Source organism: Poeciliopsis prolifica, unplaced genomic scaffold, assembly GCF_027474105.1.
Source record: "Poeciliopsis prolifica strain line A6 unplaced genomic scaffold, Auburn_PproV2 SCAFFOLD001, whole genome shotgun sequence".
Classification (NCBI taxonomy): domain Eukaryota; kingdom Metazoa; phylum Chordata; class Actinopteri; order Cyprinodontiformes; family Poeciliidae; genus Poeciliopsis; species Poeciliopsis prolifica.
Window position 1 is genome coordinate 17,047,582 of NW_026562376.1, and position 141,367 is coordinate 17,188,948.

Here is a 141,367-nt window from a genome sequence, read left to right on the forward strand (position 1 = left end):
GTTTGGCAGTGAAGACAAAGACCAGATCCTCTGGAATTGCTATGAAACACGTCCGTGGAAGTGTCACGGTTTTGGTTGGTCATTGCTCAACACCGCCACAGAAACTGCAACGAATGCTACCTAAGATCAGAGGCTGGTTGAGGAAAATGTGAAACAAGCCAAGAAGTGGATCAAACTTTCCTTAAGTTGATATCAAAGACTGGTAGACGACGTTGGACATCCCAATATTTTACTCGGCTATTTTGGGTTTACCTGCAGTTAACTTGACCTGCAATGAACATTTTTGACAGGGAAAGTATTTGACACTAACTTGACATGTTTACACATCCATCTATGTTTTAAAATTTTATTCTATTCATATTGCTATTTCACTAAACTTCTCTTGGAACAAAGGCTGAATTTTTTGCAGCACAGCGATGCTGAAGTAGACATTTCAGCCCAACCTTTAAAACTGAGTTGAAAATTAAATTACCAACTGCACAACGCAACAATCCAAAGGCATTTCTCACTTTTGCTTTGTTTATTTTTGATTTTATTTTCTTTTTAAATGACTATACAGTGGACACACAATGGACACCAAATTAATTGAAAAGCAACACAGAATTAAAAAAATCTCAATTCGAATGCCTGTGCAGTTCACGTTGGGCCGTGCAATGCAAGGGCGGCATCATCAATAATACATCAACACATGCGCGTACACACCCATTTCCCCCCACACACCTTTTCAAAGGCTATTGTGGAATCTGTGAGGAGAAATGAACCTTTTCATCCATTCAGTGACTCCTCTATCTATTTCGGTCTGCGATGGGGTCAGCTCCAATTCAGAAAGCTTTTACACCGCTTCTCTAACAGTCTGTCTCAATTTAGTGAAAAGAAAATTGTTGTGGAGGTTCACTTGTCGTTCTGTGCTCAGAAAATTTGAAGCATTTTGACCCCAATTCTTATTTTTATTTTTCGCTTTATTTTCATTGGAAACACATTCCTCTTTATTTCTGTTGAGGGCGGAAAGTTTAAGCACGTTCAGAAACTGAAATGTTTATTGAATGTAGAGCATTAGAGCATAAACAGAAACATTACAGAAAGTGTGTTCAAACCATGACATAGGCTTGCCTTTAGCTGCTTTAGCAGAAAGCTGTCTTTCACATCTGACGTACATATTAATGTATTATATATACATTTTAAAAAGAAAAAATTTATGGAATAAAATACAAAAAGGTACGCAGTTGCTTAGCAAAATCTTTATGTTTAATTATGAAAGTACAGCAAACCTTTGGTCAAAAATCTTTAGGGTTTTACTTTGTCTGCAAAGGAAATCTGGAGTATTAAGACAGCTGGAGCACATTCCTCCCAGTATCAAGATGCTAGTATTCACAGGTTTAAATAAAGGCACTTATGACAACATAAACAAACCTGGAGGACATTTTCTAACAGCTGGAAAAGGGGTATCAAAATGCACAATAAATACGCATAAACATTCTTTTCTTTCTTTTGCTTTTAAGATAAAATATAAAGATGATCTCAAATGTGGTCATGATATTTATTTGGGGTAACACACCAATGGACTTAACTAAGGTTCGATCATGCCTCCAATTTTTCACAAAAAGTTTTATTTTATTTATTTTTTACTTTTTTAAAAAAGCTGCACGTCTCTGCAGGAGTGGAAGTAGAAACAGATGTAAGTGATTTCTTATCTAGCAGATTGAGTGTGATTCATGCATTTGTTAAAAAATAAAATATTAAAAACACACAGAGGATACAAAACACTGATAAGAACGTTGTGGTTGCAATAACGTGTTCCCACTTGTGAAGTGTAACGCTCAGTCCACGTTTCTGTACCTGGAGAAAAGGTTATACAGGACACGCAGAGTTGATTTAAGGTCGCAGTTCACGATATCTGAGGAAAACGACGAGAGAATTAAAGATTAGGAAAATAAGCTTTTTTTGTTATCTGAAAACCAACCAGGCAATTTTTTTCTTTTGCAAAAAGAAAAACTTAATATGAAGCCTGGCTGATAACAAATATCATTAACAGAACAATAATCAAATAAACCCCAGAAACTTATTCATATTCCATCCAGTCCATGATTTTTGTAATAAGAAAAATGAACAAAATTTAAAAATATTTCAAACTTTTTTCATTTTCAATGTGGCATATGCATCGCTTACACAATTCAAACAAGGAACTGTTAGAAAGAAAAATTAAATAACTAAATAGAAAAAATCTGCAAAAACATGGTTTCAGAAGCATGCACAACCTTAAAGCAATACTTCTGACTGCATTTTAAAATGATGACCTCTCTTGGTCGGGGTCTGACCACATCTTGACCTGATTTCTGTTTCTGCCCACTTTACTATCCATGAGTTCAGAACTCTGCATGTAGCCGAACAGATTTCCATTCCAATTTAGCTCTGAACTTTGGCTCAGTTGTTCCAAACATTTTTATTCATTTCTTTTCGGGATTTTCAGAAAAGAAAATGCCAGAATGGATGCACGAAAAGAGACTATAATAGATGGATACATTGCTTAAAGAAAGTCTTTTAACATTAAATGTTTTGATCCAATTCAGGCAAAAGATATTACTTACAGTGAAGTACTGTTTCAGTCATTGTTTCCTTTTCAGAACACGGTACAGTTTAAGAAAAGCCAATGTGTAAAGCATAAAAGCGATGAACAGGCATCTCACCCTCAGGTCGGGGCTTTGGTCGCTCCAGGCCTCCGTCCTGCATCAGCTCAAAGGAGAACGACACGTTGTGAACCTGTAGGGAGAAAGATGATGCCGTCACACTCTCTAACAAGGGAACACACACCTCAGGTGGGTTTATTCATGCACAGCTGTGCTCTGCAAGTACTTTAGCCTTTAAGAGCAGCGCAAAAAAGCCAGCAGCTTAAATTATTAATGTCCACATGTCCCCAACACCAGCATCAAAAAAGGTCCACGGTCCAGACAGTGATTCCATCTACATAGATCGCTGGGGGAGTCAGTAGCCAGTTATAACGTCATGTAACTGAATACGTTCAACACCTTATTTTAGTGAATTTAGCTTAGAGGTCATTATTATTTACTTATTTAAAATAAAAGCATTAAAAATATCATCCTAAAAAATACAAAATGTGTCGATCTGAATCAGCTACATTTGCTGGATTGCCAGGTTTTTTTGTTGTTGTTGTTGTTTTGGTTTTTTTACCATTCTTTATTGAGGCCACTCAAAATTATTGAAAGCTACTCTATGAACAGCCGGTCTGATACATTTTCCCCTGAATAAATGTTTGATAAGTTGTACAGCTCACTGATTAATGCTGAACTTGCTTGTATTAAAGGGCAAATTTTGTGCAGCCCACCAAATCAATTTCACTGACTTCCCATAAACGTTTCTATTTGTGTAGAAACGTTTATGAAACCTAAAGAATTAAATTGAACTGAACTCAAAAATACTAAGTACAGTTTAAAATGCAGTAGTTTGTAAGTAATTGCCTTAATTTTAATACTTATTTACAGGGAGAAATAGAAATGGATTCCTTCACCTTTAAAGTTGTACTTATGGCTAAACAACTGGACCACTCCCACTTATTATTTGTACATATGTATAAATATATGTATTTCATTCATTGCTGTCAGTGGCACTTATAATTTCAATTTTAAAAGGGCAAATCTTTGTTTACATTGTATTTTTTAGTGTATGAGAAATGCAAATGGTTTACTGCAAACAAAGATATAAAGCTTCTGCAGGAAAACAATAATATCTGTAGAAAACTGTTGAATTTAGTTTTGTTTAATAGTTATTAGTCTGCAAATAACTAGAGGAAGGGAGGAAGGAAGCAAGGTCACAACAGAGGAAGGAAAGAAGCAAGAAACTGAGGGCACAAAGAAGAAAAGAAGGAAGTAGCCAAGGAGGAAAACAAGGTAATAACATAAAGCAGAAAACTGAGAAAAGAAGAAATGACAGAAGTGAATTAGGACACAATGATGGAACCAAAGGCAATAAAGAAACAAGGAGGGAAAGTTGTACAAACAGGAGGAAGGACAGACAAAAGAGAACAGGGAAAAAGGACAAGAGGAAAACAACATTTACAAAATAGGTATGGAAATCAAATGAAGAAAAAAAAATATTTTCAACTTTATTTCTGTCCTTTCCCATTTGCTTCTGGACATGAAAAATGCCGAAATTAAATTAGTTCCTTTTTCAGATTGGCTGGGAACCCTGGGTAACGTGCAGACAAATGATGTCATAATTATGATGTCCGAAGCATGAGAATCATATTTTCTTTAGTCTCCTTTTCTCTAAGGTTGCTGACAGACCTACAGTGTCAGATGAGCAGAAATCCAGTTGTGTTCAGAAAACCAAAAAAAGGACTTCTACAGCAATCTCTAGAGAGGGTAAAAAAAACTGCAGGGGAAGAGAAAGACCAATCAGGGAGAAGAGGCTAACAGTTGAAAGATGTTTTCTATTCCCTGCCCATCATTTGTGTGTGCGTGTGTGCTCTTAGTATGTGTGTGTGGGTACCCTTCCTGCTGTGAAGTACTAAAAGCTTTGCCCAACAAAGGCTTATTGTGTGAAAAGCGTGACCTAAGTCCATCTAATACAAAAAAGCAGAAAGGAAGAGCCTGAAGAAGAGATCCACTGAGCAGGAGCAGGAGTGATTTCTTGATGCCTTGTGCTACTTTTCAGCCCACCCCTGGTGTATCGTTGATAGGCCTCGAACACACACACGGAAACAGAGCCGAGCCCCTGAGCCACTCCACTGTTTCCCTGTGCAATAGGAGATTACAGATGCTGTGGGGCCGGTGCCTATTCTTCTGGGCCAGGAAAGGCTGTGTGCATTGTAGCTCCGATGCCCATTCTGCTCTGCAGCTTGGCAGGGGCTGCTGGCTAAAACCCAAACAAAAGGCTACTGTGGTGTCCGCAGATTGCCTGTTCAGAATACCGTAGTACTACACAGGCCAGCGGCTGAGGCGAATGGGCTCCGGGGAGAACGAGCGACATTTATCAAGCTATTGAGAGGAGAGTCTTGGCTCCGGGCACAGAAGGCTCCTCCGAAATGGAGTATTGATTTAAGAGTGTTGCTTAAACTGTGGGTCAGGATGAAGATGAGCTCAGAAAGAAAAAGTGACAATGCAGCAGAGTGGACAACAACACTTCACAAAATACAGAGGGAATAAAGTGGTGCTAGTGTTGTTTTTGGGAAATTTCAAGTTCGTGTCTGGCAGGAGAGATTGGTTAGCACTCTGAAGTGTAGTGAAAACTAACATTGCTTCAGAGTTTAAAGAAACAGGATTTAATCATAACTCTACATATCAAATATGCTTTCAGTCATTTAAATCAGATTATGATTGTAAACAAAACAAAAAAAAAGGAATGCAGCAGATGTACAGTTAAGCAAAAAAAGTGATTCCTCTGACAGATTTCAGTCTAAAGTACTGCAATCTTTTTTATTATATCTTCTGACTTGGAGTAATATTAAGATTTGGTAGGAGCCCAGTCAGACTACCGATCTGAATCTTATAGAAACTCAGTGAAATTATTTCAACCTTGCAATTAAAAAAAAAAATCAGTACTCCTATTACATTGTCTCAGTGTCTTTTCCTATCAGAAATGAAACCTTTTAATAGAAAGGAAATCCATTAGATGCTTTCAACTTGCTCATCGGAGGTATTTAAGTCGAAAGACAATCAAGACTTTGTACCTTTTGGTCAAAATTCTCAGGTGTGAGGAAGAAGTTGTAGAGTGGCACGAAGTATCCTTCCAACAGACCCATCAGCAACACCAGATAAACCCCATCTGCAAACTAAACAAAAACAGATGCACAAACACATGAAGACAAATTTGACCCAACTGGAAAAATAATATTGTTTAAAAAATCGAGTCAAGTGTTTTGCCATCACAGTAATCAGTTGGACAGATTGAGTTTCACTGGAACAAAGGTTGTAAGAAATTAAAAGAAGCTTTTCATGTCCTGTATGGCATGAGAAAAAAGAAAAAGTCCTAATTTGTCGAGAAAACCCTTCCACATAGGATGCTGTCGATGAGTTAAAGAACCCTTTAAATAAAGATGGATCCAAGCAACTAGACTTAGCCCAGGTCAACGAATCAATTACTGAATCTTAAATGGCATTTTAGCTGTAAGGTTAAAATAGGTAGATATGTGACTCACCTGTGTGTCCAGTTCAGACACTTCTAGGTTGAGCTTGTTTAGGTGTTTGTTCACAAAAGTGATCAAAGTCTGAAACACAACAAAGAAACAAAAAATCATGGATATAAGCAATAAAGTGTTTAATGATAATGGCAAAAATGATATTAATTACCATTTACAAACAAAATAGTTTTCAATATAAAGTAAGCCTAGTTGGAATACATTGATTTGTAAATTATTGCACCTCTAACTAATTAAAAGTTGACTCTGATATCCATTACGTTAAACAAAAATTATTTGGAATGCAAACAAATTTAACCTTGTTGAAATTTGGAATTGGAAAGTAAAACAGTTAAGAATGGTGATGAAATAAAGGAAAATAACATTTAATTTGAAGGAGTCTTCAAAGTCAATAAGGTCAGCTTAGTATTTATATGAATCGGGTCAGAACTGCACTAAAACAGAGTCAGAATAGAAAACCATGATGTGGAATTGGTTTTTGAAACTATTGAAAAAGCATCATGAAACAACCGCAGACTGCAGCTTAAATCTTATGAACAGCAAGAATGAACAAATTTCTCAAAATAACATCCTCAGTTCCCAAACAAAGAAAATGAAAGTGAAATGATCGATGATGTAACAGAAAGTTAAACATGTCTCCTATCAAACATTTTTGAGTTTTGATGGAAGTTATCTTTAAAAGGTATTATATAACCTACTCATTTCTCATGTCAAAGATCATACATCCCTAGAATGACATCCTTAAAGTCATTTTTAAATACATTTTAAAACATAATAAAAAAAACAAGAGATTAACTCAAGTCACTTTTTTTTACAGTGACCAGGATGGACGGATTCTCCAACCTTACGACAACAGAAAAGTCTAGTAATACCAACATTTTATATATTCTAGTTTACTATCCCACATTATTGAGATACTGAAAATATTAAAGTTTCAGAGCGTTCAGGATTGTGTGTGAGCGTCTCTTTGTTTCATTACAAAATGTCACACTTCTGGATGACTGTGTCAGAGATGACAGATAAATCTGTGATGTTGCTGTGAAGCCTCGCTACCTTTTTGACAACATTCAGCTTATCTGGAGCGTGGTCGAACAGGGTGTCAAAAGCATCGCGCTCTGAGGAGGATAAAGAAAATGTATTAATAAATACAAAATAACAAAAGGATACTTTAAGGGGAACATTTTTATATTATATATTTATATAAATGCCTACCATGTCTGCCAGAAAAAGCCCTGGGGAAAAAAATGTAATCAGAAATCAGAAGCAGTTTGCTTTCATATTGAGAATTTCACACTTGAATGTTCATAATAAACAGGAATGTTTAAGATGCTTCAGCTTCAATCACAGAGGAATGCAAAGAATGGAGGGATTATGCTTAACAAATGACAATGCAATAATAATAAAGCCAGCTCCAATAATATGATTAACAATGGACACAGATTGTTACCCTAGGTGTTTAAATAAATATAACAGCCACATGTTACAGTACAATGCAATCACCTCAAATGCTGCAGGGTATTAAAACAATAAATGAAGACATGTCTGTGCAGAACATCCTGCTTTTCTGTGGGAATGAAGGGCCTCTTGTCTGTTATTATACCGTCCGCAGTTTGGAGGAGGCTTTTGTTGGAAAGGCTCAGGTGGTTCTGGAGGGTAGGGATCACTGCAGCAAGAGTGTCCCCGAAGGCAAAGATATCGCAGCGGGCAGGCCAGCGAGAAATGGCAGCCGCACAGACAAACAAACACACAGAAATCACACGCACACATGTTCACGGCGTAATCTCTGATGGCAAACGCGGGCAGGTCCGGGCAACGGTCCTAGTGGTGTGGTAATAACCCATTTCCACTGTGACCACCATTGTGTGTGTGTGTGTGTGTGCGTGTGTGTTATTAGCAGTCTATCCATCCCCCACAACCAAATGTGAGTGTTGGCCTGCTGTTATCTCCCTCGTTGGTGCTGTCAGGCTGCAGGACTCCCTCACAAGGGAGACAAAAAGACCGAGAGAGGCTCTGCTTGGTTAAAATTGTCTAATTCTTCAGCTGAGGGTGCCATCACAGTGCTTGTTTAGATACAATGGTCGTCATTTCACCTGTGCACATTTGTTCCACTGGCTCAGGGAAAGAGGGGGATGAAAACTTCCAATTCTCAGAAAATGAAATCTATATTTAAATGAGAGAAGATAATTTTTTAGGTGCACATTTTAGGTTATTTAGTACTAAATATAGGTGTTATTTACTTTACAGTAAGCTAACACTTCCATAAAACTGATCTGCATAGTTCCCGTGTCCCAATGTTTTCTTTTCATCAATGTGCACAAATGAAAACCATTAACATGATATGTCATAAATGCAACGTAAACTATAACAATATATTTTTATGATACTATTTAGGTAATGTTTTTTATATTTTGTGTAGTGAATCTTTTTTAATCTTCTAGCTGCACCCATCAGAGATTCTTCTGTTGATTTCCCAGGCACATATTATTCTACAAAAATGTTAAATTCTGTTTTTAAAATTAACATTTCTTTTGGTATCCAGATTATTTAACTAGGACAACAAACAGGTACTTTTTTTTTTCAGACCTGGACGTTTAAGTGTCAGGGCAAAACTTCAGCGGCACCATGCCCAAAAATGTGACATTTTGTGTCCGTTAAAACTGTTAAACCATTTAATCTCTGGTTGGTTGTTTTGTGTCGACACAGCAGCGGTTGGCAGTTCAGAGTTACGTGACCTAAAACCACCCAAACATTTTTCTGAAAAGGTACAAAGGCTGAGCTATTTGCGCTTCAAGAGTACAATGTGTTTTGCAAAAAGTTATTATCGGGAGGTTTCTTTGAAGCACCAACTCTAATATCTTTCAGCAGTGCTGAAGTGTGCGGTGAGGTGTAAGAATGGCCAACACAAAGACATGTACTCACTCTGTGTTACCAGTGATTTCTTCTTGGATCTGCCGGGACTGAAGGATGCCCTCTCGCTTCTGAAAGACACAAAGGCATTCATTGTGCACATGTTATGAAAGCTGTGCTGCCAAATATGAGAGGAAAAAGTTAAAAAAGAAGAAAACAAGGTATTGAAAATTAAAAGACTAAGCGAAAAAAAAAAATCTAAGAGTAGTAGTAAAACGTCACCAGCTTCAGAAATTATGGTAAAATAGTGCACAATTTAGAAAACACAAAAAAGACACCAACCTGAACCACCACTACTTGAATAGAAACATGGTCTGGCAATCTGATTGGTGCTCTGAAGTGTTGTGACAGCGCCACCAGCAGGTGCAGGATGGCGACTATACTCTTAGCATGGACCGCTGACATGGGAAGAACCACCACAGGAAGAAATAGTCAAACTTCAAGCATTAGCATGTGTGATGATGGGATAGACAGAAGGTGTTGCTATTGAGACTGTGAGTTTGTGTTTGTTGATCTTAGCTGAGCTACCAATTTCCACATTGTGTGAAAGACAAACAGCCTCAGTTGGTGTGGTTCCAGTTGTTGTAAACTTTTAATTATTGCTCCTGGTTAAGTTGACGTCAGAAGTTATTTCTTGTAGCTATTGCCAGATTTATGAAGATGGGATGTTCTCCTGTCTTTCCCATTTCTAAGAGTAGCTTAAGAGAATTTAGAAAATGTGTTTGAATCAAAAGATGCGAGTTTTTACTGATATTTGGTGTGAGGTCGTTACTGAAACAGTAGATTAAGTAATTGGACTGCTTTTTACCTTTTCTTATGCTATCATTGGTTGGTTGATGATGATAATAATATGAATAATATAAACAATTATTTGCCACTATGAAAGTTTTTTTTGTTTTTGTCTGTTCCAAGTGATCAAACAAATATTAAAAGTAGACAAAAAAAAAAAAAAAAAACCTAAGTGAATAAAAAAAATGTAGTTTTCAAATGTTAATCTCTTTTATTGAGGGGAAAGGTCCACAAAAAAAACTGAAGTTTTCTTACACAGTAAACTAAAACAGTTGTGTCAAATGCTTGTTGGCAGCTCTTTAAAGGGGCAACATTTTTTTCCACATCAGGTCAGGTGAGTTCCCACTGATTAAATAAAAATCAACCTTTGAAAACTGCACTTGGTCGGCCTTTCCTCCGGTTATCTATGTCTGCTTTTCATTTTGGGTGATCTGACGTAAAAAAACAAAAACAGTGGAAATCCATAAGGGATCAAATAGTTTTTCATGGCGTTCTGTGTATAAAATTAAAAAACTGAGCGCACAATTTGCTCCATCACAAATAGACTGTTTAGCTTCATCTGTGAGGCACAAACAAGCAAGAAATTAAGGTTTATAATCCAGAAAACAACCAAAGAATCAATTAAGTATAAAGCTTCCGATCGAAGCTTTCCGATGCATTACTGCATCACAAAGTGAGAGTTAAAAGGGCGTTCTTTACATCATCCTTGCAAGTAAGGATCTGAACTGGCTAATTTAGGAATGAGAGTATTTCTGCAACATCAAATGAGAGATCAAAGGAAAACAAACAAAACAACATTGATTAGGAAAAAGCTCTTCAAATAAAAGGACAGGGAAATCAATTCCATTCCATGTTATTGACTGTGCTCCTTAGCATTTCTGAGGACATCTCACAACAATAGCTTTTCAAGGACACAGCCTCCACCAGAAACACAAGTAAGAATGTCAAAGTATTTTTTTTTTCTTATTATGAAAGAAATGCATTTAGTACTGTCCTTCTGTGGTGCTCCGCTCTCACTTTATTGATTTTTTTCCTTTTCTTTGTGTTTGCAAGTTTCTTCCTGAAACAGAAAATCGGTTCATTAGTTTTCTTTTTCTTGACATTTTTGTTTTGGTCGAGTTAAAAGGCTGTCCTCACCATTGAGGAATACATGTGGTAGAATGTGAGCTTAAATCTAAAGCAAATGCAGTCTTCCTACAAATTCTCCATATGAAAATGTAATAATTTTCATACATTTTCCATATTTTTTCTAAAGATCTTTCAGATAGGAATATTTGAGCTTAAAGCCTTGCATAGTTGTTTTTTCTTCTTTTTTTTACTAATTATAAACATAATGCATACGCTTGCCTACAATTCAGCAGTGCGTTAAGATGTTATTTTCCTGTTTTTCTCTTTTCTAGAAATCCCCAGATCTGACAATAGTTTATAACACGAATAGATTTGGACAAGGTTATATTTGTAAAGATAAATTCATTACAACACCTTCCAAAAATCTAAACTAAAACTGGGGGATAGCTTAAAATACAGAAATAAGAGGATTTAAAGGGCAAATAAAAACTGAAATCTCTCTTTATGGATTTTTAAATAAGTGTGCATTATTCAGAAACAAAAAAAATAATTTGAGCTGTGATGTTGCAAAGCAAATATAAATCAAATCCAAGTACTCATCAAAATAATTCCAATCTTTATATTTTTTATGAAGGAATATGGATTTAACTTTTTTCAACACTTAAGCAGACTTGAAAGAGGACAAGATCCAATTTCACACTTTCCCAGGCCATGCAAATAAAAACACTGCTCAGAAATATGTAGAAATTGAGAGAAGACACTGAAAAGACAAGAATGTTTAAGAAAACACAAATAAAATGTCATATTTCTTTCTTACAGTCGACATTCCAGCGGATGTTTCTGGTGGACAGCTTGAGCGATTCGTTGATGCGCTCCAAAACAGTCTGCAGCTTCTGCTTCTGGGCGATCTCAGACTGAGTCACCTCTGCGACGTTCAGTTTCTCACCTTCCAACTTTTCTGTAACACAAATGAATTAGATAATAACCCACAGGTGAGTCTAAAATGGGCTTAAATGAATATTCGGTTAGTTTGATTTAGTTTTTTAAATGTCAATGTAGTCAGGAGCACTAGAGCAACAAACACAATATCTTCATTTTTGGTTGTAGAAAGAAATATACACTGACTCAATACCCCACAGCTTGCAAAAATTTTGTTTTAGTCCTGAATGAGTCAGATGGCTGCAGTGACTGCAGTTCAATTTTACAGTCACTTCCTTCAACCAATTTTGGCAATAACAGGAGTTTGTCTATGGCAAGAATGAGGAATCTTGTGATTATTTTACAAAGTCCTTTGCCAAACTCAACCTCCATTGGCTGCGTTTCTTATGCTTTGGGATTGCTGTAGGGTTATTGTTCATTACTGAACAACTCCACAGATTTTTATCAGTTTGATTAATCAGAATCTTTAGAGACAGAGAACAAATAAAACATTTAATATAACATAAAAATATGTGTGATTTGTTACACTAAAATAGTCCAGCCAGACTCTGTGAGAAGTCCTCACCAAATAACTTCTGCAGAACCTGCCCATCATACAGATCTTCAGTCAAGTCCTTCACAATGATCCTCTCGCCCACCAGGACATCATTTATCCAGTCGATCAACACCTACATCACAGAAAAACGGGGAAAGGTTTGAGCAAATGTCTAAGTGAAAGTTAAATATTTGAAATATATAATTTATACAAGAAATTTTGAAATAATGGGCCTAGTAGCTGGAAAAGCAAGCACAAAGAAGTGAGGCTTCCACAAGAGAAAACGGGTCCAAAGTTTATGTAAGATTTAATTTCTAAACCACAAAAGAAAACACATTTGAGCACATCTGGAAATGACAGAACAGCGTACAATCTGCCTGCATTTGTTTCATTTCCCTGTGCATTAATGCCCAGACACCTGTACTTGTTTCTTTGTCTGTAAAATATAAGTAATACTATGAAATATTTTTCCCATGATTGTATCAGAAGAAAAAAAAAGTAAAGATGAAATGATCAAAGATAACAAAAAGTGATTGAATACTAATTAAACTTTTGAAACATGTACATACTAAACAAGTACTTTCACAAATAGCTTAATACAGACTTTAAAAACTCAGACCTTTATGAGCTCCTGCAGTTTGCGATCATTCTTGGAGTTGGGGTCCACCATGGTGCGCACTTCATTCTCCTCTGATGAATAAATAAATGTTACAAGCAAACAAAGCTCATGAGTTGTTTCTTATCTAAAGAGTTTCTCACTTTTTTATCAAGCCATTTTATTTGTCAAATCACAGACCTCCAAACATTTCATATTTGGAGATGCACCAATCAAACTTTCAAGGTCAATTTCTGATATTTGGTTCTTTGACTGAATAACAAATTTAAATCCATTTCTATTTTCCTTTAAGTTCTACAAGACAAACGATGAGAACATTTGTTCAAGTAATACATTAGAGGCATCATGCAGAGCGAAAACTTAAAGATAATAACGAAACACTTACAAAGTTCACATTGAAGACTTAAGCAGCTTATAACAGAATTTAGAACAAGTATTTATAGCAAATAAACTATAAACAATGCTTCTTTGTCTATTCCCTAGAGAACAACTCTGAGATAACCACAAGATTGTCAACATTTCTAAATCAAGCACTATCTGTTAAAGTATTAAAAAGACGATAAAAACAAACTTTTCTGACTTCTGGAAAGCGCTTTCATTTTCCTGCAGCATGAAAGAACAGAGTAAATTTTTCCACAGGCTGTAGAAAATATAGTTGCTTTTCAAACTGCTTCATACGGCTCTTCCTGTTTCTGCAAATAGCTAACTTTGAGTGTTTTCCACTCATTCCACTCAGTACCACCTCCCCTTGAAGCTATAGGAATACTTTTACGCAGTGCTGAGAATGTCTTGAGCGCCATGAATGTTGTGTCGTCTGTTGCAAAATGAGCATTTTCAGGACAAGCTGAAACAAATAAAATACCCAACAGTGCGTGCATGTGCTTTACTAGAGTCACACCATTTGTGAAGACAGAGACAGCAGGCACACAAAAAAGATCAAAATTTGGACATTTAGATTTCTAAATATTCAACTTATTTAGAAATAAGTTTTATTTTAACCTATAAAAACATCACAGTAAATAATCTACATGCTTAATCTGAATCTGCGTCTTAATATCTGAACACAAAATATGATGTGTTTACGGATGTAGATGTGTGTATGTGCGTGTGTGTGTGTGTGTGTGTGTGTGTGTGTGTGTGTGTGTGTGTGTGTGTGTGTGTGTGTGTGTGTGTGTGTGTGTGTGTGTGTGTGACAGAGGGTTACCTAGCATGGTGTCTTCAGGGTCCAGCTCATAATGTGAAGGACTGAGAGGAAGATTGATGGCATTTATCCCCTCCTCCTGAAGCTCAGATACTGTGGAAAAAGAGGACATAAAACAAATCAGATTAATGAACCTTGATCTTAAAGTGGATACTAAACATTCTATTAAGAGGCTCAATTTACATTTGTAAAACTTTCAATTGTACATGGTTTAATAATTTGTTATGGTTTGTTTGGCCTTTTGTTCGTAGCACTACACAAGACTTTATGTATTTAATTAGTCAGTTTAAGATGAGTCGAAGCTGAATCATGCAAAGTCAAGATGGTTATTGTCTCTTTTCATACTCTTCATTTAGAAAAACAAAATATATCTCAATGTGCATAGGCCTCATTTTAAGGTTTCTTATTGTCCCAGTGCAACTGCATTTGCAACACGGTAAACAAAGTGGACCCTTCAAATAGTAGTGAGGACAAACAGAAAATGAAATGTTAAAGTGGATAAACAATGATGACCCATGCATTTGTGGGATATAACCCGATTACATAATGGAATAGCAAAGCGGTTCCGAAAGAGTCAATCGCATTTCCTAGAATGATCCATTTCCCTTTCCCCATTATCCTTGGCATTAATTCAAGATTGAGCAAATCGCACCGGTTTTCTGAACATTAATGGTATATGTAGGGTTTGATGTTATTCTCAGATCCCAGTGTTGACTTCACAAAATGCAGACTAAGAAGCTTCAAGCATTTATTCTCAATTCCCTGTCACCTGCTTTAGTTTCTACTGGACTTTTGGTACTTACAGTGACAATTGATGCTAAAATCTCCTGTAAGTAACACTAAAGAAGATTAATGTTACTGTCACAGTTCGAGTCTAATGAGGATAGGGACTAAAATATGTTTCCATGCCTTGTTTTGAAAATTCCATGTACATCTATGCTTTTCTATTCTTCCAATGAATCATGAAATAATCCAGGAGAACACTTCAAACACATCTTCAACAAAGAAAACCACTCCTTTAGGCAAAAAAAAAAAAAAAAATTAATTAGTTTTTTTATTATCTCTTAAGTACTTCAGCAACAGTTTGGACATCTCCCTAAACGTTTCCTTGATTCCATAAACAGCCTTCAGCAGCAGCGCTCCACCAATAGCCACTTGACATGAGACAAACACAGAGCGCCTGCTTCCTGCTTCTCAGCGTGCTCTACAGAAGCCCAGCACGCCTTTCTTCTCAGTGTGTCGGATACCTTAGGAGGTTTGATTGGGGGGGGATCTATTTCTGCTTTGTGTGTGTGTGTGAGAGAGTGTGTGTGTTGTAGGAGCATGAAGTGAACATCCTGCGAATTTCTCTGCCCTGACTGGAACAACATCCTCCCAATCAACACCACCCACAAGTGGTTGTATGCACCCCGCATATCTGCGTGAATACACACACATCATCATCATACAGAGGAGTGTGTGAATGTTCTGGCAGAGTGATATGAGCCTAACACGGTTTATTTTCTAAATTACCACTTTAGCCACCTGACTTCACCATGATGATGCTCAACCAGACAGGCCACATGGATATAATACAAACCCCATCTATTTCTTGATAACTTTCTGGTTTCTCAAAGCAAAGACAACAGCTGGCTGGTTTCAAGACATATTTCAGAAATTTTAGATGACACGAATGTCATACTCTTCTGCGATGCCAAAGGCAAAAAAAATGATGACCCATCCCAAACATGATTAAGTATGCAAAAAACATTACTGAATGGACAAAAGGGCTGAAAAAAGGAAAGGAAAAAGAGCCGCTGTATGCTGAGTGTCATTCATGTCACTTTTAAATTTTTAAAACGTAAAGTGGAAATACAGCAAATGCTATTTCTATAATATAATAACGTTCTATTAAATTATTCAGTTTCTCAGACTTTCTTTCTTGCTCAGTCACTCACTGTTTTCATACTGCAGCCTATTAGGTAAAGTGGTGATTTAAAAGCTTCTGGTGCTTCTGAACTGGGTCCTCCATTTGGCATCAATTCATTGAATAACAAACTATTTAAAGACAAGTCACTAACGAGTAACTTGTGGCCCCTAAAGAGAAATACAGCAGCTCAACAATAATCAATCAGCTGCTTCAAAACCAGATTTCACAGAACCCTTTCAGCAGTGATTTTCTAGCTATTTACCCCCCAGGGTGTTGCGATATCTGCCATTGTTTCACAGTTAAACTTTCTCTTTTTTTTACTTCCTGTGTTCAGTCCCCAAGCAGCTAGCCAGAGAGTAGTAATGAAGAATGAATGGAAATCAGTATGCTCTATTTTGGCCATTAAAAATTTGTATCTTTGACACGGGCATATTAAATATTCTGTTAATGGTCACTCTATGGCTTCTTAATTAGTTACACCTGCTGAATTGCTTGTAAGGCCAAACACATGGCAGCAGCTTGATGCATTTAGACGTCCAGATGTGGTGAAGATGACTTGCGTAAATTTCAGCTCCGCATTAAAGTGGGGCATGAGGAGTATTTAAGAGATTTTATATATGGCATGGTTGTTGGTGCCAGACGGGTTGTTCTGTGTATGTTCAGAGACTTCTGGTCGACACAGTCTGTCAATAAAAAACATACCTTGTTATAGGGCAAGACCTTATGGCTGAAATACTTTTTATGATATAAGCATTTCGTATCAGCCGGTTTTAATAATTGTCTACATCAATAATTATTAAATAGTTTTTTGTTTTAAATATCTGAAATATTCCAAAACCGGTGGCATAGCCCTTCCCGTTTCAGCCACAGGAACGGGAAGCAGCTATGGGCCATGATGGCAAAATCTAAAACTGCTGCTGAGCAAATTACTCAACCGGTTGTTGCTAGATAACCAAAGAGTGAGTGAGATGGATGATGCCACCGACCTTGCTTAGCTTGCTGTGGGAGGTTGAGAGGCTACAGGCTTTCCTCTGCCTCCATCTCCCAGAATGCTGTTCTGGAGTGAAGTTCAGTGACTATTCTATAGAGTAAATATTGAATGCATGATCTATTGATATTGATCGTGTGTCTTTTGAGTCAATATACAGGATGGCCATAAGTTTCAAAACATAGGAGAATGTAAAATGTATATTTCTTTTATATTTCAGATACCCAAGAAGATGCGTTTGACAAAAGAGCAAAGAATTGAAATTATACTGATTCGCATGGTTGAACAAAACGTTAACAGAAAACATGGAACAAGCTTCACACGCGACACTGTGGCAAAACTTATTTGCAAGTTTCAGAAAAACTGGAAATGTTGCAACACAACCACAAAGCGGTCCAAGACGTGCAGCGATTACATATTGTACCACAAAAATAAAAACGGCTATCCAATACAAAATGTTAATTTTTTTTTCTATGTATGTATGTATTACTTTTGGCCCACCCTGTACATTGTTGTTGTTTTATTGTCCATCCCGACCTTGTTGATATCAGAGGTCAGAGAAGAACAGACAGATCGGTTTTGAGATGACAGAAAGGAAGCAGTAGCTTGAATAACCAGTTGTTATGACTAACGAACGTAGAATAATAACTCTGAATGCTCAACACATTGAACCCTGAAGAACATGAGCTACAGCAGCAGAGGACCACCTGGAGTTCCTCCTGTTGGCCAAGAACAGAAAACTAAGGCTACATTTCATGCAGGCTCACCATAATTGCACAATAAGAGATTGGGGGGAAAAAATCCCTGCAGCTTCTGGTAAATGTAGTATAGCAAATATTTTCTTGACACTCTTTGGGCACCTCTCAATACCAGAGAAGTATGGTTTAATCTGGTTGTTGAGGGTCCATATCTTTATGACCACAGTGCAGCCATGTCTGATGACTACTTCCAACAGGATAATGCACAATGTCACAAAGTTCGAATCAAAGTGGATTCTTGAACATTGCTGAATTCACTGTACTACAATAGTCACCAGATCTAAACCCAACACAGCTCCTTTTGGAGAACATGGGGAATTCCCATTATTTATGTGCACTTCAGAGCTCCAAATAAACCACGTGCTGCTATTTCATGATGTTTCCAAATTTTTAAGGAACATTTTAAAAATTTGAAGCATCTCCAGAAGCCTCATTGTTGACAACTTTTCTTGCCCAGGCCGCACTGGACATTAGACAGAAATGATCCTCAATCCAACTTCTATTAGTCAGGTAAAATACATATTTGTATAAATAGCTGTAGTTTTAAGAGTTGCATTGAAGAGAAATAAAAAAAGAAAACTCTTCAATGCTCAGTACATGAAAAAAAAAAAAAAACACTCACTTGGTGTTCTAGTTGCAATATAATAATTGTACCAATCAGCACAATCTTATTCACCAGCTGTTACATTCAGCTGGTCCACAACAATCTTTTTAAAATCAGCTCCAGTGCTGCGAAATAAATGGGTGTTTAAACAAAAGGCATATGCATTGTGTAAATTCAATTCCAATCCAGATCGAAAGGAATTGAAGTGCACCGAGTGTGTCCTCGCGGTGCATCGCTCCTCCCTCCAACATAAAACAAAAGGATCCATCAAACTGCTTGAGTAAAGATTACCATATAATAAAGCTACCAGTGTCCCCTACAATAGGAAACACTAAAATAATGCATGCTGAGTGATGAGTCCTACCTGCAGGGCAGAACGCTCCACAGCCCATGCCTCTGTTTCAAGCATCCTCTCCTGGCAACCAGGACCAGTTTTCTCCCCTGCAGCTTACTGTCCACAGACTGTGCTCTAAAATTACCTCTGGTTTAACATCTAAACCCAGAAGTAAGTTTGACATTTGCTCAATATTCAATGAGGATAAAGAATTGTGTATTTCTTCTTCAGATTTATGAGCTGTCTTTTCAGTTTGCACCAACGTTCAATGCACAAGGCTGCACTCGTGCTCTGAAAGCCTCCTGACCTTCTCTTCTTTCATATCATCCAGTCCCAGTCGTATAGTTTCCCTCCTGTTTCTCATCCTCTACCTCCGCTCTAACATTTTCCTTCTTTTTTTTTTCCTGCTTTCATCCAGTCATTACTGCCCGCTGCAGCCAACGGCCCCTCTCTCCGAGGCAGACTCGACCACTGCCATAAACGTCGCATGGACTTAAATTTATTCAATCATCAGCACAAGAGAGACCGGCCCACATTTTCCATCAAATCATTGAAACACTTTGCAGACATCCCACACGCTGCTCTGTGCGTATATATAAGAGAGTATGTGTGTGTGTGTGTGGAGTGAATATGAACGAGCTGGAATGTAATGTGATTGCTTGAATGACCAATGAAAAAGGCAACATAAATACTGGGCTCAGCTGTGCAGCAGCATCCTGGCTGACACAAAGTAATCATCCAGCTGAAGGAGACCTTTTTTCATAAAGTGATAAAACCTTCAGCAGTGAATGGCATCTGAACCAGGCTCTAGTTTCAAAGCAGCACTCTGTAAAAATTATAAATAGCAAAACTAAATGTCTAAAATAGGCTTTTTCAAATATTCTTACCAGATTTTCTATAGCTGAAATCCAACATGTTTGGTCACTGTTGCAAAAACAGGTGAAGCAAAGTGAAACATCCACAACCGCAAGAGGCTCATCGCCAAGAGCTGCAATTGAGTGTATCTCACCGCTGACATGCAATGATGCTGTAAAACCAGCAAGTGTGTATGATACACAACTTTAAGAGACTCGACACGTCTCAAGTTACCTGCATTGAGTACAGTGGTTAAGTAGTGGACATGTCTCCTCAGTCTGCAATACTTTCAACAACAGAAACCTGATGTGAAAACAATCATTGTTATTTTTCTATCTCTTAACAAATTCAGTATTCAGGTGAGTCCTTCCCATCATCCCCAACTTGCTTCTCTGTCTCTGCTGGTGGTGGCAGCACAATTCCCACAGCATTATGTTGCTACCACCATGTTTCACAATGGCGGCACTGCAGCATGTTTACGGTGATGTGCTAAAATGTCACCACTGCAATATTAGTGTCCCCAATGCTAGGGTGCAAATATTTTTATTTTTGTGGAGTTATGAACCTGCATTCGCAGCTCATGTAATATTCAGCCAGTTGGATAAAGTCTCCCGACAGCAGATACTCACAAAATGCACAAAATGCTAAAGGTCAGAGAGTTGTGGAAGCACAGATAACAGGGAATAGAAAGCAGCTGCTCACTACTTTGAGACAGCTTGTCACATACCTAAAATAAGAGTGCTGTATTTTTTTTTTATTTTTTATATTTTCCCTGATGAAAATATGTATTCCTGCTTTAAAAACTCAGGCCAGAGAAATATCCAAAAAGATTAGGGTCTTATCCAGGCAACTACATACACATCCTTATTATAAAGGGTAGGTAATAGCAATCTGATTTGTGGTGAAACAAAAAAAAAGTCTGTCTCTTAGCTTTTTGTCCTTATGTCAAACATGCCTCCTTCTTGGAAAGCTAATGGTTCTCTTAAAAGGCAGAGTAACCACAACAATTTGTTGTAAATAAATCAAAACCCACGTAAATATGTCACAGATTTACCGGACACGAACAAATAAATACATTTAGTGTAGTGAGGATTTTAAACAGCACGCCAAAAATAATTGCAAGTATTTTATAGTGTAAAAATGTAATCATATCATCATAATACATATCATAATATCATAATACATAACATAATCATAATACAGACAGGGAGGCGATTATGTAAATGAAAGGATACTTCTCTAAATTGAGTATAAACACCCACTTTTAAAAATGAGTGCCAAGATGCAGAATTTTGACAAATTAAAGTGTATTTATAAAACTACAAGCGGCGTGGTGCTGCTGGCCTCAGCTTGCAGTCGCAGGGAGAAAATCGTCACGCCTCATTCCTCACATATTACAGTAATGGAGGATTTACTGCCATACATGGGCACAGACATAACCTCCGGCTAGAAAGACGAGCAGAAGGCGCTCCAGGTTGTATTTCCAGGTGCTTCATCTCAGTCGCCTCCAAAACAATCAGGGCGAGTTAAAAGAAGTCTTGGGTAAGCTTTGGAAACTTTGTTGCGTCGCCTCTTTTAGTTTGCGAGACTCGCCATTATTTTTTTCTTTGGTCGCAAAACGTTTAGACATTGTTGCAAGTTACTTTTTACGAACTGGCCGCGCACGTAAAAGTTCTTGTTTTGTTGTTTTTCGTAAAAATGTTTACCTTCTTTAGCTTTTTTCCTCCTCGCCAAAGTTCCCCCAAGTTTCCCCAGAAACGAGTCATCTTTCTTTCTGGAGGAGGGAGACTTGGGCGTCGGGGACTTTGGAGAAGACGGAGACTTCTGAGGCGACGAGGCCATCGTGGAGACGAGAGATTAATCCGACACGGCTGACAGAAATCTGTCCGAGTTGACGTGGAAATTAAAGTTGAGCAGAAAGTATGGTCATTGGGGAAAAAGAAAAAAAAAAAATCACCGTCCCTCCCTAAAGCGGAAACGGAATTCCAGATATTTCCACCAGAGGTTGGCTGGAGCAGCAGGCCCCTCCTCTCCCGAGGGCTGGAAGCCGGGAGGCGGGAGGGAGGAGGCGGGTCGTTGCGGCAGGAGAGCGTCAACACTCCGGCTTCACAGCAGGGGGCTGAGGGGCCCTGGAGGGACATACAGGAAGAAGAAATAAGAACATAACAAAAGGTTTTGAAAGGGTTAAAAACAGAAGGGTTTGTTATAACAAATAAAATACAATAAAAAAGAGCTAAAATGGTAACAGCTACTTTTTTTGATGGTAGCAATTGTTTTGCATGCAAGTTGAAATTTTAGAAGAAAGAAATGTGAAAATAAAATTACATAGCCTGGTTGATCAGGCTGCTTACTGTCTGGATTTGAGTTCCTCCTACAGTTGTTGTGCAGCTTAAACAATAAAAACTCTGTTTAATCTACCCACTTTCAGTAACTTCACTGAATTAAAAAAAAAAAAAACTTTTTTTTTTTATTACCAAAAATTCACAAGACGCAGACAGACAGGTCAGTGGTCCTCAATCATGGTCCTAGATAAAATACAGTTTGTCTTGTGAGGCCAAGAATCTTCTAAAAGGACTTGTCCTGGCGGTATCCTAATCAGATGTCCAAACCATCTCGCCTGACTCTTTTTGATGGAGAACCGCAGCAGCTCTGCTCTTTTTGTTCAACTTTCTTTGCAAAGGGAATGGTGCAAAAGACAAGAATACATCCCTCGCCCGACACACCCACAACAAAATCACTGCCTCCAAAAGACTGAGTCATTTCAACAGTATTCAAACTGTATTTTTATTGAAGAAATGTCACCCATTTGCCCCACTCAAAACAAAACAAAGAACCCTGACACAACTTTAATTAGACACGAAATATAGATTAATTATTTAATTCACAGCACATGGAAAATATTCTCAAAAAAATGAAATGCCAGAGTCATGACTTGTTCCAGGACTAAAAGTGTAAACATATCACTCATATTCCTATATGTATGTAGACCTGAAGCTCTAAGAGTGTGATGAAGCCATTGGCAAACAAAAAGCAGTCGCAGTAGGACAAAACTACTGATAGAACGGGAAACGGTGAATATCTAAATTTAAGACACACGAGCTCCTTCCACAAAATTGCCTGGTGGATTTTGATTTAGAAGATGACAGGACAGTTTCATCCAGGAGCGTATCGGTTTCACACCCTGAGACTTTGCCTCAGAGGTTTAGGAAGAAGCCGTGTCTCTTGTGTCTTTGTCAGGGTGTAAATACTTTTCTTTTTTTTCCGTTTTTTCTTTTTTTCCAAGCACAAAAGAAAATAACAGGATCACGTTTTCACAAGGAATTACAGTCAGATGCACAGCAGCACACAAAGTGACAAAAGATTATTTGTACACAAGATATTTCTGAAATCAACATCTGTTCTAACTCTTTACACAGTGCAAAGTATAAAAATCTCAATAAAGTGTCAAGTCTTGTGGTCTCCAGTGAAGTTTTACATTTATAGTTAAGCCTGGAAGCAGCCTAAAGCAGTCATCCAGAGTTTGTTGTATATATAGTTATAGGTAAATATAAAACAACCTCATTGGCAAAGTTGTTTTAAGCTGAATGTTGTTCCTTATTAGTCTCAAAATTACACACAGTAAGAAAACCAAATGAAATTAAGCTTTCTTACGCTGAAAAAACGTCCTCACCTGTCAAAATATGTGCATCTACGCCACAGCCAGATTTAAACCGTAAAAAAAGGGTGGATGCAAACTAGAAATTCACACGGTTGGCTCAACATCATCAACAACCAGTAATCATTCAAGCTTCTCCTGCCCCCGAGTGTTGCTCCCTTAAGCCCAGTGAAACTCGTAACCCCTGGACAGCACCAGGCTTTCCAGGTCCTTGTCCTCCGCCCTCTCCTTCAATCTCTGCTCCTCCAATATGGAGACTAGCATATCCCGTTTCTCTACCGTCCTCATCATTTCAGCCAGGATCTCCATCTCCTTTTGCAGCTCGGAGGCGCTTTTGTTTGTATCTAAAAGAACATCAATAAGTACAGAGAAAAATTAAGTGTGTATTCCTTGTGCCTGACTATGAAACCATCAGATGAAGGACTTACCTTCGACTGACATTCGCCGTCTTAGATCTTGTTGCAGCCGGCTTTGTGTGTCTTCCAGCGCGAGATCTTGGGCACTAAGATACAAGAGTTGTAGTTCTTCAATGGCAAGCAATCTTAACTGTACAGTATATTTTCACATGCAGGTGATCTCCGGGCTGCCACTCACAAGATCATGAGTTCTGACTCGTAGCGCCCCAACCAATTCTTTTCCAGGACGAGCTCAAACCAGGCCTGATAGAGCTGGGCTTCGTCACGCTCGTCAGTCTGATGAGAATCTGCGAAGGGAGGAAATTAAGAGGAAACGCAGTAAGAAAGAGGAAAGACTTGGAGTTGTGTGAGTGATTCGATGCCGTCTCCACAAGGCCATTGCTGGGAGAAATACATCAGGCTTTGACCACTCACAAAGGCAAGTCTTCACTGAAAACTCCACTGAAGCACAAAGCGCTCTACTGTGAAAACATGAATCAATAATGAAGTCTTGGTGTCTGCTGTGAATAAAACCATTAAGTACATTGAGGGTTTTAACCAGACAGACGCTTCAAGAGAAAGCGTCCTTCTAAACAGTCAGAGGACTGTGCAGTCGGTGCAATTTCAGAGAAGAAAGGCAAAGCTTTGATTGGATTTCCTGTTTAAAGGTGGATGGCTTAAAGCTTCCAGGCTCTAAAGGAAGTTATGAGGGATTGATCTGAATATGTGCACAAGTACCTTCTCCTCTGATGATCTTCTCTATTCGCACTCCTTTTTCCTCCAGATCGCGTTGTTTCTCCTCCACCTCCTCCAGCTGTCTCTGGATTATCTGCACAAAAACAAACGCATGAGGGTTAGAAGCAAGGCAGGCAAGTAATGGAGATAGGGTTTTAGTTTTCAGAAAATAACATTTCTGCCGGTACTTTTTTAAAAATAGGAATTCTTATGCCAAACAAGCGTTATTTTAATTCAAATATATAAGAAAATAACTGCAAGTACAACAAAACAGAAAAAAAGAGAACATTTCACCTCACTGAAACTCAGCCATCAAAATAAACACTGTGCTAAAAAATACTCATCCAACACAAAAAGCTCTACAGTTTGACAGATAACAGCCGTATTCACACTTTGATAAGGTCACACTTTAGATGGAGTGTTTTGAAGCAATGCAACAAATATCTCTATAGAGGAAATAAAGGAGCACCTGAGCTCGATGAAGCCTCTTCAGTTGTTCTCGTTTGGCCTGCTGGGCCGCAGTCTTTTCTTGCTTTTCCTTTAATCGGTCTGAGGACAGCTGGAACATGACCAACAACACGTCTCAAACACAGTCCACTGGATTCGCACGTCTACCTGAATGTAGAGGTCGTTTGTACGCACCTTGTTGGTGGACGTCAGGTTCTCATTTTCATCCCCACTTGAGGACAGTTCTTCCAAACTCTGTTCACTAGAGGCTAGATACATAATAATAAGAAGAAAAGAAAAAAAATCAGAAAAATGTATCATTTTCTGGAGAGATCTGAGAACAGCTGCACAGACGTCTCCATCTGACGTGATGGAGCCAGAGGAGCGCCGCACAAAAAGAAAACTGCCTAAAGATGAGCTGAGCTTGTTGTATCAGATTCAAAAAGACTCCAGGCTGTAATTGCTGCCAAAGGTGAATTAACAACATTTTCAGCAAAGGCTGTGAATCCTTATGTAAACGTGTTTTCTTGGTTTTCTATTTCTAATACACTTGAAATAGAAAAATCTCAAACTTTTTCTCATGCTGTCATAATGGTGTGATTGTGTGTCGAATATTAATACAATTTGGAACAAGACCGTAATGCAACAAAACGTAGAAATTGTGAAGCGCCGTGAATACTTTCCAGATGCGCAACATAGACTCACTTTTGTTTTTCAGGTTGGACAGAAATGTCTTAATTTCCTTTTGAGCTTCCTGCTCCTTCCCTTCACTCTCTGATAGGCCCCTCTTCCTGAGCCTAAGAGATGAAAACAAATCTACCCTTTTACGGGGCAGAGAGCAAAGTTCGTCCGGTGGCCCTTCAGAGTCCCTTCGACTTTTTAGGGACACCTGCTGCAATAAGGACGGCAGGTCTCGCCCCTCGCCCCACGGATCTGTCCCCACAGAAGCCCACTGGACACCACTCATGCTCGTTCTCCTCTCCGCTGCCGATGACCCAGAGTCTTCATGGCTGAACAGTGAGCCGAAATCAGATGCGCCTTCAGACATGGGCCTTTGTTTACGAAGAACATTACGTTTGTGTCTCCTATTAAGACAGAAAGGACAGAAATTTCAAATGATGTTCCGGTTTAAAGTTTTTAGGCGTTGAAATGAAGAAAAATTAAAAATACAAACATTACAACAGCAGCCTTGGAGCTGCTGGGTTCACTGATCCCACTAAAGGTCCTCCTGACGGCGTTAGCTATGACCTGGAAAGCAGAGGAAGAAGATGCTGGCTTCTGGCTCCGACTTGCTGTTCTGATCTGGCTCGAGTTGGACAGAGGCTTATCTGCTTCTGCTTGCACCTGATAAAACATCAGAGGAAAGAAAAAATGTGGCCAACATGATGTGGAATTAATTTTTCTCACATTTTTAAGTCTGAATCTCTGAAGGACCGGGGGGAGGGGGGAGTATTAAAAGCATGAAACATCTCTTCTTTGTGAAATCCTCACCTGATTTTTAAGCTGAGAAATGTTTGTCGTGCTGCTGTCAATGGGAGTGTTTTCAGGATTCAGACCCTCTTCCCAGTTCAGAAGCCTCTCTCTTTCAGGCTGGGATAGCAGCAGCCGCCTCCGAGGAGCCGATGTGCTGGAACCTGATTTTTTTGCAGCTAGTGGCTCATCACTCTTCTTACTTTCCTCAGGCAGAGTCTGTGTATCTGCTTTTGGTTTTGGCTCCTTAAAAAAAAAACAAGGGAAATAGTTAAAATTAAATTATGTTTACTTTATGTCATGATCTTGAATTGCTTAAGTTTTTGTTTCCACTTTTGATTATTTTCTTATAAGCTGTTTCTTTGGCTCGGTGTTTTTAGAACTTTCAAGCTGACATTGTAAATAAAGTGTTCTTAATGTTTTGCCTGGTGAAATAAAATTTCAAACTTTCCGTGGTTATTCTTTATTTTTTCATCAGCTCCCTTCTTGTTCCTTAACTTTCTTTCCTGAGCCTGTCTGCTTGGTCTCCCCTCACAGCTGGACTCTCTTCAAATGTAAATAGCGTGTGCAGTACAGTTCTGGTCAAATAATCTGTATTTTTCAATACATCCATGAGATTTTATTACTTGTAACAAATATTTCTGATTTGCAAACAAACAGCCCTCAATAGAAATTGCTTCTCATTCTTCATGTATAAATGCCACAAGCTCAGAGATGTTTGAAGGCTTTTATGTTGCAACTGTCTTCCTCAAACACCACCAAAGATTTCAAATCAGATTTTAAAAGCCATTCTAAGATGTTCTTCTTAAGTTTTGGTTGACTAAAATGCTTGCTTGGGGTCTTTTTTTTTCAAGAAAATCCAATGATCACCCAGGTTTAACTTGTCCAAAGACAGCATCCCATTCTTTAAAATGTTCTGGCATTTCTGGGAAGCCAAGAAGCACAATAGAAAATGATTTTTTTCTACCAACATGCTCCACAGCCGAGCATGTTGGTAGGTATTCCACGAGGCTTAAACATGACAGTGATGCAGTAAATACCGTCTGTTAGCATCTTAATTTCTGGAACTTTACCCAACGCTCTACGGCTGTGATAAAATCAGCTCTCTGTTTTTGGGCTTTGTATGCTTGGTGGCATGACAGTCTCCAAAGGCTTGATCGTGTTTTAGCTCTAATTTGGGACATAAACTGACAACTTTAAAAGGGTTTGACGAAACCAAGCAGGCAAATGCCTTTTGCTACATTGCTTGCAATGCTTTGGGAATTTAATGTTTTATGTTTAAGGACATAAAATAATTTTTAAAACCCCATAAGCCTTTAAAAAAAAATTTAAATCGTTTTGTTTGTCTGCTTTTACACAGATGTCTTACCATATTTATTACTGTCCATCATTGTCCTCTTGGACAGACCAAAGCATGTGATTAAGCTATATTAGTGTCATCAGTTTAGTTTTTTTGGACAAGAAAGCATTTTTTAAAGAAATTGTACAAATTGGTCTTTTGAATGAGCTAAAGAGAACTAGCAGTTTTGATTGCAACCCTTACATAGAGAACTAGTGCCTTGCTTCACACCCTCACACGGCATTAAAGTACCTGGATGCAAAAAAAAAAAAAAAACCCAGAGCTTTTTAAATGCTACCCACACTGCATGTCTCAGTTGAAGTGATTTCTTCAAAGTCAGAATCAACTTCAGGAACAGTTTCTGGTCTTGAGCGGAAGTGCTTGATGAAGATCAGAGGGAATGCTGTGCACAAAGACAACAGAAAAACTCAACATTGTTCAGCAAAAACCTACATGTTTTTGGCTCTACTTCTACAGTGAGCCATTTTAAACATATACACATACATGCGTGCACACACAAGAACTCTCAAAGGCTGAGCGCAGAGTGATGATGCGTTTCTCCCCCAGTGACCAGACACGTTGTGTACTTTATATCAGAGTGACATTTGTGAGAGAAGACGGCGAAGGGCACAAACAATGAAACCAGTTAATACAAGGAGAAAAAATAAATAAAATAGGAGTTAAAGTAAGGTGAACCAAATTAATGATGAAAGACTAAAAGAAAAGAAAAAAATTTTGAGCTACAGGGACATCTAGAGTTGAATATGTAGCACAACAGTTTTTTTTAGTACTATTGGTTCTGTCTTCTTCAATCACTAAAGTGTTTTTCTAAACATTATTAAACATCAGCATCATAATAATTTGGAATATTATTGAAAAAAGGTGTTGAGTGATTCAAATCCAAAATGGTAAACTGGCGTTATGTAGATTTATATGATGATCGATACCTAAGACTAATCAATAAATAGAGTCTGCCAGGACATGTAAACTATGAGCACTTAGTTGCACAAAAGTGAATGATATTCGCTTTTTGAGATGCATCTGTATTGCTGTTTTACTTAACCCTGGATTCAAGAAATGCTTGTTTGTCACAGTTCTACCAGAAAAATAAATAAATCAGATCAGCATTGATCCACTGCAGCTTTACAAGCCACATAGTACAGCCAGCTGTAATTAGTGAAACAAGGTAATACTTTATATGAACCGCAAAGACATAAAGCAAAACAAATAGTTTACATAAAATAAGACAGATGTTAGTAACAAATCAGAGGAATCAAAGGTTTAAGTTGTTTAACTTTGCAAGCAAAGAGAAGTAGGGCAGAGCCATTAGAAACATTTATAGGGACACTCACTTGCTCGAATCTTTCGTTTCCATCGATTATTATGTTTTGTGTTAGCGTGACCTGCAGACCAAATGCAATCAAATGACCCGTGAGGAAGTGTTAGGATCCCCCTCCACCCTACCCCATCAAGAACAGATCAATACAATAAATACATGTATGAAAACCCAAATTAAGGTCTCATAGTGTGACTGTAATAGACTTTAATAACGTGTCATTGCCTGAACCACGAGTTGGTTTAGAAAATCCAAAAAACATATTCTGAACGATGGAAGGTCTTGAGTCCGTTTACCTTCTACTCGAGCAGTTAGGGCTTCCTAAAGCAAAAGCCTTTGTCTTTAATTGGTAAGATAGTTTTAAGGAAATTTCGTCAGACCATTTTTAGCCCAGAGAAGTTAACAATAAACACTTGTTGAAACACCCGATTAGTTCAAAACCCACAGGCAAAACGACAGAAAGACACAGGGTTAGGGACGTTGCACTAAATGGATGTGTTGAGAAACTTTAGAGACACGAACAGCTTATAAATATTAAAACCAAGATTCTCCATCAGAGAGGCCAGAAAAACTGGATTTCAAACAGTTTCTGCAGTTTCACAAAGTTAAATGTTGGACCGCATGTACCGACCTTTGAGGCCATCCTGGCTTCTGGCTCCGGCACCTTCTCCCTTTTTAGGTCCGACGATGCAGGAAGCCTCCAGAGCATCAACACCCATTTCTGTATCCTCAGGAAATGGTTTCAGATCTTTTCTCAGCTGATCTGACTGCATGCTGGATGCCTCGCCTGTAAATAATTACAGTGTGTGGGCACAATTTTTTCCAGACTCCAAACAAATATTGGTTGTTGCTGGACTGACAATTAGAGTGAAAGTAAGACAGTACACCCTGTTAATTCAAGAGTCATAAACATCGGGACTATATATAAACAATCTGGGTCTGTACTCTGAAAGCTTATAATGCCATCATTTTTAGTAAAATTCTGAGTATTTGTGCAATTTTAGGATATTTGTTCTTCGGTCTTATTAAGAGTTCATAATTCTAGCTGATTCTAGAGCTGTTCGAACAGCAGGCATCGCTTCTGCCCCGTTTACTTTTCCCCATCTTTTTCTTGATGTTATGGTGGTTATGCTGCCAGTTCAAACAAATTTACTCAAGCAGGCAATCTCATTGAATTACTGACAACTGAGCATTATATGAATACACACTCAACGAGGCAGTGAATTTACTAGCATGGCCAGAAGCTGTGCGCAGTCAGGTTGATGCCGTGTGCCAATCAATGGTCATGACAAACTTTTCATCATTTATTGGATGGTTTGAACTCCTGAATTTATATTTCAAACCTAAAGTGTGATCATTTTTATTACGTTTCCATGTAAAACCCGAGAATTAAAAGAGGGTGTACTTTCTTCTTACTGTTTATGGCATACATTCTGACATATATTCACAGTTCCTCTAACGTTTAAAACAGTTTTCAAGATTTCACAAGTACTTTCAGTCTATGTATGTAATCCACATAACACATGAACATCTCCTCCTCTATCAGTCACATAGACTTATGAAGCAACTATAGATACTGAAAAACAATCTACTTTACAGAGTCACAGTGATATCATTTTATGTACAAGCGCTGGAAAGTCACACACATTTATATATATGTATATATCATGTGTACTCACAGAGTAATGAAGTCAACAATGTACAGAATCTTTGCAGAGGTGATTCCACTCGGCCACAGCAAAAAAAAAAAAAAAAAACATGTCGGCATAACACATTATCCCGATAGGAATACTAGACAACAACGCCTTGTTCTGTTAATGAAGAGGTGTTTACCGAGTGTTCCCGATTTGGTTAAATTTTTCTCTTTTATTTATGAGAAAGAAACAAGAGGAAAGGACAGAAAAGACCCATTAGTAAAGCCCACAAGGAAACCGATAGAAGCATACTGATGAGATTCACTTCAGTCCTGTTCAGATTGAATGGGGTCAACAGACTCTATAGCGAAACACTTTTTTTATCTACTAATTAAGCTTTTGCATGACGGCCACCCTTTTTCTCAGGTTGTTGCATTTAGGAAATCTTCAATTTTGCAACATTTTGCCATAAGATGGACAGAGTCTGAGTCTGTTTTAAGAAAACAGACTCAAGCATCTATGTCCTCTTAAAAAAAAAAAGAATAAATAAATAAATAAATAAGGCACGCGTTAATTGTTAAAGGCTGTGATCATGAGCATGATTTGTGTGGGTGATGTTAGGCCAACTCAAAGAGTTGAAAGAAGAATTGACAATGAACAGATTACAAAATGTGTTAATTTTGCTGGTAGAGAATATATTGTGTGAATGAACCCCATTGTGAATATTTGATCTTTTGGAAATGATGCAATTTAACTGACGGGTAACAAATAACACTGCAAATGAATATTGCAATCAAATACATTTATTTGTCAATAGTTATATATACACATCTTCTAAATGTCATAAATTAAGCAATTTTACAAAATTTGTGTGTAAGAGGCAAAACAAAAATTGACCGACAGGCTGCAATGATACAACTGTGAGATAGAAATCGTACCGCCAACACGAGTTCACAGGCAAAAAGCTGCTGTCTAATTATTTCCTGAGCAAAGACTAGGAGGTACATGAGAGAGATCTGGAGAGGGGAGCAGGAGTGGGAAGGTCTCCTTCTGAAACAGAGGGAACCACAGACAGACCACACACACGTGGAGACACGTCACTGTCAAACGGGCCGAAGGAAAGGGGATGCTGCTGATGCATGAGTGGCAGCGAATACATTCAAAAGCTGCTTGGACAGACGGTCAGGGTAAAGACGACATGGACGAGCATGGCACAATATCAGCGATGGGAAGGTTGTTAAGCAAACCAGGAGATTTTTACGCAAATCTTTGCACTTTTTTCAAATTTAATCTAAATTATTTTTACTTCAGAAGGGGAATAGTAGTGTAGCAAGCTTATCTATAAAACTGGCTGACCACACTGATAGCATAGCAGCATTTTATTTAGCTTTGGTTTATTAATGCGATTTGACAATAATTTAAAAATAGTGGCAACTACATACATTGCTGAAACATTTAGAAATACTGTAGGAAATGGCATCAAGTAGTTTATTTATAAGTGATTGCGGCAATTCAACACAGGCACAGTATTAGATTTGGTGTTTTACTCAACAGTGCACAATGCTACAAATAGTCTTCAACATGCTAGGCTTGAGGTTCATGCTGGTTTGTGATTGGTTATCTTGGTTAGTCAGGAAAAAAATAAATGAATCAGATGGAGCTACAAAAGGCAGCCAGTGCAAAAGCAGTACAACAAGATCTTATGACCAAATCTGGCCAATCGTCACCTTCACTGCTGGCAGGAATCAGCCAATCAGAATGTGCAGCATTGGAAAGTTGAAACAGACTGAACAAAATGAAGTGAAACAGAAGCTGGAAGACAAATTTTGGATTGGAAAATAAATGAGATGTGGAAAAAGAAGGAAGGAGGGAAACAAAATGTGCAAAGTTTTTGAGAAAAACATTGATAATACTGTAAGACTGAGTATAATAAAACAAATACAACAATAAACCAAACATAAAAGTAGCCATCAGTTACAGTGCGTGACTTAATAAAAAAGAATATTACTTAAAGTAATTACAAAACAGAGTTTGTAAATAGGCTTTTTAGCAACATGAGAACATCCGTCTTAAAAATAAGGCTCATTGTTTTGGTTTGCATTAATTCTTTTTAAGCATTATCTAAAATATAACTGGAAATGAATATTTACTAATTTAAGAAAAAAAAATCTCAAATTAAATGTTCACAATAAAAAAAATACATTTGTAAAATTCTAAAAAAAACAACAATTGTTCTAAACAGCCTACCATAAATAATGAGCCTTTAATCTGAAAAAGTGTGAAAAGTATCTGTTTAACACTTTGTGTAAATACTAGAGTTTTTGATGACTTAGAATCCTTTCACATTTGATAATGAGAAAAAAAAAATACTGTTTTGGCATTTCCATTGCACAACTCTGGTGGGCAGTGTTAGAAAGCAGACAACTGAAACAAGTTCTCTCACATCACTGCCAGAAAATCAAAACAGAAACCACACTATTTACAGAATTTTCTTGGTAAGAATTAGGACATGTTCCAGGTTACAATCTCGTAATGCAGGAAAACTAAAACTTCCGGCATAAACCAACCATAAGCCTTTAGGCATAAACCATAAACTCTGACTAGACAACAAAATTAGGTGAATCTACGTCCTGGATCCACATCACCCAAGACTTATGGAGTCACTGTGGAGTGAAAGCTTCCTGGAGCATGCCCACAAATCAGATGTTAATGAAGCAGGGGAGAAAGCCCAGGCCAAAGGAATTATTATTTGATGTGTGGCTTGCAGGTTCTATAATAGCTAAGCTAATCTCGCAAAAAGAGTCGAAGCAGTAACTATGTCCAGAGTTTTTAGTGGAAGTTTTGAAGCACCTGGATGTGTCTCAAGTAGTTAGTATCTTAGCACAGAAGTCAACAGTCCAAACATTCTCAATTTTGGGGATTTAGAAAAAATGTAAATCTGCTGCTAAGCTAACCTGCCTTAAGCTAACATCAGTTAAGCTAGCTACACTTTTTATTTTTTTTATTTTTTTAGGAAAGATCAAGTATCTCTCATCTAAAATGAACAATTTATGATACAAGTCTAAATCATAAAAGTAAGTAAGAGAATTTGCTCTAATAGGAAAGTTTAGAGAATGAATAATTTCAGACTTTTTCCATTCTCTCTAGCTGTTTGCAAGAATCTTAAATTTCTCGTTAATTCAAGCCGCAACTGCTGCTGTCTACTGCGGGTAAGATACTGACTGCTCAAAACTATTCAAGAAAGCCACATTTATCCTCCACTAAGCAGAAGCCGTGTGTCTCAATAAAGTAGGTTTGTGAGATCAATGCAGTTTACAAAAAGTCTAAATAACTGAGGAGATTTTAAATGTAGAAAGTGAAGGTAGTAATTGGAGCTTTGACTTAAATGAGCCACAACTGATTAGGCTGCAAAGATGTACGTATCCACCTATAAGCCACATATAAGTAAATCATTATTAGTTCCTCTCCTAGGCAAGCCGTTGGTTGAAGATTTGCTGCTGAGTCAGCTGGGGCTCCTGGTAGATCTGTCCCAACATCTCATGCATCGTGCAGAGCAGAGGACAGCCAAGGCTCAGCAGCTCAAACAGGAATATGTAGTCCTGTGAGTAGCTCCTGACGTGGGACCCCACAGCTGTGATAGACTCACACACACTTCCCAACAGCTGTTGAGGCAACACACACACAGCCCGACCAGCACGCCTCGGCCAGCTCAGGCCGCGCTTAATCAAGGAAACCAGGGTACCTGCGGGTTGGACGGCGCATGCGGCTGAACTGATCCCGCTGTCCACAGACGAGGGTTTCAGGTGGCTTAGGTTTTCCTGCAAAAATCCAGATAAAAATGCAACAAAAAAAAAATAAAAAATCAGTGCACATACCTCTACTTAAAGTAGTAAAATAATAATTAGTTTTTATTTTTTCCTTCTCAATTTCCAGTTATGTTTGTGAAATAAATTTAGCAGAAAGGTCTTTAGCAATTTCGCAAATCTATATAATAAGAATTTTAATTGTTTTGTTTGAGCTTCTTAAGAATTCTTCATTGAATTGATTTTGTTCTACATTTATATTACCAATACTTTATTTTCTGCTCTTAAACAGCCGTAAAAGTGTGAAACAAAAGTCACTTGAAAAGCTATCTTACCGTCGTTCTTCTGAACCTGCCCCAGCTGGTGTTGTATTGACGCTGGGCATAGTGAATCTTGCAATAAAACTTTCCTGTAATGGAATAACAAAACAAATAAAAACAAAAATTTTTATTTAAAAAAAGTCTGTTTTTTTTCCCACGAATACTTCTTATTTTGATAAAAGAATCAGCTATAATGATTCAGACGTACTCTCCTGTGAATCAAATGTGTGTCCACCCAGACGGAGGGTGCAGTTACAGACGTCGCAGCGGAAGCACTCGCGATGGAAGAAGTAGCCTTCAGCACTGAGCCTCTCCATCACGTATACCCGTTTGGAGCAGAAGTGGCAGATGTCGCTGCCGCCGAGTCCAGGAGGGAAATCTTTACGCACCACACACTGAGGGGAAAAAGATCAGAAAAAGGTGAAGAAATAAGAAAAGTGCTCTAGTGAGAAGTTGCTTGGCGTTTTTCCTCCAGAAACCTTTAGAAAATGAATGTTTGAAATCACTGATTCATATATCAAATGTCAAAAATAAGTTCTGTATGGGGGGAAAAGAACTTTGAAGGAATTCAATTAGTCAAAAAAAAGGTGAAATATCCATCAGTACCAAGTGAGAAAAGCAGCACAGCACACAAACAGCTGATGATAAACAGAAAAAAAAACAAAAAAAAACACACAGATACAAAGTCAGAAACAGGTCACTACAAATTCTAAAATTAGTGATAATTTGGTCTTGACTTTTTAGTATTTTGCAATACTCAACATGGAGACATGTTGAGAGTAAGGTTTAGTATCAGAAGAATGTATTTGACACACACACAACCAGAATGAAAGAGTATGAAAAGTCACAATGAAATATATATATATATATATATATATATATATATATATATATATATATATATATATATATATATATATATATATATATATATATATATAAATGTTGGATATCTAGGAGTCCAAGGTAGAATTGTACTGTTCCCAACTTTAAATATTTGCAGCTTCTTGAGCTCTTAGCCATATGGAGATTAACTGCGTCTGTGGTTAACCTCGCAAGAAGAAGGTTAAAATTCTGGCTTTAAGGTATCCAAGTAAACGTTTGCAATAAATGCTTTCATTGGTTTATGCTGTTAAAACCATGTCTACACTCATGCAACTGGAATGTATTCCTAGCTTATAAATTCCCTGCTCAGAAAACTAAGGTTAAGAAATATTTGTTAGCAAGCCAAATTTTCACAACTCGCATTAGTACCAAGTCTGGATTAGTCTTTTAGCCATTTACATGCATCTTACCGGTGCGGCATTGGGCCTGTGGTCTGTCTCATAAAGGACGGCCAGTTTCTGAGCTTTAGCCTCTATTGCTGATGATACCTTTCCAACTACTCGCTAATATTTATACAAAGAAGAAGACAAACGGGAGTGGAAAAAACAGAATTTATCAAAGGTTATGGTGATGTGCTGTTGAATTGTGTTTGGACTTAGGTTTAGGACTTGCACCTCTTTACTGTAACTAGGAGCTCCAGAGGGACAGCTCTCAGAGCGAACAATTGATTTTGGATTACTTCTTCTGGTGCGCTCTCCCTCACAGGCTGCAGTGCACTAAATGAACACCACACAGTAAAACTGTAAGGCATTGTACTAAAGTGGTAGAAAATTTTTAATAAAATTCTGTTTTCAGATACTTTTAAGTTGAAATTATTGAATATAACACCAAAAAGGAGCACATGGCTGATTTAAGGGTACCTTAGTGGGATCCTTCTCAGCTTGTTTTAAACTCTGCTGCTCATTTTCCACCCTTTTCGTCCTCTCGAAATTTCTACTGACGCAAGACGAAGACGCAGAAGAACATGTTTTGTTGCTGGATGTGAATGTATCAGGACGAGAAGAAGAGTTTTGCTCAGTTTGTTCAGATTCAGAGCAGGACAGAGGAGAGGAGGTCACTTTAGGTTCAGAGGTGAAACAGGTCTGAGCGACAGGATCAGGAACAGGGTGGACCACAGGGAACATGGTGGAGCTTTTAGATAGAGTCAGAGGAGGAGGAGGAGGCGATGGTGTGGAAGGAGAGGAGGAGGTAGATGACTCCACCTACAGAGCCAAAGAAAGATGGCTATTACAGACCAAGGAGAACCTCAATAACTTGCTAATATATATTATTAATATATATTTCTAATTATTTGGAGAAAACTTCAAAATGGTGATTCTATAAGGATGTCCTGAAGGTAAATCTCTACCTTAAGTACATCCTGAACTCTATGGAGGAGTAAGGGTATTAAAATGATCTTGTCTGGATTATACAGTTACACAGATTTTTTTTATTTTCCTGCCTGTGATGCATTTTTCTGCCAAAGCAGTTATTTATTTTGATATTTGTATATTCATACATTTATTGTTGCTGTTAAGATTCTCCTCCACAGACATCCACTCTAATTTTAGAGCCTAAAAAATGCAGAATCGGGCAAAGAGCAAAGAGAAGTCATGCTTTTTTTGGATTAGTATAATACCAGCATCTGATCTGATACAGAACCTGTGAAACAGACGGAGGAGCAGGTGGTTTGTTGGACCCATGAAACATGGTGGACAGGAGGACAGCTCTCTCTTTTATACTCCTGCGTGAAAATTCTCTAGTCGACAACCTCTGATTTTTAGTCTACGGAGAAAGTAGGAGGTAATCAAAGCAGGAGGAAATAGAGAGTGAGACAGTGCATACGGAGTAATGTGTATTTGAAGGGAGGATTAAATTCACCTTCTGCTCAGGTGCATCACATGACGGATCAGAGTCCGAAGCGGACAGATCAGACACACGGGTAGGACGGTTTGGGGAGTTTTCTGTGTGACAAAGTTCAGAGCCAGAAACACTTACAGGGCTCTGAAAGTGCGAGGGCGATGGAGAACGACTTTGGCTGCTCTGATCAAAATATAAATTAGAAGAGAGGAAACTGGTCTGCTGAGAAACAGAACTGGGATTCTCCAGCAACCGAAGGTAGATTGAAGGCTGGAAACAGGAGGATGAGGAGAGGATGAGTTCACACAGAATGAACCCTTTTCTTTTTAAATACAGGGAGATACGAGGCAATACCTGCCATTTGGGACGAGATGGAGGAAGAGGAGAAAGAGGTTGGATATATTTGGGTTTAGCAAAACGGGGGTTTTCTTCCTCCTCCTCTTCCTCCTCATCTGAAGATGGAAAGGTGGTGGAAGGAGACAAAGGAGGAGAAAAGGGAGGAGAAGATGGGTCCTTGGACTGTTTCAAGGACAGAAAAGTGATAAAAATGTTATAAAAGGTAGAATAAAGGAAACAAAAACATTACTAGAGACCAAAACTAACACAAAGAGGAAAATATAAGTGCTAAAGTTAGATGTGATAGAGGAAGAAAACATGTAGTTGACTATATTGATGAAAATATAAATAATAAAATAATAATAAAATAATTTTATATAACAGCAAAATTACATGAAAGTGAAAGCAGCCGGTTACTAGCTTCGCTTCAAAAGTTCAAACTTCTACCCAGCAAAATTTATTTTACCGTGTGTATCAATTACAGCCCATCATTAATGGTTTTACAATTTAGAAAGACTTGGTCTGGTTGCCAACACAGCATACAGCAACAAAGATACACACACACACACACAACCAATAGTGTCACAAATCCAGTCTGGAAGTTCACCTACGCATCATACTTTTTATCACCTTAGATATTTGAGCGTCAGGTAGTTCTTAAATGTTCATGGTCTTGTTGTTTCAAAAGTGTAACTGTATAAACTTGACCTCTAATGTTATTCTCACCTTGGTGTGCACCTTTGCTATTGAGGAGTTCTCCTCAAATTTGGCCAGCAGCTGAGTTGCCATGGAGCGGACCTTGTTCTCCCGCAGCTCTCCATCGTCACCGGCAGGTGGCGCACTATGGCAGGACAACTGAGGCCAGAGAGGAGTCAGATTCAGAGCAGAGCTGGCTGACGAGTTGCTTTGTTAACCTAAACCCTTCAAGTTTTATTAGTGCTTTAATCCAAAAGACTTTTCCAGATGAATACCTCTGTGAGGTAGCCGCTTCCTTTCCGTCTCCGTTTGTTAACAGAGTCGTCCTCTGCTTTCTTCTCATCCTAGAGGATCCCACATTACAGATTAACTCAAAGAGGGATTAATACACCTTGTATTTAAATAATCCTAGCATTAAAAAAAAAAACAAGTGTATCAGCCATTGACTGGACTACTTCAAAAATAACTTTACTGTCTTTTAGGAAAATGGATACTAAACTTGAAAAGGAGATTGCACTGAGACTGTATTGAACAACTTCTCTACCTATGGTTCCTCTAATCAAATGCTGATATTTGAAGGAGTACATAGATATAATGGCAAACTGCTACATTGTTGGGGTAAAAGATAATGCCTTGCATGCACTTCAAGGAAATGTAAACATTTTTACCCTGGGTATCCTCTTCCTGGGCAGAGGCAGGTTCAGCACCTTGTGGTTGGATTTAGGTGGATGTTCTTCACCATTTTCATCTGGATCCTTGGGGACTGTAGAACAAACAAACAGCAATTATTGGTTATCAGTTTCAGGAAGCATTAATGTTGCAAGAGAAGATGTGACTAAAGTTAGTCCCATAGCATGTGAATGGGTGAATCTAGTGTGAAGTGCTATATTAACACAGGCCATTTACCATTACTGGTTAACTGCCTGATTTTTTTGTAAAACTTATAATGAAAACATAGAAAGCCGAGACATTTATACCCGTTACTCATCAGTTCTTCCAACTTTTGTGCAACACCTGTGGGGTTTGACAAGTGGGCTTGTCTTAAGCCCCAAAAATTGTCTCTCTGTTGGAGAAGACTTGTGTCATTATGAAACAATGGAGACATTGAACTCAAAGAGAGAAAAAGAAGAGCAATCCATAGCAGTTTATGCTATGGCCACTACTGATAACTCAAGCAGAGCTAATAGCCAGGCTGCTGCAGTGACAGTCATAATTAGCTGGAGCAGCATGATTTCACCCCCCTGTGTTTGAGCCAAATTAACAAAACCAAAGCAATGAACATTTTTATTGCAGATGCAGTTTGAGTATTTCATCTTTCTCTCCATCCTTCACCTGGGCAGCATTTGCCTGAAGTGACATTTTAAAGCCAAATGACGTAAGGAAACAATATCTAGACTGACTCAAACTTTAAATTGAATTAATTGCTGGGTATATAATTAATAAATCGCATTTTAATTGAAAAACCACAAGTAGACGAAATAACTAATAATTTCAACTAAAAAACACCTTTGCTACTAAATTATTGAATAAATTGACATTTGAGCTCAACAACAAATATTTAACCATCAGATTGGTGCAAAGGGCCATTATACTCATTCAGCTTTTAAATGCTCCAGGAACCCCTGATCACTCAGGTAACCTCTGAAACAAAAACCTTTTGGAAATGTAGAATGTGGACACTGACATTGGAAATGGGGACATCTGTGTTTGCTTTGGACTATTACATGTAAGCAAAAATGCAATTAACTGCATTAAAACCTTTAGCAGGTTAAAATCTCTATCCCTACTCTATATTAATTAATCAAAATTAATGCAATAAAGTCCCAGCCCTAGTTTTGACAGAACATTTCCTTGAAGTAATGCTTTACTGGTTGATTATTTTACTGTGGTTCAAGTCTCTGGAGTGAAATACTGTCTGATTGGAGAAGGGTGAGACTTTCACTCAGCAACTTAAGTCAACTACCGCAAGATTGTTTTGTATAAAATTGGTGAATTTATAATAACTACTTGTGTGAAGAAATGGGACAGCTGAAGCCAGCACAAGCACTTTCAGAAGAACAGATTGCAATAACACTGAAGTAGCGGTTTTTAGAGGCGGCATCTGAATTCTCACTGAATATTTGAAAGTAAGCTAATATTTACAGTGGAAATTATTTGAAAATAATCTTTAAAAAAAAAACATACAAACCTCATTAATGTCCTTATATAAACAACTAACCTCCTCAATAATCTGAGAATAATCAGTCACAACGGACTGTGAGAAAGCTCATTTACAGTCTGTAATTTTTTCTGGCTTTCAGAGATTTGAATTACAGACGTCTGCTGAACATTTAGAGCTACATATGAAAACTGAAGCAGAGGCAGTTGCCAGCAGTGGTGGAGTGATCAGCGAGGAAGGCCTCTGGAGTTACACGGATGTGACCGGATAGGCTTCCACAAACATAGCATGCATACCAGTATGGTTTCTGGCAGGGACCAACCTGACCACAGTTGTGTAACATGCAACTGAAGCCTGTGTGGCAGATAGAAAGGAAAACGTGCTCACAGTCCTTCAGGCTCTAAAGTGTTTTGATAAGGTGCTGCATTTGTCATTTGCCCTGGCTAGATAGGAACGTCTGTCACTCAACAGGAAAAAACGAGAACAAGCCGGAGCAAATTTTCCTCTGATTTGATTTGAAGATTTGATTTCCTCCTCAAACACTAGACTTAAAAATTCTTTTAAATTCATTTTAAACGTGTTGTAAAACAAGTTGAAATTGAAATTACCTTAGTAAAATTTGCCTCAAGCATTTCAAGAAGATTGTCCTAACATCTCCGAAAAACCTCATGAATCAACAAACAACTGTTACAAAGACGGACCATTGTTGTTCAGCGATGACTTCCTGAAGGCCTCAAAGAACTTGGAGAGGTAGAGGACCATCAGCAGCTTGTCTGGTTCAGCTCTGCCAGCCATCTCCCTTCCTGTAGTCACCGGCTGGATGCCGAACTCGCGCTCAGCCACATCAAACGCCAGCTGGTTGTTCCTCGCCACATCCTCCTCGTTCAGGGAGTCAAAGTCACTGGAGGATGAGATCAAATGTGAGATTTCTTTATATACAATTTGTATTTTGAATTTATTGAAGAGACCCAATTAGTTTTGAGCTTTTATTTACATAAAGAAGCAATTTTCTTAGCTCTTAGGAAGGAGCAGACCCAACAAACAAGAAGTGTCAAGGCAGCCTGTCTATGATTGAGATTTATTTCCGATATGATCTGAACAGAGAATTTGCAAATTCACATTCAACTGTAAGGTTTGGCAAACTGATAAATGTTTCAGAAATGGTGACTTTACAAAATCTCAGGGATTCTTCATGCTTAGTTAAAGATTTGAAATAAAGCTTCAGAACACTAAATACTGTTTGCACAACGTTTTGTAAAGGATGAGTATCATCCTGAACATTGAAGCAGACCTTGAACCACAACTCAACGGGCTTCCTGAATGTGCCGAGTGTCCGTCTGTGTGCATCCTCACATGAGTTCAGGCCTCTGCCGGTGAATGAGGGCGCACAGGGCCAGACCGTTCCTCCAGGATGATGTGAGGTTGGTGACATCCACTCCCCTGTATCCCTGAGTTTGATTCTGACACCAGGTTAGGAGTCGACTAGGTCGCACCTCAGATTCTGCAAGAAACAAATGACATGTTGGTACATACAGTCAAGATTGCCGCACAGCGTCAAAGGAAGGAACAACATTTCTGTGACAGAAAGCGTCCCTGTATTGCTTTCCCCAGTGTGTTTTATTTTTGTCCGGACTGGAAAGTTTTCTGAAATGGTGTCGCTGCTGTAATGTTCGAACTGCGTGTTCTTTTGGACTTGAGCCAAGCGAGCTGGTCCACTTTCTGAAGCTAAACCAGGACTAACCTTGGCAGTAGAGCAGAAACTTGTCCCGATATGTCCTACTTAGAAAACAACCAGAACTTACACACTTTCATGCAATCTGACAAGCCAAACAAGGATTTGTTTACAGAAGAGATGGCTCTGTTATTAATGTAGCATATGAAAATATAAAGACTTTTTCTTATTGTAAGTAGTATATAAAATAAACAAAGAAACTTAATTTACCAATAATAAAACTATGAATTAAAAAAAACATTCTGAAGCACTAAGGTATCTCCTAACTATAAAGTAAGTGCCTTTTAGGTCAGGTTGGTTTCTGCTGGTTACTTTCCGATTGACCACATCAATCTGCCATAAGTCCAGTTACTTTAGAATGACGTCAGATGATCCTGAATAAATTGATCTTACAGAGAGTTTTCAGAAAGTGAAATTGGGACTGTGCTTGTGCTGTGAAGTTCCTGGATACGTTTGTGCTCAAGAACCTGAGGTTTACAACATCTCCTGTTCTCAATTTATCACCAGGTAAGTGATATAACTACTCCTTCTGGAGGCTCTGCTCTCAATGAGCCCACACTTGTCAGGACAGGCCCTTGAACAGTTTTAAAACTGGTACTAGAGCACATCATGCCAGCACACGTCTGTGAAAGGCATCAGTTCTGACCCTCATATGAGAGTAATGTTACCCGGCAGTACTGTCTGACGAGGTGCGCCAAGCCTGTGACTCAGGCAGAGGTAAAGTGTCAGCAGAGAGAGGGCTGGGGAAACGTTCACTTTAATGTTCATTATTTTCCACAACACAACGTGAAAGGTTAGTCAGACTTTTCACTCAGATATTAATTAAATATAAACACAAAGCAAAGACCCGGTGATCGTAAACATTAGACAGAACGTGAAGTCAACATGTCACAAGTTGCCAGTGACTAACTTCATAAATTATCTTCCAGCACTGACTCAGTCAGTCAATCAAAAAATAAACTTTAGAGATGATGTCATGAAGTCCAGAGGTACATCACTCTGGGTGACTGAGGTTCCAGACTCATTCAAAGCTTAAATCACCCTGAAATGTTTATTAATATGCACGTTTAATAAAGTGTAGAGCTGCAGTTCGCCGTGTCTGATTTGATGAGTTTGTTTCGAGATCTGAAATTCTAAGCCCTTTGCTTTTTTGCTACAGTATAAACACACTTTACATTTTTATTTTTTCTATTTCATTCTCAATTTTTCCTTTCAGAATGCTGAAATTTTCCAAGTTTCTGATGACAATGAATGGAGAGGAACCAAAAAACAGAAAAGAAAAACTCCCACATCTTAAGAAATCCCTAATTCCTTGAAGCCTTTTTAAAAAAAGTAGATTGGCTCTAGAGTTTGGCTTATGAATGCATTTTTATTATTTTTAAAAATTTTTACCTTTTCTAGAGAGGTTAACTGGTCTTTGTGACAGCCCTCCTTTTTCAACCAGACCCGAATGACCATCAATGAATAAGTGACGCACCTGAAAGAAACATTTAGGCATGGGTGACAAAATATTTCTAGTTTAAAAGCTTGATGTAAACACGTATTTGAACCACTTCAGTGATTTAAGGCAGCCCCAGCAAACTAATATTTCACAATAGCTGAACAAAAGCCTGCGCCGTAAGAAATCACTTTTAAAAAGATGTGAAATCAAAGTTTCTTTTAACAGCTTTCATTTTTAACACAAGCATCTCCGTGCTATAACATAGTGGATGCACAGGCACTACTTCTTGTTTTCATCTGAAAATGCAGAGGAATGGGAGATTTGATCTCACTTTGTGGCGATTGTTGCTGAACTCAGCTAAAACATGTCCAATCTTGCAAATAGATAAGGAGGCCATTAGTTTTTTGGGGTTTTTTGTATTCAAAGTCCCTTTGAATACAACTTTGGAAAATAATCACCAACCTGGTGAGGACGTACACAGCTGGAGTTCAGGTTCGGGTATCGGGTAGCAGGATCAATTGTATACTGATCAAAGTTTTTACTGATGTTTTCCGGTGTGGTCTGAGGAAGCAGACGGTAAATGCTCTCCCTGATAGAGAAGGGTGACACATTTTAAACACGGCATGTTAGTTGCTTATTTGTATCTATCAAAATAAGATGGCTCAAATACTACTTCCTTTCTTACTTCAAAATAAGAGTCTCAGACAGACAATATTTCAAATTCAAAGCTTTGGATTCTTATTCACCAGAAGAAGTCACATGCCGACTAATCAACTCAAGCTGTGCAAAAATTAAGCTAGACATATTAAACAAACTACACAAGCATCGTGTCATTTGAACATCACAATATGTCCTTACTCAACAGAGTGATAAAACTACACTAATTTCAATCTGCGGGAAGTGATGCATCCTCACCTCTCTGCCAGTATCTCCAAAGAGCTCTTTCCCTGTGCCCAGCCCCTCACCATCCAAGCAGTGTCGAAAGCAGCTAGAAAGCCTCTAGCACAACCAGTACCCATTGGCCAGAAGGGCTGCAATAAAAAAAATACATTGTGTCAAAGAAGAAAAAGTACAATAATTATTCCTGCCCTGTCAAAACACACACGTATGCAAAAACAGTGTCTCTTACCTCGAGAAGACTGTCTCCCACCAGTGCAACCAGTAGCTCATGTCCATGTTTCTCTCTTATCAGGGCGGCATTCTCTGATGCGTACATGCATGTGAAGTCAAACATGGCTACGTCTGGCTGCCCATAGTGATTGATGGCGTAGTCCAGTGATGGCAGCTGGTAGTTGGTGCCAAAGTCTGCAGCCTCACGAGCGTACGACAGCAATGCTTCCTGGTTAACGTTGTCAGAGTTCAGCAGTCGCTCTGTTTCTATGTAGTCCTGGAACAAGAAGAAGAGCCCCAAAACTTAAAACAAATATTTTACAATATTACACAAGTGCATAAACTGTTTTCAAAAATAGCCTATTTATAACATTTAGCTGCTATAGGTTAATTCATGGAGCTTCTCTTTCAACAGAAAACATTTCTGTTTGTGTAAAAAGTGGTAAATGCAATCCTTGCATTAGTGTCATGGTGACAAAAAGCGATGGCGCCGTTATAGGTCAGCCATGTGGCCTCTGACGCTTGTGCTGTGGGTTTTGACCCAGCAGTCGGAGGGAGATTTCACTCAGCACCAATAGCCAATGTAAGATGAGATGAAGACCACTCATCTTACATCGGCAGTGCAGCACTTCAACACCTGTGAATGTGCTTGGATAATGCATTTGGAAAAAGTTTGCACTGTGGATTATTTCCAAAATTACATAATAAGAATGCATGTTATTAACGAAAGATTTTCAAATAACAATTGCAAGTTTACTCTGAAGTTTACTCTTAATTGCAAATAACCATTTCTGCTGTCTGATCTCTTCCAATGCAAGGAACGTTTATTTTTATTTGCCGTGTGAGAAATGGAATAAAGGTGAGAGGTGTAATGCTTTAATTAGAGCCCTATTTATCATAATCTGCTGTGCAGTGCTATCGCTCACTACACCGGTCAGCACACAAAACCGTTCTGTTCCCAGAAGGCCATCTGACTCCCAGCTTTGGGACTTCACTTTAAATGTTGTGATTTTCTGGCTTGTAAAAGAATGTCATTAGAAAAATATAAATTTTTATTTAAAAAAAAAAACAGAATAAGCAAGCTTCTTTCATTTTTATTAACACTAAAGGTAGCAAAACAAACTTTAAAGCATATTAAAGCAGTGATACTTTTGAAATAAAGCTCAGTGACAAAACAATCAGCTGCCTGCTTTCTTAAACAGTATGCTTCTACCAGCGCTGTTTGTGTGCCACCACTTAACAGGAACAAATTAAGATATTTTTACACCACATTCTCCTCTAATCCCTGTGAAAATTATGCAAGAAGCTAAAGAAAACAAACCTCCCAAAAAAAACTCAACCACAGCTGGGCAGAAACATGTCAGATTATTATCCACTTCACAGGAGTTATGCAACTAATGTCCCCAATCAAAACATCAAAAAGAAACGTATGCTCTTCTGAAACCTGAGATTCAAAAGAGCTTATGGTTTATAAACAATAATATTACTTGCTATTAATTTGGTGTTAAGAGTTGAGTTTTTTTTAAACAAACTAATTTTTACTTTGTTGTTGATTGTCTGTTTTATAATATATTCACCACCAATGGCAAAAAAAGAAATAATTTTTCAGCAAAATTCCAAAGAAGTATCACATTAGTAGTATTAAAAAAAACATATTTTTTTGAACAGCAACAATATTTGTTGTTAACCTGTTGCTAAGAGATGAGCAAGTCTTCGTAACTAAGTGTCACAAAGAAAACATCTGATTTTTACTTTTGCAAAATTGACAAACTGACAGTATAAACAATAATATTACATGTTACAGTTGATGTTAAGAGATGAGCGTTTTGGGGTTTTTCCCTGGTAACGAATTGCCACAAAGTATGAATCATAATTTTACTTTTGTGTTTAATGTCTGTTCTATATTTACCACTAAAGCCAAAAAAATAAATCACTTTCCTGCAAAACTCACCAATTGCAGAATTCTTAGATAGTGTAAGATTAGTAGTATTTCTAAAGAGCGGAGGAAATTTTATGGTTTTTGAACAATAACAATATTATTTGTCAATCTGTTGCTAAGAGATGAGCGTGTTTTCTGGTAACTAAATTCCACACAGTAAACATCTGATTTTTACTTTTGCAAAATTAACCGACAGTAAATTTGTTGTCTAAGCAAATAAACAATATTTCAAAAGAACTAATGTTTCATGAACAACAATATAATGTGTTATTAATTTGATGCTGACAGATGAGCGTTTTTTGTTTTTTTTCTGGTAATGAACTGCGACGAAGTATGAATCAGAATTTTACTTTCGTGTTTAATGTCTGTTCTATAATACATTTACCACCAAAGGCAAAAAAAGACAGAAAAATATCACTTTCCTGCATAATTTACCAACTGCAGAAATCTTAGATATTTCCCCTCTCTTTTGAAAATTGGCTGACAACACTGTACTGTGTTTTAGTGTGGAGCAGATCATGTAGGGGTGTTTTTCTGGACTTGATCTAAGCACCATAGTTCAAGTGAAAGCAACTCAAAATGCTTTTGCATACCAATAGTATTATTGCAACTCATAATGCTTTTGCATACCAATAGTATTATTTCAAAAGAGCGGAGGAAATTATATGGTTTTTGAACAAAATGCCACAAAGTAAACATTACCACAAAAATGTGCCTTTTCCCTAGCTTATTTCCTAAAATAAGCTATTGGCTATTTTTTTATTCATTAACCTCGTTTAGCGCACTGAATGGAGGAAGTCAATGTAAGATGCTAGTGATGTCCCACATGCCACTGAGAGCATTTAGTCTAACATTAGCATTTAGGCTAATTTTAGTTAATGCACTAATTGTAGAATATTTTGTTTCGTCACTGGCAGAAACAACCGGTAAAGAAAGCTTAAATATTGATGCATCAACGCAATAGATTACTGAACTCACATTTATGATGACCCCTTTGTCCAGCAGGCTCTGCTTCTTTGCAGTCATCACAAAGTAGTGGGTGTTGTCTTTGTAGTAAACAATGTTTTCCAAATCAATTCCTAAAAATGTTAGCATGTTGTTTAACACAGATCCCTTTAGAGCTGCAGATCATGCATATAATTTGACACCTTTACACAATTTACCTGTCTCCTCTCTAAGTTCCAGAAAAAATTTCTGGTTAAAGATGAAGGCGACGCCACTGATTTCCTCAACTTTAGCTTCTGCTGTGGTGTTCCTGTTGACGAAGTTGGCTGTTATAGCGATTGCCAACTTTCCTCTGAACTCCTTGCGACTGAAACCTGCCAAAAAGGGATGAGGAATGAAAGGGGGAAGAATACAAATTCCTATTTGTTTCTAATTAACACATGCATACCCATGCGGGGAGCTAATCACTTATCCTTCTAAATCACTGAATTTTATGTTTTCTAATAATTTCCGAGGCCAGGATGTATAAAAGACAATACCTAGATGTGCAGATTGCTTCTACAAACATTGGGAAAAGAATGAGTTCCTCGCAGGAAGTCTAGTCAAATCAAAATAATTTGGTTTTGGCAGTTGTCAGGAGACTGGCTACACTGTGCTGTGTTTTAGTGTGGAGCAGATCGTGTAGGGGTATTTTTCTGGACTTTGATCTAAGCGCCATGGTTCAAGTGAAAGCAACTCATAATGCTTTTGCATGCCAAGACATTTAGGAAAATATTATTATCCAAACTTTGAAGGACTGGTCTGGGGACTTCCTGTTCCAAATTATTACACACCAGTGTAAAATAATGTTTATAAACATCTCAAAAGGTTGCACAAATCTTTGACCTCAACCCAACTGATCACTATTAGGAATTAATAAGAGCACAAACTCTGAGCCTTGTCCAAGACTGAACTCATAAACTCCTCTGGAAAACAATTGCCAAATACTCCCAAAGATAAAGTCGTACACTTTGAAGAGAGATTTCCTAAAATAATTGAAGCCACTAAAATTGCAAAGGGTGATCAGATTTAATATTAAGTCTCACAATGGGTCAAGACCATGTATGTGAAAAAAAGACATGCAAATACTTTTATGGCTACTTATTTAGAATACAGTTTCTTGAACAAACAAGCATGAGACTTATTTATTATTCTTGGACAGAAAGGTATCAGCTCTCATCCAGTTTATGAACCGTCACACACACACAACCACATGAAAACACATTCAGTTGAAACTATGTCAACAGGAAATGCTTCAGTACCAGAAAGAGCTTCCTCAATGTGGGTCAGTAGCAAAACTTTCTTTGTCTCTCATGTTGAACCCGTTGTCAGCACCTACTCCCCCACAATGAGTTAAGGTCATCCCTCACCATCTAATGTGCTTCGGCGACCGTCTGCACCAATCACCACGTCAAAGTCAAAGTCAGAGACTGGATGATCGGAGGGCCGGAGTTCTGCTCGCCAACCAGGACCTAAGAAGACAGATAAAATGTGTGATTAATGGAATACTTGGAACAAAATCAAAGTTAAAATAAGTTGTTTTCCATTCCTGTCTCATTAGAATAGAAGCAACCTTTATTGTCTCGCAAAGGGAAAATTCAGATGTAACAGCGACAGATGTAAAAAATGCCCCAATTTAAGGCGGCTTATTAATAAAGTCTATAAAACTCTTCTGTTGTGTTCTTTAGAGAGCTAAAATGTGACTGTCTCTTAGGAATTGCTTTGGAAAACAGAGCAGGGTCTATCAATAGCTTTATTTTCCACTCTGCAAGAACTTATCTGTTCACTTCAACATTTCTTCATGACATGAAGAGAGCTTTCCTTATATAGCTGACATGTGCAAGCAAGTGCCATCATGTCACTGCTGGTCATGACCCTTTTAAACAGGGTCAACCCTGTTTAAACATTCAGACTTCTGTTTCTGTACTTGTTGAGAACTTGTATTGGAGACTAATTTGGAGGTGTGAAACTACTCTCTTAAGAGTGGATTCTCAAAATATTATTACCCAGGATCTTCATGGAATAAAGGTGCTTTCTTCTCCCAAAAACAAACAAATAAATGTCATCTCAGAACTGTACAGAGAAGGTTAACATTCAACGCAGATGACTCACCATCTTCCGTTTGCTGCTCCGGAGGCTCCAGAAGTTTTACAAACTCCACATTGACGTGAATCTCCACTCCCAGCATCAGGCTCACCTTCAGCAGCATCAGCTGCAGCTGGCGGATACCTGAAGAGGGAGCAAACGGTGCTATTTTTACATTGATACCCATTAATAAAACCCTGTGCTACCTGCTGCTCTCAGAAGTCTGTTCATTTATAATTTAATCTCAATACAAATACAGCTCTGAGCAACATGAGAGGTTTGTTAAAGAATACTAATAAGGACGCATTATGAAAACATAAGAATGTAGCAGTTGGAGTTTAAGGGCTTTAACTCTAACTGAAGCCCTACCGAGATATGGCCATTTAAATAAACATAAAAGGAGAACATTTATCATAAAAGCACATGATAAACTCATGGTGATTTTGATCGAGCAGCAGGGATTAACAGGACGAAGATATCCAATGTTGAAATTAATCCAGAAAATCCTCTAGTTGCAGTTTGTCATAAATTCTGTAGGGGGACATGGCAAATACGTAAAAAAAAAATGCTCCACTTTTTTTTTTCTTTTTTGTATTTCACGCAAGAATTATGTGGCAGAAAAGGAACACTAAAAATGATCCTGTATAGCCATAGTGAAACACAGTGGTGGCAGCATCATGGTGTGGAGAATCTTTTTTAGCTTATCAAAGCAGGCTGTTAGATTGGTGGAGCTAATTACAGGGCTCCGATGATGCATTGTGGCTCAAAATCTGCTATTTTCAGGAACAAAGTCAGTTTGTCCCTTAAAAGAAGTGAGAGGTAAAGCTGTTGTCGTACACTCAGCCGAAGAGAATAATATATAACAGTTGCTGCAGATAAGGGCGACCTGGAAGATAAGATAAGCACTCCTCTCAAATACGCCATTTTGCTACAAACATACAGAGAGAGAAACTTTTTATCTCTCTGTATGTAGAAGTAGAAGCAGAAGTCTACTTCCTTGATAACGATTCTACACACACAGTAAAAACAAATCCTTTTGCCGTTATCGACATTCATTCAGCTTGTTGTTCTTTACGACTTACTTAAAGGCAGCTCTAGTTTTGGAACTGAAATAAAGCAACCAGAAGAGAGAACACTCACTGATGTGGTCGATGGCGCCGGCGCAGAACTTTCCATAGAACTTTTTGGCCCCGAGAGCCCTGAGGTCATGAATGGTGTAGGGCCAGAGGTGGAGCACGTTGTTCCTGGAGAAGGTGTCCCTCTTCTCGATCACCACCACTTTGCAGCCGAGCAGGGCCAACTCGATGGCCGTTCGCAGCCCGCAGGGGCCGCCGCCGATGATCAGACACTGGGAGTCACAGAAGGTATGAAATGAGTGAGGGTGAGATACAGTCTGAGCAGGTAGAAATTTATCAGCATTGATCATCTCAATAAATAAATGTACTATGCATCTGTGGTCTGTGTTAAAAATATCAGCATTTATGGGCCCCTGAACCCTGGGGGGCCTTATGGAGCCGCTTAATGTGGATTAAACAAAAGTGAAAATAATCAATATTCATTTTAACCGTGTTTTTTGATTTGTTGTTTTTAAGACTAGTTGTGGGTTTAAATATCGTTTCACTGTTTTCCCGGAACATATAATTACTCAGTAATATTTTTACTTTTCCTGTCTACTTAACATCTTTCAGTACAAAAACATGGTGGACCGCCTCGGCACCAGGCTTAGAAAGTTTTCTGGTGGAAACTCTGAGTAGGATGTTCCGTTTGAACACAGAAACTGTCCTGAGATGATGCTGTGTAAATACATATACAGTGCAGTCACATTTTTCTTTTGTGCAAGTAGGTGCACACCATCAGTGTGGATTAAAGTTTCTGCTCCCTATCACATAGAAATAGGAACAGAGGCAATACTAAAGAAAAGTTTGGCATTTGAGATTAAACTGTAGTGCTTAGCAAGTGTTTTGAGGAGCATGGTCTGATGCATGCTACTCCCCCCCTTGCATGCAACACAGCCAAATATGGAGACAATTGAGTTGCAGGGATTGAAGAATGCTGTCCTCTCATTTGGATTTTAGATTTTGCTTCAGAGAACACCCGCCCATCTCCATGTCCACCATCCTTCATCTCCAAATAGCCTTTTCTCCAGAAAAAATGTCTGGAATAATAGCTGAGCTGTTATTTCTGGCTAGGCCTCAACCCAGCCCTTCTGGGTTAATCTCCCTTCTGCAAGTCTCTGGCCCGCTTCCCCTCCCCTCACTTAAAGTCTTATCTCTTCCTTGAGATATGAAGTCTTTCCAATACAACGTCAAAAGTGCTGCCTAAACATGCCTACATACATGGTCAAACAACAAAACAGCACATGAAATGCCAAATTTGAGAGTTTAGTTTACAAACTGTGTTTTGAGTCTTTTTAGGAGTTATGCAGTACAGTTAAACCGGGAAATACTCCATGGCTTTGTCTGTTTGTGCCATAAACCAGTGTTTCCTGCTCTTGTCGCTTGCGGCTAATTGCCCTGCATGATCCAACCCTGTAAGACTTGATGCTAAGCTGCTGAGATTATTAATTCTTTTGAGCCAGGTGCAAACAAGCCTAGCTTCGTTTTTTTCAAATGCAGAAAGGGCAGGAAGTCGCTGACCAGTTTACCGCTTTTATTTTGCAAACTTCATTGAGACTGACGTTTCAACATCATCAAAGTCTGATGGACTCCATGAAGACCACTATAAAGCTGAACACTGATCAACACCTGATTTCAGCCTGATTGCATATTGCTTGGGTTTGACATTTCTATGATTGACCCTTTCTGGGCTAGAATGTTTAATCACGGGATCAGATTGTACATTACTTATTAATAAGTTACTCTTTCAAGGCCACATATAGCTGCTATCAAAGACCTCTTCCAAATTGGGCCACCTTTTAAAGAAGTCATGCAAGTTATCTCTGTTACAAAAGCTTGTTCAAGTGCTTAATTTTATGTGGTTCTATAACCCATTGCAAAAATTTGTTGTTTTGTTTTTGTTTTTTTTCATAATTTTGTGTCTCCAGCAAAGGGGTTAAATCTAACCAAACTAGGACATCTTCAACAACTGGGAATACTGGTGGATCAGTTTGCTGTGATTAGTCATATCTCTGTTAACTTTTTTTTTTAACCCTCCTGAATGGGTTAAAATCAAGAAGGTTTATTTTTTTCTAATTTTACTTTGCATTCTAAAAACCAAAAACACATAGTAAAAGAGCTCAAACAAGTAATTTGACAAAACCTTTTGATTTTAACTGAGTTTTCAACATGGTCTCACCCTTGTTCCTTGGCAGGCTTTATTCTGGTTGTACACTTTCTGCTGTGCCCGTTTGTCTAATTTTGTCCACAAGGCCTTGACTTTCCAGGAGCTGACTGCTGCCTTCAAGGAGCTGAAGAAGTTGCTGTGGTCCAAAGGATCCAGCTCCAGCTGTCTGCAGAGGATGCTGAAGGCCTGCAGGGTTCCTTTACATGTGGACGCCTGGACAAAGTTCTCAAAGAGCTGGCTGGCCTGAGCCGTCCGCTCGTCCTCCGTCTCGCCCATCTGCTCTGATTGCAACAGAGTCCCAGTTCCTTGAAAACTTTGCCTTCTCCTTTGTGACTCGGCCCAAGCTTTTCTTGTTCCCACTGCTAGAACTAAAGTTTTAGCTGCTGTATCCTTTCATGATTAAATGTCTGTGGAACGAGAAGAAAAGAAAAATCGTCAGAGAAAATACAAGGCAAGTAGCATTGTTGTGTGTGGGACAAATGGGTTTTAACTTCAACTATTGAGATTTTCAAACTTATGTCTGCTGCTTAGTACCTTTATAAATTGGAGTGCTGAAAAAAGTCTAAAGTAAAACTTACTGATAGCTGCATTTTGTAAATAAAACTAACCAATCCCTAGGATTTTGTTTCCTGCTACAGTTTTGAACTTTTATCAATTAGTTGTAGAAAGATTCAAACAAAAATAATAACTAATTGTGAAAAATATATTTTAGTCTAAATATATTTTTTAATCTTTTTAAATATAAAAACATTTGTTAAAAAGTATTTTACTAAAATCCTTTTTCTGAAGTTTGTGGCTCACAATTACAAACCTTCACTAGCCAATGTTTTGCTGCTTTGACCAATTTTATATCCCAACTTCTTCACCGGACGTCAACAAACCTGCTGCTTTAAAACAGTAATTATTGTCAACATATTTTCCTCTGGAACTAAGAAATGTCAGCTCCACTGAATGCCTGACAGGATTAGAACAGATTTATGCTCTCGGTGGAGATCAGCTGAGCGGTCATGGGAGAAGCTCAAACACTCCAATAATACAGAAAGAAATAATCATTTCCACAGTCACACAGCTACAATTTTACACCAGCGGCAAATTGTCGATGAACTAAATATAGATATACAGATAATACTAGCTGTTCCCTTCGAAGACTAGATGCTTTGTTTCTTCAAGAAAAAAGAGTTTAATTCTCAAACACATGAGAAATTTTTATTTCCCCATCTACCACAAATATTTTTCCTGATTCTGATCCTTTTTGTCCAAATCATTTCTGTTACAAACTGGCAAACATTCACATTAAAGCATTTTTTTGTAATTTCAGCTGCAAAATTATGTTAATAAATACAACCATACAAATATATCACAAATATATAAATCAATACAAAAGGCTTTATTTTATTTCTTTTAAAAAACAGAGACTGGAAATTTAAGCACTACTTTACGTCCAGTTTCTATTTCCCAAACTTACCTAAGATAAATGGATCCAGACATGAAAACTGATAAAAGCAAACTTAATATTTTCCTCAGGCTTTTCAGTAACATGTAATAAGGGACTATTTTCCACTCCCAAACTCCACCCAACAACAGGCATGAATTATCCAGAGCCAAAGTCAAACATTTCCTGAATGACGTCTCACTCGGAGGTGAGCACCAGGTCACATTTGCTGGACGCCTCTCTTCATTACTCTTTTACACTCATGGAAACTGCTTCGTGGTACAAGCGCAGAGGCCAAGTTTCTATCAGACGACGCAGATAACACTGCTGCCGATCTCGACAGACTTGTGATCATGAAGAACGTCCACGGTCCCCTTGTGGCAGATTGTGCGTGCAGAAGGAAAACAACACCTGTTTGGTTCTTTTATTCCGCAGTAATCAGAGAGCAACCTGCGCTTTCTCAGAGTCCCTGAGTGGCCCGGCGGGGCTCTCAGGTCTCAGCTTCCTCCCAACAGTTTGGCAGCAGACAGCAGCGTCTCAGTTACTATTACTCTCTTTACAAACTGACACGCCTCAGACCTTTCATGTGAGTCCAAGCCCTGCCAAGGTAAATAAAAAGCTTCCACATCTTTCCTCTTTGTATTCCCAAATGCTGACTGAAATTTGTTGTCTTGCGTTTAATTCCTTTGAAAAATTTAATATCATTTTTAAAGACTTCTGGTGTGAATGCTCAGGGACATGACACCCAATATCTGTCCATCTCTGATCATCAGACTTAATATAAGTAACCTTAATCAACTAGTCTATCTAGGGAAAAAAAAGTAATATGTGCATTTAGAGGCTAGAAGGGTATGGGAAAGAGCACAATCTTGGGAGCTTTTTGTTTATGTTTCAACAACTGGGAGGGTGTGCACTGGGAGTTTTCAACAGGAAGTGGTTAAATGTATTATCTTCTTCCACATTTGTTGGTGCATCAAGTTCTCTTCACTCTAGTCTGAGTCAGGGACCAACTAAATATAATTATGCTTGGGGCCAATGTGCATTTTCTGCATGAAAATACGAGACTTTGGAGTCATTGGGAGTAACTGACCTACTTTTGGAGGAATGCTTTACCTTGATGCAATACTTTGTGTGAATTGTTTAGTGTATCAGTTAAAAATAATTTCAGCTGATTTAATGAGACTAGATGCCAGCATACTGGATCCATTTAGCTTCGGTAACAAATGACTTTCTAATTTGAAAGCAAAAAAAAATCAGTGGTAATCAGTGTAATCTGTTCTAACAGGTGATCAACAGTTCAACTATTGAGTGTAATGCTAGTGTAAAATATTTAATTGCATTGAAACTGAGAACTCCCACGATTTCCAGTCCAACAAATTGTGAGTAGGTTGATTTTCCATTTGGCTTTGAATTAGGTAAAATAAGGATTAAAACAAAACAAAAACACACAAAAAACAGTTTTATGCATCATACTCCTTGCAAATGTTTTTATAAAAACATTTGCATGTGCTCTGTCACATAACTTTTACTTTAGTTTTATATTTCAGATCCAACTAATATTAGAGAACATAACTTCAGAAAACATAAAAGACGCTTTTTACATTATGATTTCCATTATTATGGCCCTATGTGTCCTTTATATTTAATTATATTAAATAGAGCATAGAAATAGCTTTTTTCCTCAAATAACAAAATGTTGCATTTGATTTTAAAATGTATTTTGATGATCTGAAAGGAGTAGATATAGAGACAAACAAGAAGGTCTAAGGGGGCGGAGGCATTTTGAAGTCACTAATGCAGGCCATTTACAAAGTGTCCTTTCAATGCAGATCTTTCGCAAGTGACAGAAATTATTCAATAAAATGAAGACCAAATCATTTTCCCAGCACAAAAATACTTCAGGCAAAAGATAACAGCTGCTATGCAATATCATGTATATATTTATACATAGCATGTTTGGGATACCAAAAGGTATTGGGTGTCAGTGCATGCATACAAGGAGGTTTGCAGAATGCAGCAAGGTCCATATGTTCGCAAAGAAGAAACAGTGTCTCAGATAAATGTCCCTACAAGATCTTTAGGATACTTTTTGTAAAACTTTTACCATTCACTAGTCGTACAACTACTTGTCTACCGTCCAGAAAACAAACAAAGGATTCTCAAAATGATGTTTTTTGGAGATATTGTCGACAGGTAGTGAATTTTTTTCAATGTTGCAGTTAATAATAGCTTCTTAAAAATAATTGCTTCTTATTTAAAATAATTTTTTATGCAATAGAAGTTAGTTTAGCTCATTCACCAGAAGAGAAAAATGCAATTTTAAATTTTGGCATCAAATTTAAAACTTCTCTTTGCACAATGCTGTATTAAATAATCCATCATTATTTTAGAAAGTCTATATTTGAGACTTTCTTTTAATATTCAACATGTAAATACTCTATGATTTGATGAAAAATGAGTATCAGGATTCATATTTACTAAACCAGGTTTAAAATGTCAACAAAGGAAAGCTTAAACCACTTCTAACCTGAAGCAGCTTCACTACACCACATCAACAGTAGAAAAGAAAGAAAAATGTCCCAGTGCACAAGGAAAACGTAAAAAAGCTTTGAGGACATCAGGTTGTTAAAGATGCAGCCTGTCATGACCGGTTTCAGAAAGCACAAGGCACGAATAACTGAAGCGTAGAAGTGACAAATAGAGCAGGAAAATTGTGTCCTTGGACCACAAACAAAGAGACAATTCACTCGTAATGACTCCACAATTTAATCAAATTTTTTACAGCATGGGAAGCTGCCAGAAACAAGGTGTGAACTGCAACACTTCTCTCATTTAACGCTATGAGTAACATTCAACATGATGCCAGTGAACATGTTGACAATCTGCCAAAGCAGAGACAATGTCATTTCTGTATGTTGGAAAAAAAAGTCTAAATGGTTTGATGGGAGTTTGACCATTAAAACAAAATCTACTATAAAAGCAGAGTAGTGTCTTTGTTTCCACCTTTTACACTCATATTCACATTGGAAGATCAAACATTGGATGACGAGAGCAAAGTCTGAATTGCTGACATAACAACTACCATGATGTAAAAGCACTTTATTTATGAGCCAAATGACTAACATGTTATATCAAAAAAGGGAAGCTAGCATTAGCATACCTTCAGCAAAATGCAAAGATTGTCAACAGAGAAAGATGCACATGAACCCAAGATTGTGCAGAATCAAATTTTTTTGTCTCCAATCATTTTAGATTATTAATTTTTATTTCTATTTTGGTTCTTATTACTATATTATAAATGAGCTGCTTGTTGGTCACAAATCCACAACTAATTGCACAAACAGAAAAAAGAAAAAAAATCAGCTTAACTAATAAATCTTTAACAACATTTAGTAAACATTACAGATAACCTATGATTAATAATTTTCATCATAGGTTAATCTCTCACAGCAACTCAGAGGTGTCTACAGCCTGTTTTTTTGGGAGACTGAGAGGAAGATCAAAGCTGAGCCAACAAGTTCTTCCCGAGACTGACGGGATTTCCCAGAGAGAGGAAAAATACAGACACAACCTCAAAAAGGACTGACAACTGGAAAACTGAAACAAACAGGAAATATTACATTCGCATAGCAGAGGTTATGAAACTCTCTGCAGAGAGTTCAGGTCTTGGCCCTTACATGCTTTTGCTTTAGTCCCGATTTATTCTGGACTGAATTCAATAAATAAGAAAATGTTAAAGTTGGAAGTTAGAGCCTCCACGTCTCAGAAAGAAATGCAGCACACGACTAACTTTAACTGATGAATGAACTACTGTTTAATATTTAACATCAGCCATTGACAAGGTCAAAACATATCTGAACAAAAACTAGGCATAATGATCAGGGTACAAAAAAACAACAACGTGCTTTCAGGGTAATTTCAGATGACTAAACTGTATATTAGGCCATTCACTTTCTGCATCACTTTTCTGCTCTCTTTCAATTTAGTTTATTGGGCTGCTACTCCAACAACTGCAGCCATGGTTCGAAAAAGAAATGAAGAATCTATTAAACCATTGATTCAGGGGTGCTGAGGTGGCGCAAGGGTTAAGCATAACCCACATATGGAGGCCTTAGTCCTCGACGCGGCTATCACAGGTTCGATTCCCAGACTGGCGACTTTTGCTGCACCTCTACCCCCCTTCTCTAATTACCCACTTTCCTATCAATTTACTGTCAAATAAAGGCCACTAGAGCCAATAAAACCTTTTAAAGAAAACATTGGTTCAAGTTGATTCTCATCCTAATCAGGCCCATAAGAAAATAAATCAAGCATTTCAATTTCAACTTTTAACTAAAAAGCCAGGAAAGCAACCTGCACAGACTTTGTAGGTCAAACTGAAGGTTTGCAGAACCTCTGAACAAAGCATGTAAACACAATCAGTCAAGCATAGTTGGGGCACCACAACTTTCTGGGATGCTGCTCTTCAACATAAACAGGGAAGTTTGTCAGAGTTAATGGGAAGATGGATGGAGCTAGCAAAGACTTCATACTGGGGTGAATGTTCAAGTTCCAGCAAAACAATGCCATAATTATATAACTAAAACTGCAAATTGTCACTCTTTAGACATACTGTATTCCCAAAAAGTTGTAAAAGCAGGGCTGAATGCACATGTGTGGCAGACGTTTGGGAAATTTATTTGAAAAAAAGAAAAGGAAAACTGCAAAACCATTTCCGTACACTTCCCAATGTTGCATTACTTTATGTTGGTCTATCACATAAAATCTGAACACATAGATTGCTGTAACTGTAATGTGACAAAAGTTCATTGTATAAACACTTTTGCAAAGTACTTTATAAAGCAGCAACATATTGTCATTTTTGAATGGGTCAGAAAAGGAAAGAATCTCCAATACCGGTAAATTTTTTCAATATTTTAAGATTGCGATTTCCAATTATTAATTATTAGAGTTTAATATTTTGTGTTCTAGATACTCCCTGTAAATTTAGCAAAAAATTACAGGAGTACCTGTGTATCTTGTAAATCCTCACAAGTCATAAGTCAAGTCACTGGTAGCACTGAAAAGCATTTCTGGAAAAGAAGCAAAAATTGTTTTTCTGAATATCTTCAAACCAAATCGCCTGGGTCACAGCTGAAAGAGACACACCCATACTTAACCTTCAGATAAGGGGCTGTAAGAGGGACTACACTCCCATCTTCTACATATTTGTTTTTCCTCAGGGGACAAACCACAGCACAGAAAAGTGGGTCATTAATGTGAGAGAATATAAAAACAAGAACTTCGCCCTCTGTGACTGCAAGTAAACTGAAAAGTTTGATCTAAAATTCTCATGCAACAATGTTTAAGATATGAAAAAAAAGAAAGAAAAAAAGGTAATTCAAAAGAGTGAAGGTAACATATTTCATTAAAGCGGCCCCATAATGGGTTTTCACATTTTGGTTGACGAATAATATACAAAAAATTCTGATTCCTTGATGCATTTAATATCTGCATTTTAACATTTTTATTTTTAGCAATAATTTTATGCTTGTTATTTCCTTTTTGTCTCTTGTTTGGCTCCCTCTAAAGCTCTATGAATGGTATGAATGGTGGCATGTAAAAAATGTTGCCTAGCCTTGCCATGCGTTGATATTTGGAGCATCTGTTGATACACATTATCAGCCAACTCTAGCAGGAGATGCTACAAGTCATAAAACAAAAAAACTTTAGCAGGACCCTAGAAACAGTCTGTGCCTAGAATCAAAATAAAACCTTTGGGTTGTAACTTCACATACCGTTTGTATGGTCTTGGCCAGCCAGCCAGCAATCAGTGATTAAGCAGGATCCTTTTCAAAGCCATCAGAGAGACACAAATATTATGCACATTCTTATGTCTGAAGACAAATTGAAGAGTTCAACTAACTATTCTTATTAAAGCAAGAAAAGGACAGGAATATTTCCATCGAGTTCAATTCATCAGATGCAAAAAAGGTGGGTGACTCTTGGAGACCACAACAATTCAAATACACAGGTAAGAGTAGAGTTACACACAGGTAATGGTAACAACAACCAAATCACACGACAAGGGACTCAGGTCTGAGCTGCTTTAGCATGTATTCTAATCACCAATCCAACCTTGTGCTCTTATTTTAGTGTTACTATACATTTAGTGTTATTATACATTATGATATTTGTCCGACAACTCTGAGCAGTCACTTCTTGTCTAAACAAGCAGCTTACCTGAACATCCTTGCTGCCAAAACAATATGTCAGGAAATAAGCAATACTCAAAAGTTTCAAATGAGTTGATGGCTCTCAAACAACCTGTGCAAGTCACTGAGATCTCTGAATGAAGTGTGCAACTAAAACACCTCTTAAATACCCAAGAGGCAAGATAACGTTTGTATTCAACAGCTAATCAACTCAAGAGACTGAGTTCGGCCAATCCTTTTATGGATTTTGTCACATCTCAGCAACTGTTTCTTTGAAAACAATTTTACAAGTAAGGCCATGGTGTGGATTGTCATCATTGGTACAAAGGTTGCATCTTGCACGAGGGAGTTCAAACACACAAGGCTGTAAATGATTGTAAAAGGAAAGTATTTTTATTTCAATTGGTGTTTACCAAATAAGGCATCATCCAAGGCCGGTCCAAGCCTTTTATGGAGACTACGCAAAAATACTGCAACATTTCTCTTAGCATATTGATTTCAATTGGCCAGAATTTCTTGAAATGCCTAAAAATGCTCTTGATTCTTTACTTTGCCAACAGCTTTATTTGGCAAGTGTGTGCACAAACATTGAATTGGATTTTAATTCCACTTTGCCCTCCTGGACAACATTTTAAACATGAATATATTAAAATATGTTCTTTGCAAGTATGCTCACATGCCTATGTTGTTCTTCCCAAGAGAAAGACAAGGTTCAATTAGTGCAAACTAACAAATATAGTTTTTAATTAGAAAAAAAATACCAAAAACATTTAACTGAAAAGTAGTCAAGTACTGGACTGAAAATGAGTGAAAAAGTGGCCAATATTGAAAGACAATCTTTGAAAGGCTCTTCAAAAACCTGACAAAGTGCTGATCAAGAGCTGACCACTGGATGCTTAGATACAAAATTGGAAAGAAACTAAATCCTAAAATGTTTGCATCCTTCAAAAGCCCTTATATGTTGACATAAGGCAGAACCTCTCTGGGGAAAGCTTCGTCTTTTAGTTGACCCAAAACTCTGCACCTCTGATGATGCAGATCACATAAGGCCATATGTCTGGTTGTGTTGAAAGAGGCTTTAATTGGTTCATGTGAGCCCTGAAATCAGACCCTTAATCCTCACAGCATTAACACCGCACAGTGCAGAAGTTTGAGGTTGGATTACGTCTTCATCCTGCCAACAGTTGTGACACTAAATGCCAGAGAACCACTGCACGGAAATTAGTCCACAAAAATACAGTGGGGTTAAGGATTTCTTGACCGTAAGCCACCAGTTTGATCAGCAGGTACAAAAGATTAACTGCTTGTAACATTTAACCATTTCAAATGACCCAAATCAGTTTCAAGACTGTGTAGCGTCTAGACTTCCATATTGGTTCAGATTCAATTTCAAACCAATTTGAGGAGCAGGTTTGGACCTTCATGTGCCCTAATGAGTATTAGGGCTCGTGTCTCGTGTTTACTTTGCTACGTTTGTCAGAAGAATCAAGATTTCCAGAGGAAAATCAAAACACGCCAAACATAAACATCTGAAGACGGATCAGAATTTCACCTTCACGTTAACAAATTCAAAAAATCTATGAATCTGTAGGATGACGAAACTTTGACAGCAGCTAAAGCTGAGCTGAAACGCTGCACATTTATTGTTAAAAATGTTCTGTTCCAATTGCAAGGCTGCATTACTCCATCCTCAATAAGTAAGAGGTATGTGGATTAAACGAGACAAATCTGGCTTGATTAGAGCTCAGTGAAACATTTGCCCCTTTCAGAGGACAGGTCCAGATAAACCCAACAGCAACTACACTACTAGTTTTCCTGGATGATAATTAAACTACTTCATCTAATTTGGCCAGCATTTGTTTTTTAACCTGGATCTGAATGCGCATAAAATATCTTTGTGCTAATAGGCTGTTTATTAAATCTTTTTGTCACAATTAATCTAAAATATTTCAAGCTTGTTCCTTGAACTGAACATATCCATTTCAGTGTCACCGAGTCCCCTCCAAAGTCGGTCAATCCAATGCAGAAATACAGCGTCTACTCAGCTTTCGCTTTACAATATCTTTAATGGTATCATCATAAAATTATTTAATTGAGTCTCACATTAAAAGTTACAAGGGTTAATCCACAGACTCCATGCGGAAATCTCCATTCAGCTGTTGGATCTCAACCTTTAGAAAATCCTCTGACACCCTGAAACTCAACTCGGCCTTTCTCATTTGACAGCAGCCCATCTGGTCAGCCAGTGACGGTGAAGCCTGGCTCCCTGGTGTATTTTTGTCTTGCCTCTCCCCCCACCCCTGAGCTCATATTATGCAGCAACACCCCCTTATAAGTCAAAAGCTTATTCCAAGAAGTGACAGCTTGTGCAACTAGTCATTTCCGCCCCCCCACCCCCCTCTGGCCCAGAGGCATCTATCCACCGATAAGGAGTAAACACCGGCATGAAATAGTCCGAGATTAAAATCGAGAGGTTCGGCAGCAGAGCTACAGGAAAAGATGAAAGCAAAGAACTATTCCATGAATGAGTGGAGAAAGATTTGGTGCCAATTTCATTTCATATGTCAAGGCAACTGAAAAGAAAAAAAAGGTAGCAGCACTAAGTTAACATGCACACTGAGACTAATCAGAACTGATTAGGATGAACTGGGCTTATGCCTGTCTCCAGTAGTCACTTGAGCAAGAGGCGGAGCCCACCCTGGACAGGTCAGCAGTCCATTACCTTCGGGCAGCTTAGAAGACTAATTAACCTAACTGTTTTTGGACTATAGAAGCACAAAAACATGACTTCTACAGTCATGGACAAAACCCATTCACACACAGAGAGAACATGTAAGCTCTATGGAGAAAGACCGCAGGCCAGAAGTCAAACCTGGGGCCTTATTGCTGGACGGCCCTTCAGCAAATGGAGTCTTGCACAAGTGAAATAAGATGTGCAAATTATTTTTGATGACCTGGTTAGTCAGGGATTACCTATTCCAAATAGATTTTTAATTCTTGATGGTCAAACACACCGCTGCTTCCGGTCTGAGTCGGCCGAATGGCTCTGTGCACAGCGGTCAGATCATTCGGCTCAGACGTCCTCAGCTGTCCCAGAAAACCTGTCCACAGTACTACTGACACACTTCAGTTTACAACCTCCACAGCAAAGCGCCAAGTTTCTCATGCAGGAGGCCAAACGCTTTCTGAAAAGTGCCTGGTGGAGATGATGAGTTCGGACGCGTCATGATCAACAAGTCAGACAAAATTTGCTAGCAAATCGAAGAAGTTGTTGTTTTTTTTTCCTGCATGAAAACATCAACCGAGATAAAGAAGTAAATATCATGTAGACTGTAGCTGATTCCAACACCAATCAGTTTAGGCTTAAAAGTCCATCATTAATATTTGATCTGAAAAATTAAGAATTGAAAAAAAAAACATTTTCAGGATGATGCAGGTTCAGAAGCTCTATTGTTGTGAATGCCATCTTAAAACATAATAAAACAAAAGCTTAACTTTTCCTGAGTGAAATGTAAAAGTTCTTAGTCTTAAATATGTATTTTTGCTCTTAAACTCAGACTTTCCTTTGCCTTTATGCCAGACCCAAATACAGAATATTCAAATATTTTTGTCAGTTTTCTGTTTTAGGAAAGGAAAGCAACCCACATTGTCTAAGGGTCACAAACATGACCAACTTTGGCCTTAAGCTTCAATTTAACAATAAACAATTTGAGATTGGGTACTGGTTTGTAATTTAAAGTGGATGTTGTCTTTTCTCCCTCAATGTCAAAGTCATGAGGAAAGGCCATCCCACAAAGAGCCCTTGAAATATTTCGCCAAAATAATCCACTCTGATATACTTTTCCTCTTTTGCTACAGTAGTATATTGCAAACAAGAAGCAGTGCAGAGCCAGTGGACACTGCATATCAGCTGGTGTTCAAATAGAGAGAAATGTAAATTTAAAGCTAATTTAAAGACGGAACCTATAAGTATATTTAAGTGTTACTTCTGAAAAGAAAATAATTTCTGATGATGGAGGACAAAGAAAATTGAACAAATTCTCTGGATTTTTACAAGCAAGTTACAGCTGAAACATCTTGCATGTATGCAAGCTCAGTTCCTGCCTCAATAAAATGGATCGGCAGGGCTTACCAACAACTAATGCTATTTCTGTTGAATGCTGCTACTGACAGTGAGTGTTTTAACTCAAGAGGTTTCTTTAAGTATGTTGCAAGATTGACTGCCTCCATAAATCTTTCCTTCCCACAGCCTCATGATCCACAACAACTCTTTGAAGATACTTGGATAATATGAGTTATGACAACACTTAATTTCTTTTTGGGATAAAAATTTTACGTGTTAAATTGAATTGAAGTTTGTATCACAAGTGCAGACACAAGCCACTGTTAAACTTTGCAACATGGCAAACAAACGTAATTTTAAAATGAAATTTAGCTTCCCGACTTCCTGAAAAGGAAAATAGTTATCTGTCAAAACCGAAGTTTTCTTCCTGCATCACTGATCAGTTCCCGCTTGGTAGTAAACAAGGCTAAGGTGGTTACAACTAATAGTATCAAATCAACAGCAAACCATTAGTTAGTTTCTTACTGTCAGAAACGCCATTTAATAAGGATTTAACCAATCCGACCTATGACCTTTAAGCCGTTTGCGCTGACCAAGCTGCTTCTGAACGACACGTTGATCCAGGTACTATAATCTCCTTGTGACAAGTGTTGCTCATTTACATCTCATCAATAACAGACATCATTTTTAGAGCATAAACCTTATGTTGACGACAGAAGCAGCAAATGGGGAACAGCGGTAGGTAATTAGCTGATTGGAGGTTTTCCCAACAGAAACATTAAGCCATCGCAGCGTTAAGGGCAGTGAGGCTAATAATAACCTAAACTCTATTGGAAACGCATGGACAATACTTTGAGTCAAACCAAACATTTGAAACAAACTCCACCAATTACGATATGGCGCAAAGACCGCTGAGAACAGAATTAAGACTGAATCTTAATGGCTACAAAACAAATGGCTTGTTACTTGCTACTTTGCACTTATTCAAATATTACTGTGGTTGCAGGCATTTGCAGAAAACCTGTATGTCTAATTTTGACTCAAAAAGCCCTTAATAAAATTAATGCATATTGTTTGTTAAAAAAAAGAAAAAAACATCTAGACATCTAGAGAAACAGCGTTGAAGTTGTTTTTTTAGAATATCATAAAACCCTGGAAAAAGGACAGCTCAAATCAATTAATAAAACCTCTCAAATGAGATGATTTCTGACCCACAGTTGCACAAAACTGTTGATAATTCACAAGACTGTCACAAGTGACCGAATTACAAATTTCTCCTTTTAGGCAGTGGTGTCAAAACTTCTTGTCATGTGGGTTAAAATCATATATATATACTTAAATAATTCTAATCATTTTTTTTTTGTAACAAATTATTGCACTTTCAGCAAAGGATTTTAAATACTTATTGGACTATTAAAAAGGCAGGTGCATAGCTTTCTAACTTTTTGGGTCACAACTTTTATCCACTGAAGAAAAATAAATTTGTCAGTGAAAATTTTGTAGTAATAAAATTACAAAGGATGTCCATCAGCTCCACTTGCTGGAGGGCCAAATCTGTGCTTCCCTGCAACTATGGACAGGGCCCCACCGTTGAAAGGGTCGCTAGGGCCACACTTTGGCAATTGTGTTTGTTTTATAAGACAACTGTTTTATAAGAACAACTGTCAAGAATCAGCCAAAAAAAAAAAAAAACATTTTTAAAAAATAACAATTTGTGTCCGAGAGACCATTCCTTGAAACAGTAGCCAGATTCCATATTTACATATAAAGTCAAAACATATGGTGGTTTAGATATATTCCAATTTTTCTGTTTTTTTTTTTTTTATTATTTATTTTTATTTTATAAACGCTTTCTAAAACCGAAAAATGAAATAAAAAAATGTGTTTGGGAAGAATAGTGTCGTGTTTTCAGACTAAGTTCCAATCACCTCATCCTGAAGCTTCTCACTCAATTCCCAGAGCAAACAGTCGCGTCTAAATACAAACAAACTCATTTTCATTGACGTGAATAAAGGCCATAGAATCGGCGTGGCATTAATTGCCAAGCAGGAAGGCGGTGAGTCAGTCAGTCAGTCAGGACGCATTTCAAAGAAGCGTTCTTGATAAGCGTTCAGTCGTGCACTGACGCTCAGTCAAAGTGCGGCTTTTCGTCTGCTTCCATTGAAACAGAGCAGTACCAACCCGCAGTTCTACACCCAACTCCGCTGAAAACCAAAAAAAAAAAAAAAACACACACACACTAACCTCTAGGAGCGATGAACACAGCCCTCCACCAGCAGCAGCAGCAGTAATGGTTTCCTTTCAGCGACCTGTTCTCCCTTTGACAGTCGTACAGTCTCTGAGAGACCAACTCCGACTTCAACTCTTCTGGCAAGACCACAAGATCAACTTCCGCTTTCTGGTTTCCACAATAAAAGTCCCTCAGGAGCTACTGGGCTCCCTATTTCCAGACAGATTTATGTTCGAAATGCTTACAATAATACATTCAGTTCCAATGAGAAGCTTTTCATAAGTAATTAAATCACATCATAGGGTACAAAGTACCGAAATGCTAAACAAAACAGCTTTTCTACAGAAGGGGGGCGGTTTGTAACCGTTAAATAAATATATTATTTCCAGAAGAAAGCATGAACTCCATATAAAGTGTAAAAAAAAAAAAAAACAGAAAACAAATCAATGTTTTATTCCGGTAGCGTTAAACCTTCAGATAAATCCAACCTTGAATTTGAATTAAATCTCTCCAGATCATCTATTTGGGGCTTTGAAGGAGATACAGGCCCACAGCATCACAGACCCTTTACTGTACTTAACAGGATGAGGTATTTGTCTATTTATTCTTACTTTGTTTAATTCCAAACTTGACAGCTGCAATTTTGTGCCTAAAGTCTCAATTTTAGTCTTATTTGACTGTTTACTAAAATCCACATGTGTGCATGTGATGCTAAAAGTTTTTGTTAAGTGACTGATTGTTACACAAAATTGATGCCACTCTGTAACAGTGAGCTTTGGATATTTTTCCTCTCTTACACTCATTGTGTGCATGCCGGCGTATGCATGCGTGTGTGTGTGTGTGTGTGTGTGTGTGTGTAGGCCAGATAGCAGACAATATATGGCATGCTATTTCTATGCCCTGATAGATACAAATTGAAGGTAATTGATTGTGGTTCTGCTGTACCTTCTGATGAACTTCAAAAAGTGTAGTATAATTGCATTTATTTGATATGAATTGTTAGAAGCAGTCTATCTTTCTAATGTTAAATCTATTGCAATAAGATAATTTATAAAGCATTTTAAATTAATGACAAGATGTTGTTTGTTTTCAAACACACTGAAGTTGATGGATTATATTTTGTCTTCAATGTTTTGCTGTAAAGAGATTTATTACCTTTATTTTGAAATGCAGCAAGCCACCTGTTAGGAACTGGTTTTGTGTTTGTTTCTCTGCAACTTCACACAAACAGTGAGAACTTAAAAAAGGGTGACTACCCCATCCTATCAAAATATACTCGAAAGGGGCCAGCAGAGCTTCTCCTCTGCTTTCTTCGTCACAGATTAAAAAGAGGCAAAAAGAGGCTCCTTTCGTATTTGCAACAGTTACATAAACAAATGAAAACTTATTATTATTTTTTTTTTAATATATCAAAAATCTTACTTCTAAATACTAAAAGGAAATATAGTGATGAAGATGCAGTTACTCTAAATTATTTAAACTTCAAACTGAACACTTGGTTCTAATTTGATTTTGCTGAAGGCCAGGGCACCGTAAGACTATGGGCTTACGGTGCCCCCTGGTGGTGAAACTATGCTACAACCTCTTGAAAGACATTTCCTCTCAGATTTCTATCATTTCATGATAGAAATGTTTCCTATCATGTCCTTGAGGTTCATCGAAGCAAATCCGAATTACGTCATTCTACTTTAATCATATTTCTCATCTTTTCAAATGAGGAATATGATGAGTATGGTGTTTGATATGTGTCAAATTGTAACAGTGCAACAGCAGACATGGTGCAGATCTTATAGTGGAAATCGGAGAAATAAGAAAAAGAAGCACAGGACACAGGTTTAGAGCAACAGTAGATCTCCAACAGTGCCAGACAGAAACCAAGGAGAGTAAACAGTGTAGAGATGCTGTTGCGGTGCCAGATGAGGACAATAAACAGAATGCAGACCAGCTGGTGGGGAACCTAAAGAGGAAATTGACAGAAGGTGGAGATAGGATAAAAAGAAAGGAAACAAAGAGAGTGCAACTAATCAAAAGCTAAGGGCTAATAGACTAAATCAGCTGGTCATCAACTTCAGTCCTTAAAAGCTGGTGTCCCTGCTTCAACACCCAGAATCAATTAATAAGGTTAGCAGGCCTCTGGACAATTTGACTGCATACTGAGGAGGCAATTCAGCCATTTGATTTGGGTGTGTTGGACAAAGTACACATGAAAAAGTTTCAGGACACCAACCACTGGACTACACAGAAATACATAGAACAGAGCAAAGGATGACGCTAAGAAAATCTATACAAAGAAAGAAACATGTGGAGAGGCACTAATGGAGAGAGATAATTAGCACAAAGGGAGCCAAGATACTCAAAAGAATTACAAACCGAGGATAAAGACTAACACTCATCTAGGAAAACTAAACGCAAATGCACAAATGAAAGAACAAGAATAAACAAATGAAACTCAAAGACACAAAGCTTGAGTTGCTAGAAAAAAATAAACTCAGAAATGAACTGAATGAGGAAAGACCTACAGAACATAAAAAGCCCATAAGGTAATTATCAAAAATGGTTTTGTTAACCTCAGTTCATCTACTACAGATGACTCGTTGTCTTTTTAAATTCCACAAAGTAACTGGAGGTTTGGTTTTGGCGTTTTCCCCTTTCCAAGTGCAATCTGAAGCTTTCCCACCGCCATTAAACCCTCCCACCTGCCCACCACTCTTCTGCCCCCTCCTCCTTCTCCTCTTCCTCCTCATACTTTCCAAATAAAACGGAACCAGCTGTGCGCCGTCTGCTGCTCAGACGCTGAGCTGAGTCTGTGTAGTGGAAGGAAGCAGAGCTGTCCGGTGCCATGCTGCTGCTGGGGTTCTGGGGTCTGTGTTTACTGTGGACGGCCGGCGCCATGGAGCGAGGTCCCGTTAGTCTGAACGAGATGTTCAGGGAGGTGGAGGAGCTGATGGAGGACACTCAGCATATGCTGGAAGAGGCGGTGCACAAGGTCTGCGTCACATTTTATCCATTCATATCAGAGAAAAAAGAATTTATCATTGAAATCCGTGCTAGTCTTTATTATTATTATTATTATTATTATTATTATTAATTTAGAATATAAAAAGTTTAGAGTCAAAAGGGTAAAAATCTGCGTGGGTGGTATTTAGTTTGTCAAGTTTCTGCCAGGCTGCGAATGCTTTTGGCAGATTACACAGATTTTCCATGGCTGGATGTTTGGGGAAAGTCTGTCTGACCCAGCCTGTTGAAGTCTGTTTTGGGCTCAAAATAGACCCTGACAAATTTACTTGGATGAAGAATTGTCTCTGAGGTTGAGACCCACTTAGTTTTGTTCTTTAAAGTCTTTTTGAAATTCTTTTTAGGGCCTTCCTTTGGATTTCTTGTTGTTTTTTTGTCTTAAATTTCATTGGTCCATTAAACCCACTGAGTTGGGTCGTTGTCTGCTTTGGACAAAGGCATACGATCATTGCACTGTCTCCAACAGATAACTAATGAAAGTGCTAAATTCTCCTCATCCCCTATGGATCTGCCTCCCAACTACCACAATGAAACCAGGAAGACGGTAAAGGGCAACAATGGGGAAACTCGGATCCTGGATCGAACTGACAAGGTGGGTCCTTTCCAAACAAACTCACTTGAAAGCTTGAGTCTGTAAAACACCAAATCAGAAGCAATGTGCTTGCCAAAGCTGTTTTGTCGTTCAACTTCTGCAACGCTGCCTCTCGTATATCGCTCTTTACTTGCAGGAAACTGACAACAGAACAGGAGAGACTTATACTTCCCATGTGCATCTGGAAGTCTCTGGCCAGTGGAACAGTGTGGCTCATGTGAGTTTTTTTTGTTTTGTTTTTAGTGTTTGTTTTGAGTATTCAGTGAGGAAGACTGATTACAATAACAACAAAATAAGACGTGTGAAAGAACAGCAGATGGCCGGTTAAGAGGACTGCAGCAACACTTGAAGGTAGAAATTCAGCTGATGTGAATTTATTAACGCTGTCAGTTGTCTGTACAAAAACAAACTGAAAAGGATAAAAGTTATGAAACAATTGTTATGACTAACATCTAAAATCCTAACACTTTTTCTTTCTTTTTTCCCCCTAAAAGATCACTCACTGACACTGTAGCAGTACAATGTTTTTTTTTGTTTGTTTTTTTCCATGCTGTGTGAAATGAAGTCATCCAGGAAATAAACTCACTGTATATCTTTTAAAGTTTTTCACCAGCAGGCGGCTGGCTTTTTGGAAACTGAGATCATTACTGGAGTTTGCTGCATTACAAAGGTGGTTTTGATATTCTGCTTTCCTGGCAGCCATACAGATGGTGGTTATGTTAATAGTCTCTGCTGCTTAATGCCAGGAAAGCTTAGCAGGGGGAGGGGGTGGGAACCAGCAGAAGCATAACGGAGCAAGCTCAGTTTTTCTAAAGTCGGTTCAAATGTTCTGCATCACTGTGCAGTTATTGTAAAGTAGCAACTTGTAAATCGACAAGAATATCAGTGAATGTGTTTTGTAAAAGGTGGGGAACATCTGGCTGTTTAAGAGTTTAATTTGGTTGTAAAAGTCTGTTGGTTTATGAAAGACAGACATAAAATGACCTGAGAAAAAATAAAACCAAAACATTTTTAAATTATGTTTGTGCAGGAATAGTGCCAGTCACAGTTCATGGTGCTCCTTGTAAAGATGATGCAGCCTTAAAACTGAGCTCTTTGCTGGCCACTGTTCCTTTTAGTACTCTGGAACTTACATCTATTGGAGCTAAAAATGTTATGAGTAGAGAGGAAAGTAGCTTTTATGCCTGGTTAACATCTGTGATGATTTGGCCATATGTTTGTATGGAAAAAGGTCCTTTGTTTTGAATTATAGGTGTGGTTTAAAAAAAAAGAAAAAAATCTTAGACAGTTCAGACGTCACAATCTTTCTGCAAGGGTATGTGAAAGAGAAACGAACCCCCCTCCTTCATGCGGCCACCCACCAACCGGTGGTGCAGCAGTCAGTTGCCAAATATCTTGAGTCAAGACTGCAAGTGCAGGTCACCAGACACTGAGACTATTGTAAAAAAACAAACTAACCTTGAGTGGCCTCATCTGATTACAGCACATGTTTCCCTTGAAATTCCCAGTAGAGCTAAGCTAACTACAACATCTACATTGTCTGTGTCATTTTGTTGTGGAAACTTTTTTTGATTTTTTTTTTTTTTTTAATTATTATCATTTTAATGACTATTTCTTTTGCAGTAACTCAAACTAAAATGGACAATGAATCTGGACAAAAATGCAACTTGTGATATAGCAAATACATGTCTTACAAAAATGCATGAACAGCCAAGTCTATTCAAAAAGACACATTTTTATCTTGTGTACTCTGTCCATAAAGGATTTTTTTTCAAATTAAGTCTAGTTTGTTGGATGCAAATTGAGTTTGGTTATAACTTTGCACTGTGGACTGTGCATGCCGATATATTTTGTGGAACTACAATTGAAATTTTCAAAATGCAAGCAAATTAAACTTGGATAATATGTATAACCGTACATGTAATTCAATTAGTGAAATTTCTTTTGTGTATTATATGTGCATTTTATTTTTATTTACATAGGAATTTTTGGTACTGATGACTTTATTCTGATCAAGTTATCAGTAGGATATTTATTTTTATCAGCTTAAATATGAATATGAACAAATGACTGGAATAACAAGCTGTGATTTAAGCTGACGGTGTAGTATCCCAAACCAGTCTTTTGTACAAACTGCCTTCCTTTTATAAAGGCATGAAATCAGGAATACAATTTGCACCTTACAAATTCTCTATTTAGAACTTTATAAACTTAGATTTTTTTTCTTTTTCTTTTTTTTATTGCATGCAATCTGAAATGACATGTTTTAATTGCATTCTTGTCTTGTTTCATGCATGGGACAGCAGTTTACATGTCTCATTCACGTGTAAGTGTTGTCTGGACATCGACAAATGAATAACATGAAAATATTAGAGGTGTCAAATGTTAAAATCAAATGAGATAACATGAATGAACAATCAATCCACAGGATGTTTAACTTTACTTAAAACTTTTTGACATTTGAACCTTCAGGAGTGCATGGTGGATGAGGACTGTGGGGACCTGAAATACTGCTTTTATGAGATTGAGAACTCAAGGTGCCTTCCCTGCATAGCAACAGATATGGTGAGTCATCATTTTTGTTCTGTATTTGCTTCAACTCCACGTGCAATCACAAAGCCACTATAACAAGATGCAACAAGTCATTACAGGTGTCATGTACCAGTGCCTTGTACTCTTTTCTTTTTTGTTGTTGTTTCTCTGTTCTTTACACACACACAAAAACTCAAGGACTCAATGGAAAGCATCTGTGAAAGTCAGTTATCAAGTGCAGATTCCCATTTGAACATAGGACTAGACTGTGGCTGGAACATTCTAACACACTGATATGCTTTTCCCTAAATCACTCCAGACAAGCACTAGCTCTTTATCTAGCGGTAAGCTGGTGCTGTCCAGCTGGAAGATGAATATCCATCAGTCTTTTGTAGCCAGGTTTCTTCTGAACTATTCCTGTATTTATCGCCCTCACCCTTCCTATTCCAAGTTCCTTTTGAAAAATGGAAATGGACTGAACTTATATAGCACTTTTCCAATCATTTTGACCACTCAAAGCGCTTTACACTAGAGTCACATTCACCCATTGATACGCAGACCGGTAGGCAATTTGGGGTTAAGTGCCTTGCCCAGAGGCACATCGACATATGGCCGGAGGAAGCTGGAATCGAACCTACAACCTTCTGATTGCAAGACGACAACTCTGCCACACAGCCACAGTCGCATTTTACTTCCTCCACCAAATTTTGATGCAGCTCATTATGTTTCTGAAGTGATGTGGGAGAGAATTGTGTAAATGATCTGATAAAAGTTGTCATAATGTCTGACTTTTTTTTTCTTTTGTTTTAGGTAGTGAAACTGTTTCTGAAAACTGTGCTTCCCTTACAGCCATGCTCAAAGGATGAGGAGTGCTGCTCAGATCAGATGTGTGTTTGGGGTCAGTGTACGGCGAACGTCACCCAGGGGACAGCGGGGACTATCTGTCAGGGTCAGAGCGACTGCAGGCCAGATCTCTGCTGTGCATTTCAACGAGGTGACGTGGAATATATGTACAGGTCAAAATTTGCATCAGATACCATGTAGAGTGTACACTTTGAATGGAAAAATCTGTTTGTTTAAATCTTTATTTAAAAAAAAAATTCATTAGATAAAACCCTATTTACTGCATTATAGCAATGCAATTTGAAATGCTGAGGTTTTAAAAAAAACATACAGTGGCATTTTAGTTGGCAGACATTCAAAAGTATGTTAAACAAACATGGATACATGCACAAAAAATTAAGTCAGGCATGCATTGTTCAGTCAGTAGTCTACTGAATGGCAGGCTTTCTGCTATTGACTCTATGAATAATTATCGGCTGTCTTTATCTTGTGCATATGTTCTTCCCCTCAGAGTTCTTGTTTCCAGTATGCAGTCCCAAACCTTCAAAGGGAGAGTCCTGCCTGAACCACCCCAACCTTCTTATGGACATGCTGGAATGGGACCAGGAGGGCCCCAGAGATCACTGTCCATGTGTGGCCAACCTCCATTGTCAACCTCATGGGTGAGAACAAACTGAACCACAAATTTGTTGGGCACGGCTAACAGCAAAAGCGACAAAGTTTTACTCCAAACTCTTTCTTTTTGCAGTCGTGGATCCGTGTGTGGAGAGTAAGACTGAAGGTGTAGAAGTTTCTAAAGAGTTCAGTTCAGTGCAGTGTCCCATCTGCACATCATCTGCATTCTTTATACTATTTATGCTTAACCGCAAAGTCTGTATTGCAAGACAAAAAGTAAATAAATGACTTTAATTTAGTTTTGACAGTTTTATGTGTTTTCTTTCCTGGATCCCTTAAAGGTAGGAAATCTAGTCCTGGATGTTTCATTGAATCTGATTTATGTTCAGATTCAATGTTGGATATTTTTCCAGGTCGGTGAGCTGCTGCATCTTTTATGCTCTCATTAAGTTGACCATAAACTTCTTTGTATAAGTATGCCTTCTTGGATCAAAAGTTAGGCAGTCTGCAGAACAGCTAAAGACTGGCCCAGAAAAGACTTCATGCGAAACATAACAATTATACAAATGTATAATTGGACTTGCAATTGCAAACAAAGAATAGTGTTTACTTTTTTTCACCCAGTGATGTCTTGATTTTTAAAGTTTCTCGATAATTTAACCTCTTGCATCCCCCACCAAAAAAAGATGGTGACTTTTTAAAGAAAACAAAGTCGTACAGACTGCTACATTATTCAATATTGTTTGTCAATGATTTCTTGCTGATAATCCTCATTTGTCATCTGACAAACTGACAAATCTATAGTAATTTAACATCTCTGAACACTAGGGGGCACTAAACGGCAGAAAGGGGAAGATGACTGGCTGCTAACTCGCATGATCATTACGTGGTCAGATACAGATCTCTGTCCTGCAGCGAGCTCTGCTGCAGAAAACAAAATGCCTTTGTCAGAAGTTTGGATTTGATCTGTTTTAATTCCCATTTTCATGTTTGACTATGTTGGAAAAATCTAAAGCTTTTCTTTGAGTTTGCCTGACTGCAATGGGGCCTTTCTGTGATTAATAAAATATATTTTGAAAAGTAATTGTGTTCAATGCTGCATGGACAGTTTTTTTTTCTTCTTCTTCTTCTTCAATAACAGTGTTTACTGGATACAATCTGTACATTTTCCCCAAAGAGGATACACGCCTGTAGCAGCGTACTCAACACGACCAAGAGTTAAGAGTGATAAAAGTAAGAATCTGCACAATGCAAGATCCATCAATGACGTTTAACTCAGAAAAATGCACAAGCACCTCCAGGAGAATGTAAAAAGTGACGGTGTCTGAGCTTTGTAATGAGTTAAAAAACTCCATCCCTTTCTTTCACTTTGAAAACTGACCTTTGTTGCACATTGACATTTAAAGTACAGATGTTTATTACTTTAAGCACTAAGATAAGTTTCACATATACAATCTTTAAAATAGATTGTATATGTGAAATAGCATAAAAGAACAAACAATACATACAACCTATCTATTAGTTTCTTCTATGTTTAAAATTAGATTTTTTGATTTTGTTTATATGTATTTAATCAGCCCTCAGTCGAGGGTATTTTACTAATATGTATTTTTTTTTATGAATTCTTGTGGTACCCCTCTTTCCTTCACTTTGTTAATATGGTCTCAGTTCTCAACTGAGTTTCTAAACTCGTCGGCTTTATCACATCTAGTTGTCCCTGACCCTAACCCTAACTATGTGTCCTAGCGCTTTATCCAGGCAATGCTGTCCTTTGCAGGATTAAGGGATACAAATGGGCTGGGGGACTTGTTGGAATTTCGTCTTAAATCCTGATATTTTCTATTTTCAGTGCAACCAACCTGTTGAGTTATTAGGATATTTCAAATAAAGATTTTGGCTTAAAAAAAATACAACGTGGTTATGTAATGAACTTTTGGTTCACGGCATTTCTGTCTGAGATAGTAGATCTAACTTCAGTCGAAGATGCTGAGGTCTCTGTAGTTTTATTTTCGGGGAAAACGGATTGTTACTAAAAGAAACAGGAGTGAGACATCATCTTTTTTCACATCTACGCCGGACACCGCTGCCGGGTGACGTCACGGCGGTTTATTTATGCTGCAAGCTTCCTGCCGAGTCTTGTTACTCTATCTGCCTCTTAGCGGCGCTCGTTGTTACTCCGCCTCTTCGCCGATCACACCACGTTTCCAACCGGAGGAGGAAAAATAAAAAAGTCGAGCTCCCGTATTTTCTGGGTACGTACAATGTCGCCGCCATCAGCCGTGTGGGGTCTTTATCGGGGGCTGAAACACTTGTTACCGGTTTTCAGAGGGCTAAACGCCTCGCGCCGCTGCCACCAGAGCGTGTTTTAGGAGGAAGATGCCCCGGGAGGAAAAGGAGGGAGGGCTGGCTAAAATACTAAAATACTGTGTGAAATACGCAAATATGTGGAGCAATTTGGAGTTCCTTTGATTACGGTCGACCTCACATTAGCAGAAGTCGCAGCTGCGCTGGTTTTAAGCAATATTCTCAATTTTCAGGGGTTTTTTTTCCCACTCTTACTGTATTTTTTTTACACCGAAATGAGGAAGATGTAATTGGTTTCGGTGCTCATTTAATTAGCTTCAGCTCACCGAGTTTCCTCGGCCACTCCTGACTTTGGAATAACGTGATTACAGGCTGCTAACGCGGTGGAAATGGACAGCGAGTTTTTCTGGTCGTGATAAAGGATGTCACGTCGCTGTGTGTAATGAGAATCACGGGATCCGTTGTTTTCAGTTTGCAGTTTTTGAGGTTTTTTTTTTTTTGTCGAACGTATAACTCCACCCCATAGTTTAAGCACATTTTTATTTTGCAGCGCGTAAGTAAAGTTGTCCTGTTGTACATCCATAATGATTCCATCATTTTACCAAGGAGCTGAAAAAGATGTAAGACAACTCAAAAATGCTGTCAGAGCCATGCCAACTAAATTGGCACACATTGGCCACTTTCAGTCAAGAATCTGTAGAATCAACTTTCGTTTGCAATTGCAGATCTGTTTTTTTTTGAGACGAAACTACCACATTGTCACATCTAGTGTGCATTTTTTGTGCAACATATCTTTCTATTTGTCATACTTGTTGAGGTCTGGCCATCCCCTCAGACTGGCTTTCCTGTCTCTGGTGAGGAGAAGTTTCCCCACAGCAAGAGCCTGCTACCACTGTCACACAAACACCATGGTGTGTTTTGCATGTATGCCAGATAACTAGATTTAGGACTCACCTGACTGGCAGGCGACGCTACTAAGAGTTAGAACGGATAGAAAAACCTTGCACCTTTGTCGTTCTACTTCAGCCAAGAGCCGCTTTGTGTTGGCTGGTCACATTATGTTAAATTCATTGAAATCAATGATGAGCACTGTGGGACAAGATAAGGCAATCAAACTGCTTAAGAAATACAGATTTCAATCAAACTGCTTAAGAAATACAGATTTCCTGATTGCCGTCATGAGAGCGAGTTGACCTGCAGTACAAGTCTGCTCCAGTCATCTGGAAAGATGTGCCGTAGTAGCAGGAACCAGGGAGAGTCGGTTGACATTCGTGACTGAGATGAAGAATGCTGTTGCACAGGGAACATGCTATTCTCTGTGGTGCTCAATCAATGATCAATTGGCTGTGACTGGGCAGCTTTGTGTGTGTGTGTAAAATCACAAAGAACTGAAGTAGATGGATGTGTTATCAATTGGGAGATTTTCACCTTGCGATAGATTGTGAATAAAAATAAATGTTTCTTTTAAGTAAAAGTAGAACCTAATGCATCTTTTTACTATTCTGAAAATAAGTTGTAGGTTGGAAGGTTAAATGGAGAAGGCCGAGTTAAAGGCATTGCAGATCTGCAGCGTAATATAAATTTCATTACCGCACCAGCTGCAACCAGATGGATGTGACGCTCTCAATCGTGGTTTCTCACAAACCTTGTCAAACTGGTTCTGTTTAAATGCGGAGGCTATTATAATACAACTATTACAACAAAGATCCTGTACTACTGCACGCATCAGCGCAATGCTTCATGTGACAGTTTTGCTTGAAATCAGCTTTCCGTTTTACTCCAAAGAGCTGGAGAAAAGACTGGTCTTCTTTGGCGTCACATTAAAAAGCACTTTGAATTTTAGATTCAGTATTAAGAATAATTTTAAGCGCTTTTAAGACGGACCAAAGTTTTAAAACTTTGGTCCCTGTACTTTGGTCCTTTTGAACCTGTACCGAGCTGTCGCTTCTCTGTTTTTCAAAGCAGAACATTCCCCGTTTCAAAATGGCACATTGAGATTTCCTTAATTTATTTGTCAAATTAAAACAAGCACTTGTTGTGTTTTTTCTTTGTAGTGGTGGAATCACTTCCCTGAGATTACTTGTGGAACGTCTCATCAATTTAAAAACTTTATTCCACAGGTCCCCAATTTAGGCATTATACCCCATCACATCAATTATTTAACCTTAAAGCATCAGGGATCAACTTGCTGCCTGACTGTCTGACTATAAGTTATTGTAGCTCTTTCACAGACACTTGATCAAAGGCCACAGAAGCTTCTGGCTGATTACAGATTACAGTTTAAGATTATAGATTACATCTTTGTTTGCTAAAATTTGTTTTACAATAAGGCATATATATGTGTGTGTGTGTATATAAATATGATCTTACAATTTCTATATTCACAAGCTGGTGTTTGCAGAGAGACATGCAGAAATTCTGTGACGGTGAGCTCTCTGTTTAAAGGCGTTGACACAGTTTCTTCTTTCAGTGTTATAGTTAAAATTCATGAAGATTACAAGAAAGTATTTTCAGAAGGTTTGTTTAGGAACTTGTACCCGTTCCCATCTTTCTTCCTCGATGTTTTAGAGATAATTGTACATGTGCCAAGTATCCTCGATCTTAAAGAGAAACAGCAGGTTTTAGCGGGAGTGATTAAAATCGCACCTAATTTATGACTTTTAAACTGTGATCAATTGCTGTTTTCAGTAAAGTTAAAACTTGGGAATGCTGAAAAAAGCTTTAGCTGTAACTGTTATCCTCTAAGAGTGAGCGTTACAACTGTAATATAAGTAACACCTTGTTGGTTTATTACAGATGAGTAACATTTGATGACTAAGAAACTACACAGTATACTAATAATGCACAAATGCTGTATTTCTACAGCTCTGATTTGCAAAGATCTTGTGATATCTGAGGGAATGTTTTCCAGAAGGCATATTCAATCCCAGTTATAGCTGAGAAGGGGCTATCGGAGTGGAGAAAAGTCTGAAAATCTTATTTATCTACAATGATCTTTAACAGACTTGAACTGGATTTTGGTTAGTGCTTTGCAGGGTTCCCCCGGTTTGTTCCATTATCTTTTAAAATAATGTATAAATGAATGTTCATAATCATCCAACCAATGGTGCAGGCAGAAGTTTCCTATCTTTCATTGATCAAACTATACAGTTAACATTTAACCTGACTTCTGTTGCAGCGATTGTCCCCACTGAGGATAGGAAACTTTTCTAGCGTCACGTACAACTTTCTTTGTTAAAATATGCCATTTTTTGTTAATGGAGAACTGGGTTGCATGGTGGGACAGAAGTTCTTCTCTCATGTTCACTAATGTCAGCTAAGCCAATGGGTTGAACATGATGGAGAGCAACAAAGGCAGGACAACTAAGGTGTTACTTTCTTCCACTGCCTATTAATAGATAATGCTACAGTGCGTCACCTTCTCTCTTACAGCTGCATATTTATATCTTTGTTTATGAAACTCTAAAACATGATTTTTATTTGCCCATTTTCACCCGTTATTCCGGGTCTAGTCTAAATGTTTTAGACGACAGCGTGGATTATACAAACTATCAAAATAACTATCACGATGAAGAGCGTAGCAGGAAAAAGAAATAAAAATAGAACAAAAAATTGAAAAGCGTGTCTTGAAGGATATATTTAAAATGATCCAAACATTTAAAAAATTGAGCTTTGAGGTTAAAAAGATGTTTTCTTGCAAGCTTTATTGATAACATTTCAATAAAAACCTCATTGTGTGTATGGTTTAACTAGAGCATAGTATTAAAGCTTGTGAGTTGCACAAACTGGGTGGAATGCAGTAACAAAGGACTGACTTGAAGTTGTATAATTTTCCCAAATTCCCAGAATCATCCTAAAAAACAGCAGGGATTACAATAAAAACTCTGCTTATACAGTTGAATTATGTACCTAATTGGATCAAACTACTCGCCTTTTAGTTTATTCTTGCCAGTTTAGCAGCCAAACTGTAGCCTTTGACAAACCTTAAAGATGAGCCGAACTCTCTTGCACAGGTCGACTTTCAAGTCAAGTTTGCGTCAAGTAGAACCAACAAAGAATGTCGAGTCATTTCACTTTGGAAACATGTTGCCCAACTATTAAGCCATCAGCTGATTCTGAAAACAGGATTTCTTGCTTGTCTGTTCTTGCATTGCCTTGCTTCCAAAACTCAATCAACAATCGCTACGCTCTGGAATTTTCCTCATTTCATGAGAAGGGGACAAGTGATGTGTTCAGGAGCACTAAGCGCAACTGAGCTTTCAGGAAATTGGATGCAGATGGGCAGAGGTTGCTATGAAAATTTAAATTATAACAGTGACATGCCATTTATAACATGCGTATGAAATGATTATTTATGTAATTACCCAGTCACAAGAATCACGTGTGGCAAAATGGTGGTGAATAAAACCAAAGAAACATTTGTTGCTAAGCTCCTAAAAGTAAGGCTCTAAGGTCAAACTGTTTTAAGTGAAACCGTTTCTAATATTGTCCCAACATCTGCTGTTTTTTTGTTTTTGTTTTTTTCATTTTTATCATTTGCCACACAAGAAAATGATCTGTTTTGATTCGGGCCTGCCGTCTAGCTCGTTTCGACCGAGTGTTGTGTATTCAGCTTGGCTGCGGTCGCAGCGGCGCTCTGACAGGCGCTCAGCTGGAGCGAGCCGCTTGGCACTCGATGCGATGCAGCAAACGATTCATCCGCAGCTTTCAACTGTGCTGGGGTCCACAGAGCTGTTTCTCGCTTCGTTCCGTAAGAGTCGCCAAGCCTACGCAGTCCGTAGTAGAGCTGTTGTCATAGCAGCATGAAATACTCCATTAACGTCCCCTCTTTCACTAATAATTAATGTTTGTTGGGTAATTATGATCCACTGTTCCGGAGCAGAAGCGGCGCATACATAGTGATGGAGGAGTCTTGCACAAAATTGATGTAGTTTCAAAACTTTCCTATGTGATTAATAATTTAAATCTCAGATGTTATGAACTCTGGAAGGTTGCATCAGTTGTTTTAGCTTTTTGAAGATGCTGTAGGAATGGGGGATTGGTCAAATATAAAAATTAAAAAAAGGTGGGGTGGGATTTTGGCATGTCTTGTAGTGATGTTTTACATATTCAAATGGATTTTTATGTTTGGTTGGCAGACAAAATGTCCTATTCAACTGCTTAAAGGAAACTGTCCGACTTCAGCCTGAATAAAAGTTAGTATTTGTATTTAGGAGGTTGTAGTATACAAAACATTTACAACTGTTGCATTAAAAAAAATTGACAAGATGAGAACTTTGGCACCTTTTCACTATGATTACGAAGTATTAATGTTACACTACAGACTTGACATGAGACCTTTTCTTAGAACCACCAGTAAAGTCATTATAATTTAAAACTGTGAATAAAAACAATGTGTTTTCATGCGGTCTGGTGGAAGAAGAGTGTTCTCCTGCTTTATGAGTCAAGTGCTGTAAATAAATGCAATTCTTAAAAACGAGTGTAATACCAGAGTGCTAACTGTTTAACTGTAACCACTGGAGCCGAAAAACCTGTCTGATGTCACAGTCACTTATCAGACACCTTTTGCTTAGTTTTATCTCGCACTGCTCCGCCGGCTGTCACGCTGGATGTATACAGGACAAACGCTCATAGTGCTTTATAAATGATGGATGGTAGACGAGAGTGAAAAGATTTGGTATTCAAAAGGGAATTAAATGTGGAAATTCAGACCTGCGTCAAATGGAGAAGTCGACGCATTCATTTTAGAGCAGAGGTGCATACTTGTGTTTGTGAGAACTGTGACAAGAGAGCTTGAACTGTGAAGAGGAAGCTATGATGACCCAGTCTTAAAATGAATATGGTGGTCGGAAGATGTTCTCCTTTTAGATTTTTTTTTTTAAATTAAGTTTTAATGTGTTGTATTTAGGACTCCAGATATCCCTTAAAAGTGCATTTAAAGTCCAAATTTTCCCAAAATTGTTGAAGGTGCTTTGCTTTTCAGTCATCTCGAGGCTGCAGTTTTAGCCTTTGTCTCAGCAGCTTTTTTTGCCACCTCTTGTTTTCTCCTTCCACATAACTAGTTGAATTATATGACTAAGTCAATGCTTTGATGATCTTGATGATTTGGTGAATTTGTCCAGGTTAACCCTCTAATTAAAAAACAAACAAACAAACAAAAAAAAAAAAACTTCTCAGCAAAGTAGTCGGCAAATTCATTCCAGGCTGCATCAGGCTGGAGTTCAGGAAATGCAGTCACAGGAGGGTTTGTGAGTCTGACTACTGTTGCAAATAAACCTTGAGCATTGTTAAGGTTTTTGTCATGATTTCCTCAAAGAATTTTTCCCTTGCATGTTTTAGTGTGGTGTGATAGCGCTGCAGTCTTTGTCGATTTCTTAAGAGACATGAAGTTGAGTTTCCACAGAGACTATCTAATAAAAAGCCCAATAGAAGCTAAAAATCAACAAAGTTTTTAGATAAAGTAAAATGTCAGAGCCAGACGGGAGACATGTTTCTACATGAATCCGTGTGGTCATACTTTGGTTTCGAAGGTTTGCCTTATCTTTTGTTTGAACACACGCTGTGGCACACTTCAGCCCCACCAATTTGCACAAGGCAGTCTCCTCAGTAAATGATTAGATGTCTTATCTCCAGAATGGCCTGTAACTGTACATATGAAGTGGTTGTGTTTTAAATCTAATGTAATCCCACTGATAAGCCTTCTCATATTCACAGTTAATGTCAGAGCGCGCTCCAAGCCTGACTGCCATTGTTCAGCTGCTGTGATAAGCTTTATGGTGAGCTTTTTCTCTCTTTGATGGAAAGGAAAACAAAACTTTGAAAAAGTGTATTTGCTGCTGTTTTTGTCTTTTGATAAACATGTTGGATAGAAACATGGCAAGCGCATGATTTGTTTTCAGGCTTTGAAAGAAATTGTTTTGAATGGAGTTTCTGGTTTAGTCATGAAGAACATTGGTACATTTATCAGTTTGAGTCATTTGTCTGAGGAAAGCTTGCCTTTCTCCTCATTTTCAGCTTTATTATACGTTTAGCCCAGTTCAAGTTGTCCCGCAGAATCTCAATGAGTTCAAGTTCTGATCTTTGATTCTGGTTCAATCTGACTGCTCAAGATTGAACGGTGACGGTGTTGTAGAGCTTCTGAAAACTTCTTTCATCATTTTGTGGTCTACTTTCCGGAAGAACTTGATTGGATATAAAAGCTGGGCAGGTTTCCAGTTGTTGGAAGTTCCTCCAACTGTTGACTAGTTTCTGTACATTGTAATTGCTAATGCCAAATAATTTTGATACCTATTTAATTCCCTCTTTAAACTCAGTGCCTTCGACATTTGATATCAAAGTGTTTATACCCACTTTAACAGGGCAAACTACCTTCAAAATGCTGAGCAGCAATATTCTAGACATGTGAAACTAAAGTGATTTTAGTTTTGAAGAATAAATTTTAGTTCAGACTAAATTATTCCACATCAGAAACTGCACATTCAACAGTCTTAAAATGTCTTTTTGTTGAATTTTTTGGGGGCGTTCAAACAATTTAATACTAAATGTCCAAAACAGATATGTTTGAAAACACAACTGTACATGAATATAATGTCAGTCATACATTTTCTTTTGCAATATTTATGATTTAGGGAAGGATTGGGGGGAAAATTCAGGCTTTTTGTTTTTTTCAGATATAAAGCTTGACTGAAAAAATTGTCCCTAATCCAGCTATGTGTTCCTGACAGAGTGCAGCAGGTTCAAATAAAAATAACTCCACTCTCTGCAACCTTTGACAACCTTCAGCAATCCCTCGAAGCCTTTATGTTTGACATTGGGTCCACAAAGCACTGGGTTACCTCTCTGCTCCCGGCTAAGAAGTGCTTCCATGAAGTGTTTATCTGTTCATTTCATCATGTAGGTGGCGTTTCATTGAGGAAGTCGCCAAGGCAGCTTTCCCGTCATCATGGTGAACATCCCAGAATACTATGCAGGGAAAAATGTCCTGATATCTGGAGCAACAGGCTTCATGGGAAAGGTACGGCAGTGATTTAACTGGCTTGTGAAATATGGCTGAACTTTGTGAACTGCTGCTTGGAAGTTGTTTTTTTTTACTTTCAGCTGAACAGTGCATGTGTGCGTAGTTGCAAGAACGTAATGTTAATGATGTCAAAAAGTTTTTTGTTTTTTTTTTAAGTGGTTTGGTCTATTTTTAGCTGCATAATGTCAACTAAACTAAAAAAATAAAATAAAATGGGGTCAGTGCTGACTCACGCAATGCTCCAATAAGCCAAAAATAACTTTAGTCAGTTTATCCATGTTGCCTTATAAATCATGAAAGTGACTCTTATGTTATAGGAGTGGAGGTGGAAAAGGTTCCTCGTTTTATAACAAACTTTTTAAGACCTTAGAATCTCTTGGTGTACTGAATGGTGTACTAAATATCCCAGGTCTGCTGCTAGAGAAGGGCACTAGCTGCCTGAACAAGGCTGAGCTAATAGAAAATACAATGTTAAAAAAGGCACAGAAAAAACAAAATTTATTTATATGACATATTGTGACTCTTTATCCATGATTGTAGCTGTGGTCTAGTCAGAGTTTAGCGCTTTAAGTCCAGCTAATTACTGTTGATTGTTGTAATTATTTTTCATTAAAATTCCAACATGAATGTTACTAGATAAAATCTGAATAAAAGTAAATTCTCGCTCCGAATTCAGTTTGAGGATAAATAAATGCATTTTCTTGTTTCTTGTCAAAGGTTCTGCTGGAGAAGCTGCTGAGGTCCTGCCCTGAGGTCAAAACTGTTTACGTAATGGTTAGGTCAAAAGCTGGGCAGAGCCCTCAAGCCCGCGTAGCCGACATGATTAACTGCAAGGTGAGAGCTGGGTGCTCAGAAACCATAATGAATGGCTGTCACAAAGGTGCGGAAGATGAGGAGCTTGTGAAAAGCCTGTTACACTTGTTTGTGTCCAAATTCATTAGCACAGTCTTATTGTATTTAAGATTATAGTGGACACTTCTCCTTAAACTGCTTCACAGTTTTTAATAGTCTATTATTACTCATCTCCTCTGTTTTCATCAGAAGTTTCGCAATACTGAACAAGACTTGCTTAAGGAGGAAAGTCCTAAAATTAGCACTCAGAAAAGCAGAGAAATTCAGAAGAACTGAGTTAACACCAGATGCATTTTTTTATGAATATTGTTAAAAACTTTTTTTTCTTCAGAAATTTAATTCAGAAAATGTCTACATTATGTGGTTTCATTAAAGAAAAAGTGATTTCAAGTATATATTTTTCTGGTAATTAATCATTGTGAATCTAAACTAATACAATTCTCAGAATGCATCCCAATTTAAAATATCACACAAGACTAAGAAAGAAAAAATACAGAAACGTGCAAGCCCCAGACATCGCGGATAATCCACTGGGAGATGCAATATCCACATAGCACAATAAAGGAAAGTTGAGTGGAAGGAAAAAGTGCAGTAGGAAAGAAGTGACCAAGCAGTGGGGGAAACTAGCCTTGAGAAGATTATAAGATTAAGCCCTTGTATGAATATGATTTAAGTTTGAAGCGGGATTTGGAATATCACAACACTGCATAAAGGATTAATGGCTCCATTAAGGAGATATTTCAGACCTAAACTTTATAGAGTATTAAGTGAAATGTCAAAGCCAACAACAAAATGAGCTCAAAACCATTGGAAGCAACTTAGAGCTACAAGCTGACTCATGCAAAAGGAGCGGCAACCAAATACTGCATGCATATACTTCAAACTGCATTTAGAATGTATTTATTTTGAACTAGCATTGACTTTTTCAGAGAAACCGACTTTTGGGTTTGAGCCAATGCCATAAAAATGATCAAATATGTACATAAAATATACATATTTCATATTTAAGTGTTCCACATTTCAGAGCTTGAAATGGGTACATGTAGGGCAAATATTGTCCTTTCATTCAATATAAATATTTGTTTGCAATGTCTCTTTAAAGACATTTGCTCTATTTTGTTTTCCATTTATCACAGTATACATTTAAAATGCAGTTTCGTTATTATAATTTGTTTTGCCTTAAGCTTCATGTTTGTTTTATTTGAAGACATGATAAACTTCTTTATTTATTGTAACGCATTTAATTTCTGACATTTCATTGTTTGTCTCAGTTGTTTGAAAGACTGCAAGCAGAGCAGCCAGACTTTGCAGAGAAGATCACAGCAGTGAACAGTGACCTCACAGTACTGGATCTTGATCTCAGCAAAGAGGATCAGAGCATCCTGGCTGAAAACATAAACATCGTCTTCCACTGTGCTGCAACAATCCGCTTCAATGAACCGCTCAAGTGAGTGATTTTTATTTATTTTTTTCGTTTCCCTTTTTATGTGACTAATACTCAATTTTTGACAGTTTTCTATGCTTGGCTCTTTTCAGCCCAGTGTTGATAGAGTGTACCTTCTGTTTGCAGTACACAGAAACAGAACACCTGGTACGCCTTTTCTGCTGAATTTAAGACACAGCTGCTTATTGAGCTCTACTTCCCATACAATCTTTAGAAGAAACTGAGTGCATAGCTATTTAAAGATATTTCTTCCAATTAGTGGTCTTAAAAGGCAGATTTTTGTTGTATTCCTTTTAGATTTTTGCAAATCAGACACAATGACACGTTGGTTTCTGACTTCACATAGATTTTCTTTTTTTGTTTAGCTATTATAGTGATAAAAAATTTTTAATTCTGTGTTTCCAATCAAATAAGAATGATCCATAAGAATCTTTTAGTGTGTAGCTTAGTGCATGTTATGACGTTTTTCGCTTTAAAAACTAAAAACACTACAACATTTAGGAAGATGTCAGCATTCAAAATATTTTATTTTCCTCACCTTTGTGTCATAAGTGGAGATTTAATCTCTATTTTGGGAACAGAGGCGACATCATATTGTGTTTCTGTAAAACAATTTCACATGTATTTTGGATATAAATAAACCTGAAAGAGGAGTGGTGTTCTATATACAGACTCTAAATATATTTGGTTGACATGAGTGGACAATGTCATCAAAACAAAGCAACAATAAAAAATCTGGCTGATGCCAATATTACATCTTTTTACTTTCTCTGTCTTTATTTTTAAAGCCTGGACAGATCTTGAGTGATGTTGGTATAGATGACTGTTCCTTGGTCTTTGGAAAACGGACTTTTCATAATTTAAAAAAAGTGCTGTATTTTTCAGTCAGTCTTCCCAGTCTGTAAACTAAAACTCAGTGAAAATCTCTGCCTGCGCTTGTTTTCTGTGTCTTAGAGATGCAGTCCAGCTGAATGTCCTGGCCACACAAAAGATGCTGGCGCTGGCCCACAAAATGAAGCACCTGGAGATCTTTATTCACGTCTCCACTGCTTACGCCCACTGTGACAGAGAGGTCATCGAGGAAGTCGTGTACCCGCCTCCTGTAAACTACCGCAAACTCCTCGACACTCTTGAGTACGTTTCCAAACAGCAGATTTATGGACAATTATGCAGATTTAAGCTAAACGGAATGTACTGTGTGACTGTCAAAAGTCCATGATGCTGTGAACATGCCAGCTCTGTCTTTGTTTTACTTTGCAGCACCAAAGTTGACGGTGCTGCAAACTGCTTTTCAGATATATTAGTGCAACTTTAAGATTAAATTTGATGAATGGAGAGAGAATGGCATCATTAGTAAACCTATGCTATATAGATAAGCTGAGTTACTTTTTGATGGCATTCGGGTGGATATGCCAAAACTGAACAGAATACTATTAAATGCTTTTTTTCTCAATTTTTGTCCCATCCTTTGCTCCGGCTTAGTGTTTCTGTTTATTTTTAGTGGTGCAAAGGGGCTTTGTTTGCATGTTTAAAGCACCTCATAACTCAAACCGTTTTATTTTCTCCATGCTAAGCTTATTTATAAGCTCTCAACCCATTTCTGTCCTATGCAGATGTTTTAAAAGCTACTTCGCTCATTGCATTAAGAACCTGTTTAGCAGGTCAGGTTAGAGTTTGAGCCAGTAGTTTTCATTGTGCTCAAACATAAATTACCTTTTTTATAAAGTTTGACTGTTGAGTCAAAGGGAACACTGTTGTTATTAGCTTAGGTACGAAGGCATGAGATATTAGATAATTATTCATAATGAATCTTGTATGTAAACTGGATAAGTTATATATGGTGTGTTTGCATTTATTTTAGAGCAACAGTGTACACAATGTTCTCTGTAGAGTAGACCAAGGCATAGAGGTTTAGATTCAACTTGTAAAACATGTAAAGTTAATAATCAACCCAACGAAGCATTTTAGATTTTGCTTTGGTTTAAGAAAAATATAACTCTGCGTCGGACTCCTCATAATTCTGGTAGTTAAGCGTAATCCCCTATTACTATTCTTAGCGCGTCTAGCATTCCTAGATGTTAGACACTGAAACTCAATACGACATCCCAGGTAAGTCTTGTTTCTCTGCCTTCAGCTGGATGGACGACGATTTGGTAGCAACGCTGACCCCCAAGCTCATTGGCGAGCGCCCGAACACTTATACCTACACCAAAGCCTTGGCTGAGTATCTGGTGCAGCAGGAGGCTGGAGACCTCAATGTCGCCATCGTCAGACCCTCGATTGTTGGCGCCAGCTGGAAGGAGCCGTTCCCCGTGAGTCATTCGAAACACTTGTTCTGCTTTAAATTTGAATCTATTCTGAAAACCTCTCAACCTAGAGTAATGTATAAATTGAGCCTGAAAAGGAGACATGTATAAGTTATCAAAGGGAACTTGTGCCAAAGAACAAGTAAAGGCTAAAAACTTGTCAGGAAAGCTAATTTGCAGTTAACAAAAAGAGTAATGCTGTCAGTTGATGTCACTTGTGCATAAAGAAGGTATCGGTGTCAGTTCTGGCCTGGCTTTTCCTCATAGCTTTGTCAAGGTCTTGGTAAAAGAGAATGTCCATAATTCCTATTGTAAGTTAGTAGCCTATAAAGACATTTTGCTATTTAATTATCTCAGTTCTAATACTATCCATTTCTCAGGGCTGGATTGACAACTTCAATGGACCAAGTGGAATATTCATCGCAGTAAGTAATAAAATCAATGCTCTTATTAAACAATAAGGGATTCATAAAGCTTTTGTAAAAGCCCTTGCTAGATTAAAACATGACGTAATGTTAAAATTCAGTTATGTGATGGGTCACATCAGACTTGTACAGGTCTTCATTAGGACACTGAAAGTCACTTTGCAATGAAATCAGTCATTACTGTTCATGTAAACATTAATACTCTGATATCAAGCTAATGGATTGTAGACACAGCCTCTGTGGGGCAATCTGATGGAAGCAAGACAAATAGGACTTAGTACTTCAAACAACTTTTGTGGTCGTACTTCATTCTGGTGAATTACTACCAGGATGAGTCCTGCCAATGTAGCAAGCTTGGAGTGCCTGTCTCGCTATTCCTGGAAAGTGTCTCAGCCTGTTTCGATGAACGTATGAGCTGACGTTTGGAGTCCAGAATTTCTCCTTCTCAAATTGCCGCATCAACTTTCTTCATTAATCTGCAAAGCAATAATTTGTCATATATTTCAATTAAACCTTTTTCTTTCGCATTATGATGATTTAATTTCATTGTTTGAGGCTGGAAAGGGGATTCTGCGTACGATGAGAGCATCTAATGATGCCGTGGCTGACCTGGTCCCTGTAGATGTGGTCATTAATGCAACTCTAGCGGCAGCTTGGTTCTCTGGATCGCAACAAGTCAACAGGTTCAAATCATCCACTTCTATTGTATAATCTGATCAGGTTCACATGAATTATAATAAAGTAGTTGCTTCCTTTTGCAGGCCTAGAAGCATCCTGGTGTATAACTGCACAACTGGTGGGATCAACCCGTTTCGCTGGGGCGAAGTCGGTATGATGTGTTTATATACCATTTTATTTTTAATGCAGCCTGTGTGGAGCCTTAAATAATGAAGCCGTCATTAAATATGGCGTAACCTTATTGTAATTTGTAGTCCATTGCCTGCCACACCTAAACCAGAAGCTTTTGCTAATCCATTACTAGATCGGTGAGTTGCACAGAAAGTGCATGTTAGCATTGCATGTCCACAACCTTTTCTCATGTGTTTGAGAATATATTGACATAGATTTAGTTTAAACACTGGATAGTTCAGTGGGGAATGTAAACTAAAGGACTGAATTAAATTCATGTTGAGTTTCAAACAGGGAAAACCTACAGGGGGAAAAAAAAATTTGCTCATCATTAAAAAAAAATGTTTCAGAACAGATTAATATAAACTTATGGGTCTGAATGAAATGTGGTGTTTTCTATATATGTCATAATTACACTCTACATCAATTTCTTATAGAAGGCCCTGAAATTAGGGGTCATAAAATCTTGGTTTTATTTAGAGGTCAGATCTTTAACTGCAATATAGATTTGATTCTGATTCTTGGCTTATAACAGCTTATAACAGGCTCGTAACGGATAGACATATTTTGTATCGGTAATGTATGAGGTTACATTGTGCTCAACATGGTAAGAAACGGGAAAAAAATGAAAGAAATTTTTTTAACAGTCTCCTTTTACCAAGAAGGCTGCTGGGTTATGGGATCCTAATTGTTCTGAGTTTTTAAGAGTCACATTAATCTTCTGTGAAATATTGTGAAACCCAAAGTGCATCCAAATTCTTGATCCTATTGAAAACAGTCCGTGCTCCACTGAGTATTGTCAAATATCCTATAAAGAACAATAAAACGAAAGGTATTATTTACATTTTTGTTTGTTGGTTGGTTTTGTTATTTGGCAGTTGTGTACAGCAGCAAAAACAGTCTTTGACCCAGAACATTATTGCCGAGTTTTTCAAGATCCTCACAAAAATATTCATACCTGCTGCAGGGCGTCTTACTGAGATTCAGTGGCTGTAGGTAGAGGCCTGTGGTCTACTGTATGAGGTTGCCACTACAAGCAGGATGCTGTGTATTGTTTCCTGCCACACAGAGGTTTTTGTGTGTTGGTGAAAGAGTTACATTTTGAACTCATCTAACTGGAGAACCTTTTCCACATATCCGTTGTATGTAACGTTAAATTAAACATACCGTAGGTTGAACCTCTTCACTAACGAGGCTGACTTTTGAATGCAAATGGTTGCACTGAATTTTATTTAGGGGTATTAGGTATAGGGTGTATTTGTAAAATATTACTGTGTTTTAGAAATAAACTAATATTTTCGCAGCTTTATTTTAGCGTATATCTTTTTGTTCAGGTCTGAAGCCAGAATGTGTGAAACACATTAACGCTGGTCTTTGTTCACTTGTGTTGAACAACCTTCTCTTCTTAGAGTACCATGTAATATCCACATTCAAGAGGAACCCCCTCGAACAGGCCTTCCGACGGCCCAATGTTAATCTCACATCCAATCACCTAATCAATCAGTACTGGATTGCCGTGAGCCACAAGGCTCCGGCCTTCCTGTATGATATGTACCTCAGGCTGATTGGACGAGAGCCCAGGTAACCTCGTCATAGTCGCCTGCTCGGATGTGCCGTAGCTGTGCTTTCCTAACGGTCATAGTAACTTCACGTACACACACCTTTTGCTGCTTTATTCTGTCACTTCCTTCTAATGTAGATGCCTAACATCGTAGCTGCAGTGTTGATGTGTGTGTTATTGCTTCTGTGAAGTTCAGTTGCCGTCAAGGAATGTATAACCCAATGGCTCTCGGGGACAGAAGAGGCTGCTTGTGGGTTCTGCACTCTTTGCATTTTGCTGCTTAAGTTTGTTTTCATCAGTGTCTAAAATATTATCTCCACTCAGTCTGACGTATAAAACGGGCAGAGATGCTGTTAGGGTTGCAGATCAAGTCTCATGTGATGGTGCAAAAAGTGGCAGGCTGGCAGAGACCAACCTGACAATCGGGACTGGCTTTTATTTCTAAAAGGAGGAAATGCGTCTTCTTCATCTCATCCTCTGTGTCCTCCATGTCCCGTCATGTGTGTATCTCTCTCCTACAGAGAACTGTATAAACATGACCTTCAAGAACAATCCCCTAGAGCAGGCCTTCAGAAGGCCCAATGTCAATCTGCGCTCCAATCCTTTTACTAATCAGTACTGGACAACAGTCAGCCACACCCTGCCGGCCCTGCTGTATGACGGCTATCTCACACTGATGGGCCACAAGCCCCGGTAAGATCACATCTGCCACAAACCCGTCCCACACTTTATTGTCCTCTTCCTGCTGCCAATCAACCCCTCTCTCCCCCCACACTTCACCCCAGGTTCTCTTCACATTCCTTCCTGATTTCTCTAGCTTGGATTATGGAGAAACTAAGACTTCTAAAGCGACTTCACCTGATCTCAGCGTGTCATCTGAACGTTCTCATGACAGCATAATTTGGGTTCTGTGCAAGCCTCCCCTTCGTTCAAAGATGGTTTCATTTATTACGGCCGTCAATTCGCACTTCTGCTGCCCGATCTGTTTCCAAAATTAAATAACTTTTGACTAATCCAAAAAGCGGCAACGTCAGCCCATGGAAATTGACTCCTTACAATCTAAAGAGTGAGTTGGTGTCCAAAATGAGTTTAGCTTGCACCAACAGTGGCTCCAATTCTGGAAGTGCGTTTTGAATTTGATTTGCTTTGTCATTAGCGGCAAATAATGCTCTGTTTTTCCACTGTTTGCTGGTCACTCATGCATGTTTAAAGCTTCCTTTCAATCAATCGCATGCACTGACAGAATCTGAGTCATTTCAGTCAGCCTCCATTAGTTAAATTGATTGAACTGACAGCACTTTGGTGAAAATTATACAAGCCTAACTTTAGGTCTAATTCAACGCTGGCTGAATCGGAATGAATCAGATTCAATTAAGGCTCTTTCCTACACCTTCCCTATTCAAATGACCATTGCTTGAATTGTGATTGCTTAATTAACACAGAATGAAGTTGGAGTATGTCAACTGGATTTACTACACTTACCAGGAAGATAATGATGCATAATATAGGAGGAAGCTGAATTTTTGGGTTTGTCACATTGGCGTTTATTTAAAGGAATGAATCGGCATAAGGCCGATCTAATTATTGCTATTTAAGGAGATGCTAGCTGTCTTCCTGTTCTGTGCAGAATAACTCCAGTAGACCATTTTTGATGTCGATGTCAAACCTGCCAACCACATTACTATCGTTTTTATTAATAGTATTTTTTTTATTATTATTACTAAGTTCTCCTATATTTTTAATTAATGGCAGAATGAGCTGAAATAGGTATGTTGGGTAACGCAGGTAAGATCAAATAAAAAATGCGAAGTCCTTTTTTTAAACTCTCATCTGTCTTTCATTTGTCGATTTTTATACTTCAAATATCTAATTTCCAAAGGCTCTCACGCCGTTGCTGTTTGAAATGGTTTTATTTTAAACAAGCCATCCAGGTAGAGTTCATTTTTATTCCATTTCTTCCAAAACTCAGGATTACTAAAACCGAGCTCAGGTTTGAAGGAGCTGAGAATTTTTCTTAAATGCTTCTAATTCTGGAGAGTTTTACAGAGCAGCAACAACAGGCACAATCCTACAGCTTGTGTATGTTGACAGGCTGATGGCACCTTATATCTTACAGTGGCCTCCACTCTTAGTTGCGCTCCTGGGAAAGATGCATGAAAACCATTTTTTTTACCTCTTAAATGTAATATTTTATATAGAACTCAAAAAACAGAGGAAGTAAATGAAACTTTTTAATTTGAGAAGATTTACGCCGTTGGAGGAAACGTGCAAAGGAATAGTTTTCCTCTCGGCGCTAATTTAAAGACAAAGAAGCATTATGAATTGTTTTCATTATGGATTTTCGGTTTTCAGAATGTCTTGGAAAATTATGTGGTAATTTTCTATTCTGGTGTGTTTAACTTTGGAGGTCTGTTTCTGCCTGCCACTCCCTAAAACAGAAAAGAGGAGAAATTTAAGACGAATGCATATTGATTTATTCAAGAAGTTTCTCAAGTAAAACTGAATGTCCTCATGTCTGCTTCTTTCTTCGCACGTTGTTTGACATGGTAGTGAAAGTGTTTTCTGTCATATCGACAGAGATATGTGAGCATATGAAGTTAAACCTAAATGAAAATTTTCCTCAAAGTGTTTCAGACAAAGAAGGAATATGTGGACAAGCACCTGATGTCTGCTGACAAGCATGGTGTCGTAACATTATGCTGTGGGCCTGTGTCTGTTCCAAGGCACCAGAAAACATTGTTGGAATCCACGGTTGCATTTTTGAGAAGTCCAGAAAACCGAACAAACAGAAATGCTTGCATGGTTGACCAGATGAAAAGCCTTCCCTTTTCCCCCAGACCAAACCTCGGCTCTTTGATGTGAGCTGAAGAGTGACGACTCTAAATGAGCCATTTCTAGGAGTGCAGTAAAGCATGGAGGGCACTGTATATTTTCACCTAACAGCTTATTTGGTGAAGGGCTACCCTTGGTCTATTCTGAACAAATATCTCATGTATTTGGAAGCACTTGTCAAATTACTCTGTCAAATCAATGCAGTAAACTGCTCTCTACATCTGGTGTCTCATGTTAAATATTTGAAGTTGGACCTTTTGCCTCTGCACGTCAACAGCCAGAAGTGTGAGCCGTCCCGTCTCTTTAAATTTCTTTACCTGTCCTTTCATTCATTTATCAGTCTTGTTCTTCTTCTTCTTCTTTTTTTTTTTTTTAATCCTCTTTTTTACCGACGCATTGTTTATCACAGGATGATGAAGACAATCACTCGGCTGCACAAAGCCATGATGGTCCTGGAGTATTTCACCAGCCATTCATGGGTTTGGAACACGGACAACGTGGCCATGCTGCTGTCCCACATGAGCCCTGAGGATAAGAAGGTAATCTTGGCTAAACTGCTGTGTCTGGTTTTACAAACCTGTCCTCTCAGTAACTCAGTTTTGCAGACATGTGGTGCAAGTAAAATGATGACCTGAAGTCCTGGTTGTGATACTCGGTGGTAAAAGTCAGCCTGGCTTTCATGGTTTTTAGAATGACATGCCTTACTCGTGCGTTACTCTGTAGATTTTATCACGATGTTCAGTCTCATTCAATAGCCAGGAGCACCAAACTAAATGTCTCGCGATTTTAACATGTAACCCCACCTTCAAAATATTGGGTAATAATGTTGCAAGCATTTAGCACATTGTTACAAACCTTTGTGGTTTTTAGACATTTAGTGTGGATATATATGTCCTGTTTATCCCCCACCAGACTGCATTCTTGCATCATTTTTTTTTTCATTTAGTGTATTTATTTTACACAAAAATTCCTCTATTACAAATAATAAGAAACGTCTTCTCTTTTTTTTCCGTTCCCAAATAGATGTTCAACTTTGATGTGCGCCAGCTGCACTGGGCAGAGTACATGGAAAACTACTGCATGGGCACAAAAAAATATGTCCTCAACGAGGAGCTGTCAGGACTGCCTGCTGCACGCAAACACCTCAACAAGTAAGGTGGCTGTGGATCTGCCTGCGTCTGTAGACGGAAACCTGCTTCTGTGCACAGCTTAATTTAGCTCCTGGAAAGTGTTGTGTGATTTCAAGAGTGTCATGATTGAAAACTTGCTTATACGTCACCTTCCAAAAAATGTGAAACAGATCAGGGGATAGTTTTTGCTGGTGGATTGGCTCACGGTTTGTAAACCGTGAGCCAAGTAGCTGTAGTATTATACTCGTCCAAATGTTTGTCATGTTGAAACCCTGAACTTAAATGTACTTAAAATTAACATAAGTCGGCATGAGATTTGTGAGATGAAAGGGATACAGGGGTTTTCAGGCATCTGAAAAGCACAGTGGTCATTTTTGTAAAGACCCCTGTACTCCGAGGGCCATAAATAAAAAAGAAGTAGAATCAACAAGCAAGACAAGTCTAACCTGGTCAGATTCAAATATGAAAATGGAAACAGAGTAAGGGCTATACATGCTGTTGGCACAACACTGCTAGCTATGTTTGCCCCAGATGTGACCTTTTTAGTGTATGAGGGTCATTGTGGAAAGAAAGCTTTTTAAAATCGTGTAGGCAATTTGCCGCATTCTGCAAATGACGTAGCTTAGACTGTCATCTAAAGAAGATGCTCAGAAGGAAAGAAAATGACAAGTTTTTAAAGGGAAAATAAAATTGAGAAAAATGGGGGGACAAAAAAGATGTTGTGAACGATGAGGGTCATGTTGTTCGCTGAATGAAGTCCGATGTTTCTGTGCCCGCTCCCCCAGGCTGAGGAACATCCGCTACACGTTCAACACCGTCCTGGTGGTTCTCATCTGGCGCATCTTCATCGCCCGGTCCCAAATGGCCCGCAACATCTGGTACTTTGTGGTGAGCCTCTGTTTCAAATTCCTCTCGTACTTCAGAGCCTCATCCACCATGAGATAATGAAGCGCGGACTCTGAGCAAGGCGGCGGCGAGTTGGAGGTGCGAAGACTGCGGCGCCTTTGGAGGATGAGCGCTCTGAGCGAGGAGCGGAATGAGCTGGAGTCTGCGGTGACATAAGATCTTTAAATATCCAACTCCTCTCCAACAAGTCCTCGCTACACGAAACACAGGACTTCTCTCAGATCAGCAGAGATTGGGCTAATCGTTAAGAAGACCCGGTTCTGTTTCCCTTTGGTCCTGCTTCACATTCTGCAAAGCTATGCATTGAACAATGCTCTGCTCCAAAGCCCTGTGAGACCTGCCAGGCCGAATCTTACTCTGCAAGAACAGAGAAACTGCCTCTCTCACCCAGAGCTGCAAGAACAAAACCGCTTCATTCTGTTCCTGCAATTTGTGCTTGATCCATATTCTGGGGAACTCCTTTTTTTTTTTTTTCTTGTCTGTTGTCTGAAATATGAAGCGAGTGTGAGACTGGGGATCTAAGAAGACTTCCAAAGAGTTTTGTACTGGAGTTCTTGTAAAGCTTGAAATTTATTGGCCAAAAGGAGATGTATTCTTGTTCTTGCAGTCTTGAGTAAAATGTATTTCTCTGTTCTTGTGTTGTATGATCAGGCCTTTATTGAGCATAGACAAAACAACCCATATTTCTTTTAGCTTTATTCAACTCAGCTTTTACCTGACTGCATCATTTCAACTTAGAGCATCAAACATTTAAAGGAATGTTTAGGACTGTGAGGGCGGCGTTTGTGCTGAATCATGCCTCACTGGACTTTCTTGCTCGACTTTTCCCGGCATGTTCCTGCGGAGCGGAAAATAAACTGTCAACAAGAACAAACTGCGGCACGTCTTCAGACTGCAACGGCTCACCTCTAAATCACAACCAAACACAATCCAGATTGTGTTTGGTTTTACTGAGTGCCTATAATGACTTTTTTTTTTCTTGCATCAGCAAATTTTACAAAAACCTTGTTTTTTGTCCTCTTCTGGTTCCTTTTTCTGTCAAATTTGTGTCCAAGATAGAAGCTTTTGCCAAATTCCTTTTGTGCCAGCAGCTTAGACTGAGGTGGGAGGATAAACTGTCCTCTTTTCAGCTCTTCTTTTTCCAGTTTGTCTGGAAAAGAAATGCCTTCAGGTTCAGATTATGCCCGATGGCTCACTTTTTAAACGTGGGCCATTGCTTTTGTTGTTCTGCTCCTCTAGAATTGAACTCAAATTTTTGTCAAATATTTTGTTGCTGCCATTTTGTGGAGTCTGTGTGGGATGTTCTGTTACATTTTGGGGGCATTTGTTCAGCTTCTATAAAAATCTAAATGTGCTTTTGTGGGTTTTTTTTGTTTTTGTTTTTGTTTTTTTCCTCATTCTCAAGTCTTGCATTTTAACCCTAGCGCCGTAGAAAGTCTCAATACTGAAAAGCACTTTCTCATATTTATCCACTGTTCTCTTTCTTATTTATTTAACCCACCACAGGGATTTCATCCGTCTTCTAAAAGTGTCTTAATGGCGTCATGTCTGTCGTGTTATCGTACCAGCATCTTTAAGGAATGTGATTCTCTCAGCATAAGCAAATGTACGAAAAACCCCAAAATCCTGTGCCTGAACTCTTGTTAATATCCGAATGTGGAAAAAACAAACAAACAAACAAAAGAGAAACCAGATGTTTTCTAACTCTTATTGTGTACAGCTCTATTTAGATAGATTTGAAGAGATGAACAGATGTATTTTTCTGCTTGTCATCACATGCCTACTTTATAAAAGCTTACTGAAGTGGCCTCAGCTTGTGTAAATAAAAACAGCTGAAATCCACAGTTTAGCTCCATTTTAGCTTGAATTTGTAATCTGTTTATGTAAATGCACTTGTGTCCTTCTGTCTGTGTAAAAAAAAAAAAAAAAAAAATTTTGTAAAGTCAGGCTTTAACATCTGGTGATGGCTGTAAGAAGATGAGGTTTGAGTTATTGTCTGGTTGAGAGAATAAATTGTGGCTGTTGTTCCTAATTTCTCTCAGTGGTGTCGGTGACTTGGTCTGCTGTGGGATCGTGGATTCTCACCAGCTACTCAGACGTCTCTCCACTGGCCGAAAACACGTCTGCTGTTTTCATTTACCCTCCAAATTGTCCCTGTGTGTGAGTGTGTGCGTGGTTAGTTGTGGCATATTGACCTGTGACAGACTGACGTCCACCGCAGGTCATCAGTGTTGGGTATCATTTCTTTTTAACATTAACAAAAGTTCCTTTAAAAAATTAAGTAATTTTTTTTCTATTTTAAAATATAAGAGGATTTTTTTTTCACTATTCTAACGAGGCTTTTGTTTGACAAGGTTGAGAATGAAAACGTCTCTGGATTGTAAAAGTTGCTCATTTTCCCTGGACAAGAGAATTTAGCAAATGTAGGAGGTCTGGAAAGAAATAAAATGTGACTTTTTGACCTAAATGTAAAATGCCACTTGGTGCAGAAAGCTGACTACACGTCTCCATTGTTGGAAAGATGTTCCTAAGTCGAAATCAATCCTGGAGGAAAACCTGTTGGGGAAACTGCAGAAAACTTTGTGGAAGTTTCCCATCTAGACTAAAGTTATGATTGATTGGTTTAAATGGAAGGGTCTTCAAGGGCTGGGGTCCTGCAACTTTCTTTCCCGTCTGTAAAAACAGACAGAAATAATGAGCTCATCAGCTGGACTGACTGCATACGGAGGAGGTAAATCAACCATTCGGTCCAGGAGTGTTGAAGCGGAGACGCATCTAAAAATTGCAGGACACCGGCCCTCGATCTAAGAGCCCCTGGTTTAAATCAAACGTCTTGTCAGAATGGCCCAGACTCTTGCATTAAGTGACGTTGCTTACATTTGTTTTATTCAATGTGAAATTCTCCTGGGCCATACCCTTTGCTCAATAAAATGCGCTGAATTGACTCTTTGTTCCACAGGTTTGTGCTTCTGTAGATGAGACCTGCGTGATTGACAGTGGAATAGATGAACCATTAGTCTCAATCTGTCCAGTTGACCTGTTTCCTGTGGTGCATAACAGATCTGTCCTCCTCTTCCAGCACTGTATGTGGAAGGCAGATTAAAGTGGCATATTGAACAGCTCCATTAAGACTTAATGCTGCCTTTCAGTATTAAACCCGATGCCATGAATGAACGGAGGGGTGGCCTGCCCTCATTATGAATGACTGAAGTCATGATTTACTGTAAATATCTATTTAAATGCCCTCGATTGACTTATTTGCCTTTACAGATTTCATTTTAACTCTTCTTTACTAACGGGTTTTGAAGGACTATCCAACTGTAAGGATGGGTGGCATGATGTGAGTGGAGCCTGGCTCTTGGTTTTGGAGTACTTCTACATTTTCGAGATTCTCTTAAAATGCCTGACTTGGTTCATGCTTACCTGAAAGTCTTATGAATTGGTTTTCTATCATCAGGTTGTGACTTTCCACATCTAGATAAGGATGGATGAAGGAAACTATGGAAAATGGTCCATTTTCAGATGATACTCCTTATCTTAAATGTTACTTTTCTTTCTGTCTCCTTTCTTTGCTGGCTACTTTTGACCTTTGTCTGTTCCTTGTATTCTTCTTCCCTTCAGGCTCTGGATTTGTTCTTTACTAAAATAACTGTATATATTAACATTATTTTGGATTTTCTCTTATTCTAAAAAGAACAGTAAAATGAGCACAACCATCATGCAAGGCACAACAAGTGGCTGCTTCCCTTTGAATGGACGCCCGAAACTTTGTTTGCGAAACACTGGAAAGTTGTTTTTTTTTTAATGTTTTGTACAACCCCTTGGGTGATGGCACCCTGGAAACAGAGCCACAAAGGTCTTGTCAAAAATTTAATACAGTCAGGTGACTTTTTTCATATTGTGATTTTTAAAACTGGATTTGAGAAAACCCACTTTCATTCTTAGCACGTGTGGAAAGGCCTGTAAAGGGGCTTTGCAACTCTGAACATCTGAAATGCGAACGTCACATTTGGATAAGACTTTAACACAGAAGAGCGGTAAAAACAAACCTGATGCTTAAGAATAAAACTGAACACAAACGATTAATCAAAAAAAAAAACCAGCCAGCATCCCTGGCGGTGTGAATGTGTGAAACATGTCAGTTGTCTTTGTTCGTCACCTCATTTGCCTCTATGAAGGTTTATTCTGTCGGGCTCACTATGTACTGCTTAATGTGTAAATTACGTAATCTGAACCGGCGCCTTGTTCCTCCAGGAGTGGGGGGAGAGGAAAAAAAAAAGAAACTTGGTACAAACGCCGTAAATATGACGAGCGGCGCTGCAGCGAAGCAACGATTTTGTGTGGCAAACAATCAGCGTTTGTTTCTCCTTCCAGCAAAGCTTGGCAACAAATCCCTTACAACTGTGACCCAGCAACCATGCCAAGCAGTGAGTCACATCTAACCATGAGCACCAGACAGAGCAGTGAGGTCTGGGCCAATAAACAGGAACCAGAGGGATTAGAGGGCTTAAAGTGAAATCATAGAGGCAAAGAAAACAACAGAATAATCTGACTAGGGCTTTGTGCTGTTTGTTTGTTTGTTTTTTAATGCATACACTGAATTTAAATGTGTAGGCTTTGCAGTAACAAAGGAGCCAATTATGTGAAATGTTCTTGTGAAACACGTTTACGAGGTTATGGACGGCTGCCTGACCTTTGTTTAGATGAGCCCTCCATAATGGTGTTAATGTGCCGAACGGAGCAGAAACTAAATTGACTAAAACTAATAACTCTATAGATGCTACAACCTCGAGAGAACATTTTGAAACGTTCCTATTTTCTTGTAGCAATCGGAAACGTTCATTTTAATGGGATTTCGTGTGACACAGAGTAACATAGATGTGCATTGGAGGTGGAAGGAGTGTGATGCGCCACAGGATTGGGTTGTTTTGTATGCATCCCTTTTATTTTAGAACCTTTAGGAGAAATCAAGTGCGCAGCCTCGCACCATAAAGTCTGAGAAACAACACCAGACAGGTCAGGGATCACCTGAACGGTGCAACTGCTCGTCGTTGTGCAGGTCGTATGATAAAGTTACCACTCCAACTTCACAAGCAGTTCTTATAACTGTAACAGAAAACGAAGTACAGTTTCTGAAGGATTTTGTCATTTTTGTTCCAGTAAAAACAACAACAACAAAAAAAACGGAAACAGAATAGCGGGTATTTATCTTATTTCTCCTCCCAACTTCTCCCACGTTTTCTCTGTGTCACTGGACAAGACAAGAAGCTCGCTCTGTTCGACAGTAACTACGAAGACATTTCTCCTGGGATTTGGTGCTTCCTTTTGGGCTGCAAGGGAAGATTTCAACTTTTTGCGCTCGGTTTGTAGCGCGTCTCTTTTTCTTCTAGGCTAACAGCAGGGTAAGTGTGGTGTAGTCTCAGTTTTCAGTGCTCGCTCGTAAATCCTCGGTCAGACTTAATAAGCTAGACAGCAACTGCTGTAAACCAGAGACAACCAGAGATACCAGAAGAAAAAAAAACAAAAAAGCTACTGTTTTGACCTTTGAAAGCAGTGTCCAGTTCCAGTCAGTCCTTGCGTCAGTGTCCTGCCTGTTTGAGGACAAAGAGCAACCATTTGTGTCTAAGCGCTTGCAGTTGCTCCTTGGTTTAGCAGTCTCCAAACAGAGCTTCCTCCTCAAGAAACCCCCCTCCCCCCACTCCCTCATTGAGCTCCTTCAAACTAGTGGCAGCAGCAAATAGCAGACACCTGGTGGAACTGAGCATCTGCTGAGATCATCAAGGAATTACTTCTTCCTAGAGACAGATTTGTCTTTGATTTTACAGTTTCAGCCTAATTAATGAAATGGTTTTTAACAATTTAAGACCTGATACATTTTCAAATAATTTGTGAGTGTGTCGTGTGATTTTCTTTTTAAAAACTACATTTTGTGATGTTAAATTTCTTTTTTTTAATCCACTATGTTTTCAGCAGGTGTTTCACATTATCTATAGATATATCAATCATGATAAACTCAGAATAAGGAAAATGTTATTGGATGAAAACGGATTCTCACCAACAACAACAACAACTTGATCCTCTTTTCATGTCTGTTTGTTCCTCCTGACTCTTTTAACAACAGCTGTCCTGTTCTCCTTTTTAACAAAACACAACCATCATTGGAAGTCGAGAGTCCCGTCTCTGCAGCTTGGCCTCACCGATCCCAACCAGCGCCGCCGCTTGCCAGCCCAGTAACGACGCTCCACAAACTGATTCTGCACATCCGTGGCGACGGTGATGAGGGCCACCACTGCTCTGCTGGTTGTCTGTTTTTGGATGAACGCCGGCGTCCGTGCTGCTCAGAAAGGCGAGTTTTACAACTCGGTCCAAACGGAGCGATGCAAATGAAGAACTGCATGTCTCCTTTTTCTCTCTGTAGATGAAAAATGTGGCTCTACTCCAGCGGTGAACCCAAGGCGTCGGTTCCTGAGGGTGGTCGGAGGAACCCAAGCTACATATGGATCCCACCCATGGCTGGTCAGTTGTTTTAACTGTAGGATTTCTTTTTCTAAAGGCGTTTACAGTTAAATATGCTCCTCAGAGATGTGTCTTAGTCATTCTTTGATAAGTGACTAAATGTTTTTGTCTTCAAAATCTCTCAAATGTAATCAAATAATCTAATTAGTGTCATATTTTTGAAAAATGTAACACTGCAAAATAAGGAAAACAGAACCAAATCTCCGCATGGCTACTGTTTCTGCACCAGTTAGAGTTGGCCTCGTAGCACAACTCGCTGTACTAGGAAGTGAGAAAAGCATTGGTTTGTAACTTTATTAACAAGTTCCTTAAGTTGTTGTGGGATTGTTTATGGTGTCTTCATTAATTTAATCCATTTAGGAACCAATTGGGTGAAGAAGAATTGCAGTGAATCCATTCAGTAGGAGGACATTTTTTTATGCCGTCCCTCGTTGGTTTAGCAGTCTCCAAACTGACCCCTCCTCTACCGCTGACTCACTGAGCTCCTCCAAACTAGTGGCAGCACTGATTAGCTGCTGTGATGATTATTACTAATAGTCAACATGATAAAGTGGTTGTTTACCAACGCCAGAAACAATTTCATACGTCTGTGATTTGTGCTTGCCTTAAAAATACACCCAGATGATCCCAGTTTTAACCGGCTTATTTCAAGTCATTTTAATTTGTGTTCACAGCAGCATCTTTTGTTGGACTAAAATGTTGTAGCAAATGTTTTAATCTATCACGTTTGCGCACGTGTGTGTGTGTGTGTTTTGTATTAAGGTATCAATCCAGAATAAAGGCTCTCATTTCTGTGGAGGGGCCATTCTGACTGACAGCTGGATACTGACTGCGGCACACTGCTTCCCATCCTCATCAAAGTACCGAGACCCAGTGGTACCCGTGATCAGTCCCCTATGACATGACGCACGCTGAGCGTTGTGGTTGTTCTTTCTTCTGTCTAGTGTCTTTCTGAGCGGTGTGACCATTCTGGTGGGGGAGTTTGACCTACGAGTGGAAGATAAAGACGAGCAAGTCTTCACAGTCAAATCTCTGTTGATCCATGAGAACTACAACCAGGCATGTCCAATGAATTACGACATAGCGCTGGTGGAGCTACATCGTCGCATCGCAATGGGCAGGTTTCCATCCTTTACACACGTTAAATCACATCATCAGTGAACTCTGTGTTTGTTGCTGACATGCGACTGTGTTTAACAGGAGCTCGTGTCAGGCCCATATGTCTGCCTCTCCCCGATTTTAAAATCCCGCCATCGACTAAATGTGTTGTTGCCGGTTGGGGGAAAACATGGGAAAGTTTGTGTTTTTATTCTCTCACAGTGCTTTGAAAACATATCGGAATCCCCGAACATTTCATTTCATTGTGGTTGTAGAAGGGATTTTATAAAATAGACAAATATTTGTGAAGTGGAATGAAAATTATACGACTACTAAATTATAAAGACTTTCAGTGCATACATGCATTTAGCTCCTCTGGGCCATTGCTTTACTCAAACACAGGTCTGCAGGTGTTTTGGCATGTCGTCTTGATCTGCTTTGCAAATCTATAATTAGAATTAAGAAATTTTGAGATTGAGTTGGATTGGATTGAGAGCGTCGGTGAAAAGCAGATTGCCAGTTGGACTAATTTGATTGCCCACGCTTTTATTTCGGTTTGTCAAAGAAAAGGAGGCTTATTAGATATAGACTTCCCACTTTTTATATTTTATTTTCTTACTCATATTGGAAGTTGCGTATCATATTCATTCCACTTTACAATTAAACGCTACATCGCATTGAAATATGTGGCTGCTATGCGACGAGGTGTGAAAAAGTTCAAGGAGTTTGAATGCTTCAGCACAAGATAATGTATAACAAATGCTTTACAAGCCATTTGCGGCGTATTTTTTCCTGCTAAAAACCTTCTTTTGTTTTGAAGGAGGACACATTCCTGCAGTCCTGAGAGAAGTCCACCTGGGTTTGGTGGATCAAGCCAAGTGTCAATACGTCCAACTGATGATCAAAAGCTCATTTCCAAAACAGAAACAAAAGTTCCTCGATCCACCCATGACGATTCTGTGTGCGGGAGCCGAGCGAGGAGGCAGGGACGCCTGTCAGGTGGAAGCGATTCGTTCTCCATCATAGGCCTCGTTACCCTGGAGCGGTTTGAATCGGTTGCCTCATTCTGAATATCTTCTCTCCTCTTCCTTGATGTTTCCCCAAGGGAGACTCTGGCGGTCCTCTGGTATGTCAGGCAGGGGCCGGAAGCGACCACTGGATGGTGCTGGGGATAACTTCCTGGGGTCAAGGATGTGGCCGGAGCTGGGGAATGAAAGGCAACCGGCATCCGTCAAAGAAAGGATCTCCGGGAATTTTCACTGACGTCAAGCTGCTACTGCCCTGGATCAAGCAGAAGATGAGGGAGGGTAGGCCAAGATGGCAGTGAGATGATGGAATATAGTAGAGATATAACAGCACATTAGTTCATATAGAACATTTTTGCCCTGTTGATGGAAATATGTTTGTTTTGATGATCTGACTTGATACACCTCCAGGACAGCAGCCATTAAAAATGCTTAAGATAAATGAGAACACGTGAGAATCAATTGTCTTTTTTATTTTTATTTTTTCTCAATAGAAAAACAATTGCATAAAGTATTATATAGTTGCCAAATAAAATCTTCTCTTGTCATACCATTTTCGTCTTTGCGTTTTGCTTCAGCTGAGCAGCAACGACAATCAACTTCAGGTGAGTTTTCCCCTCATCACTCCAACTTTTATTCTTGCTGATTTTCACAACGTGTACTAATCCAATCGATGTGTGTATCAGGACTGTGCAGTGTGACAGACGGCCCAGTAGCGGACAGTGAAGGGTGGATCAGGAACCCCGCTTTCCCTGACGCCTACTATGACAATAACCAGTGAGTGAAACATTTCAGAAGAAGCTCTAACGTTTGTCACACCGAAGCCACAACTGTAAGCTGACGACGGGCTGGTGTCGTCAGAAACTGATATCCGTGAATGGGAACGATAAATGAATCGGTCAACGCCAAAATGAAATATCTTGTGTTTCCTTCCGCAGGTTGTGTTTGTGGAGCATCAAGGCTCATCCGGGTCACAGCATTCTGCTGGAGTTTGATCATTTCGATGTGGAAAATGGCTCGAATTGTCGGTTCGACCGGCTCACGGTTTCAGGATCAAGGAACAAGTCTGTGGGTGAGTGCTGTTACTTTATTGAAGACTGAATGAAAAAACGACAATGACCGTTTACGTTTTGCTCAATATGTCAAACACTTCAAAGCATTGCATAGCAAGGAACAAATATTAAAATGCTGCAGCAAGCAAAAATGTTCTCAGTCCGAAAGGAAGCAACAGTTTCTGCACAGCTCAGGTTCTCGGAACTGCATCTAGGACAAGATCATTCAGTGTTTTCAAAATCTATTCTTGTCCTGTTCTTTTGACCAAATGAAAGCACAGGTTTATGTGTGCTCAATGAGATATGAGCCAGTTTAGCACAGAAGTAGAGTCCCAATCAACTGTGTCATTTAATTTAAAATGTTTGCCATCTGTAGCTGTGAGGTGACCTTAAGTCTGGCTGGAAAACACTGAAGAACTAAACATTGAAACATTGAATTATTTCTAGTCCTAGTCCCTAGACTTACTTCTCTGCTTTTATTAAAAATTAAAAATAAAAAAAATTCAAAAATAAAAAATAATAAAAACCAGGTGAAACAATTTCAACATAGAATGAAACTCCATTTAATTTTGCTTCATGCGTTTCTGTTTACAGCAATATTCTGCGGCAAATTACTCCCAGCTCGAGTGCTTCTCCACAATTCCCAGAATGCAATGCTGCTCTTCTCCTCTGACATTAGTAGAGCAGCGCATGGATTTGCAGTCAGGTACCGTGGCATCAGGGGAACCTTTCCTCCAGGTGAGAAACATGCTGCAAACTCTTGGACACATCAGAGCAGTGTTATTGTACAACTCTATGAAAATGAGGCTGAAGTTGAAATGAAAAGATAAGAAAACCTGTTTACTGCACCCCTGTTTACTTGTGGCATTACTCAATTTGTTGCTTTTTGATGCGCTTGTGCAAAATTCTTGATGTGAACGAAAATGCACAATGAACCAGCGTGGTCCGTGCGTGTTGACCTTGAGAATTCAAGCGCCTAAATGTCAGGCCATTTGCCTGACAGCTGATTTTTGGCCCAAAATAGATAATCAATAGTACACTCACCGCAAACATGGCTGCAAATCTTCAACAAAGTGAGTGGAAAAAAGACCGTAGTTCAAACTTCCCAGTTAAATGAAATGGGACCCTGAGAAGGCTGTTCAGAAACCACAATCTGCAAACTTTTATTGAACTGAAACAATATTGGAAATATGATGGGGGGGCAAATTTCACTCACAGTGACTGGAGACTGAGAAAGTCAGAAGGAAAACAACTTCAAAGTTATTGTTATTAAAGATTAGATTACAAAAAGAAGTAACAATTTAAGCAAACTCCAAAGACGCCTTTGGAAATCGTAGATATTTACCATTGGAGACTATTTTTTAAAAATTACAAGAAGCAAACTATAATGAATCGACGGATGAGAAGTGTTTGCACAATCTTGCGCAAGTTGAATACAGTTTTACCTTCTCGTATTATGTAAGCAGACTTCCCATGACGTGAAAAAAAAAGCAAAAACACAACCATCTACCACTTTATTTGAGGCAGTGAAGATGATGAATCCAGTTATGAAACTTTTTTTCTTGTAAATATGTTTAATTTCATTGTCGTCCTTGATGTTAATAACACAAGTTAACCTCTGTTGTGTTTTTTTTTTTTTCCCCCCACCATATTTGCCCGATAAGCATGCGGGACTATTGTTCTGGTGGAGGATCAGATTTCACTCCACACCCCAAATTACCCACAGTCCTACAGTAATGACTGTGTACTCCGCTGGGTCATCTACGCTCCTCCGGGACGTCTAGTTAAGGTAATAATAACCTCAATAAACACACCTTTAAAACTAAAGGTCCTCGCGTGTAGATTTTCTTTTAATTTAAAGTTTGACCACAGCTGACGTTTGCTGATTTTGACCTGGAAGAGTCGGAGAGATGTTTGCATGATTCCCTGACAGTTCTGGGAGACGTTGAAGGAAACAAAGAGATTGGTAAGATTAAAGATTTGTATTCAAATAAATCTGATTACAATATTTGAAAAAACTGGAGTACAGTAGGATCTCTTTCAAATGTTTATGTTCACCGTATGTTTGTTTTGTTGGCATAAAGCTAATAAAACCCAAAGATTCAGTTTTTCTGAAACGTAGAATATTGCACAAGAGCAATGAAAAACGTATTTTTTTCCTGATACAGAAATGCTACGGCCTTGTTTCAATAGTTCTCCAGCAGACGGTTATTGACACCCAAAGTACAAACATTCAATTTTGTGCACAAAGTCACCCTTTATTTCCTTCTAGTTTCTAGTTTGCGTCCATTGACTTTGATCAATGGTTCTTCAGGTCTTTTCAAAATATTTCACAAGTTTTTCATGAGTTCTCGAAGGAGCATTTTTTTTAAGAGCTCACGTCTTGCTCCTTTTGTTTTGGAACAAAAGGTTTTCTAATAATGCCAAATTAAAAAGAGCAGCGATCATTAGTTTACGCGCTTCGTTTTCATTTTGTTTTGTTTTTTCATAGCTGTGTTGTGTGGCGGCGGTGTTCCCCCGCCGGTCCTCTCCTTCAGCAGCATCATGGTGCTTTGCTTCGCCTCAGACAGCCAGATCACTCACCGGGGCTTCAGCGCAGGACTGACCTTCATCAGGAAGGAAGGTGTGGCTACATCCATGAAACAACTCCCCTCACAAGTGTACATAACACCAACATGAATGCATTATGTGGTTTGATCCGTCTTTGCTCTTTACCTGCGTGTGAGAAAACACATGCATGTTTAACGGAGTGTTTCTCTGGTCAGCTGTATTTCTGCAGAGGCGATGTTGGTTAAACAAGGCTGAAGTCGTGGCATTTAGAGTGGCTGTTGGGCATTTAACACTGAGGTGACCAATGGGAAGTGGGTGTCCCTTTAAAAAAATAAAGGAAGCAACAAAGTTTGCAATCAAAATATAAGAAAAAGTCAGTTGTCTGTTTCCATAACATAGAAGATGGAGAGACGTTTCAGGCAAAATAAGATTGAGAAAAAAAAAATCTAAAATACCCTGAAAGGAAAATGAAAATCATGACGCTTTTACTGCATTATTCAAAATGTCTGTAAAAAGATCAGAACCCTGCTAAAATGTTGTTAAAATGAGAGTAATAATGAAATGTATTCTTATCACTTTTCTCTCATTTAATAGTGTATTTAAGAGATTGCTGCTTCGGCTCCTGTTTCAGATCAAAACAAGAATAAAATCATGGATCCATCAGTTGTTTTTTTTCTTCTCCTTGCTTCTGGTTTCCTTTATTTTTGAAAAGGACGCTGTGTGCAAGTTAAAGCACAGGCATATAGGAAGACCTTGAACTGTTTTAACAGTATAGTAACATTTTCAATGATTTAGTACAGCCTCACTTTCAAAGAAGCTGTATAACATAAAATATAAAATGTACATTAAAAACAGAGTTCAAGATTGACAAATTTCATAAGCCCACATTTTTCTCAAAACAAAAAGTAGTTGACATTTCCAGAGAAACTCCCCAGCACTGTATAAATTACAGACTACTTATTCTTATTAAACACGGGAAACCAATATGTAGTTTTATACTGTTTTAATTTTTGCTCTTTCCTTTGGTTAATTTTTTTGTTTGTATTTCTTTCTAATTCACGTAAAGCACATTCATCTGCCTTGTTGCAGGAAATGTGCCACATAAATACAATTTATACCATATCAATTGTTTAGGCTAAGAAGTCAAAATGTAAATGTGTTCATTTGGACATCATTAAACGACATGAAAGCAAGTTAAAGTAGGGGCAATAACAGACGTTAAAAGAACAGCATCAAAAAAAAAAAAAAATTTCGATGCAGCATCAAATTTTTAAATATGATTTTCCAGAAAATCTGTCTTACAAAAGTGGAGCAATTTTAGAATAGAGATTGTTAATAAAAAATAAATAAATTGGAAAGGTTTTGAACGATTTATAATCTACAGTTTGTAATTTAATAAAAGATGGCACCTGACTAGTGCAGCAGCACCTCATGTGGAGGCCTCCGTTTCTTGATACAGCAATCAGGGGTCTGACTCCTGACCTCTGGACCTTTGTTTTGAGAAACTGTACATTTAAAAAACATGCAATATTTCTTCTAATTCCTGTCGATTAAATGTCCGTGGCAGTGTTTATATCACCCTTACACGTTTTGATGGACACAAATGACTTTTCTTGTGTGATAAATCTTCTTTTTACCAAAACAATCATTCCTCTTTTTGTTTTTTCGTTTTTCTTGACGTGTGTTTCCTTTGTCTCTCGGCTCTCCTTTCTGAATGTCTCCAGTGTAAACTCTCACCACACCCAGAAGCTTGGAGACCTTGGTCATACTTTTCCCCAGGCTGTCTCTCTTTCTTCTCCCAGCTTGTGAAAGTGGAACTCCACCCACTGAGATTTGCAGTGACTCATACACGGTGTGGGGAGCAGGTGTGGACATGTGGTCCCTTAAAGAAGCAGTGAAAATGAGAAATATTGAGATTTCCTAGATTATGGACATTGTTTTTAACACAGATATTCTGACAAAAACCAGCTAAGATGTTTATAATGTGTGTTTTAGTAACAGTAAAGCTGGTGGTATTAGAATGTGTGTTAGCTACTAGTATTCATAATGCACAAGCAGCTGGAGGTACTTTCTAAATGCTTTCTCACTTTTTTTTTTTTTTGTTGCTTTCATGTGATTTTGGTTTGTCTGCCCACTACAGTGCTGTTTGTCAGCCAAATGATATTCTGTTTTGCTAGCTTCTCTGGAAACCAGTGAGCGCAGGGCTTGCTGAGGATAACTTGGCAGAAATAGTGACCACTTCAGGCAACAGCACATCAGTGTTGCAGCTACAAAGTCTGTGTTTCCAAACATTTTTCTGTCTGGCATTTCAGAATATTTGATTACATTTCCTACGTTTCTGTGGATGCAAGGTGCCTAAAAATGTTATAAATGGGTATTTGCAGCTTGTTTGTAGTAAAGAAAGAGACAAGCTTAGATTTTTCCAGCAATCTGTATCAGGAAATAATTATATTTTGGCAAAGCAATGGCTCAAGACTTACACTTAAAGCTTTAACATCTGACCTCAAGTTTTGATGCTGAGGTAAGAGGAAAACTTTGTTTTATGGCTCCCTCTACTGGCGCATCTGAGAAACTACAGCATTAGTTTTGAAGAACTTCCCTAAACAAATGCATTCTATTTTTTCAAAAATATTTCTGAACAAAAATAGGCTTTTATTCATTTTGAGCTGAGGTCACAGTAAAATTTATTTCCTCTCTGCCTCAATGATGGATATCAGATTTTCTAGGTCCAGATCAGGACAAACAGAACAGCATCATCTTCCGCCCGGCTCATTTTACCACCTAAAACTGTTTGTGTGGATATAGGCAGTCTCACCATGTGCCTGAATGCCTTGCTCAACAGACCTGGTGCCATTTCTTCACAAATTAACTAAGAGTTGTGCATAAGTTGTTTTAGACTTATTTATATATCTGTGTCATTGTTTTTTCTTGAGGTAAATATGTGTTGAAGTGTCATGTTCTTTAGGGAATAGTAACTTAATTTTAAAAAAATTAAACAAAAATCTTAATCTCTTTGTTTAAAGGAACTTTTTTCTTGCAGATTCATTCAAGCAGCAGAAGTCCAGAAGCAAAGGTCTCATCCATTAGGAGAGTCCTCGACCGATCAACGATTTCATGCTGGAAGGAAATCAGATCACGAAGAGCACAGCGGTGAATCCTCAGGAAATCGACACGTATTGACTTCATTTAGAAAGAGAGAAACTGGAATTGATCAACCACTCTCTGTTCAATCTCTGAAGCATAAAAAACATTGTTTACATGTTGATTTACCTGTGTAAAAAATAATCTGGTGTCAAGACTTATTAAAAACAAAATGCAACTTTTGTTGAAATAGAATTTTCACGATGTTTATGGAGTCATTTCTATTAATTGCAATAAAAGATATTAGTTGATTCCACCACTATAGCAGAATGCAAACTCATTTCTTTCCATCTCACTTTTAAGGAGTACTTTTTTTAATCCATTTGAAAGAGCAATGTTGAACAGTTTTTCAGTATTTAAAAGTTTGACTTCTGGCTTTAATTTTCTGTATGATAACGGACCTTTTGTAAAAGAACTTTTTAGCGTACCCCAATCTGAACTCTCTTGACTGACACAAATAAATTAGGTATTAGAAAGGAATTAAACAGTGTTGTGTCAATGACAGACAACTTGGAAACCAACAATTTAAGTGGATCTTTTAATGTGTTTCTTTGAAAAATGCCAACAAAGATAGTTTAATATTTGAAAACGAAGGAGGTGAGGCCCAAAGAGCAAAGTTGGAAAGAAGTGAATGATGTCTGGTCTTTCTTGAATATCATTGCTGTTTCTGAAAGACATCACTTTCAGATCCCGTAAATCTGCAAAAGAGCCTGGAAACTGTTTTAAACTGAAACTTCTCAAAATATGAAGAAATAAGAGGTAGTGTACAAGTTTTGTTGTTGCAATCAAAAAACATGTTTGATGTTCAACTTTCTTGCTCAACCACTGAGCAGATCCCCTCCTGCAGAGCTATTGGTCACCTGGCTGTTGCACGGCAGCAGGTTTGTTAACGTTTAGACTTAAAAAAAAGAAGAAATGCACCATCTTTCTCTCTGTGGATCAGTGTTGATACTGAGTTTCTCTCCTCCCCCTCAGTCAGTGGTGTGATTTCAAGGGTCTTCTCGCTGTCAAAGCACCACCTCTGCACCATGTGACATGATCAGATCTGTGTTTCCATTGGTGCTCTGGATCTGTCACCTTTCTCCCCAGACAGGAAGCCATGCCCCATTGTAGAGACTGTGTGTGTGCTGCTGTGGTAGGTTAACAAGGATGAGTGTGTGGGAGGGGAGAGGAAGCCATCATTGGCTGAACTGTGTGTGGACTCTGGTCTCAGACTTGGAAGACGAGAGCAGTCTGGTTCATTTTAGTACGCATAAAGCCATGGACTCAACCTGGGTGAGAATAAAGCTTTTTTTTTTAAATAAAACAAATTCTTTGTGCATTAAATGTTATATTAACTCACATTACAGCGTGCATTTTATGTTGCATATAACCCACTTAAATACAGGTTGATATGGCAAAAACCCAGTGAGTGAAGTGGAAAGCTGCAAGTTTTCTTTCTTTTGGTTGACTGTGGTCACATTAAACGTATTATCTTGCAGACGATCCCGGTGGTGTTGGCTGTGTCTGTAGTGGTCATAACAATGCTGTACTTCCTTCTTGGAAGCTCTGCAGAAGGACAAGGGAAGGGCCCTGTGACCCTAAAGGAGCCTACGATCAAATACTCACTACCACTCATTAGCAAACAGGTGGGATGAGCAAATTAACTTTAAATGTTCCCAACTCACACTGGGATAAAATAACTAAATCAGTTTAATTCATTCCAATACAGTGTATAAAACAAGACTGTTTGTAGCAGCAGTTATTGGCTTTTTCTTGGATAAATTACTAATTTTAGAGCTTTGTTCACCTCAAGTGTTTAAATGTAATTCTGACTTTTTCCAGTCAGCAATGCTGGAAAAACGTAATTTAAGATCCGTCCAGTTATCTTCCGTTTAATAATACATGTGGAATAATATGTAAATATTAAAATACGTTTCGTAAACGTAAGGAACTCTAAAGTGAGCTGCATGCCTTGTTTAAGGTTGGCTTTGCGTTGATGTCGAGCAAATGGTTTCTATAAAGACTAAAAAATATGCATACGTCACTAGGATTCTTTGATTCTGTTCAAAAATAGTTTTGTTTAAATCAGACTGTGAACAAAGATACACTTAAGTGTATAAGTGTGTTATGTGAACACAAGGAAAAATCTCTATTACACCAGTATTGCTCTTACAGGATAAACGTTAAAGGTGATCAGTCTTAAACTGAAGGGTTTATTTTGTTTTTTTTAATTAGTCTAGTTAAGGTCGTATCGTTTGGCTGTTTCACACTCTTTCTTGTCTGTGTCCTTGTGCAGGAAATCAGTCATGACACAAAGAAATTCCGCTTTGGCCTTCCATCTGAGTCTCATATCCTTGGACTGCCAGTAGGTAATGAAATATCTCTGATAAATCTGTCCCAAAGTGTCTTGTTAAGAGCCAGTTTCACATCATTATTTTCAACCACTGAGCAGCAATGCTTTGATTTTAAAAACATTCAAATACTTGTAACTGTAAAGAAACAAACACCTGATTAACATCAGATGAGTGGCATGGAAAAAAACAAAGCCTAATCTCCCATTTTTGCTGAACATTTATCTTTCTTTTGGTCACATTTAGTCATCTGTCTTATGCTCCAGGTCAGCATGTTTACCTGTCGGCCAAGGTAAAAGGCAACCTCGTTGTCAGGCCTTACACTCCCGTGTCCAGCGATGAAGACCAGGGATTTGTTGACCTTGTGGTTAAGGTGGGTATCCTTGAACCAACACAGCTGGTGTATTTTATGTGACTGGAAATGTCTCAGTGTCCAACAGTAGTATTGAAATCAAACAAACATCTTATATTATGCTGCATTTAAATACCACCGGCGTGTCTAAAGCTGACTTACATGTAAATAATCTCTAACCCACTTGTAAATTCCTAAATTTACAAGACATTTAGGAATTGCGTTGTACATTTAAAATGCTCTCATTTGCCAACAAATTTTCATTTATGCATATAAATTTTTTCTTAAGTTTTCTAAAAGTTAACGAATCCCAGGGAAGTCCTTAAATATCAAGTCATTTTACGTAAGCACGGCTGTTCCCAAGATCTCCAGTGCTCCAGAGCAACAAGGTTAATCAGAGGTCCTAACACTTCCTGATAAGCAGTACATCAAGTGCATTTGATAAGCAATACATTTATGGTACTCTGTCTTTGCTTCAGATATACTACAAGGGGACCCACCCAAACTACCCAGACGGGGGGCAGATGTCTCAGTACCTGGACAACATGGCCATTGGAGACTCTATTGACTTCAGGGGCCCCAACGGACTTCTCATCTACAAAGGCAAAAGTATGGAGTCTGTTGCATCTCAAAGTAGAAGTAAAAGACACTGCTGCGTATTGACTGCTATTACCAGCAGATGGCACTGCTGGTAAAAACGCCATAGGAGGATGAAACTCTGATTTCCACTCTCCAAGCTTGTTTTCTGTTTCCTCTTATTAGGTATGTTTTCTATCCAAGCCAACAAGAAGACGGAGCCAGTTGTTCAGAAGTTTAAACATGTTGGAATGATCGCTGGTGGAACAGGTACGTTCATTACAAACTATTTCAGTTTCATCCTCTTCAAACAAGTGGCTGAAATTATTGTAACCCGTCACACTTAAATGACTCTAAAGTAGGTAAAATAATTTTTAGCTGTACATCAGCTGATATTTTTATGAAACAAGTTTTATTTTAGCCTTTGTTTCTCAGCAGAATATCTGGTAATAACTTTCTGGCTCTGATTGCCTCAGGCATCACCCCAATGCTGCAGTTGATCCGACGGATCACATCAGATCCTTCCGACAACACCAAGTGCTCTCTCATATTTGCCAACCAGGTCAGTTGCTTGGGGTTTTTATTGTTTTTGCAAACATTGAGAGTGCGGCTGCATGTTGAACATTACTGTTTTTATCACTGCCTATCTCAGACTGAGAAAGATATTTTACTGTGGGATGAGCTGAAGGACGTGCAGAGGAATCACCCTGAGAAGGTTAAAGTTTGGTACACGTTGGACAAGCCTTCAAAAGGTGAGACTGCAGGAAACAAAATGTTGCTTAGAGTTTTGCTGTAAAATCCTTTTGGATTTTCAACAGAACTAGGAACCCAGTAAGTCTTTTCCCCAAAGCACTAGCAGAGAAGATGTCTACTAAGGTTTTATTGTTTTTTTTCTTTTTTTCTATAGTTCTATGTTGTCTTTAAAAGGCTTTGGATCACAAAAAAAATGTAATAATTATCTTATCCCTTTACTAAATTTTGCTTCAAATATATCATATTTGTGAGTTTTGCTTCCAAGTGAATAAATAAAATGAACAAATACATTTACCCAATTATAATTTCCAAAATTAAACACATCTTTCAGTGACACGCAGAGAGAGAGTGTCTCCAGGATTTATTACGCAATATTTCCAGGAGGCACAATCTGGGCTGACATGAGGGTCTTATTGTGCAACTACCCTTGATATTGACCGTACACTATATTGCCACAAGCATTAGCCTGTTTGTGTTCTCTACTGTGTTTACGGGAATTTCTAAACATCCTTTTTTGAAGTTGGACACTATTGTCAGAAAAGGCTGGGTTAACGTTGTTTGCTCTAATTCTTCCGTACCAAACTCACGTACCCATGTCTTTGCCTTGGTTTGTCGACTCGTGGGCAGTCATGTTGGAACAAAAAAATGGCAAACTGCCATCATTGTGTGGTTAAACAATTCAAATTTTTTTCGTTTTTGTCAGACCCCATGTCCAAATATCAGAAGTCATCTGCATCCCGGGGATCCACCAGTACCCAATAAACGTAAACACTTTTGGATGTGATACTGTAGGCCTTTTTTGAGTTATGAGCCACTACAATGCTCAGCACCAGGTCATCACAAAGTAGTTTTGTTTTAGCCATGATTTATCACAATCCAACTGCAGAAAGATGCTGTTTTCCCGCCTACACAGTGAACAAAAACAGCTGGTTCCAATCATTCCCAAAGTAAAATCAGACTAATTGCTTTCAAACACATGATCTATTAGAACTGGGGCAGGAGCTTTAAAGTTCCCACAAACTATTACAATTTGCAAAAAAATAAGAACAACTTAAACCATATTTTTTTTTTTATATAAATTCTAAGTCAAACTCAGAATTTTCTCTTTTGCTTTTAGTATCTTATTTTTACTCATTTCAAGTTAAAATGAGATTTGTAATCTAAATTTGCCAGGGAAATAAATAATTTGTAAAAACAAAAAAATGAAAAAATAAGGTTTTATTATGAAAAACATATCAATTGTTCATCAATTGTTACCAGAACAGGTTACATATTGAGCTTTATCTTGAAAATACCCCCCCAAAATATTTGACATCTAGTGACACTAATATTTTGATAGCGACGCACTTACTGGTAATGGTTTTAGATTAAATATGTTCCCACACACACTGTCCATGCGTTGTGGAAATAGGAGGGTAAATGAAGCCGACTGAATCTTCAAACTCTACTGTACATTCAGAGACTAAAAACCAAAGGAAAGACATGTCGGTTAAAGGAAATAAGAGTAGCTAAACACTTCTATTTCCTCCTGCATAACCCCCCAAAAAGGATGTGAGATTAGTTGCTGCATAATCCTGCTTGTGTTTTGTCTGTATTAGTTCCTCACATAAGGTTTGGTCCGCTAGAGAGACACACTTGGTCTTCGGTGGGGGTTGTTGTTTGGATTTCTCAGAAGAGATGTGTGGTTGGAAGGAAAAAAAAGTCACTGGCCTCTCTCACTGCCAAACTCACAACAAAGAAACAACAAGATCTTGAAAGAGGAGAAGCTAGAGAAAACCAAAATTATCTTCTGGTTTACTTTTGCATGTTTAGTAGCATAATTTCAATGCTTAAGCTAAACATAAATAAGTACATTTCCTGTTTAGCCTGATCAAACAAGTTTCTCTAATTATTCTTTTCATCTGTGTTTGCAGACTGGACCTACAGTTCGGGGTATGTGACCCTTGAGATGATCAAGGATCACATCCCTGCTGCGTCCAGAGATGTACTGATTGTCCTCTGCGGACCCGCACCGATGATCCGTAACGCCTGTCTGCCGAATCTGGAAAAACTGGGACACGCAAAAGAAAATATCTTTGCATACTAGACATATTCAACAAATGGTTAGTTTGTTTTGTTTTTTTTAAAGGTAAAAAAAAAATAAAAATCTTAACAGCAGGTAATTTTAATAAATGCTTAATAACCATGTAATCCAGGAGAGATTTAGAACACTTCACTTGTCCATTTGTTATGCATCGCTAGTTTGTCCTAGTCCTGTTCTATAGTGTACTTTTATTATCACTGTGTTCTCCATAAAACTCACTCAGAGCCACTATGCTTATAAGTGAAACTGCATTTCATAAGAAATTAACTTTCTTTTATTTGTTTAATGTTATTTAATTCTGAAGTTACAATAAAAATGCATGAAGTGCAATAAAACAAACTTGAAGTCTGGCTTTTCATGTCATTCAGAACAGGAAAGTCTGGGATGGCGTGAGCTCAAGTATACCGTTTAACATGGGAGTCTTCATTTTGTGTTCCTTTACTTTGCTCTGACAGATTTGTCATAATTTGTCAGAAACACGTGCCATTTGTTCTCAATTGACTCAAAAATAGTATATATTTTTTAAAATAATATGACTTATTTTACTGTATTTCACCCCCTATTTTGAATGTGTCATAATTAATGTCAAAGTTTTCTTTTTTTTTTACACATCTAAAGGGGAAACTCTGATCGTTAGATTTTTTAATGTTGAGCCTGCTCTGGCTTTTATTACTGATGTGCCACGAATGTGCTGACAGACTAAAAATGGACAAGGCAAATCTCATCTGTGTGTGATGAGGGTTTGTGAAGCTTTCACAGATGTGAATTAGACGGTTTGATTTGGGCTTAATGTGTTTTTATCAATGAAGTTCTGATCTTAGTTCTTTTTGTTTAAATATCAAGATTTTTTTGTAGCGCTGCACGTTTTGCTATCCACTTGCTTCTAATGAATCCCCCACCAGGGGGAGTATTATTTCCAAAGCTGTAAAGCAAATGGACGCTTTTCATTTTAGTGGCGTAGCTGCTTTTCCCCAGATATTATATATCTTATGTTAGGGCAGCAAAAGTTATAATATATATCTAAAATGGTTTTGTTTAAGGCAGGGGTCTCAAATTCCAGTCCTCGAGGGTCACTGTCCTGCAGTTTTTAGATGTGCCACAGGTAGAAAACACTGGAATGAAAGGGCTCCTTACCTCCTTATGTAGATAAAATCCCCATATGGCCATCATTTTAGACTGTGAAAGGAAGCCGGAGCGCCCAGAGAGAAACCTGCAAACAGGAAACCTGTCTAATCTTTTTACCCATTTATCCCAGAAAATTTTTCAGTTACTAAATTAGACATTTCTAGCTCCTCTCAGCTTTATCGCTTTTAAGAGAAGGAACTGGAGAAACCGTTCATATCAGATCCTTCTTACCTGGTGATGTTTTTCTTTCTTTCCTTCTCGTATACGTAGAGAAAGCCCCTCCTATTCATGTCTTCACTGCAGACAGCCGCTGCAATGAAGACATGTTCATCAATGACCTTCACCGTCTGTGGTCCATGAGTAACGCAAGTGTAATTGTTACCCTGCAACCTTGGGTGGCAGAGTAATGCATTATAAAAGATCTTCCTCCAACATGTGGTGCTGTGACACAGCAAAGATGAGACACACACGTTGTGTTCTCGTCAACATCCAACGGAAGATTAATTCTTTTTTTGTGAGCTCGCTCTTTTCTATGCCACCAATGCAATGCGCCCCTAGTGGTCATGTGGAGAATTGCGTGGACAAACTGAAACAACGCTTAATAATTTGTTACAAGAAATTAAAAGATACAAAATAAAAAATTATGTTTCTATTTTCTCGTAACTTGTTTATCACCCCTCTACATAATACTGGGTTCGGTCTGAACCACAGCAGATGACTGAGGACAGGTTGTACGTTTCTGCTGCACATTCTCCAGGTACTACGATGGATGGGTTGGGAATGACTTTCTTTAAATGATTTGATCTGGCCGACTGTGGCAGGTAGAAGACCAATACATTATTGTTAGTGAGGTAGTGACTCTAAGTTAAGTTTGTTCCACAGCCTGAACAAATTGATTTGAGCCCCAAGTTCACCCAGTGATTAAAAAGAGCTGCAATATCGTCTTCCGATTGTGGAGCTGGCAGTTCAATCACTGGGCTGTTACTTAATAACTCTGAACAATCTGTATGGCATGTTGAACAGCTGCCTTCACTAAACAATTCTGTCTGTACTTCCACCAAGTGAGCCAAACTAGACTAAAACAAATTCAACTAATGATGTAATTTCAAAATCACCTCCCTTGCCCAGTTTCCTCTCCCTCAGCTCCTTGAGTACCGGTGCGATCTCTTTTGGAGCAACGCGTTTACCCGGATTTCGTACAGCAGAAAGTATCAAAGCTGAACAGGAAGGAATGGGTGAAGCCTCAACAAACACCTTTTCCTGAGCGAGACATCTCCTTGTCACGCTCAGGCTTAGGATCGATTGAAATGCGGCATTCACCCAGCTGTTATCCAACTCATGGCAGAAGTTCTCCGTATTGTCCATGTCATCTTCTGTGTTTCCTTGTGGCGCTTCTGTCCTCGTCACATTGTGGTTTTCCCACCGAACCCTCTGCTCCAAAAGGTCAACGTTCCCGTCCGGGTCGGTAAATCCTTTCGGAGCATTACTAACACTGTCCCCAATGACTTTGTTATTTGAGGATGAGATGTTTCTTCTGATCGCTGCTGGAAACGATCTGGATCTGATGGAAACGATCAGATCAGTTCTGCATGACTCCAATTATAGATGAAGTAGTGACTAAATATTGAATTATTAACAAAAATGCATTTAGCATGAAGAGATTAACAATAGATTTATATTTGACTGAATTGTTGCATTCGATTTGTATTTATATTTATATTTTGTAAGCAATATTTCTACCCTTGAATTACTCGTCTGCTCTTTAATTTGACTGACACAGTGTAGTGTGAAAGTAAACAGCTGAAAATGTAATAAATGTTGCAATTTTGATCCCAAATGAACCGAGCTATAACACTCAGGCTAGCTAGTTTTACCGCTATATGCTATGTAAAATGGCTGCCGGAAAAGTTGTTGTTGACTTACAATTCAGAAGCCACCAGCTGTGTTCTTGTTAGCTGCGCAGGAGGCTCCACTTCTTCTGCTTTTGGGTCGGATTCAGGGTCAAGGATGTAGGTTGTCTGGGGCGTGCTAACCCCACGTTTGGAGGCCTAAGTCCTAGACACTGACGTCGCGCGTTTGACTCCCGGTCCCGGCGACCTTTGCCGCATGTCTTCTCCCCTCTCCTTGCCCCCTTTCCTATCTGCTTACTGTCAAAAGTACCAGCCACTAGCGCCGCAAAAACTCTTCGGAGAAAAAAAAAATCATAAAATAAAAAATGTACGTTGTCTTAACTGCGCACCTGGTGGTAGCCATTTTGGCGTAAGTGTTAACGTTGATTTGGGGGCGTGGCCAGCAGCAGCTTATTCGGATTTAAAGTGACAGAGTCTCTAAAACGGCTCAAGGCCCATTTTATGCATAAAATGTGATGAAAATATTTTGCATGATTATATTATGATTTAACAAGAATTTATTCAGATTAATTTTTAAATTAGAGTAAAAAATCTTTTTTTTTTAAGAACATCCGCTTTTTCTTTCCCACAGATAGAAAAAACACTTCGTTTTTCACGAACGAGTTAATGACTACATATCCGACGACCCTGAACGCATCACGAGTAATGCTTGCGCTTCTCTGCGAACATGTCGCCGTAGAACTTTGCATCCAAACTTTAGCGTTTGTTTTGCAACTTGCGGCACGTTCGCTGATGGCATTGGGGTAGTTATGCCGTGGAAGGGAAGCGCAGACTTACTCGCAGCTATGCAGAGGGTTTTAATTAGCAGCTGTGTTGTTTTAGTTGTGTTATTCGGCCCAAACTTACCGGTCTCTGAGAGCGAAGGAATCAGTCCGGAGAGATGCATCGTCTGGGGTGCGGGGCTGGAACCCGACGCTGTTCTACCAGTCCGATACTTCTTCATTCAGGCGGTGAGCCCTGAAGGAAAGAACCTGACTTTATCACCAGGTAAACATCCCGAATACCTTCCTCTTTGCTCACTGTGCGTGTGTTAAACTATGCTAGCCCACCGAACTGAAGTTATGGGTCACCCACTCTGAAGTTGGCGTCTGATTCGCAGTGTCCAGGTCAATTTCCTAAAATCCGGACCCATAAAATAAATGATTTAAAATGTTCAGCTTCACCAGGTAAAATCTCTTCCTTTGACTAAATATTTCCACCAGGTTATCTGATTTTATCAATGCACCAGTTGAATGTTAAACTCTGCAAACCACTGTGGTATTTAGCATGGCTCTTTTTTTGTTCTTTTTTTTTTAATTTAATGTAATTTAAACATTTTTAGTGTCAATACTGCCTCATTTCGAAATGTCTCACTAACAACCTTTGGTTTCATTAATTTACATCTTATTCAGGCTATTTGATCCTCAATCAAAATCCCAGTCAGTTCTTTGCAGCCGCTCTAAGGTTCTGAAATAACACAAAGAATTTTTATTAATAAAACACCTTTGTATTGTGCTGAAATAAGAATTTTTAAAAAATCTAAGTAGATCGGATCATATAAAATTTGCTGAACTCTAACTTTACCACCCGATAGTGGGATTTTGGTTCAACTTTACATCCTTGCTTTAATTCAGAAACCAGATAATTAACATCAGGATTGAGTTGTCTAACTGAGCCAGGTTAAATAACATGAAATCTGTTTGTGTTCTTTAGGCAAAGGGACATTTAAAGTGAAGATAAGTCCTCTCAACAAGGAGGAGTACATCCGCATCCACGTTCCTCCGCCTCTGGACAGAGGAGACGGGTCGTTTCTGATGAGGTACCGCCTTTATGGGTCTGCAGTCAAAGGTCTGAAGGTTGAGATCCTCCACGGAGACGTTGCCGTGGCCAAGTCGCCGTACATTATCAAGGGTGCGTTTCATCAGGTTTTTATCTTCTTTTTTTTTTCTATCTTAATTAGTCAGGTTCTATTTAGTTAAAAATAAACCAGAAGTTATATTTTAAAGTGTTTTTTTGTTTGTTGAAGGGATTTTTCTGTTTGCATTTTTTTTTTCCAACAATGAAAAAAAATCAAACAAGATAACAAAATGCACAGGATACAGTGGCAAAGAATAGAGAAAAAAAAGTCAAATAAATAAAGTAAATTTAAATATAGAGTGTATAACCAAATCACTACACCATGTTACAAATCTAACAATGGAGGGACAGGGATATTATCTGGAATTTGTTTGACTTTAAGTCTGGCAAAAAAAAAAAAAAAAAAAAAAGCTAAAACAGAATAATTTGACACCTTATAGTCAAAGTGTTTTCGCAGACATCAGACACTCCCTCAGATAAACACCATCAGAGGCGATAACTTTGACACCTTTTACTAAGAACATCTGCTTTTGCATCTATGCAAATGTCAATATCTAAACTTGGCTAAACAAAGAACGTGTCATGCAGAAATTTTAAGCTCTCACAACAAATTTTACAGTTTCCTAAAATCCATGCGTCAATGTTCATGAGGTTTCTGCGTAGCACCTTAGAGAATCTTGTAAAGTTGAAGAACTTTCCAGTGATGCCTTTTGGCACTGAGATATTGACTTTTATGCTTGAATTTTCTCCTAATTTTGATTCTGAAAATTTTGCTGAAGAGAACGCTGTCTTTGCTGACACTCTGGCTCGTCAGTGAAGTCAAACCTCGATAGAAATATATGCAGGAAATGAATCGTCAACTAAAAACGTACTGGAGTCCCGCTTATACGTGTGTTAAGAAAAGTTAGCATTTTAGCATGATCTGAATAGAATTTCTGTCCACATGTAGCTGATATTGAATTTTTCTTTTCACTTCAACGTAACTTTTGTCTCATTTCTTGTTGACCCGCAGGCCCAGTCTACCATGAGTACTGTGTCTGCCCTGAATCTGACGCCTCTGTCTGGCAGAGCGTCCTGCAGTGTCCCGCCAATGAGCCCCAGATTCTGGCCGACTTCAAGTCCTTTCCTACCATCGACTTGCAGCATGTTAGACAGGAAGTGCCACTCAGATTTTCTAACAGAGGAGGGCTCGTTCACTACGCCGTCATCGACAACAAGGTGTACCGGCGCACGCTGGGAAAATACACAGACTTCAAGATGTTCTCTGACGAAATGTTGCTGTCACTGACAAGAAAGGTATAAATGTGCTGCTTGATTGGATTTTACGGCCTAATTGTGAGAATATTGAGTTGCCATCTAATATATTTTGCCACTTAAGGTGAGATTGCCCGATGTGGAGTTTTTCATCAATGTGGGCGACTGGCCTTTGGAGACGAGGACGGAGGGAGGTCTTCCGATCCTCTCCTGGTGTGGCTCTACGAATACGCGCGATATCGTGCTTCCCACCTACGAGGTGACGCACTCCACCCTGGAGACAATGAGAGGAGTCACTAATGACCTCCTGTCTGTCCAAGGCAACACAGGTAGCTGGACCACCGCGTGGCAACGCTCGAAATTTAGAGAAAGCACTCATTTCACTTTGTGGTAACTCTGGAGGACATTACCGCTCTGGTACACTTTGCTAGTGGGACAGATAAAAATGTAGCAAGAAAGCCAGTGTTGGACTTCATAGTCTTAGGAAAAGGCAACGCATTTTGGTGTGAGTCGTTACTTTCGCTCATTCACATTGTGCCTCAATGGATCTGTAACATATCATTGAAATATTTCAATTAAGCTCTTTCAGTTGTGTGAAGTTGCTGCACGATGTTTCTAAATCACTTGCCAATATGTAAAATTCAGAATTAAGCTGATGTCATTGATGACCACCAGAGGGCATCAACATGCAAGCAACAATGTCGACTAACATCTAGTAGACATTTCCAGAAGCGGGAACTTCAACTTGTAAAAATACTTTTTTGGGGAGGAAACGGGCAGCAGGCATAAGAACTTGTCAAATAGTTGGAAATGCAAAAAAGAACTGAAAACTGTGTGCTTCCTTTGGTGTGGAACACAGGATCTTTCACAAAATAAAAATGTCATCCTCCCACTTAGCTTTAAAAAGGTATATTTTAAAAATGATTCACTGTGAGTCTTCTACCAACCCTATTTAAATTGATCTAAGTTAAATAGGGTTTAACTTAGAATCTGATTTTGAACTTCAGAAATTCACACTTTATGAGCACAATTTTCTTTATCGTCTTTGTCTTATTTTCTTCTCCATAACTTAAATGTTTCTTCTTTTACTAATTACAGCATTAAGAAAAGCCCCTGTCAGAACTTTAAAATCGACCCAAATTACAGGAGAAGAGTGTTTTGCTCAATTTCTCCAAGAAATTAGGAAAGTGTGGTAATGGAAAGAGGGTGGGAGTTTTTCTCATTTCCTTGTGAAAGTTTATGCAAAGATGACAACAATGGGGTACATCTTGTGTACCTGTCTTTTGTGGATTTTGTTTCGTTTTTGTAACAATGCCCGGTTTTTCTGCCAGGTCCCCCGTGGGTTAATAAAACTGCGCAGGGTTTTTTTCGTGGGCGAGACAGTCGGGAAGAACGTCTCCAGCTCGTGTCTCTGTCCAAGAAATCCCCGGAGCTGCTGGACGCCGGCATCACGGGGTGGTTCTTCTTTAGAGACAGGGAAAAACAGGTGGGCAAAGCACCACTTGTGGGATTCTTCGACTTCTTCAAGGTGAGAAAAAGTAGAAGTACATTTTAGTTAGTCCAACTTTTAGTTAATAGATAAAAATCTAAGTTGGTTTTCCTTCTTCAAATGTACATTTTTGGATTTGGGACTATGTTGCATGTAATGAAACGTTGTACCTCCTCTTTCAGTACAAATACCAGGTAAATGTGGACGGAACAGTGGCAGCGTATCGGTTTCCTTACCTGATGCTGGGAAACAGCTTGGTTCTGAAACAGGACTCGCAGTACTACGAACACTTCTACGGACATCTAAAGGCGGGTGCTCACTACGTTTCTGTGCAAAGAAACCTGTTGGACCTTTTAGAGAAAATCAGGTGGGCCAAAGAGAACGATGCCGAGGCGGCGGCGATCGCCCGAGCGGGACAGGCGGCGGCCAGAGATTTGCTGCAGCCCAGCCGGCTGTACTGCTACTACCACAGAGTGCTGCTGACGTACGCCGAGCGCCAGGCAGGCCGGCCGACGCAACAAGACGACATGGAGCTGGTGCCTCAGCCGGACGATCACACAGCCGCGTGTACATGCAGGCGGGAAGGTAACAAAACAGGATCCAGTAGGAATGAACTATGATTGCCCAACCGTAGTTAGTTACAGCTCTGTTAAATGGACTTTTTTTTTTGTGGAAAAATCCTTGCTGACACAAAGAGGGAAGCTAATGAGAGTTACTGTTGTTTATAGGAAACTTTTCATATTTTTATAAAAAAAAAAAAAAACTTTTTTTTATCTTTGCATCTACTGTGCCTTTAAGTTAAAGTATATAACTTTTTTTAAGTTTACTTGAAATACAACTGAGTACATTTTTTGTATGCCTGTGGAAGAATTGTGTGTGAGATAATCTTTTTATTTTACCATATTTCTGACTAAAAGTTGCATTCATGGTTCAAGAGTGACCCAGCCAGAGTCCTGACTGAAATCTGGGACGGGGGCTAAAAATTAGGGTGATGGAAACGAGGCCCTCCATCTTCACAGACACAAAGAGAGAGATGTAATCAAAATATCAGTGGAAACACGGAAGGAGATGCTCAGCTAATAATAATGTTTTGATGGCAGCAATGTAAAAAAGATTTTTCTGATCATTGAGGATAGAATTTTTTTTTCCAGTGACATTTTTAAAAAATAAAATCCAAATGAAAACTTTTTTTGCCTCTCAAATTTTTAAGAAATGCCTGTCTCAGGCCCGCTATGAAACGTGTATTGTATAGTAGATAAAGTACAATTAAATACAAGTTGTTTTTATTACTTTCAAACTATGCACAGAATTTCAACAATGGGTCCAATTTAATGCTTGATATTCAATAAATATACACCATTACATCCCAGCTGAAGGACACCTAAACAGTGTGCTATGCTTTTGGAAACATAAAGTTTAATTGAAAAACAAAATCAAAGTTTGAAAAATGTAAAATGTCATTTTTAGTTCCATCTGTGCAGACCCCTTTGTGCTACTTAAGTGATGTCGGATGGCAACTTTGTCACAAAGTGCCAACTTTATTAATGAATTAAGTTATTACTGGTTTCTGTGGACTAGGTTCAGTTTTACGAACCTAGTCCACTGGACTTAAACTGGATATATTGCATTTGTAATAAATTCCAAACTGAATGTGTACATTTGTTTTAACCACTACATTAAAGTAAAATGTAGATCACTTTTAAGTACATACTGTAAATCTTACACAAGATCAATTTATGAAGCTCTTACTCAGACCTACCTTACTGTAAATTTCACTTCAATTTAATTTAAAATGCCAGAGACAATTTCTAATATTTTTAAACTGACACACTGATTTCAAACCTCCCCATATGCAGTAAGAAAACAAAGTTTTCCATGTGTTTTTGAGGGGAAGTTGGCAATTCTCTTTTTTTTCCTTTCATTCACACAAGCTGCTAATGGAGCCTTCAGCTGGTCACAAACTATTTCAAACAAGAGCCTCTTTAATATTAGGATTAACATTTATTTAGCACTTGTGCAGTAATTGGGCTTGCGCTGCAGTGTTATGCTGCATTGTTGAAATAATACACATTTCCTGAACAAGCAATATGCATTCCACTTTACAAAGCCTGTCACGGTCGTTGGTGCTTCAATGTGCTCCTGAAGTTTCCAACGTAAACCGAACATTGTTGCACAGCGTTGTGACAAGACATGGAAACTAAACAAAATACATTTTTGTGTGACACCAGGTAGTTCAGTGGAAGAGTCAGTCCGCCGTACGCAGAGGCGACGGTCCCATATCTCTCTGCCCTTCTTCCTGTCGAGCTATTGATGAATAAATGCTACAAGGAACACAAACATTTTTCTCAAGAAACATTTTGCCGCCAACTTATCAGCAAATCATATATTGCGAGATTGAGGACTTAAAGTCAAACCAAAAGCCATGTTAGAGCATCTCTTATAAAAGCGTCCTGTGAGGCAGACTGTAATTCTATCTGCAGCTGGTAAACATATCAAAGTTGCAAAGCCACTTCCTGTAACCTGTCATTGCATACTGCAGCACGGCATTCCTGACTATATGGTTTGCAGTTGCTTTTTATTTTAAATATATTAACAAACACAGACATTTTACATATTTCAAAAGAGTTGTTTTCCTAGAACAATTTTGGGACAAATGTTCATTTGTAATGGGTAAAATAGAGAGTCGTAGTAAAACGAAATTGCAGTGTTTTGTGCACAATTAGGATTTTTGGGATGCAGTTAATTCACAATTTTACATACATCTTAAAATTTAGGGTAAAGTAAAGATCAAAACTGCTGAACATCAAAACCCTAGAAACCTGCTTTCTTCTTCCTCTGAGTCATTTCACCGTGATTATTTACTACTTTTTCCTCGACTTGATCATGAGAAAAAAAAAATGTTACAGCGATTATTTTTTTGTTTTAAAATCTGATTTTATCATTTCATTTGATATAATTTCCAATGCAGGATCTGCTAGTTTATGCAGCCAACATAATTTATTTTATGTTCTTATTTTGAGCCCAAACTGTAAATGAGTAGACTTTTTTCTTAGCGCTATAAAAACTCAAATTCATGTCAGTTTGGTAATCATAAGCTCCTTCGTTACCATTTGCTCCTCTCTGAACCGCTTCACACGCTGAATATCTGTAAATCCATGTACTCACTCTTAAACTATTTACTGAGCTAACTGAGAATTAGCATCGTGTTTGTCCTACACCCCATTGACCGAGAGGTTTTAATTCAAATCATAATGATATTTAGCTCTGAATAACAACAAATGTCATCTCAAGAAACTTTTACAAGACAAGGTCAAGTGTATATACAGTTATGTAGGTTTAAGTGAAATATAAATCCATCCAATGTATTCCAGAATAATCCAGTCACATTCAGATTCATCTACAGTCCAATCTGGCCTAAATCATTGAACAAAAGTTAAAATAAACAGTTTATTACTGCAGCTATTATCACTTTATACTCATAGCAACCACATCTGATGTCATGGTTGGGAATCACCCACAAAATTTAGAAGTTGGAAATCAATTTGTCGCTCAAGCGTGTTTTTCTGAATTTGAGAATTTATGGAATGTACCACAGAGTGCATTTCCAAACCAAATCAGGAAAAACAATATGGTGTAATTTTCAGTGTATTTGTTTTAGACTAAGTTAGCTGTTATTAGGAATGCAGGGTGTTAGCTGTCGATTTACATATGTTTTATGCATGTAACTAGTAAACAACATGCTCGCTTCTTCTTGACCAAGTTTAAAACCCAGTTCTACTCGTTTGCAGCAAAAAGCTATGGATGTGATCTAATGCAGCATTTTACTTGGTGTCCTATAACCCTCACAAATTATCTATTTTATAGTGTATATTTAACCTATGACATGAACCGTCTCAGTGGCCATCTACTTCTATTGGCCGATAAACTTCCTACATTAGTCTTAATACGTGTTAGTACCTCGAATCTTCAGCTAAATTTAATCATTAAAGTGAGCGCTTCATCTGTTTTCTTTGTGAAAATGGCCTGGATCATTCCTAAGGGTGTATGGAAATACCTCGAACCTTTAAGGAAGTTCTCAAGCAGAGCTCGGTCTATTTTGTCACATTTTCCAACAGCCGCCGGAAAGTTGTTGCTCAGGACACCGTAGACGTTTTCCTTGTCATCCCTTTTCCCAAAGAACAAGAAGAGGGCGTAGCAGTCCTTGCCGATGGAAGTGCAGAACTCCACCATGCGCTCGTACGTGTTCCCGTTCCTGGACTCCCACCTGGCCATCTGGATGGACTCGCTGACGGGTTTTCCGGTGGTTGCTCTTTCTTCAGCTTCCTCCCTTTCGGGCAGGTGAAGGACCTGCACTGCGATCTGTATTTTAGGGTTCTTGGTGGGTTTCTCCAGGATGGCCCAAACCCAGTCAGCTCCCAGGAGAATGCGCTGCTCTGGTGTCATGGCTGTGCAGTTGAAGGTGTCGGTGAAGTCGAGGCTAACGCTTTGAGTGATGTAGGTCATCAGAAAGACCTGTGGGAGAAGGGACACGTTCAATACCTGCATTCAACAAAAGTGCATTTCCTGAGATTTTGACCAAGCATCTAAGACGATCTGTGCTGCCACCTGAGTTAATGCCAGGGGACTCGGCTGTAACCTTCCCTCTGGATCTTTGAAGACAAGGTACTCCCGGGTTCTGGCTGATGCAAAAGAGATGCAGTCGCTGATGAGACGTGTGAAATCGATGGGGTTGATTGCAGATGGCGGTGTCAGCTTGGCAAAGACGCCTGTCCTTGGCGACATGCTGCTGTCCAAGGAAGGTTCTTGGGGCGAGAAGCGTTTCAAAAAGGAGAGGAAACTTGAGTTCTTCTTATTGTTAGAAATTGTGCTGCTCATCTTCTGGCCCATGTTAGAAGCTCAGATGAGGACAGAAGATCAGAGGCTGGTCTCTCTGATGCACTGAAAGAAGGAATTTGTTTAAACAAGTAGTCAGCCCATATATGTTCCTATGAAAAACAGACTTATACACTGAACACCAAATATTTGCTATAACTTGATCTGCCAGTGAAATATCTTTACTCACCAGGATGGGTAATGAATTTCCTCCAGTATGAATTGCTGTGTCTGTTTTTGACTCCTGTCTGCTGCCCTGCTGAGATAGACAACGTCTATATGTGCGTCAGCCTGTGTGGTGTTTAATGTAGAGCTCAGGCGAAAGCTGGGTGCTCAACTTTCAGATGAATATGGACGATTCACGGGGAGGAAGAGTTAAAACTAGCAGCATGGGTGTGGCGTTTGCAGCTTGGTAAGTCAACAAGAGGTTCTTGTTACGAGTTAACGGCCGTCGGCCTTTTGAAGATTCTGATCGGCAAACAAAATGCTTAGTTAGCTGTCCCATTTAAAGGAAACACAACCAAAGACGTTTAGGTCGGAACACCAGTTTTCCTCAGATGAGCTGAGACTCTCCCGTTTCTAAGCACATAAGAATTCTTATTCGCTTGAGGCTGTCTATAACTTTTTTGTCATTCTTGGCTTTATTTCTTAGTACTTTACCCTCAATAAGATCTTAATTGCTAAAAGGAGACCTGCAACAACAGTTCTGTAACATTCACATGGACTCATGCCATCTCGACTCCTTTGGTTTACAGCTTTTCACTGGATCTTTGAGCTTCAGGTTGACTGAGTTTATGTGGCCGTAATTGAGCTCAAATCGTTGCCCCTCCACTGCTGCGGCCTGATTTTTATGAGGTGATATGCCGTCTGCAGCTATTGCCTTATCCGTGGTTCTGGCCTTACCTTCAATTCCTGTTTGTCTTTTCACAGCAGCACAAAGGCAGAAGAGTTTGCACAGATCCACAAGTCATAGACAACAGAACGGTAAAATAGTTTCTAGTTTAATGACTCAAGATCATCTACAACCAAAATATGGAGTAAACATCTTGGAACCGTGTGCCCATCCTGGTTTGTATCAATGGTTTAGGCTGATGGTGTTGGTGCAGTGGTGTGAGGATCATTTTTTGCACACTTAAAGGCCCTTTGCGCCATTTACACATCGTTTAAACACAAGTACTGTCTTCCCCTGTCACCAGATTTAATCCAACAGACCTCCTTATGGATGTGGTTAATTAAAGCACTTATGAAGGGAGCGCCACTCTGTTGTAGCAAGTTGCATCTACCTGTAACCAGTGAATACGGAGCAACGCCTTAAGAAAAACTTCTCATTTGCAGATGGTGCTAAAATGTTCAGAAAAGTATGTTTGTGGTCATTAGAACAAAGCAAGACATATAGTCGAATTTCAACAAATTGATGTTTATTTTGGGTAGTTTTAGGCATTGAGTCTTAATTGAAATCTGCTTTTTGTCTTCTATCTCGATTTCATCAGATTACTCTCCGACTGTCCTGTATTTCCTCTAATGAACCAACAAAAAATGTACACATCACAGTGGTCAGTGCAAATAACATTAACAATAAGAATATATACATTAACGACGGCTGCATTGCATAGTTAAAATCGGAACGTAGTGAAAAGTCTTTTAAATGCTTTCAAGAAGCCATCGCTCTTCACTGTCAGCTTGTGTTTGCAGTTTGTCTGTGTCCACAGAAGGGCTGCAGGTGTTACATGAGGTAGCAGTGGTTACAGGAAGCGAGTGGGACTGGCTCCACGCCGCAGTGTTAGGCCCGCCGGGCTGAGCCGGCCACAGGTCTAGGAAAGCCGACGACGCAGTCGTCCCTCACACCAGCGCCGTTTGTGACCACCTCAGGTCCTTCCGCGGCTCGTCCCGGCTCAGCAGGTACTGCAGGCAAAGCATCATGGGTGTGGGAACGTGTCAGAGAGGTTGGGCTTGGCGCTTGCACCGCGAACTGAGTTGGGATCAGTTTGTGGTTAGAAACGTGGACTGATCAGATGAGAAGGCTGGGTCTCTTTTTTTTTTCCTTCAATGGTAATTCATTTATTTGACAAAACATTTGTAAAGAGAAAGATTTGAAGGAGGAAACCTGATGTATGAAAATTAAACTTGGAGTTTAATATATGAATATTTACTATACTGTTCAAAAGTCTTGAAGTTTGTCTTTTTTTTTTTCTTTTCTTGTAAGCCGAGACTTTCTTGTAATATTTTGTAATCTTGCTCAATACTTCTCCAGGCTGTTTGAAAGCATTTCAGAGTTTGCCTTTGAACTTTCTCGCTTATTTTTATTTCACTATTTTCTAAGCAATAAACACTGGATTGAGGAGCTAATGATATTTTGACAAATAATGCGACATAGTATTATTTGTTGCCTTATTATTTTTGATCTCTTTTTGTTACCAGTATTGTGGTGGTCAGAATTTGTTCTTGTTGCTTTAGTTGAATCTTAAAATATAAATAAACAAATAAATGAAACTCAGAGACAATACTTTACCAGAAATAACACAGGGTGTTTGGACTTATGGAGGTCATTTTCAAATGATTATTAGCTGAAAACTTGCAATTAGTAGTTCTGAAACTTTTAATAACAAATGCCATGAAAGGACTCAAAAAATATTTTTCAATTAAAATAAAATGATATTGCCTTTTTTGCAATCAGGTTCTAGCAAAGTTTCACTGAGACTGCAAAAGAAGCAACTACCATCTTTGGACAAGTTTGTGGTTCCTCACTGATCTGCATTTCTCTTTCCAGCCAACTGTCGTTTTTTTCTGGTTGCAAGTCAGAAAATCAGTGGAATTTGCTACTTGATGAGGTAAGTTAACAAGTTAAGTAGAATTAGAAAAACGACTAGCATTGTTTGCATTCAAATTGTAAAGCTGTCTCAATGTTCACTTGTCTTGACGTTTGTGTTGGCGTCTAAAAAAACTTTTATTTGGGTTTTGGTATTAACAAAGGAAGCACATTTTGACTGTTTTCAAACTGGGTCGAACAAAACTGTTCTCCTGCCATCACCGTCACATTAAGCATTTTGCATATCATGGTGAGCTAATATTCGTCAGTACAAACCGAGTGTCTGCATAGAGCAGCATGAGATTAAGTAATATTATTAGATTAATGTTGCAACATTTGCACTGTATTTACAGAACCTTTATAGAAGTTTGTATATGTTCAGTCCAAAAACAAAACCTTTCAACATATAACCCTCGAGATATTGTGAAGGTGTCTAAAGAAAATCCCTGATTCTCCTTCCTCTGGAGACCACATTATCTATTCTGTTCTATTTTATGAATAGTTTCTTTCTGAAATGCACATCAGTCTACATGCTGTAAAAAGTGGCCAAAATCCGATGAAAAACTGGAGAATTGTTGATCAAGGTCACTAAAGACAGCGAGAAAGTCTGATAAATTTGAACTGATCCCAAATCAGTCACACAAACAAAATTACTTTAGCAATGACCTGAATTTTTTTATTTTTTTTTTTAACCAAAATTTGAAATGAGCGTTTTTGTTGTTGTGGTGATTGCTCAAATGTTCAAGATGTCAAGGCTTCATTAAGGCATGATTCATTTTTTAGATCCAAACAGAACCAAAGCAAAAGAATCACAGTTGACTGTTGGCAGCTAACCAAAAGTACCACATCGTTCTCAAGACTTGTAGAAATAGTGCCACAGTCTGATTTTCAGACAGATGTCCGGTGTTTAATTGTCATCCTGCGGATCACTTTTTTCAAACAGTCCGCAGAAGTTTCCATCTGAAAGATTTGAGCTTCTGTGACTGCAGACAAGAAGCGGCGAGCTGTCGGGTCTTACTGTGAGGTTGTTGATGCTTTCAGACAAAGCTTCTATTTGTAAAATGGTGTTCTCTGCTTTCACCATCTGCAACACACACACGCACGCACACACACACAGACACACCTGTAACAAGTCACTGTTGTAGACATGCATGCATGGCTTCCAATAAAAATACTTAATTGTAATACATGAATGCAGTTCCAGACAAAAGTCTATGTTCTTTCATCATTGTCATATAAACCACATTCGTTTAGAATTTAACTACACAGTTAAACTCCTGTTTGCTCTGTGTGCCGATGATACAAACATATAGAGTGGTTTTTTTAATAAAACAGATTTGTTGCCTTTGATGCAGATTTTCTCAAATTCCCACAGCAGAGTCAAGTAACTCATATCGCCTCAAGCCTGCACATTAATGCCCACCAATATTTGGATTAAAAATCCATTAGAGTTGCACCTCAACCGCATGCTTTTTGTAACCATTGAAAACTTTTATGTCTGGATACTTGAATGCATTTTCTGGTAGAATAGTTGTTTATTTGCATCACATGGTTTCATGAGTCCAAAGTTTAGCAGGCTGGCTGATTAAAGGTTCATTTAAATAATTTATGTCCTCCTCTGCTTTTCCACCCACTTTGTACAAAACCTGATACTACCACCATGCAGTTATACCGTTGTAATATTGTAAAAACCTTGCACAGATAGCCCAAAATTGCTCCTTGCTGAAGTGGTTAAATGCTCAGTCTTCACTCCCTTTGACCATAAAATGTTTTCTCCATAAACATTTTGTATAACCAAATGGTCAGCTGCAAATCTTTTGAGCTCAAAAGCATAGAGTTTAGTTCATTTATTTATTTATTTTTTAGGTTGGCACATTTCCACTCGCTGTGTATTTTGTCACCGGCACACCAAAGTCACTGGTCATTGGCAAAGTCTCAACCAGTTCATCTCAGTCTTTGTGGTTCTTGAGAATCCTGACCAATTTCCTTTTTGTTCCGTTCCAGTGATTCTTTGGATCAGAGGACTTAGTATTTTGGCTCAGTTGAGTTTTCCCACATGGATCAGAAATTTCTGTCAAACCCAATTTTGTCATTAAAGTCCTGGAAATCCAAAAGCTTTTTAATGATTATGAACAATACGTAAAAGCCAAATCTACGCTTGGATGCGAATCAATTTCAATGAGCGCTGTCATTTCTAAAAGAAACCTCGCTGACGACGGCAGAAAATGTGCCTTTGATGTACATGTATATATTTGAGCCGGTATGCTCGGTTTTGACTTTTGAATTGGATCAAATCAAATTCAGTCGTGTGCATGTCACCAGGTCGTCAGTCACATGTGGAACGAATTGTTCAGTAGAACCTTAGAAACCCCAAAAATGAATGGCGTTCATGTCGATGGGTGCGTGTGAGCTTTTGGCTGAAACTGCATGTGCAATCTAAAATGGAGGTAAATTCCTAGTTTGCTGTCGAGAATCAGGATTTTTGTACCTGCAGCCAGATTCTGAGCCATGCTCATGCACTTCCATGTCACCTTTAGCAGGCGTGCCATGGTGTTCAGGGTTCTGACTGGTTAGTGGAGGCTGAAGCCACGACGGCCACTGCGACGATGAGGATGATAAAGATGAAAGCGGGTTAGTAGTTGATGCAGATTACCGAAGCATGCCGCCACAGTAAATTGGTCTTTTTCTTCATTTGATGGTGAAAATGTATAATGCGGCGTAATTCATGAAGAAATGCAACGCGTACTATAAAAATGAGATAGCAATGTGGGAAGAAGAAACAAATTTTACACACAGGATTTATTTTACTTAAATGATTTTTTTATATATAAATCTTGACATTTACAATTTTATCTTAGCAAAATGTCTTTGCTATAAAAATATTACACTCAGTTATGAAAATAACAGTATAAAAATCAACAATCAAGGTATCAAACAAAATATGCTGTAGTATCATTAGTCATGTAGTGATATAAATATTAAATAAAATCCCTCCACATACGTTATGCAAATATTGCACAAGTTCCTCTCAGACTGATCGATGAAAAATCATGCAGAGGCCGACTTCTATTAAAAAACATCTACTGGTGGCGTATGACAGCCTCTAAGTGTTCATTGAGGCTGTTCATATGTGTTGCATGAATTATTGGAGTTGATGCAACAGGAGTCCAGAGAAAGGCCTTGCTCTCTCGCGATGGGATGGATTAGGTTATTAGGCAAATGTCTGAGGTTGAGTTAGTGAGACATATTGTGAATCAGATGTTTATCAGAGCGTTTCCAGGTTTCTGGAAGCGTGAGGCACAGGTTCGGGATGATGGATGGAGTCTAAGGGAGCAGGGAGAGGTCGGGCTGCAGTCAAAGGAAGCAAAGCAGCAGCTATCATTGGATGATGGACAGCTGGAGAACGTCCATGGCGTTATCACTGGGGTTATTATGGTAACGAGTCAGCTTTGCTCTCCTTGTGCCCCACCTGGTCCCGGGTGGGTTCTCGGTCCAGAATGGGACTCAGACCTCTAAAGCCGGCGTATGGACACATCTGCACCCCGTTGGCCACAGACTGTCCGGACTCGGGCGACGAAGTCTCTATGGGACAGACGTAGTCTGTGGACTCGTCCTGCCGTCTCCTCCTCAGGTTTGTCAAGTGAGATAAGCCCAACTTCTTTGGCTGCAGAAAGGAGAGAAACGTTTAGCCTTCAAGTTCAATTTCACAACAAAAAACTTTAGAAAAATCAAACCTTTAATTTGAGTGTTTATTCAGAGGACAACATTTATTGTGAAAGAAGTTTCTAGCAAAGCACTGGTCCGACAATTAAAGGTACATCTGCTTGCTACAACTTTTACTTTTAGGACAGTTCTGTGTCTTCTACGAGATTCCAGAAAATAAAAATAATCCTAGATCGTCCAGAGTTTTAAGTTTAACTATCCACTCCAACAGGATTTGAAACAGTGGTCCATTAGAGACGCAGGGCTCATGGATTCAGTCAAGTTAATTTCTACACACATATGTTACAGATTTAACTTTTTAAATTCCTGAGAACAGATTTAGGCTAATTTATTTCTTTGCCAAGGAGATCATTCATATTTATACCTTCATGAAGTAAGAAGTTGAGGATTCCTCATTTATTTAAAAAAGTTTGATAAAAAAATATATGTTATTTTATTTGCCAGTAATTTGTGAACCTTTTGATCAGGCAGGAATAAAAATACAATATGAAAATCCAACCAAAATGATTTATTTCAGTGTTAAATTACAGGTGTTATAAATGGAATAAAATCTAAATTCACTTTAAAGCTTTTTTTTTGTTCTTGTGAAGAAAAAACGCTTTAAAGCTTTTTTAAAGCTTAAAAAAAAGAAGCAGGAAATGTAATTCAGCAACATCTGTAAAGGTTTCATCTGAGCTACTGCAGACAGAAACCATGCAGCATAAAATGCAACTACTTGGACTAGGGGAGAAATTCTCCCTTTGACAAATCTATTTTAGGGTGATTTCAGCTCTGTGGTTCATTTAACATACAGGCTTCTATTTAATATGGCTTTAGCATGACGCTTTAAAAATGCCCAACTGTTTAAGACCTTAAATAGTTCAACTGCAAGTTTTCTACTAGATTATTACTGCATTTTTAGTGAAATATTGAAGGACTTGGAGCTGAGGCTGCAGCATCCTAGAGCTTTAAGAAAAAGCAGAGGATCCTGCATTCATGCCACACTCGCAGGATTAAACTGAGAGAAGCTCAGAGATTAAACTGAGCTGACATACCGACGTCTCACCGCAGATTAAGGTGTTTTTCTTCATGCACAAAAACGGAGACGGGTTACCTGTGTGTGTTTTCTTGTATATGGGTTTTTGGATTTTCAAAACGAGCATTTTCTCATTTTCTTACCTTGACTTTAGCTGTGATGCTGAGTGGGGAATATCCTGCTGCTTCAGTGTACTCCCTCTTCTCCTGCTGAGCCTGTACTCCCACCAGGTTGTTGAAATTGGTGTTTAAGTGGCGCCTCAGCAGTGTTTTTTGAGGAGAGATGTTCAGCAGCATGGCCATTGTGTCGGAGGTAAACCGAGGCTCCAACATCTATTGGAGGATAAAAAAAAAAATAAGTAAGCTGCTTCCTTTCTTTATTTTCTGTTTGATCTCCAGTCACGACAGACGCTCACTATCAGCCCTCCGTGCACGCCGCTGCCCCTCAGGTTGGGAGCGTACTCTGCCAGGTCCACAGATCTCAGCCACTCCATGACCCGGTGGTTGGACCACTGGACCACTTCGCTGGGGCTGAACTCATTCTGAGAGGCAGAGGAACAAGAATGAAAGTTTGTCAGGTTTTTTTTCTTTGATGTCATAATAAATCGCATGAATTAAATCCTGATTTGAGTGTCTGTTAACTATCACTTCAATAGCGGATGTCATGATATACTTATATATTCGTGGTGCCACCATGCTGATCCAATTCAAACACATATTGAACGTTGTGCTGTGGGTCTGCTGTACCAAAGCCAAATGATTATTAAGATAAACAAATCTCAATAGCGCATTGTAAAAGTTGCCTCTTATGTGTCTATGAGATTTGTTATGCAAGCCAAGTACTTGTGTGCAGCACATGTACTTTATTATTACACAGTATAGTTCGGAAAAAGCACAGAGACGTTTATCTAATCCCAAAAATATAAACATAGGGAAACAAATTAAGCTTTATAATCTTGAAAGACGTTTTGCGCACGTGGGAATCAAATACCTCATTTCCAGGTCTGCGTCTAAGGCAGTTTGGGTTAAATTTGTTGACATGAAGAACATGAATGGCACACTTGATGCTGAGATGATGCAGCTGGCTGGTAACTTTGAGAAACAACAGATCATTCTAAGATGGACAAGAAGAAAACAGAGCAGGTTGTTCATCCTGTGAAAGCAAATGAAATGTTCCTCGCGCTGCTGTACGTCGGTGAAACCCCAAATAGAAAACTCACCACAGTGAGGTACTGCAGCATCTGCCCGTCCACTCTCCCATCATTAAACTGATCTTTGTACTGAGGGAGGCCGATGTCATCAAGCCAACCTGGAACAAAGAAAGAACAAAGTGGATTTATGAAGGAAACTCTTCAGGAAACAACTTAACGCAACAAAGCATTTTGGAATGGATTACATACGAGTGACCCAAACATAATCGAGCTCTGCAGATTTTTCTGGCTGCTTGCTACAGATGCTCTTTAAGGACAGCTGGAGCTTCTTCCTGTGGAGTGGATTCTTCATCGCCAGCTCCTGCAGACAAAATGGAAAGAGTTAAATAAAAATAAAAAACCAAGTAGGCTTAGGAGCAAAGAGGAGTCGAGCTGATTTATGAGGCTCATGAAACAAACAGGCAGCTTTTGTAATTAAGAGCAATAAAATTCACATTGATCAAGATGCAACTAAAAAAGCTGGCTGAAAAGCAGAGATGGGCGTAATGAAATAACAAACAGAGGCAAAGATCAGACAAGACGAGCTGAAAATTACACGGATACGCCTGCAGACAGTTCAGATTGTTAGTGCCTCAGGTGACATTCACATGAATCGAGTAAGAATATTTGTGCGTGACTTACCTTCTCTAGGTTGTGTGGGGTTGCCGCCAGCAGAGTCTGACCACTGCTGACCCAGTTGTGAGCGAGAAGGCCATACTGACCAAGTCCGATGTCCTCCAGCCAGTCGCAAACCTGCTCTGTGCTCCACTTAGAAAATGGCAACTTGAGATCTCTGGTAGAACGACACAGCACAGTTCAAAAGGCGATAATGGTTTTTGTAATGCTTGCACACAATAGGAACAGTTGAAAGTTTCTCAATGTGCTTAGTAGTTCCAACACTTGATCATTCCACCATCCCCCTCTATTTATGGCCATTATTTCCCCAAGCATGCATCCATGAAGCAACCTGACGTTAACAGTTGCTTTCCACTCCACTCATGGTTGTGCCTGATGTAGATGCACCAGCCGCTTGCAAACAGAATCATTTATACATCTGTCACTCCTTTCCAATTGCTCTAAACGATGTCCAAATATTGTTTGTGGAGGCCCAAACTTTTTGACTGTGAATGCGCTTCAACCATTCATGAATGTGAAACTAAAGTTATCTTCAGACAAACGTTTTCACTTCATAGAAGTTAGATTCTATGCCACAGCTTAGTTCAGTGTGTGTTCAGTTTAGATTTTGGTAGAC

The 141,367-nt window shown here is 38.6% G+C and overlaps 9 protein-coding genes across 33 annotated transcripts in view; 5 read left to right on the forward strand and 4 right to left on the reverse strand.

Annotated features, from left to right (window-relative positions):
* Positions 1-1,015: 1,015 nt before the first annotated feature.
* Positions 1,016-21,874, reverse strand: parvaa (parvin, alpha a). Its single transcript, XM_055034640.1, has 13 exons — positions 21,361-21,874; positions 14,210-14,299; positions 13,009-13,079; positions 12,420-12,522; positions 11,733-11,873; positions 9,341-9,456; positions 9,071-9,129; positions 7,364-7,383; positions 7,205-7,266; positions 6,152-6,220; positions 5,684-5,785; positions 2,685-2,757; positions 1,016-1,894 (listed from the first exon to the last, which is right to left on the reverse strand). The coding sequence occupies exons 1-13, from the start codon at positions 21,494-21,496 to the stop codon at positions 1,818-1,820; spliced, it is 1,119 nt and encodes a 372-aa protein (XP_054890615.1). The 5' UTR covers positions 21,497-21,874; the 3' UTR covers positions 1,016-1,817.
* A 536-nt stretch (positions 21,875-22,410) lies between these two features.
* On the reverse strand, positions 22,411-67,350 carry mical2b (microtubule associated monooxygenase, calponin and LIM domain containing 2b). 8 transcript variants are annotated; one of them, XM_055060683.1, is made up of 37 exons: positions 67,209-67,349; positions 53,288-53,682; positions 51,134-51,341; positions 50,021-50,137; positions 49,279-49,380; positions 48,088-48,243; positions 47,903-48,003; positions 45,005-45,262; positions 44,791-44,906; positions 44,338-44,464; positions 43,827-43,911; positions 42,056-42,203; positions 41,404-41,603; positions 39,213-39,307; positions 38,820-38,888; positions 38,575-38,703; positions 37,867-38,031; positions 37,534-37,782; positions 37,315-37,437; positions 36,534-36,875; positions 36,288-36,389; positions 36,084-36,176; positions 34,997-35,183; positions 34,804-34,877; positions 34,408-34,483; positions 29,663-29,818; positions 29,048-29,098; positions 27,998-28,098; positions 26,378-26,602; positions 26,061-26,230; positions 25,592-25,971; positions 25,082-25,155; positions 24,909-24,998; positions 24,443-24,533; positions 23,904-24,012; positions 23,738-23,811; positions 22,411-23,653 (listed from the first exon to the last, which is right to left on the reverse strand). In XM_055060683.1, exons 2-37 carry the CDS (start codon positions 53,549-53,551, stop codon positions 23,469-23,471), a joined length of 5,292 nt encoding a protein of 1,763 aa, XP_054916658.1. In that variant the 5' UTR covers positions 53,552-53,682; positions 67,209-67,349; the 3' UTR covers positions 22,411-23,468. The 8 variants fall into 8 exon arrangements, with proteins under 8 accessions (XP_054916658.1, XP_054916494.1, XP_054916578.1 ...); XM_055060519.1 differs by having other exon boundaries at positions 37,534-38,031; XM_055060603.1 differs by lacking the exon at positions 29,048-29,098 and having other exon boundaries at positions 37,534-38,031.
* A 2,607-nt stretch (positions 67,351-69,957) lies between these two features.
* dkk3b (dickkopf WNT signaling pathway inhibitor 3b) lies at positions 69,958-75,089 on the forward strand. The gene is made up of 7 exons (XM_055027587.1): positions 69,958-70,180; positions 70,676-70,801; positions 70,938-71,018; positions 73,274-73,366; positions 74,183-74,327; positions 74,688-74,838; positions 74,925-75,089. Exons 1-7 carry the CDS (start codon positions 70,034-70,036, stop codon positions 74,947-74,949), a joined length of 768 nt encoding a protein of 255 aa, XP_054883562.1. The 5' UTR covers positions 69,958-70,033; the 3' UTR covers positions 74,950-75,089.
* A 1,826-nt stretch (positions 75,090-76,915) lies between these two features.
* far1 (fatty acyl CoA reductase 1) lies at positions 76,916-99,453 on the forward strand. Of its 3 annotated transcripts, none has more exons than XM_055030804.1 (13): positions 76,918-77,043; positions 84,993-85,109; positions 85,830-85,946; positions 87,236-87,411; positions 88,363-88,542; positions 89,543-89,720; positions 90,095-90,139; positions 90,695-90,822; positions 90,901-90,968; positions 92,398-92,569; positions 95,791-95,920; positions 96,405-96,532; positions 97,297-99,453. In XM_055030804.1, the coding sequence occupies exons 2-13, from the start codon at positions 85,038-85,040 to the stop codon at positions 97,454-97,456; spliced, it is 1,554 nt and encodes a 517-aa protein (XP_054886779.1). In that variant the 5' UTR covers positions 76,918-77,043; positions 84,993-85,037; the 3' UTR covers positions 97,457-99,453. The 3 variants fall into 3 exon arrangements, with proteins under 3 accessions (XP_054886797.1, XP_054886779.1, XP_054886789.1); XM_055030814.1 differs by lacking the exon at positions 92,398-92,569 and adding an exon at positions 93,071-93,242; XM_055030822.1 differs by lacking the exons at positions 92,398-92,569; positions 96,405-96,532; positions 97,297-99,453 and adding an exon at positions 93,071-93,242 and having other exon boundaries at positions 76,916-77,043; positions 93,335-95,898.
* A 3,218-nt stretch (positions 99,454-102,671) lies between these two features.
* Positions 102,672-113,035, forward strand: LOC129361696 (ovochymase-2). Of its 3 annotated transcripts, XM_055032730.1 has the most exons (16): positions 102,672-102,819; positions 103,539-103,763; positions 103,836-103,933; positions 104,696-104,793; positions 104,878-105,050; positions 105,134-105,229; positions 105,852-106,030; positions 106,137-106,338; positions 106,635-106,661; positions 106,743-106,833; positions 106,995-107,128; positions 107,703-107,846; positions 108,773-108,897; positions 108,981-109,074; positions 109,600-109,731; positions 112,699-113,035. In XM_055032730.1, the coding sequence occupies exons 2-16, from the start codon at positions 103,694-103,696 to the stop codon at positions 112,743-112,745; spliced, it is 1,710 nt and encodes a 569-aa protein (XP_054888705.1). In that variant the 5' UTR covers positions 102,672-102,819; positions 103,539-103,693; the 3' UTR covers positions 112,746-113,035. The 3 variants fall into 3 exon arrangements, with proteins under 3 accessions (XP_054888705.1, XP_054888693.1, XP_054888700.1); XM_055032718.1 differs by lacking the exon at positions 112,699-113,035 and having other exon boundaries at positions 109,600-110,940; XM_055032725.1 differs by lacking the exon at positions 112,699-113,035 and having other exon boundaries at positions 103,583-103,763; positions 109,600-110,940.
* A 700-nt stretch (positions 113,036-113,735) lies between these two features.
* Positions 113,736-119,235, forward strand: LOC129361716 (NADH-cytochrome b5 reductase 2). Its single transcript, XM_055032743.1, has 9 exons — positions 113,736-114,074; positions 114,281-114,427; positions 115,078-115,150; positions 115,399-115,505; positions 115,964-116,093; positions 116,247-116,330; positions 116,537-116,622; positions 116,713-116,812; positions 118,727-119,235. Exons 1-9 carry the CDS (start codon positions 113,949-113,951, stop codon positions 118,897-118,899), a joined length of 1,026 nt encoding a protein of 341 aa, XP_054888718.1. The 5' UTR covers positions 113,736-113,948; the 3' UTR covers positions 118,900-119,235.
* Positions 119,236-122,372: 3,137 nt separating this feature from the next.
* Positions 122,373-127,698, forward strand: poglut3 (protein O-glucosyltransferase 3). Its single transcript, XM_055037410.1, has 7 exons — positions 122,373-122,383; positions 122,575-122,918; positions 123,624-123,821; positions 124,780-125,063; positions 125,146-125,350; positions 126,353-126,549; positions 126,693-127,698. Exons 1-7 carry the CDS (start codon positions 122,373-122,375, stop codon positions 127,128-127,130), a joined length of 1,677 nt encoding a protein of 558 aa, XP_054893385.1. The 3' UTR covers positions 127,131-127,698.
* Positions 127,699-128,491: 793 nt separating this feature from the next.
* rep15 (RAB15 effector protein) lies at positions 128,492-132,637 on the reverse strand. The gene is made up of 3 exons (XM_055032478.1): positions 131,573-132,637; positions 131,116-131,448; positions 128,492-131,022 (listed from the first exon to the last, which is right to left on the reverse strand). Exons 2-3 carry the CDS (start codon positions 131,395-131,397, stop codon positions 130,477-130,479), a joined length of 828 nt encoding a protein of 275 aa, XP_054888453.1. The 5' UTR covers positions 131,398-131,448; positions 131,573-132,637; the 3' UTR covers positions 128,492-130,476.
* A 154-nt stretch (positions 132,638-132,791) lies between these two features.
* The window catches only part of ppfibp2b (PPFIA binding protein 2b), a 58,497-nt gene continuing 49,921 nt past the window's right edge, over positions 132,792-141,367 (reverse strand). For 4 of the 14 annotated variants that reach the window (XM_055032316.1, XM_055032332.1, XM_055032340.1 and 1 more), the window contains 9 exons: positions 140,758-140,908; positions 140,326-140,437; positions 140,146-140,234; positions 139,917-140,039; positions 139,342-139,467; positions 139,070-139,258; positions 137,658-137,852; positions 135,207-135,272; positions 132,794-133,284 (listed from right to left, as the gene is read on the reverse strand). In XM_055032316.1, the coding sequence (XP_054888291.1) occupies positions 133,222-133,284; positions 135,207-135,272; positions 137,658-137,852; positions 139,070-139,258; positions 139,342-139,467; positions 139,917-140,039; positions 140,146-140,234; positions 140,326-140,437; positions 140,758-140,908 (1,114 nt within the window). In that variant the 3' untranslated portion in view covers positions 132,794-133,221. Of the gene's footprint in view, positions 133,285-135,206; positions 135,273-137,657; positions 137,853-139,069; positions 139,259-139,341; positions 139,468-139,916; positions 140,040-140,145; positions 140,235-140,325; positions 140,438-140,757; positions 140,909-141,367 lie in introns of all 14 variants that reach the window. The other 10 variants (XM_055032382.1, XM_055032365.1, XM_055032349.1 and 7 more) reach the window with 7 other exon arrangements.

Bases quoted from the DNA above. Each gene is read 5' to 3' on its own strand.
- mical2b (XM_055060519.1), bottom strand. From the start codon at position 53,551: ATGGGCGAGACGGAGGACGAGCGGACGGCTCAGGCCAGCCAGCTCTTT. The intron at 39,308-41,403 runs GTCCGTCTTTGT...TTTGTTCTACAG, and splicing joins GTCATCGCTGAACAACAATG to TCCCCAAGGATCCAGATGAA. The intron at 29,819-34,407 runs GTACCCTGGTTT...AATTATTTACAG, and splicing joins ATGCGCCGTCCAACCCGCAG to GCGAGGCATCCAGCATGCAG.
- far1 (XM_055030804.1), top strand. From the start codon at position 85,038: ATGGTGAACATCCCAGAATACTATGCAGGGAAAAATGTCCTGATATCT. The intron at 90,823-90,900 runs GTTCAAATCATC...TTCCTTTTGCAG, and splicing joins GGATCGCAACAAGTCAACAG to GCCTAGAAGCATCCTGGTGT. The intron at 96,533-97,296 runs GTAAGGTGGCTG...CCGCTCCCCCAG, and splicing joins GCACGCAAACACCTCAACAA to GCTGAGGAACATCCGCTACA.
- poglut3 (XM_055037410.1), top strand. The intron at 122,919-123,623 runs GTAAACATCCCG...TGTGTTCTTTAG, and splicing joins GAACCTGACTTTATCACCAG to GCAAAGGGACATTTAAAGTG. The intron at 126,550-126,692 runs GTGAGAAAAAGT...CTCCTCTTTCAG, and splicing joins GATTCTTCGACTTCTTCAAG to TACAAATACCAGGTAAATGT.
- rep15 (XM_055032478.1), bottom strand. From the start codon at position 131,397: ATGGGCCAGAAGATGAGCAGCACAATTTCTAACAATAAGAAGAACTCA. The intron at 131,023-131,115 runs GTGGCAGCACAG...CTTCTCCCACAG, and splicing joins GTCCCCTGGCATTAACTCAG to GTCTTTCTGATGACCTACAT.
- LOC129361716 (XM_055032743.1), top strand. From the start codon at position 113,949: ATGAGTGTGTGGGAGGGGAGAGGAAGCCATCATTGGCTGAACTGTGTG. The intron at 114,428-115,077 runs GTGGGATGAGCA...GTCCTTGTGCAG, and splicing joins TACCACTCATTAGCAAACAG to GAAATCAGTCATGACACAAA. The intron at 116,813-118,726 runs GTGAGACTGCAG...CTGTGTTTGCAG, and splicing joins GTTGGACAAGCCTTCAAAAG to ACTGGACCTACAGTTCGGGG.
- parvaa (XM_055034640.1), bottom strand. From the start codon at position 21,496: ATGGCCTCGTCGCCTCAGAAGTCTCCGTCTTCTCCAAAGTCCCCGACG. The intron at 14,300-21,360 runs GTAAACATTTTT...CTTTTTCCACAG, and splicing joins GAGGAAAAAAGCTAAAGAAG to TATCTGAGCTTCAGGAGGAG. The intron at 2,758-5,683 runs GTACAAAGTCTT...TTCTCCCTACAG, and splicing joins CTGAGAATTTTGACCAAAAG to GTTCACAACGTGTCGTTCTC.
- dkk3b (XM_055027587.1), top strand. From the start codon at position 70,034: ATGCTGCTGCTGGGGTTCTGGGGTCTGTGTTTACTGTGGACGGCCGGC. The intron at 70,181-70,675 runs GTCTGCGTCACA...TGTCTCCAACAG, and splicing joins TGGAAGAGGCGGTGCACAAG to ATAACTAATGAAAGTGCTAA. The intron at 71,019-73,273 runs GTGAGTTTTTTT...TTGAACCTTCAG, and splicing joins AGTGGAACAGTGTGGCTCAT to GAGTGCATGGTGGATGAGGA.
- LOC129361696 (XM_055032718.1), top strand. From the start codon at position 103,694: ATGAGGGCCACCACTGCTCTGCTGGTTGTCTGTTTTTGGATGAACGCC. The intron at 106,662-106,742 runs GTGAGTTTTCCC...TGTGTGTATCAG, and splicing joins GCAACGACAATCAACTTCAG to GACTGTGCAGTGTGACAGAC. The intron at 107,129-107,702 runs GTGAGTGCTGTT...TTCTGTTTACAG, and splicing joins ATCAAGGAACAAGTCTGTGG to CAATATTCTGCGGCAAATTA.